This window comes from Chionomys nivalis, chromosome 6, assembly GCF_950005125.1.
Source record: "Chionomys nivalis chromosome 6, mChiNiv1.1, whole genome shotgun sequence".
Classification (NCBI taxonomy): Eukaryota; Metazoa; Chordata; class Mammalia; order Rodentia; family Cricetidae; genus Chionomys; species Chionomys nivalis.
The window spans coordinates 35,195,432-35,334,452 of NC_080091.1; the positions used below are offsets into that span (position 1 = coordinate 35,195,432).

The window sequence follows — 139,021 nt, forward strand, 5'->3', positions numbered from 1 at the left end:
CTCAGGCTCAGTCAGGGTAGATATTTCTCACCCAGTTTTTCCTCTCCCTTATTAAAACTATCTCTAGGGGCCGGAGAGAAGGCTCAGTGGTTAAGGAGCTCTTGTTGCTCTTACAGAGGACCTAGGTTCAGTTACCATCACCCACACAGTGGCTCACAACCATCTACAACCCAGTTCCAGGGGATCTGACACCTTCTTTTGACTTCACAGGCACCAGGCATACACGTGTTGCACATGAGTATGGGCAGACAGAACACTCATACACACAAAACAAACAAATAAACCCAAAAAAGATTTTAAAGAAATCTCCAGGGCCAGTGAGATGGCTCAGTGAGTCAAGGTGATTACCATGAAGCTTGATGATCTGAGTTTGATCCCTGGAACTCACATGATGGAAGGAGAGACCCCACCCTCTCAAGTGCTCCTCTGAATGGCAGGCAGTGGCACCCCCACCCCCACAGGATAAATAAAATATAACTCAAAATTTAAAAATCCCCATTCTAGGATGGGGCTGTAGATTAGCAGTAGCGGCAGCGTGCTAGTCCGGCGTACACGAGCCCAGTGCTCAGCACTGCAGAGTGAGTGGGAGGGAGGGAGCTCCGACCTTGTCCCTAGCAGCCACCACTTCCAGTAACGGCAAGTGCCTTTGTTTACCGGCACCCCTGTGGACATTAAAAGACAAATCTCCATTCCATGACAGCAAATAATTTTTTTGTTGTTGTTTTTCGAGACAGGGTTTCTCAGCAGCTATGGAACCAGTTCTGACAGCAGATGTTTTAACATTCACATCCTGAGAACAGGGAGTAACCCCACCTTGGGCTGTGACACTGTAGGAGAGCAGGAAAGGCAGAGGGCACCCATGATTCTTTCTGGCCTGAGGGGGAGGGTCTCACAGCACCCTGTAGTGGTTGACCTCATGTGGAATATGAGGTCAATATGCAGTTTGGTCTTTAGTTTCAGCAACTATTAAGCCTTTGTGTCTGTCTGAAGGCTGAGAACTTCAGGGGGTGGAAAGTTTTCCGGCCTGGAGCAACAGGCCCATTGGCTTCAAGCTGCCCAACCTGATCCTGGCACATTGGTTTTGGCAGAGACAGAGAATACACTTTGTTCTGGTCTGGAGAGATGGCTCAGTGGTTAAGAACACTGGCTGTTCTTCTAGAGGTCCTGAGTTCAATTCCCAGCAACCACATGTTGGCTCAAAACCATCTATAGTATGATCTGATGCCCTCTTCTGGCATAAAGCCATACATGCAATAGAGCACTCATGTACATAAAAAAATAAATCTTCTTCTTTGTGAAGCACAGACTGCTTAATAAATATTTGTTGGACAGAAATGGTGTTTTCATCACATGTCCTGCTCTGGCTGCCTCTGGGTTAGGGGTAACTTCTGCACACGACATAGCGATGTATGTATCGGGGAGTAGTTTATAGAAATATTATGTTTTGTTCTATTTTTCCTCTCTGTTTTCAAGAAAATAGCCTTGTAATATGTTCACTTGCCTTATGAGAGCCTGTGATGGGTGGGAGTACTGTGCTTCACTGTGAGGTGTAGGGTTATGACATGGGGCTTTCCCCAACCTTTCACATTTGGAGAACCTGCTGCAGAACCCTGGGGTGCATTCAAGATTGAGTGACGCAGTCAGTAAACTACCAGCTCTGAAAAGGTGCTCTGCCAGGGTGAGATTGTCCAGGAACATTCCAGATCACCTTGTGAGCCTTTTCACTCCGTTCAACTCTAAATGGGGCATCTATACCACCTCCCCTCCCTACAAGACTCAGAGATCATTGTGGAAGAAGGGCAGGAAGACTGAGAGAGCAGGGGGAGTGGGCCGCCATAGTATTTGCCATTGGATAGGGCCAACGCACCTGTGAACTCACAGGGGCTGGGATTGCACGCACAAGCACAAGACCAGCACAGGCTCAAGCCAACCAAAATCTTAGCAAGAATGAAGGAGGGGCTCACAAAGTGTCACCCATACCTGTGGCACTTCTGGCAACTGATGGCTACATAATAAATAGTCACTTTTCTCCAGGGATGCAGGCCCTGAGAACTTACCCATCTTCCAGTAGATGGTCCCACACCCATGCACATACAGGCAGCACTGAATGGATTCAGTGGTTGTAAAACTGAAGAGAAAGAAAGAGGGTGAGGGGAGAGAGGATATCTGCACATGAAATTGGGAGGGAAAAGTTATCTTCGGATGCTGAGTAGGTTCTGGAAGGGACGAGAATATGGGGTAGATTGGATCCAAACACATTATATCCATGTATAACCAGTAAACAAAATATTTTAAAACCCATATAACTGTAGAACCTCCAGAAAAGAACATAGGGGGGACCTGTATAATCTTGGGAGGGACACTATCCCCAAGCATAGACCCAGAAGCCATAAAGTAAAAGATTTGCCCACATTAAAACAGGAACCTTCAGTGATATAAACCAAAATTAAAAAAAAAAAAACTAAGTCCTAAAGAAAGCGGTGGGGGGATATGTGTGATAGTTGAGAGTGATTGAGAAAGACACATGGTGTGGACCTCTGGCTTCCACAAGTAGACACAAGGACACAACACCCTGCACATGTATGTACTCACCATACATACCTATACCATACTATACCACACACACACACGGTAGTAATAAAAAGATAAGCTTCTTTAGTCGTTGCTTGATAGCTATTACTTCTTATTGCTGAATGGTTTTCATTTCATGAACCATTTTCCCACTAACTGCCTCTTGGCTGCTTCTAATTTTTAGCAGTTATACACAAGGCAATGAACATTTCTTTTTTTTTTTTTAAATATTTATTTATTAACTATACAATATTCTGTCTGCATATATGCCTGCAGGCCAGAAGAGGGCACCAGATCTCATTACAGATGGTTGTGTGCCACCATGTGGTTGCTGGGAATTGAACTCAGGACCTTTGGAAGAGCAGGCATCTCGCCAGCCCCTGAACATTTCTTTAGATGTTGTATAGGATCATAGTTTTCAAATGAGTTGAACAAATAAATGGGAGCATGTTTGCTGCACTGTTAAATTATGTTTGGCTTCCTTTTCGATTTCTTTTTTTGACAAGGTCTTCACTGATGCTGGATTTGGTAGACTGGGTGACCAGCATGCCCTACAGATCCCCTTCTCTGCTTCTGAAGCACTGGGCTTGTAAGCACACATTGTCACCCCAGGCTCTTCTCACGGTTGCTCGTTAACAGAAGGCAGGCCTCATGTGTGTGCACAAAGCACTTTAGTAACTGAGTCACCTCCTCACCTCCTTTAGTCAGAAAGGCTGCTCCATGGCAGTTAGCCCCTTACTCCACTACTTGTGTATTCTCAATCCTTGGGTGCCGAACATAGGGCGAGCATTTTTTAGACCATCACGCATCTACTGGCTTTAGGACCTCGTTTTCTTGATTTTTAAATAATATTCCTTACTTTTTGAACAGGTAGTTCATGCAAATGCATTCATAAGTAACCTTCCCACCTATTTTGTCTATTTCTCGTGGCTTAGGTTCAGAACTCTCTATGCAGCTATGGTTGACATTCGGTTTCTAATCCTCCTGCCTCTACATACAAATGCTGCCGTGACAGATGTGATCCACTAAGCTGTTCTCTTCCTTGGGATACTGTAGACATTAAAGAATTTTTCACAGTGGCTGGGAAGATGGTGGTGTGGTCAAGGCTGGGCGGTGACCCCTGGGCGGGGCTGTGGGTGACAGATAGGGGAGGTGTGTTTGAGGTCATCTAGGTTCTCCTTTCTGGCCAGTTCCCTCCCTTAAAAGGTCTGGCGCGCCGTTTCCTTCTCACTGTTCTCCAGCCTTCGGAGCCTTCGCTGGGCCGGGAGTGGGTAGTGAGCGGTCAGCTTTGCGGGATCCTTGTGGGTTTTCTGGTTGTCTCCTTTCCTAGTTCTGGGTTTCCTAGGTGCGGGTCACAAACACAGTTTCTGCAGCGCAGGGCCTCCTGCACAATGGTCACACACTTTACCAATTTAGCTACACTGAATGAAAAAAAGAAATAAAAGGGACATGACTAGTCCTAGGCATGGTGGAGGAGAAGGTTTATTTTAGATATAAGAGAGGATAGCCAGAGGCAGAGGCATCTGGGAGAGTCCAGAGTGGATACAGTCAGATTTTCCTCTGGGCTGCCAGCTCACAAATAATGACAGACACTTATTAATTATGAAACTCGACCTTAGCTTAGGCTTGTCCCACTAGCTCTTATAACTTAAATTAACTTGCTTTTATTAATCTACACTTCACCATGTGGCTTTTTACTTTTCTTTCATTCTGCGTATCTGACCCCCTCCATGTCTGTTGACATCTCCCCTGCACCTCAATTACCTTCTTTTACTTCCTGTTTCTGCCTGGAAGTCCGGCCTATACTTCCTGTCTAGCTCTTGGCTGCTCAGCTCTTTATTAAACCAATCACAGCAATATATCCTCACACAGTGTACAAATATTCCACAAGTGGACATGACTGGCCGACTGAACAGGACCAAGTGAGGAGAGGGGAGAAGAAGAGAAGACTAACCTGGAGTCAAGAGGTCAAAGGGGGCAAAAGGACCTTGTAACTGAGATGGCAGAGTTACTAAGGATTCAGAGAAGCAGGGGGAAGGGAAAGCCCAGCCGGCTAGGGTAGGGCAGGGTATGGCAGACAGGTGGACCCTGAAACAGGTAGGGACTGAGCCAAACTGGTGGCTGGATGAGTCTGCTTTGATATGTCAATAGGCACTTGAGCCATTTGTCTGGGGTTTGAGACCTAACATATATCTCTAGTCTTTTATTTATTTGATTGATTGAGACAGGGTTTTAATTTGTAGTCAGGTTGCCCTGTAATTTGTAGGCATGAGCCAGCTTTATACTGGTTTATACTACTTTGACAAGCACTTATTGAGAATGACATGTGTATACATGCACATACACATACTATACATGCAGATACAGACATACGCTTTTTAAAAAATATTTATTTATTTATTATGTATACAATAGTCTATCTGTATGTATGCCTGCAGGCCAGAAGAGGGCACCAGACCTCATTACAGATGGTTGTGAGCCACCATGTGGTTGCCAGAAATAGAACTCAGGACCTTTGGAAGAGCAGGCAATGCTCTTAACCACTGAGCCATCTCTCCAGCCCCCAGACATACACTTTATAATGCTATATTTCTTTTTCCTTCTTTGAGCTTTTCACACTTCTCCTTTCAAGTCACCTTGAATTTCTTCTGGTGCAACTTTTTGAGTCTCACTCATCGCTCTGTTATTAATATGAATTTTATACAACCCTATAACGTTCATTTCCTTTTCTCTGGCTCACAAACAAAACGTGGTTGCCCTGCCTTTAAGAAGGTCCTCTAACTGGGCACGCCTTTAATCCCAGCACTCGGGAGGCAGAGGCAGGCGGATCTCTGAATTCGAGGCCAGTTTGGTCTACAAGAGCAGCGAGTTCCAGGATAGGCTCAAGAAGAAGAAGAAGAAGAAGAAAAAGAAACCCTCTAGCTACCTAAGGTAGGAATTCAAACTAGAAAGGCTCCCAGACCACGTGGCATCTCCCGTGAACACGTCATGTTGCCGTCAGCCAATACTTCCGCCCTCTTCAAATATGGCTGGAAAGCGCTCTCCGCACCGCAACTATGGCCGTTTTTACTTGTAGAAACCATAATAGATTACATACCAGTCTCCTTTAGGCAGATATCTCCTGCTGGAGGACATCCAGCAGGAGGGCAAGGAGGACAGTCACTTATCGCCAGTAGTAACAAGCGCGGACCGGAAGTTTCGCGTCTTCGTTGTCCGGGGGAGCCGTTAGGCACGCACGCCGGAAGTAGCCAATCGGCCAGTGTGAGGCGGTGCCCACTGAGTTCGCGTCCCTCGGGCAGCGGAGCCATGGAGCCCGGGGCTGCTGAGCTTTATGACCAGGCCCTCCTGGGCATCCTGCAGCACGTGGGCAATGTCCAGGACTTTCTGCGCGTGCTCTTCGGCTTTCTCTACCGCAAGACCGACTTCTACCGCCTGCTGCGCCACCCTTCAGACCGCATGGGCTTCCCTCCAGGGGCCGCGCAGGCCCTGGTGTTGCAGGTGAGGTGGGGAACTACGGGCCACTGGGGTCCTGCACGACTTTATTCCACTTCTACGTCCCGGCGCCAGACCTGCTCCAGGCTCGCGTCCTACGCCCCTGACCAGCGCCACTCTTCATCCCAACCCTTCAGATTTTGCGGTTCTCCCTGGGCTACCAAAGGTGATTTTGTGTAAATGGCCAGGCGTTATCTGAGGCGCGAAGCCGTTGTCAGGGATGCGTGCCGCTTTGGGAGCCGCCTGGGTCTGTGCGGGACATTCTTAGGTGTTGGAAGCTGCCAGCCTCCTTTTGAGGGCGTCCGAGCATCCTGTGGGCATCCTTAGAATGTCGCAGGGGGTTGTGCTAGGCTGTATTCAAACCGTGCAGGCGGGTGGGGAAAGACTTTCACAGTGGCAGAAACTTGAATATTTTAGAACTGCCGGGCTCGGGAGGTGACAGGAATGACCGGTACGTTTTGATTGGTGGGTGTGGCCGCTTGCCAGTGACCTAACTCGAGTACACTCAAAATAATCATGAAATTTACATTTGGATTTAAATCTGTACGTCCCAGTTTAAATTTATTGTTTTTGAAGCGTTACTATTACTGACTGAAGTTGTCTGGACACCTGTTTAAAGTCGTTTTGTTTTGAGACAGGGTTTTGCTGTGTAGCACTTGGTTGGCTTGGAACTTGCCTGGTAGACCAGGGTGTCTTTGAACTTAGGTTCCTCCTTCCTCTGATTCTCCAGCGCTGGAATTGTTGGTATTGTCGAGTGTAGTCATAAACAAACATTTAATGAGTCTGTTTAACACCCAGCTGTAATTTAGGCTCTGAAGATGTGGGTCTTTAAATAATGGTCTGTCTACTCATGACACGGTTCAGAAAACAAAGCACAGAAGGCAACAGAGAAAAGTCTGCTGGTTCTGTGTGTGTGTGTGTGTGTGTGTGTGTGTGGAGATGTTTGGAAGGAAATAATAGAGATGGTAGTTATGAGTTGAGAAAGTTTTGTAGGAAAGGTTAGACTTTTGGTTAGATTAAAAGTATTGCGGGTGTGTGGTTTGGCACACCTTTATTCTCAACACTCCAGAGGCAGAGGCCGGCAGATTCTGTGAGTCTGAGGTCAACTTGAGCTACAAAGTGAATTCCAGGACAGCCAGGGCTGTTACACTGAGAAACCCTGTCTCAAGAAACCAAAACAACAACAACAACAACAAAGTATTGAGGGGAGCATCAAGTTTGCCTGTTAGAATCTGATTCTCTGGCACCTGTAAAGTGCTTCGTGTTTCCTTCTAAGTGTCTGAGTCCAGCCTGTGGGATTATCAGTTCCTTCGTAAGGAAGAAACCAAAGCTTAGGATGTCCTTAGTAACTGTCAACATAGTGGTAGGCCATGGGTGGATGGGATGTTTTGCTACTGAGGCTCGGTTTCAGAATGGAACCACAGTAACAAGTCGTCATCAGTGGCCCAAGTGCTGTTTGAGTAACTGGAGAGTGAGAGGTAGCTGAAATGCAACCGTACGTTACTTTATAATGACGTCTTGCCACTTGATCTTCAGAGTCTGTCTGAATTCGGTCAGTTCAGCAAGCTTAAACGATGGGACAAGAACTTCGCTCAGCTGTTGTCTCATAGCTGCAGCTCATGACTTCAGTTTTCTGATTCCAAATCTTTCTGCTTTGTCAGTTAACCATTCTGTAGTAGGGTGGAAACTTCTGTTTCGGTTGTAGAAAGGTTTGGAGGAGAAAAGAGTATATCCCTGTAGCTGGTGTTTGGCTTTCTGGTGTAGTACATCTTATTTTAACTTTAACACAATTGAGGGGTTGGTTCTTGTTTATCCAATGAGCTGACAGAGGTTACCCTGTAACTTTATAAAACAGCTACCTCTTAAAGATAGATTACAGTGTGTTGGCCATTCTCTTGGAGGAAGGGGAAGAATGGATCAAAGATTGCAAGGTTCCAAATCTGGGTGACTCACAGTGACATTCCTTAACTGTACTGTCACTTGGATTTGGGGGTGGGAGTTAAGGTTTTTTTTTTTTTTTTTTTTTTTTTACAAATTGAATTTGAGATTGCAGACAAGTTCTGATCTATAAGCTGTTGGAATTGAGGAACTGGATCTTGGAGGGACTGGTGAGGTCTGAAGGAGAGGAGCCCAAAGTAGAGGATAGCTGGGGAACAGTCACAGTGAAGGACATTGGGTTTCACTGAAGCCAAGGGAACAGTGTTTTGTTTTGTTTGTTTGTTTTTGCTAGACAGGGTTTGTCTGTGTAGTCCTGTTGTCCTGAAACTCGCTCCGTAGACTAGGCTGGCCTTGAACTCAGGGAGGTCCACCTGCCTCTGCCTACCAAATGCTGGACTACAGGCACGTGCCACAGCCGTCTGGCTGGAACAGTCTTAGGCACAGGTTTAAGAGGTTTTTGTTTGTCCTCACCCCTTTTGTCCACCCTTAGGTCATTCTTGCCCATTATCCTTGAGAGGCTTTTTTCTTTTCAGTTTCTACTTTCAGACAAGTGTTACTTGTTCACTGGTTTGAGTCCTGGAAAACAGAGACTTTTAAACTGATTGCATTTTTGGAAAATTTAAATTTTGTTTTATTTTGTGTGTGTGTATAATTTTTTTTTTTTTTTTTTTTTTTTTTGAGAAAGGGTCTTACCATGTAGCCTTGACTGGCTTGGAATCCACTATATATCCACTATATAGACCAGGAGGCTAGCTTCAAATTCACAGAGATCATCCTGCCCTTGCCTCCTGTTTTTGGGATTAAAGGTGTGTGCTGCCATGCCCTGCCAACCAAGAAACTTTTAAAAAATATATATTCTTAACCAGGTGTGGCGGCACACATCTTTAATCCCAGCACTTCGGAGGCAGAAGCAGGCGGATCTCTGAGTTTGAGGCCAGCCTGGTCTACAGAGTGAGTTCCAGGACAGCCAGAGCTACACAGAGAAACCTTGTCAAACTGTTAAAAAAAAAAATAAAAGTAGTTCGAGACCAGCCTGGTCTACAGAGCTAATTCCAGGACAGGCTCCAAAACCACAGAGAAACCCTGTCTCGAAAAAACAAAATAAATAAATAAATAAATAAATAAATAAATAAATAAATAAATAAAAGTGTATGTTTTTGAATATTTTTATTGGGTAGGTCATAGTGAGTCTCAAGGATCTGCTTATTCATCTATCTATCTATCTATCTATCTATCTATCTATCTATCTATCTATCTATCTATCTTTAATTTACAGAAAGTCTTTGGCTTATAAGGTGGGTTCAGTATTGCTGAGGGAGTGATTTTTTTTTTTTTTTTTTTTTTTTGGTTTTTCGAGACAGGGTTTCTCTGTAGCTTTGGTGCCCGTCCCGGAACTAGCTCTTGTAGACCAGGCTGGCCTCGAACTCCCAGAGATCCGCCTGCCTCTGCCTCCCGAGTGCTGGGATTAAAGGCGTGTGCCACCACCGCCCGGCTTGAGGGAGTGATATTAAATATCAGTTGGATAGAGTGGCGTAGACACACACAGCATTAAGGCATTTCTACTCAACTGTTTGTTTTTGTGTTCCTGATTCAGATCTGAAGATTCCTTCCTGTGACTTCCTCTTTCCAAGTGTGATACCAGGGTCTCTGTGAATACAAGCAGAGAAAGTTTGGCTGTGTTTTTCTGGAACTTGAGAGCTTCCTGCTGATATTTTGAGGCGTGGACTGTTATTTATTTATTTATTTATTTATTTATTTTGTCAATTTAATACAAATCAAGCCCTCTAGAAGGAGGTAATTTCAGGCGAGGAAGTCTGCAGGGCATTTTCTTGATTAATGATTCATGTGGGCAGTGCCATCCCTGATCAGGTGGTTCTGGGATGTATAGGAAAGCAGGCTGAGCGAGCAAGTCAGTAGGTGTCATGTCGTTACTCCAGTCTCTGCTTTAGTTCCTGCTTTGATTTCACCTGGTGATGAGCTGTATCCTCTAAGCCAAATAAACCCTTTTTTTTCCCAAGTTGCTTTTTTTGTTCTTTTTGTTTTTTGCTTCTTGAGACAGGGTTTCTCAGTGTAGCTTTGGAACCTGTCCTGGATATCACTCTGTAGTCCTAGGCTGGCCTCGAACTCACAGAGATCTGCTTGCCTCTGCCTCCCAAGTGCTGGGATTAAAGGCGTGTGCTACTCCTGGATCATGATGTTTTTATCACAGCAATAGAAAAAAAAATAGCTGAGTAAGGTCACTTTTTTCCTTCTAAGGCCTTTTTGGTTTTAGATAGGGTTTCTCTATGTAACCTTAGTTGTCCTGAAACTCGCTCTTTAGACCAGGCTAAAACTCACAGAGATCCACCTTCCTCTGCCTCCTAAGTGCTGGGATTACAGGCGTGCGCCACCACCTGATTCCTTAGAAGGTCAGGAATGAAGTTTGTGATAATCTTGCTCTTTTCCATTATGTATTAGAAAATATTAAGAAAAAAAGTAGTTTAGTTTGACATGTTAGTCTGTACGGTTGATAACTCCTGGAGTCCAGTGTAAGAATCACTGCTTAGTTGTAGTCTTTGTTAGGACAATCAGGAAGCTACCTGTATCTTATTCCTCTTAGAACTTGTTGGAAAAGCTTAAGCAAGTCAGTTCACCTCTTGTCCTCTGAGCTCTTACTGAAAGTCACGGACACCTGTTCTAGGCTAGGACTCGGTGACGTTAGGGTGAGTGCTCTGGCGCTCTGGAGTGGCCTGAGGACTGGGTGGTGCAGATGGACAAGTGGAAGGGGTTCAGCAGGCAGAGTTTGCAAAGGCCTCAGGAAGGATGAGGACTAGCAGCCTGTGGTAGCAACCTGTGGTAGCAGTCTGAGGTTATGGGAGAGACTCCTAACTGCTCTGTGTTTTGTAGTTAAGGTGAAGACCTGAGGTGGTAGAGACAGAGTGGTTTTGAGCACAAAGGACTCAGGTACTTGTTGGCGTGAGCGCTGGAGAGGAAGCTAGTCGAACCTTTAGGTTGCCTGTGGAGTAGAAAGGACTCGGGGCTTGTCTGGCGGTGTCTTTTTATTTTGAGACAGACTTTGACTGTATACCTGTGGCTGTGCTGGCACTCACACTCACTATGTACCACTTACTATTGCACTGGCCTGGAACTCTCAGATTGACCCTCCTGGGTACTGGGATTAAGGGCATGTGCCACCATGCCTGGCCTTTGTCTCCAGTTTTAATCTTTTAGGGTTTGTTTTGTTTTGTTTTGTTTTGTTTTTAAGACAGGATTTCTCTGTGTAACAGCTCTGGCTGTCTTGGAACTCACCTTTTTGACCAGATTGGCCTTGAACTCACAGAGTCACCTGCCTCTCTCTCAAGTGCTGGAATTAAAGGCATGTGCCACCACTGCCTGGCCTCCTTTCACTTTTTAAGTCTGAATTGCTGGTACTTTGATGAATCTACAGTACCAGGACAGTGTGTTCTTCACATGCTGGGAAGGTTGGTAAAAGTAATACAGCTAGAACTGCTTAGCTTTGCATCCTCTGGGTTTGTAAGTACTGTTAACTTTGACTTGCTTTTTATTTTGTCAATTTTGGAATCTTCTTGAGGAAGAGCAGTTCCTACCAGCTTTATTTCTGTGTGATGTGTGTGCCAGTGGGAGCAGGTGAACTGATGTTGATGTTTCATATTTATGTGTGTGCCAAAGGGGGGCAGGTGAACTGATTGTTGATGTTTCTTACTTAGGTCTTTAAAACATTTGATCACATGGCTCGCCAGGATGATGAGAAAAGGAAGAAGGAACTTGAAGAGAAAATCAGAAAAAAGGAAGAAGAAGCCAAGGCTGTGGCAGCTGCCACAGTTGAGAAGGATGCCGTGCCAGTCCCAGTGCAGGAGGTGGAGATTGATGCTACTGCAGATTTGAGCGGACCTCGGGAAGTAGAGAAGTTGGAGTCCCCAGGTCCACAGGGCCCCGAGCACAAGGTGGCCAATGGCTTGGAGGAGGCAGAAGCTCCAGGAACTGTCAACAGTGCTGCTGAAGGCCCCAAGGATTCCCCTGTGCTTCCCAGGTAGGAGTGGCTCCTCCACGGTGTCCTCCTTTCTATGCATTGGTTACGTTTGCCTAGGATTGGTTTTTGTTTTGTGTGGTTTGTAAAATACCAGTTCTGTTTCAGTGGGGCAGTGGTTAAATAACAGAAATTTGCTTCTTAATAGTTCTGGAGGCTGGAAACCCATGATTAAAGTATTGCCTGGGTTGTTCTAAGGCCCCTGTCAGTGGCTTGCAGACAGCCATCTTGTGGTGTCTTCATATGATCTTCACGTTCCTCTGTGCTTGCCTGGGTTTAATCTCCTGTTCTCAAGCTGCACCTCAGACACGCTAGTGTGCACGTTGCGGTCCATTCACGTGCTTCAAGGACCTTCTTCAGGAACTCATCTGTGAATTCCCTTACCCCAGAGGACTAGTCAGCTAAAGTGTAGTCTTTATTTATTGTGTGTGGGTGGGCATGTGCCACAGGGCGTGTGTAGCAGTCAGAGGACAGCTCGGAAGAGTTTTAGTTCTCTTTTCCATCATGTGGGTTCCAGGGATCGACTAAGTTGTCAGACTAAGTGGCAGGCACCTTTACCCCCTAAAAGGTAATTTTAATAGCCTCTGAATCATTCCTAGAAAAAAAGTTGATTTGTTTGGAAAATTTCTGGGAAAAGAGCTTTTCTTCCTGTCAGGGAACTTTGTAAATTAGCACCTGACTTATGAGAGCTGCAGACACCACATGGGTTTTCCTTTAGAGCCGCTTCTCCGGTGCTGCCGACTCCTCTGTGCTACCCCGTCATTGTGCGCAGTGCCATTGCTTCCAGCTCCAGCCCCAGCACCACTTCTTTACTCAGCGTCTGTTTAGCACAGCAGCCCTTTAGGTGCATGCTGTCTTCAGTCTTCTTACTGTTCCACTGTTTGAGACAAATTAATGATCTGTTCACAGTCATGCAGCAGTTGAGGGCCAGAGCCTGAATTAGAGCAGTTGTTGTCTACCAAAGCCCCTACTGTCTCTGTGTGGGAGCTGATTCTTTGGTTAGGAGCAGTATTGAACATTCAGCCTAGGGCCCTCACACATGCTAGGCAGATACTGCACTACTGAGGGACATACTCAGCTCTTGATTCCTATTGTTCTTCTCCCTGAATGGAGGATTCCTTCTGACCCCCCAACCCCAATCAATACATATATAATGATGTATACTTGAAGAACAGTCAGTCTAATGTAGGGCTAGGTTTACAACCTGATCCTACTTCCTAAACATGGTATTTTGGGCAAGCAATATAACTTCTCATGATCTGTTGTTATTTTTAATTTCATGTGTATGTGTGCTTTGCCTTAATTTATGCCTGTGTGCCACATGGATATCAGTGCCTGTGGAAACTGGACAAGGGTGTTGGTTGCAATTGGGAATTGCGATATGATTTTGAACTTAGGTCCCCCGGAAGAGCAGCCAATGCTTCTCACTACTGAACCATCTCTAGCTCACTTCTTTATGAGATTCTTGAAATCTCTCTTGTGGCGCTTTTGTGAATTTTAGATGAGTAGAGAGTCAGGCTGAGCTTGAGTATAAAGCATGTGCCTGCATCAAGTCTCACAGTGTACTTCTGTCTGCCCAGGAGGTGAGTGCACCTAGCCCTTCCCAGTGAGGAGAGTGGGTACCTCCTGGCGTGTGTTGTGGCGGTGTCTGCTGGCTTTTCTTTTTTCTAGATAAATCTACTTTTTCCTTTTTTGACAAGTCTGCTTCTTTCATCTCCAACTTCTGTTCTTCCTACTCCTTGTACTGTCTAACTTGTTTTGGGGGAGTGAGTGTAGTTTTCATTTAGTGAAGCAAAGGAAACAACTTGGAATGCTCATTACTGAGTAGGCGGACTAAGATTTGTAAAGATAGTGTGGCAAGACAATAGTGTCTAGCTAAATAAGAAGTTAGGGAAACAATTGGATTCATGAAAGGGAAACTGGTCTTGAATATGGAGCTCTGAAAGAAGGGCTGTTATATGAAGGTTTAGAGTCTAAAAGTGGAGGAGGAAATCTGATACTTCGTTTTAATTTGAAGAACATTTTTTTTTCAGCTAAAAAATAATTGTTTTTTTCTTTTTCCTGTAGCCTAGGGTGACCTCAAGTTCTTCATGTAGTGTACAGACTGGCTTTGAATTCACAATCTTCCTGCCTCAAGTTTCTGAGTGCTGGGATAACCATCATATGCCACCATAAATGGCTCTTAAGAACTTTCTCCCACACTAGGTAGAGATGGCCCCACCCCTCACCACGGGTGTGAGAGAGCTGGCCCGGATGGCATGGGCCTAGAAGAGTTGGCTCCGCCCTTCCTCGCCTAAGGGGGTCAGTCCCAGCGGACAGACCAGACCAGCTACCACTCATACTCACACGTTATGGGGCTTTGAGTTGTTTACCCCAATGTCTAGCTGGAGCGTGTGGAAGGACTGGTCCTATGGAACCATAGTCTCAGGATATCTGAGAGTAGTTTCTATGATGGTCCCGTTCTGATAGTGGACTAGACGCCAGAGGCCTTGAACCAGACCAACAACTCATTACAACAACATTTGCAAGATGCTGGGTAGTGGACCAGACTGGCCTCGATCTCTGGAACTCACAGAGATCTGCCTACCTCTGCTGGGAATAAAGGTGTGTGCCACCACCTTCCAACTAGGTTCAGTTTATCTTAATACTTGCTCTTTTGGGGCTATTTCCTTCCTTCCTTTCCTTCCTTTCCTTCCTTTCCTTCCTTTCCTTCCTTTGTGTTCTGCCTGCATGTATCCCTGAGGGCCAGAAGAGGGCACCAAATCTCATTACAGATGGTTGTGAGCACACGTGGTGCTGGGAATTGAACTCAGGACCTCTGGAAGAGCAGGTAAAGCTCTTGACCACTGAGCCATCTCTCCAGCCCCCTGGGGCTATTTTCTCAATGCTGAAGAGTCCAGGTATTCAGAAAAGTCTTCTCAGCTGGGCACCTTTAATCCCAGCACTAGGAGGCAGAGACAGGTGGATCTTTGTGAGTTCGAGGCCAACCTGGTCTACAAGCTGGTCTACAAGAGCTAGTTCCAGGACAAGCACCAAAGCTACAGAGAAACCCTCTCTCAAAATATCAAAAAAAACAAAACAAAACAAAACAAAAAAACCCAAAAAACAAAAAAACAAGAAAGAAAGAAAAAAAGAAAGAAAGAAAAAAAGAAAGAAAAAAGTCTTCTCATGTGTCTATGCCTTATAATCCCAACTCAGAGGTAGAGGCAGGAATATCACTTAAATTTGAGGCCAGCTTGGGCTATAGAGTGAGAACTGTCTCAAAAACAAGACAAAAAATACTTTACATTGTTACTGAGTATAACAAAACATGATTTGCCTGTTTTTAAAGTGATCTTGAAGGTTGCCAATGTAGATATTGTGAGAGTTTTTTTTTTTTTTTTTTTTTTAAAAGCAAGCAAGGCTACAGTCTCTAGTTACTCAAATCTTGTGCCAGCATTGCTATGAGGAAATATGTAGGTATGGGTAGGGTTTTTAGTGGTTGACTTTAAGCAGGGGAGGCCCTCCAGTATGAGTGAGCCTGATCAATCAGCTGCAACTTCCCCAAAGTAAAAGAAATTCCTTCTAGGAACAGAATCTGCACTCAGTTTCTAGGGAGTTTACGGTGGCCTATGTAGATTTTGGACAGGCTTAGACATACTTCATGTCATGTAAATATATTTAAAAACATTTTATTTTTTTATCCATTCATCTGAGACATCTACATAGCCCTGGCTGTCCTGGACCTTTCTGTATAACCAGTAACCAGGCTGGCCTCTGCTTCCTCAGTGCTAGGACTATACGTGTACACAACCATGCCTGGGTCTACGTTTGTTTATTCTTTTTTTAGTGTGCGTATGTGGAGGCCAAAGGACAAGCTATGGAGCCGAGTTCTGACTTTCTAACCTCTGGGTTCCAGGGATTGAACTCAGGTGGACAGGCTTGGTGGCAGGCACCCTACTCACCAAGCCATCTTGGTAGTCTTCAGTATTTGCTGCTAGTTCTGTTTCTCTGGCTTAACTCTTGATAGATACAGGTGTTTCATGGTATAGTTGTTGCTAAGTGAGATTAAGGATATATACTTTACTTTTGAATGCCAAATTTGAAAGCATGCAGAATTTGAAAAGCCTAGAAAAGAAATGCATTTTTTTTTTTTTTTCAAGACAGGGTTTCTCTGTGGTTTTGGAGCCTGTCCTGGAACTAGCTCTGTAGACCAGGCTGGTCTCGAACTCACAGAGATCCACCTGCCTCTGCCTCCAGAGTGCTGGGATTAAAGGCTCAATCCCTCATTTTTATTTTTATCTTTTTTTAAAATACAAATGAGAAATTTCGTTTCACTATTTTTTTTATAATTTCTAAAAAATAAAGGACATTTGTATTTTTATTTGAGTAATGGACTAGATAGAATACTCACCTTATTGTAGGACTGTACTTTCAATTCTTGAACCAGTGGGCTGCATTTTACTTATAGCTCCAGTCAGAATTCTACCATAGCAGTGAGTTTAGAGTGAGGTTTGCGTGTGTTTCAGAGGCCAGTGTGTCCTGACATTCAGTGCTGGGGACCGCAATGGCTTATCCTTCGGTTGTGTAATACGCAGTGCATCAGTTACAACTGAGGCTTGATCTCTAGCTGCAGCTGAGATGATTGTTTCTGCACGGCTGGAAATGGAATGTCAAAGGCTGTCTGTCCTTCCCCTTGTCCCACCTGGAGCTGGATCTTGAGTTCCTCCACCAATTCATTAGCCATGGCTAATGTGAAGATTTGTCATTGTGTCAGTTAAGTCATTGAAGAAGAGTCTTCAGGTGACCACACTGAGGTACCTCCCCTTCTGAGAACTCTTTCCAAAGTTAGTTACCCCAGGACCCGAGATTTTGAGCACTGTTTTTTTTTCCCCCCTTTCCCTCCCTTTGGTTTTTAGACAGGTTTTACAGTCCAGGATGACCTTGAATCCTGACTTTTTCCCCCCACCTCCTAAGTTCTGGGTTACAAGTGTATACCCCCATGCCCGGCTTTGTCTGCTCGCTCTTCCCACACTGCATGTGTTATTGCTGATGACCTGTGTTAGACATGTACAGCATTGACAGACACTTCTGAGTCAGTAAAATTCCATGACATGCTTATTTAACAAAATTTGGCATAAGTGCTGGGGGAAGGAAAGACATGCTAATAAATCATGTATTTATAGTTTGCATATGCATTTTTATTATAAGTTTATTAGTGTATATAGTACACTGTGTTTTGTTGTTTCTGGTTTTGTTTGTTTTTTTGAGACAGGTTCTCATTTACTGTGGTAACCCTGGTTGTCTTGGAACTCGCTCTTTGGACATGGCTGGTCTCCGCTCACTAAGATCTCTGCCTCTGCTTCTCCTTGCTGGGGTTAAAGGAGGGTGGCACTATGCCTGGCTATTAAACTTGATGTTTTTGTGTGTGATTAACACTTCCTCACAGCCAAAAGGCTGGAAAGCAGTCATTTTGTATCTTTTGAAACATAATTTACCTAGCAGTGCAATGAACTTTCTTTTGGAATATTTTATGACTTCTATCAAATAGTCTTGTAGTCATCACAGCCATGATAGAGACATTTGCATTAGCCTAGACTATACTGTGCTTTTTTTGTACCAATCTTCAGGCCCTGCAATCTTGTACAGGGCTCTTCCTTAAACTTTATGTGTGTGTGTCGTGCGTGTTCGCACATATGTACTGACACATGTCAATGCCACGGCACATGGAATTAGTTCTCTACATCATGTGAATGCTGGGGATTTGAACTCAGGCATTAGGTTTAGTGGCAAGTGCTTTCCTTACCCAACTGAGCCATTTTGTGAGCGCTTACTAATTTCTTTCCTTTAGAATTATTTTAAAATTTTTGTTATTTTACTTTTTGCTTAGGATATCTTGCTGTGTAGTCCAGGTTGTCCTCAACCTTGTGTGACATTTCTGCCTCCACCTTCCAAATGCTAGAATTACAGGTATGTACCATCATGCCTGGCTACAGTATACATTCTTATTTGTGTATAATGATGTAGAGTTTTTACACGTAAAACTACAGGTACAGTATTTTTTGGGGTGATTAGGGGGATATTTGAAGGAAATGTTATTTGACCTAATTTTGGTATCACTCTGATGTTACTATCTCCCCACTAATAAGCTACAATTGCTTTAAATCTCATTGTTGTTTTCACCCTACTTTCACTGCTGGGATATATCAAGCAAAAGTCAGAAATTGTCCAGGCCTGAGCCTGGCTTGGTGGCACATGCCTTTAGTACCAACTACATGAGCGGTTGTGGTGGGGAAATTGCTTGAGCTTGCAAGACCAGTCAGCCTGGACAACACAATGAATCCCCATTTAAGGAGTGAGGAGAAGAAGGAGCAAAGGAAAAGAAGTGCTGGGGTGCTTGAAACACCCACTTGTTTGGGTCCAAAAGATTTCCTGGTTGTGCAAGACTGTAAAGTACATCATTGTTTTGGGAGTTGTTCCTAGTACTTCCTGTGTCTGTTTAAGTCTCAGCGTCTATTCTAATGGACCATTGACCAGTGCCAGTGAAGGTGACTAGTGCGGTGGAGAGAAGGGACGTACAACTTTCAACATCTCTCTTGCTAGTTATAATCACCCCACTTGAGTTGCCTGTTGTGGTTCCCCTCTTGGCTTCATCCTCGTTGAGAACTTAGGTTGGGTTTTCCTCACAGCCAAGCTGTCACAGCACCTGCAGTTCAGGCTCTCCACCTGCAGGTGTTGCTACAGGCAGTGGAAAAGCTGTGGTTGGGTCTGGGGATGCTCATGAAAGGATCTTGACAGCATGTGGCAGTTCTGCTTTTCCTTATATAAATCATGAACAGAATTCCTTATAAAGGATGGAAGAGGGGGGAAAGTAGCAGTAAGAATGTAAGTTATCTGACGCACGCCTTTAATCCCAGCGCTTGGGAGGTAGAGGTAGGCGAATCTCTCTGAGTTCGAGGCCAGGTCTGCAGAGCTAGTCCAGAGCAGCCAGGGCTACACAGAGAAACCCTGTCTTGGGGAATAAAAGAAAAAAGAGTATAAATTATCGCCCAGCATGGTGAGTCTGAGGGTGGTCTAGGCTACATAATGACATAGTGAAACTCTTATCTTAAAAAAACAAAAACAAAAACAAAAAAACCCCCAGATAAACAAAAGGAAGTCCCCGGCCACCCCAAACCCATAGCAACACAACAAGCAAACAGTATCAGTTAACAGGTTATCTCCTAGGAAAAGTTACCCTGAGTGCTAGAACCAAGTTCTTTTTTTATTTTTTTGTCTTGGATCCCATGTTGTCTTACTGAGTAGGCACTACTACTGTGTCCAAACCACCCGTTCTTGCCTATCCTGCCTGTGCAGGGAAGCAGAGTGGGCAGTGTGAGAAGGGGGTGGCCTAGAACTGCATGATGGATGAGCTGCTTCACGCAGTTGATATGCTACTAAATGAAGTCATTAGTATTTTTTTTCATAATTTTTGGCAGTGTGTCCTTTGTGCCTAGGTGTTACAGGGACCTAGACACTTCTTGGGAAGTGAATTACATCATTTGGAAGAGGTTTCCTGGTAGTATGATACCATCCTTGGCTTTTGCAGTGCTGGGATCAAACCATGGTATGCATTACATAAGCATTCCATTGGGCTCTATCACCAAGAGTTTTTATTTTATTATTTTCTTTTGTTCTGTTTTGTTTTACCCCTTTTTCTTTGAAAAAGGGTCAACTGGGAGGTGGTGCACGTCTTTAATCCCAGCACTTGGGAGGAAGAGGCAGGTGGAGCTCTGAGTTCAAGGCCAACCTGGTCTACAAAAGCTCAGTCCAGGACAAGCTTCAAAGCTACAGAGAAACCCTGTCTCAGAAAAACCATAAAAACCAAACCAAAACAAAACAAAAGAAGGGTCTTGTCACCAGCCTGGCCTCAAACTCACTATCTAGTCAAGTTTGGATTGAACCCTCCTGACCCTCTTGCTTCTGCCTCCTAGCTGTAGAACAGCCATGTGCCGAGTCATCGCGTCATAGACCAGTGCTCCTCGTCTTCCTGATTGCTTAAACCTTTCCTCATGTTGTACTGACTTTCAGCCATAAAATTATTTCATTGCTACTTTATAACTTTAATTTTGCTACTGTTATGAATCATAGTGTAAGTATCTGATATGCAGGATTTATGACATGCAGCCTCCAAGTGGATTGTGACCCATAGGTTGAAAACCTGTCATGGAGGGATGGCTGAGCTCCTTGGGACCTTGTTTCTAAGTCTCCTGCCTTAGTAATGAGTGTTAGTGCTCATGAGCTGATTATCTCCCGAGACCCCTGCTGCATTCAGTCTCACCTTGAGAAGCCTTCACCGTAGAAATTTAAGGAGAACGTTAGCACAGATTTTGTAGCACTGATGCCTGTGATGATGTTTCTTAGGGAGGCTGTCAGAGTGAGACCTGTGCATGAGGCTCTGGATGCAGTCACACTACTTGTGAAAGCTGGGTCCTTTGGTTTATCTCTTTTATACAGTTCTCCATTTGCTGATTAAGGCCTTCTTCAGGAGGCTGGTGTAGATGGTCCCTTGGTAAAGTCATGGTGGCATAGTCAGGAATCACCCGATGTCCATTCTGAAGGTTATTGAAAGGGTTGAATAAATACTGAAAACCTGCTTAGTGTGGTTCCTGATGGGGTGATCACTCAGTCAGGGGCTAGCTATTATTACTGAAGTCGTTTGTCCTAAAAAAGAGAAACTTGTTTTTCTTTTGGATAATACTCATTTGGGAAACAGATAAATATGTAAATGAAGAAAATCTCACTACTCCTTACTAAGGTTTTGGGATATTTTCTGTATTTTTTCCTATGTATGTAAACATAGGCATACATTTAAATATATATCTTTTAAAAATTATTTGTTTTTATTTCACATATATTTGTGTTTTGCCTGCATGTATGTTTGTGTGAAGCTCTTAGATCCCCTGAAACTGGAGTTACAGACAGGTGTGAGCTGCCAGGTGGGTTCTGGGAATTGAACCTAGGTCCTGGAAGAGCAGCCAGTGCTCTTAACCACTGAGCCAACTCTCCAGCCCCTAAAAACATCTATTTGTAAACTTTTATGCCATGTCTTTCTATTTTGCTGAATAGTATAGCTTGAGAATTTCCAGCATTGTCTTTATACTCTGAATTCCTACTGCACACTGATGGGTGTGAGATGCCGGAATGACTTGCATGCATCGCCTATGCTCAGAGGGAGTAGAGGGGTGGTTGCTTGTTGCTTTAGATTCAGCGCTCTATGGAGCTCACCTGGGGACAGAGCCCCAGCTTGTGTGCTGTTTCATCTTGCAGATAATTCACCTTGAAATGACTGCTTTTAAAGGAAGTTTAGACATCAGAAGCCTACAGAGGACCTGAGTTAAGTCACAGCTAGGAAGACTTTTGCTTTCTAGAAAGTACTTGCTCACTTACTGATTTACTTGCTCATTTATTCTTGAGCTAGGATCTAGTTATCTAACCCTGACTAGCCTGACTAACTCTGCTCAGCTTTCTTAGTGCTAGGATTGCAAGATTAACGTCCAGTGTATTTTAATTTTGTTATTTGGCAATTTATTTGATTTTTATTTCCTAGTGAGACTTAACAGGCTTTGTTTTTAGAAAGCAGTAGCTTATGTTTTTTGGACATTGAAGCTGTATCAGAAATGACTTGGTTTGTCAGAATTATAGAGGATCTGAGGGTGGAGGAAGAAGCATGTTACAGTAGCCTGGAAAAATGTGTTTTTCAAAATAGTGATGATCACTGATCTGCTTACTTTTTTCAGATGAAAAAATTAAGATCTACCATTACAAAGGACTTTGCTTAAAATCCTGCAGTTAGAGGGAAGGACTAGAGTTGCTGGAGACTGAAGTGGCACTGTTTCACTAGGGCTGAACATGAATTCATTTTCTTTCCTTTGTGAAGAAAAATTAATGAAGAGAAAGTAACTATAGCCAGACTATCCTAAAGATGCTTTTAAGCTGAGGTAGTGGGCTAGAGATGCAGCTCAGCTGGTAGTGTGCTTGCCTAGCATGCGCAAGGCTCTGGGTTCAGTTTCCAGCACACATAAATCAGGCACGGTGGCACATACACCGTATCCTAGCTCTTGGACGAGGCAGGAGGATCAGGAGGTCAGTGCCATCCTCAGCTACTTACAGAGCTCGAGGCTAGCCCTGGCTACCTGAGACTGTCTAGAAGAAGAGCCACGACCACCAACTTGTATTTGAATTGGGGCATGATAATTTATGTTAATTTTTGCATTTAAGACATAATATATATAATTCTTAAAACTTTTGTTAGGTAGAATTTGAAGTAGAAACCGCAGCGGGCATAAAAATGTAGGACTTCCTACATCCTACATGCTCGTTGTCAGAACCTCTGTCTTCTGTCACTCAAAACACATTCTGCCTCGTAACATCTCATCTCAGTTTATAATATTCTGTAATATGGTTTGTTTGATTCTGACTATAAATAACACTGCAAACATTGATGGCTCACAGTTGACAATTTCCACCCTCAATCTTGTTAAGAAATCGGTGAGCCAAGGCCCTGGGTTTATTCCCCAGAACCCTCTTTTTTTTTTTTTTTTTTTTTTTAAATATTTATTATGTATACAATATTCTGTCTGTGTGTATGCTGCAGGCCAGAAGAGGGCACCAGATCCCATTACAGATGGTTGTGAGCCACCATGTGGTTGCTGGGAATTGAACTCAGGACCTTTGGAAGAGGAGACAATGCTCTTAACCTCTGAGCCATCTCTCCAGCCCCCCCCCTTTTTTTAAGATTTATTTTTATTATTTTTAACCCCAAAACCATTTTTTTAATTTTTTAATTTTTTTATTATTAAAATTTTTTTAATTACAAATTTCCGCCTCCTCCCCGCCTCCCTTTTCCCTCCCCCTCCCCCCATTTTTTTTTTAAAAAGAAAAAAAATCAGGCTGTTTGTTGGGCTTGCTGTTGGATTTTCCAGATTGTTAACTGTGAGCTGGTTCAGCATGTCCTCTGTCCTAGTTCTTGTAAGTCAGAGTTGGATTAAGCGTAGCATTTTTTAAAGTTACAAGACTATGTAATGGAAATGAATTGTTCTTCCTGGAGTCAATTTGTCCATAGTGTCTTCTGTAAATTTATCCGTGTGCGCATATACTTTGCCTGTTCTACACAGCACATGTGTATACACAGCACATCTGTGGCTGTTGACTTTGCCACATCCCCTAAATGTGCTGTGGTCATTCAGGCTTGATAAGCGACTGGCACCGACTTAGTGCTTTCTGTTGCCAGGCACCTGCTCCTTAGTACACATGTGTTTTTACTGTCCTTAAAACTAAATGGGGTAGGACTGTCGATCTCCCATCTTATGGTTCAGAAAAGTGGCTTATGTTCAGTTCGCTGCTGAGGAATGGAGTCTGGGCTTTCCATTGAATGTTTGGCACCAAGGTTCTTCACCATAGCTGACCTTACCCTCATTGGGGATTTAAAATGAAAATTACTGGGCCCCTTCACTAGAGGTCTATTTGATAGCTCTGGGTGTGGTTTGTATATCTTGTGGATTTTCAGAAACTTCCCAGCGATGGATATATGGCCAGGGTTTTTCTTGACATAGAGTGCTATATCCTGTGGATTTTTAGGGTTATTGTCTAATGGGTCCCTGTGGGGGCAGTGTCTATTTAAACTGTTTACAGTATGCTGGCCACAGATGATGCTGCAGCTAATTATGTGTGCATTTCTTGGAACATGTGTATGTGTACCAGTTGGATGAATTCCTAGAACAGGATACTGGGTCAGAAGGTTTTTTTTTGTTTTGTTTTGTTTTTTAATTTTGATGGAGGTTGCTAAATTGGCCCCTGCGAGAGTCTACCCGTTTGCTCTCCCATTGCCAACTTGCATGAGGGAACCTGATCCCTTTCCAGCTTTAATAGTGGCTTAAACTCATTTCTGGGATGTTCTTACCTGCTCTTTGGAATGCTATTCACTTTGCCTTTCCTTAGGTTCTGATCTGTCTTTGTGTGTGCTTCTGGGTTTTCTTAGTTCCCATTCTGTCTATTTGCAAACACTCAAACTATATATTTCTTTTGTTTGCCTTTACCAACCTATTTCCCTTCTTATGGATTTCTATTACATTTTTAGCACTTGGTAAGACTCATGTTTAATCATTTTCCCCAGACCTTTCTTTATAGAAATTAATTTTTCTATATGGAAATTTGATTGAAATTTTAATAGGGATATATTCAATTCTTGTTTTGGATTAGGATAAGCTGATATCTTTATAATTTTCTTTCTGTCTAAGAATAGGGTGGAATTTTAATGTTTTTTTTCTAGTAGAGAAACTGGAAATGAGACTCAGGTCTTTTCCTGGCTCCTAATAGTCCTATTTAATTTTGTTGGGTTTTCTAGGTGTATACACTGTTCAGTATTTATTATGTTTAGTAATAAATTATATTTTATTACTATATAATGACTATCTTTAGTAGTAAATTATATGTATTTTTTTGTACTTAGAATTTTAAATGTAACTGTGTATTTTCCTCACTGTCAAGCTTTGTTGCCAGGCAACTGAAAGGATGGAGCTGACAATCACTGAAGGCAGGAAAGACGGCTTCTGTGGGAGATGGGGGCTGGCTGTGGCTTATTGATTTAAGGGTCTGAAACTGACCAGAGGTCTAGATGGCATTACAAAGTTATCTGTGGACATGGGTTTGGAGTTCTGTGAAGAGCAGGGACTATTACATTTAAAACATTCACATTTAGTGCAGTGGAGGCTGGCTATAGCTTGGATGCGTGTTACTGAGGCAGAGTGAAGATGAGAGAGGAGGTCTCAGGATTCTCCTAAGAGGCCCTTTGTCTACTCGTTTGCAGGAGATCCTAGCACTTGGCACGTAGATGGCATTTGGTGAGCCTGGATTTTGTGATCTGAAAAGATTTCTTTCAAGGGAGCAGGAAGGGAGCTCTGGTGAGGAGAGTGAACCTCTCTGAGCTGGTGTGTTCAAGTCAGGGATTAGACGAGGCTGGAAACACAGGTGACCCGTCATGCCAGTGTGGTCAAACTTGATGTCGGAGTTCTCTTCTGTTCCCCTAGACTCTCCGTGAACACCCATGGTCCTAGTCTCTGGTAGTTCTTGTTTCCCTTCTCACTGAGATGCTCCTAGAGGGGGTCCCCATGCTGTCTGCTCAGTGGTGGCCCCAGAATGTACCTAGGCAGGCTGTCCTCTGTTCTCTGTCCTGCAGCTTGTAGATGGACACACTCCCAACTCTTGACATGCCTGCCCCTGTGTGCTCTCTTTGAAGTCTTCTCCTTTGGATCCCTTGTGCTCAATCCTGTCTTGGTGGAGTTTAGAGGCAAGAAGTCAGCAGGTAGGTGTATAGGATTGGGGCTGGCCCCACCACTGTCTTGTGTCCATGTCTCCATGAGCCGTTATCTCTATCTTGGCCCCTACTTTCTCACGAAAGGAATACCTAGCCACTCTGGATCCTAGCATCTTGCACAAACTTGGCCTTTGGTAAACAACTGAGTGAATGGTGATGGGCATTCAAAGTGACCAACCTTGTAGTTTTAGCAGTCTCATGAATAACATCATTCGGTCATTGTTTTTCCACCATTTTTCCATTTGTACATCATACACTACCCTGTCATTTTTTTGGGGGGGAGTTCCTTTTCTTTTTTTTTAATTGATATTTATTGAGCTCTACATTTTTCTCTGCTCCCCTCCCTGCCTCTCCCCTCCTCCTTTCAGTCTTCCCCCAAGGTCCCCATGCTCCCAATTTGCTCAGGAGATCTTGTCTTTTTCTACTTTCTACTTCCCATGTAGATTAGATCTATGTAAGTCTCTCTTAGTGTCCTCATTGTTTTTTTTTTTTTTTTTTTGGTTTTTCGAGACAGGGTTTCTCTGTGGTTTTGGAGCCTGTCCTGGAACTAGCTCTTGTAGACCAGGCTGGTCTCGAACTCACAGAGATCCGCCTGCCTCTGCCTCCCGAGTGCTGGGATTAAAGGCGTGCGCCACCACCGCCCGGCTTAGTGTCCTCATTGTTGTCTAGGTTCTCTGGGATTGTGGTTGTGGTTTGTAGGCTGGCTTTCTTTGATTTATGTTTAAAAACCACCTATGAGTGAGTACATGTAATAATTGTCTTTCTGTGTCTGGGTTACCTCACTCAAAATAATGTTTTCTAGTTCCATCCATTTTCCTGCAAAATTCAAGCTGTCGTTATTTTTCCTGCTGTGTAAATGTACCACATTTTTCTTATCCATTTTTCGATCAAGGGGCATTTAGGTTGTTTCCAGGTTCTGGCTATGACAAACACTACCCTGTCTTCTTAAGGCAGTTCTGAATTATGTTTTAAACTCATAGAGTCCTGAGACCTCTTCTCCTTTGTCTTGAGTCTTGAGGTGTGAGCTCCTCTAGTTTTGCCTTGTTGTGTTCCTGCCCTGTCTTCCCTTCCCTTGTGGTTTACAACACTTGTACATTTGTGTGATATGTATGACAGCTTAGAGCTCTGCAGACCACATTCCTGTGGGTTGGGCACTCTGAGCGGTGCTGTGAGGGATTCAGTGACCTGAGGATCCCCCCACCCCATCCTGAGACAGGGACTTGATATGTAGTCTTGGCTGAGCTGCAACTCTGCTATGTAACGAGGCTGGCCTTGAACTCATAGACATCCTCTTTCCTCTGCCTCCCAAGTGCTGAGTGATATGGGTTTCAATTTCTCTTAGGATGAATAAACTGTTGTGGAAACAGTGCTTTAGTGCTTGTGTGCGTGGATAGCACCACTTTGCAGTGTTTCCTTTGATATCTCTGGCTTTAGGAGAGTCCTGCATCTCAGTGGACCTTACTAATTTGTTTGTATATGTTCATACACATGAAGGTGCCACAATCTGTAGAAGTCAGAGAGCCGCTTTCCGGAATCAGTTCTCTCCTTTCACCACATGGACTCTGGGGAGTGGCCAGCGCCTTCCCTGCCGAGTCAGCTGGAGGGCCTTGGGCTTTATTTTTTCAAGTAAACATCGAGTGACAACAAAGATTTTAAATGATATAATATGAGAAAAACTTGGAGTACAGTCAGTCACATATTATTTAATAAGTTCTGAGAAATGCCTAGTTAGGTGATTTAGCTGTTGTCCAAACACAGAGTGTGCTTACACAAAGATGATGTAGCAGCAAGCCTGCCCAACATGCTACTGTACTGAATACTGCAGACAGTCGTAACATAATGGTGAATATTTATGTGTCTAAATATAGAAGGACAGCGAAGAATAGGCTGTAAAAAATAAAAATGATACACCTCTTCCAGGCACTTGCCATGAAGAGATTGCAGGATTGGAAGTTATTCTCTGTAAGCCAGTGAGAGTGGGAATGACCACGGATGCCTGCTTAACTGGATCTACTCTGGAGTTAAGCACTGACTTAGCTATAGTTTTTTCTTTCTCCCATAGTAAAAGTTAGTATACCTTTTCTTATTTCATAAGTTGTTAATTTTTAAACCTTTACCTCTTGTCATAACACTTGGCTGAAAACATGAACACATTATCATTGTACTTTATATCTTTATATCTTCTGTTACCTTTCTTTGATGTATGTAGTTGTTTTTTGTTTTTTTTTTTTTTTTTGGTTTTTTGAGGCAGGGTTTCTCTGTGATTTTGGAGCCTGTCCTAGAACTAGCTCTTGTAGACCAGGTTGGTCTCGAACTCACAGAGATCCGCCTGCCTCTGCCTCCCAAGTGCTGGGATTAAAGGCGTGCGCCACCACCGCCCGGCTGATGTATGTAGTTTTTAATTTACAGTTTTTGTATGTGTAAGATTACCACCTACCCACATACACATCTGATTAGGGTATCAATATTATATCTTGTCCTCCTCTGGGAAGTCTTCAGGGTGTGGAACTGTCACTTCCTTTGGCGACAGTGCTTGAGCTGTTTCTCTTCTCAGAAATCTGTCCATGGGGGTTGCTGGCCCCCTTTCCCTTTTCTTTTTTTTTTTTTTTTTTTTTTTTTTGGTTTTTCGAGACAGGGTTTCTCTGTGGTTTTGGAGCCTGTCCTGGAACTAGCTCTTGTAGACCAGGCTGGTCTCGAACTCACAGAGATCCGCCTGCCTCTGCCTCCCCCCCTTTCCCTTTTCATAGTAGATACGAGCGAAGCAGATGGTGTGCCATAAGTATTCCTCTCAGTTAGGGGAAACTGGGTGCTGGGCCGTGTTTTCAGACGTCTTAAGGAGCTGGTTAGGCCTGCAGCAGCTTCTTCTATACCTTGTACTGAGGTTTCTTGGACCTTCTTATTTTTTCTTTCTTTTTTTTTTTTTTTTTTTTTTTTTTGGTTTTTCAAGACAGGGTTTCTCTGTGGTTTTGGAGCCTGTCCTGGAACTAGCTCTGTAGACCAGCCTGGTCTCGAACTCACAGAGATCCGCCTGCCTCTGCCTCCCGAGTGCTGGGATTAAAGGCGTGCGCCACCACCGCCCGGCTCCCTTCTTATTTTCTTATCATGGTTTATTTTCTCTTCTTTTTCAGCCCCGTGTCTTCCAAGTTCAGTTATAATCTAGATCAGTGACATATATGTGTTCTGTTGACAACAGAAATATAGTCATCTGCACAGCTGTGCTGGATTTGCTTCTTGGACTCAACAAATGTGGAAGGAGTAAACATTTGTTTTAGGGTCTTGAAACAGTGAGGCTTGAAAGTGTCAGCCTGCCCCAAGCTGCACCCCCTCCACCCTTTGGTTAGGGTGTTTAGGATTTCTGACTTGTTTGCTCTTTGTTCCCTTGAGTTCTTGTGCAGTTCAAGCCAGAAAGGGAAAAAGGAAGGATTCTTCCTGGCCACCCACTAGCAGGAGTTTTAGAGTGGGTGTTCTGCTGTCCCAGAGCTAAATGAGCAGTTCTGATTCTGTCTGGGCACATTCTGCTCTGAAAGCAAACCCCGTTGATCTGTGGGTGGAACTGCTGTGCTGTGCATTGGAAAGGACTCCGCCTCTTCCTTTCCTCCTTTTCTGCCATGATGTTTGTTTTTAATTGACCCATTCTTCCCTAGGGATGGGGTACTGTCTGCTCTTTGGGATCTAGAGAAGGCCTCAGGCCACTTTCTTCATTGCTGGGCTATTGAATGCGGGGAAGGAAATGTACTAGGGCCTCCTTCAGCCTTCAGTAGGTAGCCAAGCCCATCATGACTGTGACCTGCAGGGGTCTGGAACACAGGTGTGGGCCGGCCATGTGCCCTCCTCCTGAGGGCTTTGTAACCTGGTGGTCCTGTGCAGCAGCTGTTTGCTGTGTTCTCCCCACCCTTACCCCCTGCTTGGCTCATCCAGAGCTTCCTGTTCACTGCTGCCAGAGCTCCACAGAGCAAAGGGCTCTGTCCTGCAGCTCCTTTGTCCCCTGTATTTGAATTTTTCATTTTTCTGCTGATGTTAGCCAAGGCGGTGGCTGCTGCTCCTGCTCCTTCTCCTCCTCACTAGTCTTGATGGGTCCTATTTTTTTCTAGAATGACTGCATAGTATTCTGTTTCACCAGACTGGACTTGTGGGTGGGAATGGTTTTGCAGGATGAACTTGTTCTACCTTTCTTGATCTTGCAGCCTCTTTTCCAGTGGAGTTATGGGGGAAAATGGTGGCTAACTAGAGATGATTATGAGAATTTGAGCATTTCTTTAGAAGTAAGCTTAAAGCAAATAAGAACAAAAAGAATTAGAAATGTTCCCTGGAAATGAGGTGACTGATGTGACTGGCCTTTCTTCTGTCTGCCCTGCCTTAGCCTGAATGTACCCTGTAGCTGCTTTGCTCGCATGGCTCCTGGCACTTCTGTGCATATGAAGTCTCTCCCTGCCCCACCTTCCCCCCAACATGTTGTGGCGAGCTGCGGGCTGTGTTCCTGCCGCCCCAGCTCCTGGTAGCCTGGCTAGCTTATGCCCCAAAATAACGACACACAAACTGTATTCTTTTAAATACTGCTTGGCCCATTAGCTCTAGCCCTTACTGGCTAATTCTCATATCCCGATCAACCCATCTCTAATAATCTGTGTAGCACTAGTCTTATTGGGAAAGATTCAGCATGTCTGACCTGGTGGCTGGCTGCATTGCGTCTGCCCCAGAGAGGAGAGGAAAATGGCATCTGAGCTCACTTCCTCTTCCTCCCCGCATTCTGTTCTGTTTACTCCACCCACCTATGTTCTAACCTATGAGGGCCAAACAGTTTCTTTATTATTTAACCAATGACCTTCCTCCATCACCAACATAGATATTTGCAGTTATAATTGAGTTTCAGTTGAATTGAATAAGTGACGTGTTTAAAATGACCATTGTGGTATGGTGTTGTTAATGTGCTGTGAAAATTTCGAAAGTCCAGACCTCATGGGTGCTGGCAGGGGGACCGGCTGTGTTTTGGTGTGAGGTGTTGCACAGAGCAAGTACTATAGATTCTTCATAAATTTGACTCTTTCTGTGTTAATGACAGTTATAGTTTTTTGCATTTGAGACTGTGTTAACACCGCTTCTAAGGGAACCGTTTACTTTTGAAGCTAGGAGATGAGATACAGCTTCACAACATAAATGAAAGACGTCTCAGAGGAAGTTCACATTGTCCCTCTGTATTCTTTGCCTCTCGCCCTCTAGAGAACTTTTTTTTTAGTTATAGGAGTTTTTAGTGGATTTCTGTTTTTTTCCTTTCTTCAAAAGTAAATAATGCATCGTCCATATATGGCGTACTTTTTCTTATTTCTTCTTATAAAAAATTTTGGAGGACTGGAGAGATGGCTCGGTGTTTAAGAACACTGACCACTCTTCCAGAGGACCCAGGTTCAATTCCCAGCACCCACCTGGCAGCTCACAACTGTCTTTAACTTCAGTTCCAGGGGATCTGACACCCTCACACATGCTATTTTAAAACCTGTGTACTCTATGTTCTTACATTTAATTTTTCAGCTGACCATGGGCTCTGGAAATCCTACCCTCACCAGTTCTGCAGGTCTGTGCTATATCTCTGATTGCAGCATTGTCTTCCATGCAGTGTGTGCTGTGTATGCGTGGCTTACTGACCAGTCAGCTTTCCGTACAGGGCTGTCACTGTTCGGTGTTCTGCTGGGACATGTGGTATAACAGTGGTAACTTCATGCTAAATGTTGTTTTAATTTTGAGGGTCAGTATCTGTAAGATAGATTTTTAGAGTGGGGTGCCTATGGCAAGTGGGTTTGTAAATTTGTTAGTGCTGTGCAAAGCCTTTCTGACGCTGTACCAGTTTACATTCCCGCCATAGTGTATGAGAGGCCCAGCTCCCAGAATTGGATACCTAGCCAAGATTGGAATTAAATTCATCTGGAAGGTAGTGCTTACTGATGTTTTATATTTATTTTAATATCTAGCTATGGTAACTACATACCATCACTTGAGAGGGCTGAGGCAGGAGGATTAGAAATTCAAGGCCAGCCTTGGCTACCTAGTGGTTTCTAGGCCTACCTGGGCTATAAAACACACTGTCTCAATATTGAAACAAGCTGGGAGTTGTGGCGCACACCTTTAATTCCAGCACTTGGGAGGCAAAGGCAGGTTGATTTCTTGATCTCTGAGTTCAAGGCCAGCCTGGTCTACATAGTTTCAGGATAGTTTTTTTTAAAAAAGGAGCAGCAACAGAAAACCAAACCTTTAAATAAAATAAATAAATGAATGAATAAATAAAATTGTTTTATTTTGTGTGAAGGAACTTGTGTATCATGTCATGTATAGGAGTCATTTTTTTGTCTTTCGTTCATTTTTATGTTGGTGTTCCATTTGTCTACCTTAGTTTTTAAGAGCTTATAGTATGAGAAAAGATTAGAACTTCATGTGTAATGTTTATTTTAGTGCTTTCCTCAGTTTATCCTTTTACTTTGCTTTTGCTTTTTTTTTTTTTTTTTTTTTGCCTAACAAGCATTTTCTTTAATGAAGTGTTTATTTTAAAACTGAATCTTTTGGCATCTGAAAATTTGAATCAAAGTTAATTCATTTTTACTGTAATGTTTGTACTTTTTCTTATATGTCTATAAAATTCTGTAAAAACGACCTTTGTATCGTTTGAGTTTTTCTATTCATATAATTGACTTATTTGGAATTCTCTTATTGTATAATATAAGTTTAGTTTTATCCTTTTTCAAAAGACTGCTCAGTTATGCTAACAACATTTATTGTAAAACATGGGTACTGTGTTTAAGACAAGACTCATGCCTGGTGGTTTTGGCACACACCTTTAATCCCAACAGAGGCAGGCCGATCTCTGTGAGGCCAGCCAGGGCTACGCAGAGATACCCTGTCTTGAAAAACCGAACGACAACAGAAAGAGAGAAGACTTCTAGGCAGTGCCTAGGAGAGAGGCATTGGTCGAGACTTTCAACTGTCTGAATATGGGGACCTGGCTCAGGTGCTGTGAGGACGTGAAGTCCACTGTTTGCTGTGTTCCCAGGTGTCCTACGAGGGTTGGGACGTTGCATTTTACTGTTGCTGTTTAGCACTAGAGGCAGTTGGTTACTCTGTACCTGCTCCTAAAAAGTGTCTGAGCCTGTGTCAGGACATGAGGAAGGGAAGAGCCCTTTGTGTTTAGGGACAAGTCCCTAAGACTATCGTTTTTTAGTTTTCTTCTAGAAAGCGTTCTAGATAACTGCTAAAGTTTTTTGTTAATTCTGTGAAAATGATATTTGTATAGAACATTTGTGCTTCACGGAATGGTGGAATTCTGACCTTTGAACTTTATTTACAGTCTGGGTTTAGATAAATCTTCTATCTATTCCTTGGGGCTCACTATGTTATTGCCACACCCCTTGCCCTTACCAAGAATTCAAGACTGTGGCCTGGGCCATTGGAGGTATTGGCAGAACTTTGTGGGTAAGTGAGTTCTTGTGAATTTTCTGTTTTTATTTTTTCCCGGTGGCTACAGTGAGATTCCCAGAGAAAAGCTGTGGAGAAGCCATATTGCCTTGCTAGAGTATCCTTCCTGACTTTAATGTCCTGTTTTGAGTTTCAGACCTCTAATAGTATCTCCGGAGAGGAGAAGAGCTCAAAGCTTCCATTTATGTAAAAATGTAAAACTAGTTTGTATCCTAAACTCTACCGTCTTTCCCAGCTAAATCACTGCTTCATCCTTCTAACAAATAGTATTGCCTTAAAGTGAAAATAGATGATACTGTTTATCTACATACTCCTAGAGTATTGTACATGTGTGCACACATACATAAAGATTTAAGAGCTCCAAAACCTATTTCTCATGGTATAAATACCAAAGAGGTAGTTACTGGTGTCAGCTAGGAACTGCATGTGAAGCCTGGTGGAGCCTTCATGGACAAACTGGTGGTGGTGCATGCATGGGTGACTGGTTTTTGTAAAGACTAAAATCAGATATTTGCATAGTGGTTGTTATTCTTGTAAAATTCACAGCATAACACAGCCATGCAAAAAAGAATTGGGGTTTCATCTAAAATTGGGTTAGAGCCTAGTTCAGATGCATTGAGAGTAAGTTTGTCTGCCTCACTGTGAAGAGAGTGTGATGAGACTGTGAAGGTAGGGTGGCTTCTAGCATCCACCATCCCAAAGTCCCCTAGCACTAGTCCATACATCCCCATAGTCACAGGCATTTTCTGTTTTCATTTGTGTTTGAAAATTGATTTTTTTTTTTCCTTTTCGAGACAGGATGTCTCTGTGTAGCACTGGCCATCCTGGAACTCTCTCTATAGACCAGTCTGGCTTTGAACTCACTGCCTGAGTGCTTCAATGAAGGCATGCGCTACCACTACCCAGCCACTTTATGCTTTCTTAATTCAATGAAAAGTTAAACTAATATGTTGGTCACTGTTCTCTTCTCCCTTTTCTTGAGATGAGACAGGTCTCACCAGTCCAGGCTGGTCTGCAGTTTACTGTGCTATCCAGGCTAGCTTTGAACTCTTGGTGAGTCTTCTGTTTTAGCCCACTAAGATAGACGGCATTAGAACTGTGATTAAGATTAAGCAAATCTGGCTTAATGGTTTCTCATTTAGGAATTTTTCTGAAGACATTTATTAAAGGGCTTTTTAAGGATGCACTGTGTGTAAACGGCCGTTTGTTATGGTAGTTTTATAAACAAAGATGCTGATGACTACATATTGGTTGCCTTTGCCTAGTAACTCACTAGAATCCTGGAAATTAGGTGCTTTGTGGGAAGTCTCATAAAGTGTTGTTTGTAAGCAAAATGTGTCTAGCTCTTTAGCTGAGTTGTTTAAAATATACTCAGAGGTGGGAAGGTCATGGACATCTCCCTTTGTATGTGTTAAGAGAGACAAGTGTGTATAAATGTCCCTGATAATCCCTATTAGAATAGAAGTGCTCTCAGTTTTAATATAGGTATTTAGGTGTTATATTTGTAGAATACCAGAGATAACTCCTTGGGGAGACCACCTGTGTTCATAGACCATCTGCTTGCACAGCTGAGTCATCTGAGCTCTGATTTTGCTGTGGAGCGAGGCACTTGGATGCTGTTCCACTACCACCTGTCCATCCCAACTGTAGACAGCTTTCACATGACCCTCAGGCAGGGCCTGGCTCCCAGACTTCTCTCTTCCTTTGCTTTCTCCCCTTTATAGCTATGTCTGAGCTATGGATTCAGAACATATTACATGATTAGAGGTAGAGTCCTTTCTCCTTCTCTTTGGAACCCTTCCAAAGACTCGGCTCTGTGATCTCAGTGCCAAAGCTTGGGTTACTGTGCCTGTCTTTGGCCATCTTACTTAGAGCTGGGAGCTCTTAATACTTTGCCACAGCATTCCTTGATGGGTGGGAAATTGATATTGTTTATTAGTATAACTCCAGCATCGGGAAGCTTAGAATGATTTGAGCAGCTTTCCTCTTTTTTTTTTGGTTTTTCGAGACAAGGTTTCTCTGTAGCTTTGGAGCCTGTCCTGGAACTAACTCTTGCAGATCAGACTGGCCTCGAACTCACAGAGATCTGCCTGCCTCCCGAGTGCTGGGATTAAAGGCGTGTGCAAGCCTCCTTTTTTAAAGAGGAGATTTCTTAGCATTCAGGTTTCTCACACCATGTCCTCCTCACGAGTGTTGAGTATCTTTGATGTGCAAGTCCTACTCAAGAGCTACACATCACAGCAGGAGGTGCTTGCTGGGCTTATAGCTCAGGTACAGCTTTGACAGGCAGTTGTACTCCAGTGTGATGAATGTACCAATCCACGGGATGTCATTCTTCTTGGACCAGGGAATGCATATGCTGCCTTTTTATGCATTCAGGGTCTCAGGAAGCCTAAAGAAAGGAGCAAGAGACATGTGTAATGTTAGAAGTGTAGAATCTGGAGGGAGCATTGGAGATGAGGAGAATTGGGTCCATGCCAGTTCTTCAGTCTGTTTTGTAGGGCACTTGAAACACTGGAAGTAGAAAAGGATGGTTCAGGTCAACTAAGTCTTTAAGATGACTCAAAGATTTTCTAGTGGAGGAAAGCCAGACTTTCTTAATGCAGATTTTTTCAAAAATAGCATAATGGCAAAGGAAATGAGTAGAATTAATTTACTTGGAACCATATTTCATGGTATTTGTAGAATTCAGTTGGCCCAGGACTTAAACTTTTGCTGTGTTGACCCCCCTCAAGTTAAAGCAGTTGATCTTTATTACTTTGTGTTCCTTTTTGTCATTTTATTTCGTCTTCTAGGTAGCAGGTTCTGTTTTCTACTGGAAAAACAGAGTTGTAGATAGGCTTAAAGGCCTACCTAGGTGGTTTAAAACCCCAGATATGGCTGAAGAGATGGTTAAGAACACTGGTTGCTCTTCCACAGGACCCAGGTTTTATTACCAGCACCCATATGGTTGTTCACAGCTGTCTGTAACTCTAGTTCCAGGAGAGCTAACTCCTCTTTTGGCTTTAGGGCATCAAGTGTGCACATGGTACACAGAAACAAATGGAGGCAAAACACTGATGTACATAAAATAATAATGAAATTAAAAACCATTAAAACCCCAGATACAGTCTATGATGAAAAATGTCTTTTCTTGGCTAGGAGATAGCTTTGGTGTTGTTGGTAAGAGTTAATTATGCTGCTGATTTTGAGGAAGGGCCTATGGTGTAGTCTGGCATCTTTTTAGCAGTGTCCAGCAGTAACTGTCTGCTTCCTGGTAGCCCAGTGGAGCACATTGCTGACTGCCTTTTTCTGATCTTTTCCTGAGTTGGCCAAGTCTAGGTCATAATAGGTAATGAGTGCTTTTAAATTTTACATAATTACGATATTTGTGGCTTAATCTCTCTCTCTCTCTCTCTCTCTCTCTCTCTCTCCCTCTCTCTCCCTCTCTCTCCCTCTCTCTCCCTCTCTCTCACCCTCCCTCTCTCCCCTCCTGAGATGGAGTTTATCTGTGTAATAGCTCTGACTGTTCTGGAACTTAGTGAAGTTACTGAAGTCTGAAGACCAGGCTAGCCTCAGTTCCCAGAGATCCACCTGCCTCTGGCCTTCTGAGTGCTGGGATTAAAGGCATGCACCACCACCTGGCTTATATCTCTTACAGGAAGAGTTATATTTTATGCAATGGTTTAATTTTAGTTTTTCTACTTAATAAAATTGATGTGCACCTCAATATTGCCCTTGTATGGTTTTAGAAATAAAACTTTCCTTATTTTCTTATTTATTGCTTTTCTTCCAGTTGATTGACTATCCTCTCTTAAATAATTTACTTTATATTAGACTTTAGAAAATCTTCTTTCGGGCTGGAGAGATGGCTCAGGGGTTAAGAGGATTGCCTGCTCTTCCAAAGGTCCTGAGTTCAATTCCCAGCAACCACATGGTGGCTCACAACCACCTGTAATGAGATCTGGTGCCCTCTTCTGGCCTGCAGACATACATACAGATAGACTATTGTATATATAATAAATAAATATAAAAAAAAGAAAATTTTCTTTCCTTCAGTGTTGTAGACTAAATGTACTGTTCCATTGTCCACAGAAGGGTACCTGAGGAGTCCAGAAGAGGGTGCTGGATCCCTCAGAGGTAGATTGGTTGGGAGCTGACCAGTGTGGGTGCTGGGAATCAAACTTGGGTTCTCTAGAAGAAGAACAAGTACTTTTAAGTCTCTAGCCCCTAACAAGGCATCATCTTTTTCTTCTTCTTTGCCTCCTCAGATGCTGGGAATTGAACCTAGGACCTTTCAGACTGAAATTCTACCACTGATCCACACATGTCTTCTTGATTTCTCTGACCTAGTGAAGTTGTGTATTATGTTCTGTAGAATCTAATTGGTAATGTGTTAAAACAGTGTATAAACTTGAAAAATACACATTTGGGCTTACTCTTACTAAATAGTCCTATAAAAGCAGTTGTAGCAGCCGGGCGGTGGTGGTGCACACCTTTAATCCCAGCACTCGGGAGGCAGAGGCAGGCGGATCTCTGTGAGTTTGAGGCCAGCCTGGTCTACAAGAGCTAGTTCCAGGACAGGCTCCAAAGCTACAGAGAAACCCTGTCTCGAAAAACCAAAAAAAAAAAAAAAAAAAAAAAAAAAAAAAAAAAAAAAGCAGTTGTAGCATGTTGCTGGTGACTTCCCTCCACTGCCACACCAACTCCTATTCAATTCAGTTACAGAAAGTTACTATGGAGAATTATATACAGATTTCATGTGTGCTAAGTTCCACTAAAAGCCAGATAATGTTTGTGTTGTTTTTATGAATGTTGTCTTTCTCAGAAAGTGTTATACCTAGGTAACAGGAAAGAGGTTGTTTAATTAGTTATAAAAATAGTAAGGTTTTAGAAAATATGAAAAATAGAGGAAATTATTCAAGTTGCATTTGTATTACTATCTTGTTATTTTCCTCTAAAACTGTATGTATTTCTTTTTAAAAATATTTTTATATTTAAATTTTGTGTATGTTTGTGCACCATGGTGCATGTAGGTCAGGAGAGGTATCAGATCCCCTGGAACTGGAGTTAACAGTAGATTGTGAGCCACTGCGTGGATGTTAAACCTAGGAACTAAACCTGGGTCCTCTGCAAGAGCAGTAACTGCTCTTAACCACGGAGTCATCTCTTTCCAGCCCTCTTGTTGCATCTTTATATAGAATTCTAACATTAGAAAACACTTGGCTACTGTGACAAGTGAATTACAAAAATGTAAAAAATAAAGTCCTTGCTTGGCCCTACTAACCTACTAACCAATGGTGGCACACCATGGGTTATGTCTTCCTGTACTCCTTCAGGTTCACACACACACACACACACACTCTTCCTCACCACAAATGCATACGTATACACAGTATTATAAAATTTGAGATATATAACCTTTTCTCATATGCTGTTTAAGGCATGCTTACAAGGGTATATGAGCATCACTGTTACTAATTTCAGAACTCTTTTGTTATTCCAGAACTTCATTCACACAAATCCCTCAGCTCTAGATGCCAGTTCTCATGTTTCATATGGATGGAATATTGAAAACGTATTACCCTTTATTTGTGTGTTTCTGTGGCATGTAGCATGACACAGACGTGGAGGTCAGAGGACAGCCTATAGGAGTCAGCTGTCTTCCACCATGTGGGACCGAGCAATCAAAGATTGATGATTGGCTCTTGACTGAAACCCTGGCTTCATGAATGGAATCTTTAATTTTTTAATGCTGATTTTTGTGTATGTGTCTATGTGAGTGTATGCCACATATGCCTATGGAGGTCAGTGAGGGCATCAGATCCCTTGGAACTGAAGTTACAGGTGGTTGGTATGGATGAGCTGGTTGGTATGGGTGCTGGGAGTTGAACTCAGGTCCTGTATAAGAGCAGCAAGTGGTCTTGACTGCTGAGCCAACTCCTTAAATTTTTACAATTACATTTTTACTTAGTGAATGTGTGTGTGTGTGTGTGTGAGAGAGAGAGAGAGAGAGAGAGAGAGAGAGAGAGAGAGAGAGAGAGAGAGAATGGATGCATGTGATTTTCTGTATGTAATTGTGTGTTATGGCATGTTGTGGAGGTCAAGAGGGCAACTTATTGGAATTGGTTCCCACCTTTGACCTGGGACTGACAAGTCCAGTCCCACTATGGGGCCAGGCTGGCCTTGAATGCTTGCATCCTCTCACCTGGAATTACAGTTGCACCCACCACACTCAGCTTCTTAAATGCTTTTAAATGTAAAGAATAAAAGTCCCGCCGGGCGGTGGTGGCGCACGCCTTTAATCCCAGCACTTGGGAGGCAGAGGCAGGCGGATCTCTGTGAGTTCGAGACCAGCCTGGTCTACAAGAGCTAGTTCCAGGACAGGAACCAAAAACTACAGAGAAACCCTGTCTCGAAAAAGCAAAAAAAAAAAAAAAAAAAAAAAAAAAGAATAAAAGTCCCTTCCCAAAACCTTACAGAGAGCATAACAACGAACTGCTTTCCCCATATTCTAAGTCTTGTTCTTTCATTTGATTACCTTGTTGAAGGAGGATCTTAATTTTCCATCTGTTCTCCATCAGACGAGTAATCAGTCTTCTCTTGCTGAACTTTGTCGCCGCTCCATCTTCCTCCTGACTCTTAAATTTGGGTCAGTGACTGAGGCCTTCTCAAGCAAGACTCCTTCAGATCTGTGGTGTAGAGCCCTCCAAAGCTACAGTTTTAGGGACAATAATTAAAGCCTTAAAAATTCTCCTCTCCTCTCCTCTCCTCTCCTCTCCTCTCCTCTCCTCTCCTCTCCTCTCCTCTCCTCTCCCCTCCCCTCCCCTCCCCTCCCCTCCCCTCCCCTCCCCTCCCCTCCCCTCCTCGCCCCTCCCCTCCCCGCCCCTCCCCGCCCCTCCCCTCCCCGTGTGTGTGTGTGTGTGTGTGTGTGTGTGTGTGTGTGTGTGTGTGTACAGCCCAGGCTGGCCAGAGACTTGCTATGTATCCCAGACTGGCTTTGAACTTAGTCTTCTTGCTTCTGCCTCTTGAATGCTTGAAATAGAAGCATGGGGCACCATGCCTAGCCAAGAATTCTTTAGAACAACTTAGTGAGATCTTCAGGATTCTATAGACTGTTCTTTTTAAAAGTCATTTTTTGCAGCAGTTTGAGATATTACACAGAGCCATGTTGTGCATCCATAACAGTAAGTGGGCTTTTGGACCAAGAATGGAATGTCTTTGAAACTCTGTAGCTGATTCCCCAGAGATGTCCAGAGTAGCCAAGGTAGAGGAAGTAAGTGTGAGCACTTCTAAAGCATAGTTTTAGAGGAGTGATTCATTGAATCACCACCAGTCATGGCCCAAGTGATATCAGCCCTTGTGTATGCCTTCTTTCTCATTTTAGCCCTTAGGCAGCCAGATGGCTGGTTTTGTTGTTCTGCCAGACCCTTGCTCAGTGGCTCCTTCTGACTTGTGTTAAGTCAGTCCTTTCTCAGCAAATGAATGATACTGCAGCCTTGCTGTTCTCCTCCACTAACATTTAGGAGAAGGAAATACACAGAGTTACAGGCCCCTCCCTGGTGCAGGCTGCTCCTGTGCTTTGTTCCCTCTGGGATCATGCCGTTCCAGGAAGAACTTCTGTGGAGCTGGCCTGACCTGGAGCAGTCTGTTGTCCCCGTAAAATGCTGTGCATTCTCCCTCTGTATATTCTGATCTTGCGGTTTACTTGAGTCAGGGAGCTCTTCCTCTTTGCTCAAAGTGCTTCTTAACCCTGTCCTGTGAAGGCTGTCTTGACCCTGGTTCTTATTTACTTCTGGACCATAGCACAGGTTAGCATTGTTGCCCTTATTAGTGATAACTTTTCTTTGAACCTTTCTCTCTCTCAGTACACTTTGATGCTTTTGATATGATTATGCCAAAGGTACGTAGTGTTTGTTCTTTATTTCAGGCTAGCTCTTATCTACTAGCAAAGATAACACCATGGCTTCCTTTCCTCTTCCTGTCCACTCCTTTTGTCCACTTTCAGCTGAGCTCTTCTCCCTCATGTCAACTCTGTTCTCCTTCTCTCTCAGATGTGGTCTGAAATAGCCCAGTCTGACTCCTCAGTTTGTTAGTGTCTGAAGAGAGCCTTGAGTGCCTGCTCTTCTGCTCTCACTTCCCGAGGGCTAGAGTTACAGATGTGTCCCCACACCTGGCTGTTTTCTTATATACTAAGCTGCATGCCTTTAGCATGTGACTTGGTGAGTTGTGTTTCTGGAACATGCCCATGATGTTTTTTGATATTCCATTTGTGGCAAGCCTCAGGCCTGACCTTACCGTGGGGCTGCTGTTGATCTGTTCTCTCTCATGAAGCCTAGTTTATGTTTTCTAGAACTATATGGGTGGAATCATATAGGATTCATTTAAAAATAATAATTGGGGCTGAAGAGATGGCTCATTGATTGAGTATTGCCTGCTGCTCTTCCAAAGGTCCTGAGTTCAATTCCCAGCGACCACATGGTGGCTCTGGCCTTTAGGCGTACACACAGACAGAACATCGTATACATAATAAATAAATAAATAAATAAATAAATATTTTTTAAAAAAATAATTATTTATAGCAGTTGTGCTGGTACATGCTTGTAATCCTAGAACTTGAGAGGCTGAAGCAGGAGGACCATAAATTCAGTTTGAGAGGCTAAAACAGGATTCTCATTTGTATATTGAAACCTTCTCCTCCCCTAGTCCCATAAACATTTTTCAAAAATAGTAAGAGGTTGGAGAGATGGCCCAGTAGTTACGAGCACTTGCTCTTCTTGTAAAAGACCTGGATTTGTTTCCCACACCCACTTGGTGGCTCACAACCTTCTGTAACTCTAGTTCCTGGGGATTCAACATCCTTTTCTGAACTCCGAAGTTATCTATCAGGCATACCTGTGCTACACATAACTTACGTGCTGGCAAAAAATGCACATAAGATAAAAATAATTCATTTATTTTTTTCTATCTTCTTTCCCCCAATAATCTACCAATAGGTATTTAGGTTTGTGATGATTAATCTTTTCTCTATTATTATTATTGTTATTATTATTATTATTATTATTATTATTTTTAGAGACAGGGTTTCTCTATGTAAGAGCCTTAGCTACCTTGGAACTCACATTGTAGACCAGACTGGCCTCAAACTCAGAGATCTGCCTGCCTCTGTCTCCCAAGTGCTAGAATTAAAGGCCTGTACCACCACCACCTGGCTTTATCTTATTATTTTTAATTCAGTTATTTTTTTTCTTTTCCTTTCAAGACAGAGTTTCTCTATGTAACAGCTCTAACTGTCTTGGAATTAGCTCTGCAGACCAGGCTGGCCTCGAATTTGAGAGATCAACCTGCCTTTGCCTCCTGAGTGCTAGGATTAAAGGTGTGTGCCACTACCGCCCGGCTAATGGTCTTTTTCTTATGATGGGTAATTTTGATTGTAAACTTGGTTGGATTGAAAGCCACCTCGAGAATTAGTGAAGCACATTTGTGGGTATGTCTGTCAGTATGTTTCAATGAGGGTTTTGTCCAAAATCTGTTGATGGACTGGCAATGTGAATAGTTTGCGGTAGGTGGTGGAACTGGAAGATGGGGCCTCACTTGCTGGAGACTGCGAACCACCAGACTCTGAATTTTCTGTAAACAAGTTGTTTTCCTCTGCTCTGAGCAGCTTGCAGCTGCTCTGAGCATGAGGCCCTGATAGCAGGCTGGTGGGTCTGCAGCTAAAAGATGCCGAGAGTGGGGGCATGGCCAGAGCCCTATATAAGCTTCCCTTGAGCACAATAAAGTGGGCATTCTTGGCACTGTTGTATCAAGGATGACCCGTGTCCCCATGTCTCTGTCTGTCTGTGTGTGCATGTGTTTTTAAGTCTCCAGGCCAGTTCCCAGTTTGCTCATCATGCAGGCGCTACAGGTAGAGGCCCCAGTGAGATTGGGAATTGGGGAGACGTTGGGAGATCACCCTCAGTAGACTGGCCAGCAAGCAAGCGAGTAAGAGACTGATGGTGGGGGCATTCTTGGCATTCTTGTCTCAAGGATGTCCCCATGGCCCCGTCCGTCTGTATTTGTGTGTTTTTAAATTTTCAGCGTATTTCCCATATCAAGTAGAGTGTGGAACAGAACCGGTGTAGTTTTACAAGTGGAGGCCCTCAGAGAGATCACCCTCGGGAATGGTGAGGGTGAATTAAAGATGTCTGTGTGTGTGTTATATGTGTTTGAGTAAGTCTTTAAAGAGACAGAGTATAGGGGCTGGAGAGATGGCTCAGAGGTTAAGAGCATTGCCTGCTCTTTCAAAGGTCCCGAGTTCAATTCCCAGCAACCACATGGTGGCTCACAACCATCTGATGCCCTCTTCTGACCTGCAAGCTTACATACAGATAGAATATTGTATACATAATAAATAAATAAATATTAAAAAAAAAAAGAGACAGAGTATAGACAGTCAAATTATAAGCCATGAAAAGATGGAATATGCACAGAGAATTTGGATTATGTATATTATTGTGTTGTCTTTTGGTTGGTTGACTGGAGAAAGACATTGATTCTGGAAACTGCTAAGAAAGGTATCTTGACTTTAAAATATGGGTCTAAGGATATGTTGCTTTTGAAAAGGGGTTCTGCTTTTCTTTCCATAGAAGATGAGAGCCTGTGGAATCATTCAAGGCCAACATGGTTTGATTCACCAAGACCCCCTGAAATGTTGCTGTGAATACCCCCAAAGATACAGCTCCCCCAAGCAGCAGGAAGTAGTCTGGAGAGAGAGAGTGATGTCCAAATTCCCTAAATGATTGTTTAAGTGGGGCCTGGGAGCCTGCCTGCCATTGTGGGCCTGACAAGGGACTTGCAGGAGTGCATGCAGCAGTGCATGCAGTGAGCAAGGGTCCCTTCTGTGATTCCTGAGCACGGGCCTGCTTCCTGGAGTCCCTGAAAGCAGAGAGGTGGCAGCTGGAGCAGAGTTTTGTGAGGGATCCAGTCGAGTGCTGTGAGTGCATACGGAGAGGTCCAGAGGCGGCTGTGATTCCTGGCTCTGCAGTTTTCACCTAGGAGTTTGTGGCGCTAGTGGCAAGCACATCTCCCAGCAGCAGTGGAGGTGCTTTGCTCTGGCCTAGTCGGTGCCCAGCCTGGTGGAGCTGTCCTGGCTGAGAGAGACTTTGGGACAGTGACTATGTTTGCTAGGGCATTTTCCAACTTATTATCATATTTGTGCCACGCCCATAATTATATAGAAAAGGGGGATAGGTTGGGGACTGCGGACCACCAGACTCTGGCCACCAGACTCTGAATTTCCTTGTAAACAACTGTTTTCCTCTGCTCTGAGCAGCCTGCAGCTACTCTGAGCACATGACCCTGGTGGCAGGCTGGTGGGTTTGCAGCTGAAAGATCCCAAGGGTTGGGGCATGGCCAGAGCCCTATATAAGCTGCCTTTCAGCCCAGTAAAGGGTGCATTCTTGGCACTCTTGTTTCAGGGATGACCTGTGTCCCCGTGTCTTTGTCTGTCTGTGTAAGTGTGTGTTTTTAAGTCTCCAGGACAGTTCCCAGTTTGCATACCATCTATAGTGCAGAAGCTACACTCACTGGAGGAAGTGAGTCCTGGGAATGCTTGTGGGGATATCAGGGTCCTTTTCTGATACGCTCTTGCTTCTTGGCCGCCATGAGGTGAATAACTATGCCTTACCATTACCCCTTAACTATTTGTTTTCGCCGCATGCCAAAACCAATACAGACTGCCAACAGTGAACTGCATCCTCTGCAACCAGATGCCAACATAAATATCTCCTCCTTTTCAATTGTTTTTCTCAAGTCTTTGTCCAAAGTGGCAAAAGTTTGATCACACAGGGTTGTTTGCTTGGCCGTTAGAAATAAAACTGCCAGGAATCTTTGTCTGTTAGTTTCAATGGGACACACACTTTATTCCAGTCTAGGTGTAAAGGGTCTGTCCCTTGGCAGTTGCTGCGTTGTGCTGCCCTTGCCACTGTCCACTGCTGTGTCAGGTTTCAGTGGCTCCTCGTCCTAATCAGCGCTTGATGTTCATTTTTTTTTTTTTAATTTTAGACCTTCTCATAGGCATGTCATTGTGGTTTGAAGTTGCATTTCCTTAATAAGCAATGATGATGCCGTTCTTTATGCCTTCTTTGGTGAAGTGTTCAGATCTCTCGTCTATTTTTAAAAATTGAATTGTTCATTTTCTTACTAAGTTTTGAGAGTTCTCTGTATTCCTAGATTTGTATGCTTTATAAGATATGTAATTTGCAGATATTTTTTCAGTCTTTGAACTGTCTTTATCTCTTAAAGTTGCTTTTCTATTTAGGGATGGAGGAGCTGGGAATTAAACCTAAGACCTTGCACATGTGAGACCTGTACCATCTCCCTAGCCACAACATTGCCTTTAGAAAATAGAGGACTTTGTTCTTTATTTTATGTGCACAGGTCTTTAGCCTACATGTATGTCTGTTCACCAAGTGCATGCTTGGCATCTATGGAGGTCAGAAGAGGAAGTCAGATACCGTGGAACTGGACTCACAGATGGTTGTGAGTTGCCAGTGGGTGATGCAAATCAAACCTGGGTCCTCTGGGAGATCAGCTGGTGTTCTTAACCTCTGAGCCAAACTCTGGCCCCAAAAAGCCTTTTTTTTTTTTTTTTTTTTTTTTTTTTTTTTTTTTTTTTTTTTTTTGAGACAGGGTTTCTCTGTAGCTTTGGAGCCTGTCCTTGAACTAGCTTTGTAGATCAGGCTGGCCTCAAACTCAAAGAGATCCTCCTGCCTCTGCCTCCCGAGTGCTGGGATTAAAGTTGTGTGCCACCACTGCCCGGCCCTTTTTATTTTATTTTTATTTTGTTTGTTTGGTTTGATTTTCAAGATCGGGTTTCTCTGTGTAACAACAGCTCTGGCTATCCTGGAACTCACTGTGTTAGACAAAGCTGGCCACAAACTCACAGAGATCTTTCCACCTCTGCCTCCCAAGTGCTGGGATTAGAGGTGTGCACCATCCTGCCCAGCCCCAGATAGACTTTTGATGGTGTCTAGAAAGGCAGTTTCTTCTTCTATAAATTGCAGTTTTTGGTGTTGTGTCTAATCTTTACTTAGCACAAATACTTTTTAAAATATTTTCTATGAGAAATTTTATAGATCAATTTCTACTTAGGTCTGCGATACATTGAATTGATTTAGCATGTGGTTCAGGATGTGTCTTGGAGTCCATCTCTTTGATATGTGGATATCAGTTATGGCAGCAGTGTTCCCTAAAAGGGGCCATACTTGGGTAAGCATGGAAGACTTAGACCCAATGCACTCATTTATTTTCTCTGACTTTTTAAATATTCCCTTTCCTATCTCTTTGTCTTTGGTATCTTTGTATGATCAGTCTCCCTTCTCCTGTGCCTTCTCCTGTCCGTGTTCCCTTCATATTCATTAATCACCTTTCCTTTGCCTATACCTCCCTTTTACAACCTCAGTTCTGCACGGTCCTGTCTCTTATTCTTGTGTGAATGTCAGCTGTTTGTGTGTCTTTTTTTAAGTTAAAAGGATGATTCTCTCACAAGCTATGCCCCCCCCCTTTTTAAAAAAAAATAAACCTTCAAATTATTTTCCTTATCAGGCAAGTACAACATGTGCATATTGAGGCCTCTGATCACTGTCAGGTGCCCTCCACTTTATGTTTTGAGACAAGTTTGTCATTTAACATTACGATTACAAATTTGATCAGATTGGCTGGCCAATAAGTGTCAGGGATTTGAACTCAGGTTCTCATATTTGTATGGCAAGTCTTCATGAACTGAGCCACCTCCTCAGTCCCCAGTGGTCTTTCCTAGTTCTTCCATATTTGATGCTGTCAGCTGCCTGCCAGCGTGTGTGCTTGGCTTGTGTGCCCTCAGTTCTCTTCCTCCCAGTGGTGGCTTTCACCCTCTTCCTTAGCCTTGACTTCCTCCCGCCCTTGCACGTGGGTGTTGGGGAGTCATGTGTCTAATCAGCCTTGCTCTTTCTTTTTATCGTACTCCTCTCTTGGGGTACATCTACTTTAGAGTCTGCAGCCACACAGTTTTGCTACAGTCCGACTCCATTTCCAGCTTTAGTCCTCCATCTTAATCTTCCTCACCCCCTGAAGGTCTGCAGGAGATTGTCGGTTCTGACCTCTCTTCTCTGTGAAGCGCCCTACCATTCTACCCCCGCCCAAGCGCAGACCTGAGCCATGACATCATTGTGATTTCTTGATATTCTGAACAAAGTGAGCTTATTTTTGAAGAGAAAAACCTACCAATTACTTTTCTGTCCATTATTTGGCATGAGGATGGTAGAATAGAAGTGGCAAGTAGACCATGTAGACCATGCCTCTGGTTTATCTACGTAGGCATAAGCAGGGCCTCAGATGTATTGTGTGGGTTATGGAGAGTCTGTCTGTATGGCCGGGCTGAAATAGATGGGGACTCAGGGTATGGCCACATCTTAAAGTGAAGCTAGTTCTCAATGTCAGTGGGATGTACCTTCTCCCTGATGGTAATGTCTACTATGGTTTGACTGTTTCTAGCATCAAGGAAGCCTAGGGGCTTACTAGTGCCAGCAGCATTGGGAAAAGACCTTGTTACCTATGACATCACACTCACTCTTTTCTCTAGTACCTTTGAAAATATTCAGGGCCCTGTGGAGAGCCTTTGCTTATTCATTCCTTCTCTGGGGTAGGCAGTCACCAGTCCTCAAGAGTGACTTTATAGATTGATGGAAAGCAGCTCCAGACCCTGACAGGCCTTATTGCTGTTATAGTGTGCTGCAAACTAGGAATTAACACTAGCTTCTACCTTCTTCCTCTAACTAGGCTCCTGAAATTGGGACTGACAGGCAGGAGAACAGTGTAGAGAACAAGAAAAGCCTACTAAGCCAGTAGAAGAGACTGCAGGCCACCCAGCTTGTGGTGAGTGTTAGGAAGTCAAGTGCATCCTGAGGGAGGCCTGTCTATGTATCTGCTAGATTCAGACAAAGACTTTGTAGTCTCCTTGTGGCAGGAGAGCAGGGACAAGGCAGGAGAGCAGGATGAGCAGCATAAGTAGATGCCCTCTCTGTCTCCCTCTTTCCCCACTCCACTTTTAGATTCTCACTTTTAAATTTTGTGTATGTATCTGCATGTGGGTTTATGCACATGAATGCAGGCGCTCCTGGAGGCCAGAAGAGGGAGTTGGATCACCTAGTGTGAGTGCTTGGAACTAAACTTGGGTTCTCTTTGGGCTTTTCTTTAGGCTCTGGGATCCTTTTTGTTTGTTTGTTTGTTTTTGAAGATGAGATGGCTTAGGGTCCAGTGAGTCTCATGGGTCTTATTGCCAAGGCCAAGGTTTCCTTTATTGAAGGTTGGTTTGTACCTCTTCCTTAGTTCTTAACATTTATGTCAAATATCAGCAGTTTTCTCTGTGACCTTGGTATTATCTAAGATCAGTGGCTGCTGTGGTTACCAGAGAGTGGGTGATTTCTTACCATTTTGGAAGCTGGAAGATCAAGATCTCACTAAATTGGGCATTTAGTGAGGGCTAGTTCCTGCATCCAAGATGGCACCTCACTGATGCCTCTTTGGAGAGGAAAAACTGTTACCACAGAGGGCAGTTGGGCTTCACACTGGGAGAGACACATTTCATAAGAGCTTTGATGTCATTTATTAGTGAGGAGCCTTAATGGCCATCACACTGGTTATTCAGTGCCTCTGACTTTTGGAGAGGTATTAAAGTCGTAGCAGATGCATATGTATGGGAACTCTAGAGAAAGCACCAGCCCCACCATTTAAAGAAACCTGTTAATGTCTTTCTCTGGAGGTTTTGGCTTTGGCAGGTTAAGGTCATGGCTGTTGAACTTGCCTGGACTATCATCTCATGTGGAGAATTAACAGATGGACTTGCAGATCCACTGACAACAGCTCTGTACTCAGGGAGTGAAATAGCCCTTCAGCAAACTGTCTGCTTGTTAAAGGCTCTTTCTAAGCCAAGAACTAATTGCTTTTTCTTAGCAGCATAAGTAAATACTCTCTTGTCAAAGCTGACTTTCTGACATTTGCTTCATTGCTGGCTATTTATTGAAAGACTCCATGTAATTCACTACAAAGACTTCTCAAGTTAACATGATAAATATTGCCAGAATTTAGGCTGGGTTTCTAAAACATTGTTTATTTCCTTACTTGATTTTTAGTTGAATTGTATGATTTGTTTGTTTGTTTGTTTTGGTTTTTTGAAACAGGGTTTCTCTGTGTAGACCTGGCTGTCAAGGCACTTGCTTTGTAGATCAGGCTGACTTTGAACCCAAAAGCTCCAACCTGTCTCTGCCTCCTGAGTACTGAGATTAAAGGTATGCATAACCCTTGCCTGGCTGTATGATTATGTCTGATGGAGTAGTCCTGCTGGCTGAAAAGGTTGTGATAGTACAGGTACTACTAATTTGTATATCTATCAACAATCTGTTCATCAATGATCCTCCTCCTCTGAAGTGCTGTTTTTAGGGATGCAGTCACAATTGACTGTTAGGCTCACAATGTTTGACAATCTGTCCAGGTACCTTGACATTAGTTAAGTGTAAATCAACAAGACAAAGTGCAGCTACAGCCCAGGTAGGTGTTGGAAGGACCCTGTGGTCTGAGCTTTCCCACCAGCATTCCAGTTCTGTGGTATAGGTTGCTGGAGGATCTTATCTCATTTATATGCAAAAGACGACCAAATTGGCTAACTTGGGTCTTTATAAATAGTAGGACTGTTTCTCCAGCCTGTCTTCATTCTGCTCAGTGCTAAAATTTTCTGGCAGCCTGTAACTAATGAATGGAAAAGTACTGTTTGCCACACTTTAGAGTAGCGGACTTGAGTGCTCCTGTGATGCCTTGTCTCCAGGAGTTGTGCTGATTGCTCTTTGAGGTGACCAATTCTTCCCAAGTTGAGCTACCAACAGCAGCTCTCTGATCAAAACTCCACAATGTTTGCAGAAAATGCCCTTTTGTCCCCACGAAGCTGTGATATTATATTGCTAAGAACAATAGAGGTCCCAGGCTGTGTCAGAGCATCTGCTTAGATTGAGTAGTCTAGTCTCTTGTGTCATTTGGTAGTGATTGGGCTGGTATAGATCTCAGGAAAATGTGCAGGCCGTTAGGTGCACGTGAGCTCTGTGCTATTTCTGTAGAGCAAATGTTTGTTGTTTTCTCCGACTTTACTGATGAGCACACCTAGGCTTAGAGAGCAGGGGTAAATGTCACAAGGTCAGACTGCTGCAAGTGGCAGGACTGGGGTTTTGACTCAAGCTTGTGCCCGTAAGCACTAAATGCTACTGCCATTCCTTTCATCTGAAATTCTAAGATGTCACTTACCTTCACTCTGACTTGTAAAAACCACTTCTTTGGTTTTTCACTTTCTTATTAGGGAGCACATGACTTCACAAGGCTTCAGGTCAGAGCCGCTGTGCCTACTGTCCGTCCATGCTGTGAGTCTGTCCAGCTGTGCGTCTGTCCATGTGGTGTGGATCTGCTCAGTTGCCACAGTGCCACCTATGGGCATTCATGCAGGAGCCTCCCCTCCCCTCCAAGAAACAGTCTTGAGGTTTCTCCATAAAAAGCCGCAGGGACTTTATTTAACAAGAGATAATGCTGGAGGTTGAGAAGGGGCAGGAACTGAGTCTGAAAGCGTAGCCTGTGAAAATCAACAATGGTAAAGAATGTTAACCTTTCTTTACTGGTGGGGAAGGGAATGAGTAAAGTTGAGGCTTGAGGGTGGGTGCCTTTTATATGTCCTTTTACTCTTGAAGATCCTCGTACATGCTAATTTGGAGTTTTCTTCAGAAGGTGGGGCAACCAGTGCTGTGTTCTGGTTTGCTATAAAGGTTACAAGCAGCTGTCAGAGAGGATAGGGTAGGGAAGGTAGAAGGTATATATGGCGGGAGGCTGTTGTAGTGGTTTAGGTTGTTTGTGATATAATACCCTGTTCTTTAGAGCTTGGGAGACAGCAGGAGAGTCAGCCAAAGCAGACCAGGTAGTGGGTGTGATGGTGGTGGAGAATGAGGGCCTAGCATGTTGTAGAGGAATCGAATAGGCAGAAACTATAAGGCATGTTTGGAAGTCTGATAGTGAGCAGAAATGTGGGCTATGCTGGAGCAAAGGAAGAAGACGGTGCAGCCTGTGCAAAGACTGCTTACAGAGCTGATGATCCTTCCCTCAGCAACCATTGCCTGCCTGTAGTTCTTCATCTAAGAGTGGGCTCCTCTGAAATTTCTCCCCTCCATGTTAGGATAACATCTGGTGCTGTAATTATGCAGGTCTTGTTTAGGCAGTCATATTGTTGAGATTTCATGGGTGTAGCTTCCCTGTCAAGTCTAGAAGACTGTCTTGCAGCAGGTATCCTGCCTGGTTCTGGTCCTTAAAATCTCTTTGCCTCTCTTCCTTAATGTTGCCTGAGCCTTAGGTGTAGGAGTTATATTGTAGATGTATCACTTGAGGCTGGGCACCCCATGGCCACTTATTTTCTGCATTTTGAATAGTTATGGATCTCTGTAGTGGCCTCCATGTGCTGCAAAAAGAAATATTTCAGTAAGAGAGAGAGCACACTATGGATATGAGTGAGGATAAGTATTTAGAGTAGTTAAGCTGATTTTGGAAAATGACAGTAAGTTCTCTAGAGTCTATGATCTCTCTAGCCACAGGAAGTTGACTAGGTTTATAGCACTGGGCATGAATTCCCTTCTATGAGCAGGCCTTGGTTACACCCCTCCCATCCCCAAATAAATGCCATTGCACCATTGAGGCTGTCTGGCAGGAACAGTCATTGTGGTTTACAGGCTCTACAGCTGGGTAGAACTATTGATTGCTTCTCTTTCCTGGCAGCTTACATATTAGCATCTTCTGATACAATGAGACCTAGTCCGCGGGGAGGATGCTTTCAGGTTAGTTAGTACTGATTTGATTCCTCCAAGTTCTGTGTCTGAAGTATCTGTTATCTTTAACAATAGGGTCTTTCAAGTTCTAGAAGGCAATCAAGGGCAATGGTAATATTGTTTGGAGGGGGTCTCTTGGACCCCCCCCCAATAACTCAAAGAGATGTATCTTTTGCCTGGCACATTTTGGGGGGGGGTAGTGTATGACTCCTGGGGGAGCATTATCACCCTGTGTGGTGTAACTCCATTTAAAGTGCTAGTGTACACATATGTATTTTGAAGCTTATAAAATAATGTTTCTTTATGGTATTTTTAAACATCTTTATTGTTATTTATTTCTCCTCCCTTCCTCTCCCTCTGTATTACTCTCCCCATCCCCCCTTTTCCTCTTTCATCCTTCATAGCACCTATGTCCTACTATCCCCTGTCCCTCATACCCATGGTCCCCGTCTACTTTCCCGGCTTCTATGGTTATTCCAGGCTGTAAACTCAAATTTAAAGATTTGGAACTAGCATTCATGTTGATGTTTGTCTTTCAGGGTCTGGTTATCTCAGTTAGTGTAATACTTTCTACTTCCACCCATTTTCTTGCATATTTATGGTTTCATTTCCCTCCCCTCTCTTCTCCCTCCTCCCTCTTTCCTTCCCTCCCTTTCTCCTTCCCTCTTTCCCCTTCCTTCCCTTTTCCTTCCCTCCTTCCCTCCCTTTCTCTCCTTCCCCCTTCCCTCCCTCCTCCTTCCCTCCCTCCCTTTCATCCCTCCTCCTTCCCTCCCTCCTCCTTCCCTCCCTCCCTTTCATCCCTCCCTTCCTCCTTCCCTTCTTCCTTCCCCCCTCCCCTCCCTTCCTCTCCCCCATCCTCCATCCTCCTTCCTTCCTCTTTCCCTCCTTCCCTCACTTCCTCCTTCCCTCCTCCCATTTGCCTCTACCTTCTGAGTGCTGGGATTAAAGGTGTGTGCTACTACCGCTTGGCGGTTTCATTTTCTTTACTGATTAGAATTCATTGTGTACGTGTGCCACATTTTCATTATCCCTTCATCAGTTGAGGACATCTAATCTGATTCTATTACACATCTAATAGGAATAAAGCAACAATAACATGGTGGACAAAGCAAGATATCACTATAGATTCTATACCTTACTAAATCTTCTCATCCTTTAGGTTGAGAACCTGAAATTCTTAAAGCTGCGACCCTTTTAGACAGTTCTTTATGTTGTGGTGACCCACAGCCATAAAAGTATTTAGTTGCTACTTCATAATTGTAATTTTGCTATTGTTATGAGTCATATTGTAAATATTTGATACACAGGATATCTAATAAGCAACTTTTAAAAGGGGGTTGAAAGCCATTGCTATAGGACGACTTTGTGTTCTTGAGTTACGTGCCAGGGTCATACGATAGATCTGCTGGAGCTTTGGAGAGCTCTGCTTGCTGACTCCCACACTGTCTGTAATCCAGCACCAGCGAGTGAGGGGTCCCCCCCCCCCCGCATTCTTGCAGCATTTGTTGTTACCTGTTTGCTGATCCTAGCCATCCTGACAGCGGAGAGGTGACGCCTCAGAGTAGCACTAGCCTACACTTATCTAATTGCTAAGGACGGTGAACACTTGCAAAGATATTTCTTAGCCAATTTTTTGGTTGGAGTTTTTTGTTTTTTTTTTGATTCTTTATAGTTTTTTTATATATTGGATATTACTCCTCTATCAGATATAAAGCTGACAGAGGCTCTCTCCCACTCTTGGGCTTCCTCTATACTCAGTTGATTCTTTGCTATACAGAAGTTTTTTTGTTGTTGATGTTTAGCTTTTGTTTTTTTTGTTTTTTTTTACTTTATTAGGTTCCATTTGTCAATTGTTGGTGACTTAGTTTTTGAGTAAATGGAGTCCTATTCGAAAAGCCCTTTACTGTCTGTATCATGTAGAAGAAACAAACTCCCTTTTGAAATATTTTGTTTTTTGTTTTGTTTGGTGAGACAGGGTTTCTCTGTGTAGCCTTGGTTATCCTGGAACTCCTTTGTAGATCAGGCTGGCTTTGAACTCACAGAAATCTCACTGCCTCTGCCTCCCAAGGCGTGCACCACCACTGCTCAGCCTTTTTGTTTTGTTTTTGTTTTAAAGACTGGGTCTTATTCTGTAGCTCTGGTTTCTGGTTGGCCTGGAATTCACAGAGATCTCACTGCCACTCTGCCTCCCAAGTACTAGATTAATGGAGGGGACAATTTATGGGAATCCGCTCTCAGCTTTCACATTTATGTCCAGGGATTGAACTCAGGTTCTGTCTTAGGTTCAGCTTAGCTTAGTGGCAGGTGCCTTTACCTGCTGAGCCATCTCAGCCATCTTTTATATAAAGATATAAAGAAAGAGATGTCTTTGTATTACAGTTTTGTGTTTAACCAAATTATTATTACAGAAATATCAATATGTAAACATTGATAAAGAAAGGAAGGTACATTGAGCTTGTAGTTGAATAATTTTTTTTAAAATTTAGTATATCTTGTTTGTAACGAAGTGCAGTGCTCTCGACCTTCTTATTCGCTCACCGCTCCTTGACTTGTCCTCAGCAGCTGCTAGGCCTAGGAACGCTAATCAGGGCCAGTGCCTGTACAGATGTTCTGTTGTTTTGCTTTGGATTTTTTTTTTAACTTTTCCTTTTCCTTTTCTATGTTTAGGTACACACACACTTCCTATTGCAGTTGTCTCTGGTATAGATTGGTGTCCTGGGAGCAGTGAGCTCTATCATTAAGCACAGGTGTGTGGTTGTTACCATATTGATTTGTATAACTAAGTGGATATATAAATTATTTTTTCTGTTGCTGTGATAAAAACAATGACCAAAAAAGCACCTTAGAGAAAGTTTATTTGTCTTACAGTTCCAGAGGGTTAGAATTCATCATGAAGGGAAGACCTAGACACAGGAGCAGGAAGCTGAGAGATCACATCTCTTAGCACACAGGAAGCTGAGAGAGAGCAAATAGGATCTGGGCAAAGCCATAGGCCTTCTCAAAGCCCACCCTCAGTGACACACTTCCTCCTAAGTTTCCACATCTTCCCCAGTTAGCACCAACTGGGGTACATTTCTCCTTCATAGCACAGCACATGTTTGTATTAGTCAGCACTGCCACTTGACAGATACCTGAGAAAATTAAAAGAGAGGTAGATTTATTTTATGTTTCAGAGGTTTTATTTCGTGGTTGGCTGGCCGTTAGGTTTCTGGGCTGGTGATAAGGTTGAGTATCACAACAGATAGCATAGGGGGTAAGGAGGGTGGTGAGGGCATGGTAGGTGGAGGAACACTCTATCATGCTCTGTGATGTTCACACAAGAAATCACCCATAGCATAACTTTTCGGTGCAGTGGTTTTCAACCAGTGTGTTGTTGGGAGGGGCTTGACTGGCCCTTTCAGAGGGGTCGCCTAAGAGCCTTAGAAAACACAGATATTTACATTATGATTCATAACAGTAGCAAAATTAAGTTATAAAGTAGCAGTGAAATCATTTCATGGATGGGGGTCACCACAACATGAGAATCTGTATTAAAGGATCACAGATTTCGGAAGGCTGAGCACCTCTGGGCTAGAGTATTCAGTTTGAGTATCTTTGATGGTATGAATGCCATGTTTTAGGACTTGGGCAGTTCTGCCACTCAGAAGTCCTATTTCTTTGTGTGTGGGGTACAGGTTTGTATGTATCTGCATGTGAAGGTCAGAGGTCAACATCAGAGGCCTTCCTTTTTCGAGGCAGGGTCTTTCACTGAACCTCACTGATTCAGTAGACCAGCTGACCTTCTTTGAGACTGTCTAAATATGTAGTTTGGGCTGGATGTTAAGCTCACAGTTCTCCTTCCTTAGCCTCCAAGATGTGGACATGTGCCCCTGTGTCTGGCTTGACCTTTTAAAACAATCAAATGATGTCAGTCCGTATTCTAACTTTGCAATACCTTCTCCTCACTTTGTGATAAAGTTCTGAGTGCTGGTTCAGTTTTGTCTGGTGACAGATGCCTTCATAGTCTTGGGCATTTGAAAACTTGGTCCCTAGTTTGTGGCCCTGTTTGAATAGGATTAGGAGGTGTGGCCTTGCTGAGGAAAATATGTCACTGGGGATGGACTTTGAGGTTTCAGAAGCCTTGTGCCATTTCCAGTTCCTGTCTGTGTTTACTGCTTTTAGCTCAAGATGTAAGCTCTGAGCTATCCTGCTTCTATGCTTCCCCACTGTGATGGTGGTGATTTCTTATTCTATGGAACCGTAAACCCAAATAAAAACCCCCTTTTCAGGCTGGGAGGTGGTGGCATATTCCTTTAATCCCTACACTCAGGATATAGAGGCAGGTGGATCTATGTGAGTTTGAGGCCAACTACAGTTCTAGTTCCAGGACAGCCAGGGCTGTTACACAGAGAAACTACGTCTCAAAAAAAGCCACAAACAAGCAAACAAACAAGAAAACCTTACTTCTTCTTCTTCCTTTTTTTTTTTTTTTTTTTTTTTTTTTTTTGGTTTTTTCGAGACAGGGTTTCTCTGTGGTTTTGGAGCCTGTCCTGGAACTAGCTCTTGTAGACCAGGCTGGTCTCGAACTCACAGAGATTCGCCTGCCTCTGCCTCCCGAGTGCTGGGATTAAAGGCGTGCACCACCACCGCCCGGCGAAAACCTTACTTATATAAGTTGCCTTGGTCATGGTGCTTTGTCATAATAGAAAAGCCATTAATGCAGTAGTATTGACAGTCCACATTAAGTAAGAATATTAGTAATGGTGTCTTACATAACATGGTGCTGGTGAAAAGGGACTCCTCATGACAAAATCTTCAAAACATTACTACTTATGAATTTGGGGTCATTGTTGGCCTCATTTTAAAGATGAGAAAATTGAGACTTTGAGGAAACTGAGGCCTTTGCTCATATAGCAGCTTGAAGTTCAGGTTCTGAGCCTTGTGTGAACCACCCACACAACCTGAATGGTTCTGGCTATAGACTTGAACTTCCTTGTAGTGGGAGCTGTGGGCTGTGTTCCTGCCGCCCTAGCTCATGGTCGCCTGGCCAGCTTATGCCCCGAAATAACAACACATGTATTGTATTCTTTTAAACACTGCTTGGCCCATTTCTATTCATTTGTGTAGCACCCCAAGGTGTGCTTACCGGGAAGATTCTAGCCTACGTCCATCCTGGGTTGGAGCTTCATCGTGTCTGCCGGGGAGAGGGGAGCAGAGCTGTCGAGTCAGAGCTCACTTCCTCTTCCTCCCAGCATTCTGTTCTGTTTACTCCACCCACCTATGTTTTAACCTATGAGGGCCAAGCAGTTTCTTTATTACTTAACCAATGAAATCAACAGATTGATATATGACACTCCCACATCACTTCCTTCTCCTTCCTGAATGTTAGGATACATTTGTCAAAACCAGGTACCATCTACACAGTATTACTAAATACAGTACAGCCATATTTGGATCCTTCTGGTTTTCCTACTAGTTAGCCATCTTTTTTATTGCAGGATTGGGTGGGGCCAGGATCTACTTTACCTCACACTTAGGCGTTGTGCCTCATCTCCTTCAGTTTGTGGCAATATTGAGAAGGTCAGCTGTGTTGTAAGGTTTTCCTGACTCAGGTTTAGTGCTTTCCTGTGATTAGACAGGGCTGCGATTTAGAAAGAAAAGGGAAGAGGGCCTGACTTTTATTTTTTATTTTAACTGCATCGGGCAGTAAGTTTCTTTCTGTTCTGAGTTCATTAGAGCCACTCCACCTGTCCCTTTACAACACAGTCATGAATTACTCAGCCTCCTAAGAGGAAAGAGGTGTTACAAGGACTTTGGGACATGCTAAAACCAACCAGTGTCTAGTAAATATATTGGGACAGATATTTAAATATTACACATCTACTGTTTTCTTAAGGCTCTTTGTATCCCCACCAGCTCTTAGCATTGTTATTCTGATACGCTAATTGTTATTTTTCACTCCTCCCATTTCCTCCTGCCTTTGTGATTCAGTATAAGGTTCTTTCCCCTTTCATTTATTTTATTCAGCTATTTCTGTCTGCATGACTTGTGTTTATTCCCTTCTTTGCATTTTTATTCAGTACTATTATCTGCTTTCCTGTCCACCCTGTTCCAGCTATGGCTCTTGTAGGCTCTCAGTTGAGCTCCTGTTGCTCTTTTGACATGACATCCCTATACTCTCTCTATTTCTCTTGTTTAAAACTTATTTTAAAAATTGATTTATATATGCCGGGCGTTGGTGGCGCACGCCTTTAATCCCAGTACTCGGGAGGCAGAGGCAGGCGGATCTCTGTGAGTTCGAGGCCAGCCTGGTCTACAAAGGGAGTTCCAGGACAGGCTCCAAAACCACAGAGAAACCCTGTCTCGAAAACCCCCCCCCCAAAAAAAAATGATTTATATGCATTGGTGTTTTGCCAGTACATATTGTCTTTATATGAAGGTGTCAGATTCCACTGGAACTTGAGTTATGGACAGTTGTGAACTGCCATGTGGGTGTTGGGAATTGAATCCAGGTCTCCTGAAAGGTTGGCCAGTGCTTTTAAAAGGTTAAGCCATCTCTCCAGCCCCCTCCTGTTGACCAAGGTTTCTGTCCTGCCTGGTCATGCAGCCATTCAGTCCCACCCAAAGAAACACACAGAGGTCTATGTTAATCATGAACTGGTTGGCCTAGTAGCTCAGGCTTCTTACTAACTCTTATAATTTACATTAACCCATTATTGTTACCCATGTTAGCCATGTGGCTTGGCACCTTTTATCAGCGAGGCTTTCTTATCTTGCTTGCTCTGTGTCTGGCTGAAGACTGCAGACTGAGCCTTTCCTCTTCCCAGAATTCTCCTGTTCTTATTGCCTTGCCTCTACTTCCTGCCTGGTTGCCTCATTTATACTTTCTGCTTGGCTACTGGCCAATCAGCATTTTATTAAAATATAAGTGGCAGGGCACAGACCATTGTCCTACAGTCCCCACTCCCCTCCCAGTACTCTCTTATTTCTAGCATTTTTTTTAAGTCTCTGGCACAAAATGTAAATGTTCTGGACTCATCCATGGTTTCTGTGTTTTAATCCTAAAATTTCATTTTTATTAGGGAACAATATTGAGAAACCAAGGAATAGGCATTCACAAGGCCCATTGCTTCTGCTTTATCTTAGGCCCTGTATATGGGCCATCAAGGACATAGGCATGCTTACTGTCATATTGCACATAGTGCCTTTGCAGAGTAGGTTGCTGGCCAATGGGATCCTGTGTCTTCTCTTTCATATTTGCTGTAGATATGAGCCCCACTTTCTTGCCTCTTCTGCTTAGGCCTGTGGTCACTTGCTCATGTGTTCTTTCATGCTCTGGGACTTTGGTATACTGCGTGTAGTTACTGTTTATCTCTCTCCACTGACCATTACATGGCCTCTGGTGTTTCCTTTCCCTAACATGGCGTAGCAGGAACTGAAGTTCTGTGTGACATTTTCACACCATCTGACTGTGGCTGTTCCACTGGATAGGTGTTATATACAAAAGCATTCTGGAGTATACATTTATATCCTCGAGCAGTGTCTGAAGACTTTAGTCTTCTTGCCCTAATGTTTTTACACCGAGGCTGAGGTCTGGATTAAGACTGGGCAGGGATAATTTGAAAGTAGTGAAACCCAACAGTTATGTTTTGAGGGAAGAATTCACAACTGCGGGAGGTTGGTACCCACTGTAACATTGGTGCCTCTTTGGAAAAGTGTTGTTTATGGTGGAGACTTTGGGAATGGGCCATACATATTCTGGTGGGAGAAGTATGGTGGGATGGAGGTTGGGGGTGTTATTGAAGGTGCTTGGACCCCCATTGTAGGTCCTTTCTCCTGGCTAGAGGTGGACTGCAGATACCGAACCTTTTGTGTTTTCTCGTTTAAAATTTAAGTTATAAGTGTGACTGTTTTGCCTGTTTATATGTCTGTACATCACCCGTGTGCCTGATGCCCTTGGAGTCCAGAAGAGGGCACTGGATTCCTTGGACTGGAGTTACAAACAGTGTGAGCTACCATGTGAGTGGTGAGAATCAAACCCAGGTTATCTGTAAGGGCAGCAATGTGTTCTTAACTGCTGAGAACCGTCTCTCCAGCCACATTTGACAAGCTTAAAGAGTTCGTTTGTGGTGTGTGTGTGTGTGAGTGATATGTGGGGGAGGGGTCCGTAGGGATGTCAAAGACAATTTTGGAGACAGTTCCTTCTTTCCACCCTTATGTAGGTTCCCAGGATTGGACTCGGGTCATCAGGCTCATAAGCCAACACCTCTACTGGCTGAGTTACTGAGCTCACCCCTTCTGAGGCTATTTCTGAGAAATTGACATGGGGAGTTCATAGTCTTGAATAATGATGGTGGCTAGGCTTAGTCATTTCTCATTTGGGACTTTTTTTTCTTTTTTTGAGGGAACTGAAGTAGAAAATCTAGTCAGAATGTTTCTGATTTTGCTTGCTTAGGAAAAAAAGGTTGAACTAGAAACTGATGTGCTCATATAACTCAGAGTGAGTGTTTAGGGGAGTAGATCATCTAATGCTTAAAGAATATATGTATCTAAAAAAAATACCTTTCCCTTGTTAAATTAACATAATTTAAAAATGTTACAATACAAGCTTTTATTTTTTGTTAATTTAAATACTTTTGTAGTGAATATTAATTTTGTGTATTGATTGGCTGACTGATGTATGTTATGAAATATATTTTCTAAAATTTCATGTAAGACTGGATAGTGGTGGCACATACCTTTAATCCCAACACTCAGGAGGCAGAGGCAGGAGGATCTCTGTGACTTCAAGGCCAGCCTGATCTACAGAGCGAGTTCCAGGACAGGCACCAAAGCTACACAGAGGGAAAAAAAAAAAAAAAAAAACCAAAATTAAAAACCAAACGAAATGTAAATCTTATGAATTATTAATGAGCACGAGTGACCGCACACACGCTGCTTGATTGACCGATCGATCAGTCTGTCTATTTATTTATTTATTTATTTATTTATTTATTTATTTATTTATTTATTCATGTAGGCTCATGTAGTGGGGCATTCTTTGAAAACTAGCTTAAAATGGGCTCAGCCAGACTAAAGATGGTACACCACAGGTCAGTAAAGTCAGAAAAGGCAGAAGCTGATTTTTAAACAATGTGTATGTGTGGTTTTATTAGTGCATGCATGGTCATGAGTGTGTGTAAATACAGGGGCACATATGTAGAGGTCAGAGGACAACCTCAGTTGTCTCTTGTTGTTTACTACTAATTACATACGCTAGGCTAGGATCCCTTGAGTGTTTGAGAATTCTCCTGTTCCCTCTCCAACTATAACCACAGACGCACAGGAACTGCAGATGTGTGCAACTTAGACCCTCATGTCTGCATGGCCAGTGCTTCATCCGCTGTGCCATTTTGCCAGCCTAATGCTGATTCTTCAAAAACAAAATTAAAATTGAGACTCTTCTGGCAAAACAGGTTTCACATGCATGCACACCCATATACACATAAAAATACACACATACACACAAACACACATATAAAAATGGATTGATATTTCTTTAGTCCTTGAGGAGGAAAGGAGTTTTGAGGCTAGAAGAGTTGGTGTGAAAGGAAAGATTGATGTATTTGATTATTTAAATTGAAGAGTTGTGTTTACACATTTTATAATATGAATGCAACTTACAAACTAGGAAAAGATGTTTTATAAATGGTGAAGCCATCAGTGAATTCTTTTTTTTTTTTTTTTTTTTTTGGATTTTTGAGACAGGGTTTCTTTGTAGCTTTTGGTTCCTGTCCTGGAACTAGCTCTTGTAGACCAGGCTGGCCTCGAACTCACAGAGATCCGCCTGCCTCTGCCTCCCCAGTGCTGGGATTAAAGGCGTGTGCCACCACTGCCCGGCCATCAGTGAATTCTTATCAAAATTTATATAGATGTATAAAACAAGGAAGTGGCAAACAAAAGCAGCAAAGATGCAGCTGGAATTTCATAAAGGCTATGAGTGGCCAGTGAGCATATGAAGAGCTGTTGTGTGAGTAAATTTGAGTGAAAATTGTCCTGAGAAGCTGATTTTATTTATTGTAATTCCGAGTTTACTGTCTGATAGTGTGATACATGGATGCTGTGGGTTTGTTGCATTACCCACATTGCTAGTTAGGGTGTTGGCACACACTTTTAATCCCAGCACTTGGGAGGCAGAGGCAGCAGATCTCTGTGAGTTTGTGGACAGCCTGGTCTACAGGGCAAGTTCCAGGACAGCCAGCCAGAACTGTTACACAGAGAAACCCTGTCTCAAAAAAAAAGAAACCCAAACCCCCCAAAACAGGCAAAACAAACAAACAAACATAAACATCAAGCAGAAGCAGAGAGGTCCATGGTTTTGCGTGACAGGGCTTCAGACTGGAAAGACTACATAAGTCTTGTTCTTATTCTCTGAGATGTAGTTTGTTCCTGGTGACAATACTAGCCACGCTCACTTATTGTAGGTGGTTCTGGTTTTCCGGCTCGCCCCACTTTGTGGTGCCTGGGCCTGCTGGGAAGGCTTTAGCAATCAAAACTGCTGGATCTTCAAGGAGACTTAGAACTTGTGGCCCATAGTACTCAATGGAATGTGGGGCCTGTGCTGTGTTTTCTTTTACTTTGTCAAGAGCCTTCTTCCCTTGCTCATCAGGAACAGAGTGGGAGCTGCAGCGAGACCTGGCTGCTGACTCACTGTCTCACTCCTACCCTGATGCTGAAGCTCTGGTGCTCATCTCCCTTCCCCCGCCTCCTGCCTCCCCAAGCCTACAGCTGCAGGGGTGGCCTTAGATTTGCTGGGTGGGGCCCAGAGCCACCTGCACTTGACAGGGACACATATTTTTACATACTGTTGGCTGAAAATAATCAACTTTATTTAAAGAGAATGTGGATTCAGAGTGCTAAAAAAAGCAATCAGCTACTTGGTAGGGCCGTTGAGGGACACTTTTCCTGCCTACTGTAGATGGAGGCTGTGAGGCCCATGCAATGGGATCCAGAGTCTGTGTTGGAAGGTCATAGTGGGAAGATAGACCAGAGGTACCAGACAACAAAGAGAGAGCACCTAATGGGAATACAGAGCTTTTCGGGGCTTGATGTGGGGTCAGGCTGAGACTGGCAGCTTATCTCCCTGAAGAAGTGAGCCCACATGTCATACTGATGTTTGCATGAAGTTCTGATATGTTGGGCTCTTCTACCTTTTGAGAAGTCTTTGTGCTTATTTCCAGATCTCTGTCAAGTAATAGGGCCATTTTGGTTTTAATTTTATGTGGAATGGCTTTTTATTTATGTTTTCATACTCTTTTTTTTAAAAGACTTTTTTTTTTGGTATGTGTACTAGTGTTTTGCCTTTGTGTATGTAGGTCAGAACAACAAGTTGGATCCCCTGGAATTTGGAGTCACAGATGGTTATGAGCCACCATGTGGGTACCAGTTGCTCTGCAAGAGCAATAAGTGCTCTTCGTCACTGACCTATCTCTTTAGGCCTTGTTTTTCATAGTTTTGTCTATTTTTACATCATAACATGGATAGGACTCTCAGTGGAGAGGGATCTCTTTTCCTACTTAGCAGCTGTAGAGTTAGCTACTGTTACTCTGGTATTCTTGTTTTTATTTTTTCCCAGAGATACCACCTCATATTCATGTGCGCTCATGCCCGTGGAAACCCAATACTGTCTCTGGGGATGAGGCATGTGGAGGCCCTGTAGAAGCTTGGTGCCTGGGCAGTACCTCTTACTGTTCCTGTAGCCAGCTCATTTTGGGGCAGGGCTGAGGCATCTGCACTGGCCCTGGGATGGCCCTGGGTCCTGGCCACATGTTCATTCTGTCCATGATTATTAAAATACCTTTTCTGTTGGTTGTTAAAATGTTTGCATATTGTCAGGAATTTGAATATTACCAAAGGAAACGAAAAGGTCAGACTCCCTCCTACCATAAGAATCAAACCTGCTTATGCATGTATTTCATTTCCTCTTCCTGGACGTTGAGACCATACCATAGATAGACATTGTATATCTTTTTTTCCCCCCTTTAGTTTTTTTTCCCCCTTTGTTGTTGTGTTAAAAGCTTTTTCTATACCACTAGTCTTTGAAAATACTGGGCCTGTTATATACATTTTCTTTGTTTTGGTGCCTTCATCTTGCTCTGTTTTGTCAAGTCATCGAACCAGGTGTGACTTGTGTTTTCTCTGTGCTGCACAGTGCTTCCCCTTGGACAGTTTCAAGTGTGTGCCCATGCTGAATGGTCAGTGCCTGATCTTCACAGTATTAAGTGCTGGAGTTTTGAGTATCATCTCTGAAGCTGTTCCTCAGCCACTCTGGTTGTGTTGCCACATCAAAGTACTATGTCTTGATGACTTAAATATCAGGCATTGATTCTGACAATTCTGTGACTGAAATTTGAGATCAGGCGTGGTTTGGCTCTCACCCTTGAAGGCTGTAGGCAAGGGTCCTTCTGTCCCCTAGCTTTGGGTATAGGCCCACAATTCTTGTCCCACCATTCCAATCTCTGTTCCTAATGCTTCCTTTACATCTCTTTCCTGGATAAGTCTGTCTGGAGTCTTCCTTTTAAGAACAGTGATGCCCACCTTGATGACTTGATTATAACTGAACCACTTTTGAAGCCTCAGGCTTAAGACTCAAGGATATCATTTGAGAGGACATGCATCTTCCCACAGCAGCTTCCAGTTACCCGGCCTGAGAATTGAGGCTATGTTGGAGGCCGTGTCTCTTGAATACATGGAGACAAGGCACACATACAGTGGGTAAAAACGTTCTTATTTTAAAATGAGTGAGGAAAAATATGTAGTTTTTTTTTTTTTTTGGTTTTTCGAGACAGGGTTTCTCTGTGGTTTTGGAGTCTGTCCTGGAACTAGCTCTTGTAGACCAGGCTGGTCTCGAACTCACAGAGATCCGCCTGTCTCTGCCTCCCGAGTGCTGGGATTAAAGGCGTGCGCCACCACCGCCCGGCCGAAAAATATGTAGTTTTTAAAATCACTTCTCCCCCAACTCTGGCCTTGTTTCTCTATCAAGACAATGAAGGCACTTGCAGCTTTGTCTTTCTGAACGAGTGGAGCAGCAGGCATGCTCATAGTGTGCGGCACCCCTGCCGGCCCCAGTTTGTCAGCAAAGACTTGTCTGTGAATTAGATCCTCAACTCATTTAGTGGACTTGAGTCTAAATCCATCTTTAAAAGACATTGGCCGGGCGGTGGTGGCGCACCAAAAAAAAAAAAAAAAAAAAAAAAGACATTTATATGGTTAACAAGTAAATTTTGTGACAGATTTTATATTTTGTCTTCAACATCTGCTTCCTGGCTGGACCGGTTTGTGCCTGTGCCAGGTTTGTCGTGGAGGTATGTAATAGAATTTGGTTGACTAGGTTTTTTAGGCCATCTCATTAATTGGATTGCTTACCTCTTACTAATGGTGTGCACAGTTAAATGCAGTCCTTTTGGCTTTGATTTACTTACTAGGAGGAAAGAGAGGCTTAGTGTTGAGTTAGGATTGAAGTCAGGCAGCTGCAGGATGGAGTTGTTTTTTTTTTTTTTTTTTTTTGCCTTTTTGAAAAGTTTTTCCCCCACAGTTCATCATCACATCTAATGCTCATGAGCTAGGGATTTTCTTAACCAAGATGGCTGCCTGCTTAACAGGCCTGGTTCGGAACTGGCAGCAAGCAGAGCTGTGATTTCCTGGGAGACCACATAGGAGCGTCACAAAGGAAATGCCCCAAAGAGGGACCTTTACTGATTTTTTTTTTGTTTGTTTGTTTGTTTGTTTTTTTCGAGACAGGGTTTCTCTGTGGCTTTGGAGCCTGTCCTGGAACTAGCTCTGTAGACCAGGCTGGTCTCGAACTCACAGAGATCTGCCTGCCTCTGCCTCCCGAGTGCTGGGATTAAAGGCGTGCGCCACCATCGCCCGGCTGATTTTTTTTTTTTTTTTAAAGATTTGTGTTGCTCCCTCCCTGGGACATAGGAGTAACACATTTGAAGCGGAATTGGAACTTGTCTGCTTTGATTTGTTCAGCTGTATCTCACAGTTCTTGTTCTTTCTCAGGATTCAAGAACAGTTCCAGAAAAATCCGGACAGTTACAATGGTGCCATCCGTGAGAACTATACCTGGTCGCAAGACTACACTGACCTGGAGGTCAGGGTGCCAGTGCCCAAGCATGTGGTGAAGGGGAAGCAGGTAAGAGACCGGGGCAGGGGCTCCACTGCAGCCAGTCTGCACTGCAGGGAGGGAGCTGGCCTGACTGTAAGAGAGTTAGGATTGCTTTTGGGGTATGAGACCTTGTGTCCCAGGAGGTGGTTGCCTTTGCTATCCTTGCTTATGGGCCTTTTTTTTTTTAACTTGGTCTTCCAGTTTTCCTGGTAAGAGCGAGCCCTGTTCTTAGTCTGAGGAGCCATAATCTGGAGAAAAGCCTTCATGTTTGAAGTCTTAGCTCCTTAACAATGACATGGGCATTCTCAGGACTTCTTGGTGACAACTGGCCTCTTGGTTTTCAAGAGCAGATTCAAACATTACCTTGACAGCGTCTGCCTTCAGCCTCCCTAAGAAAACTTGAGTTAGCTGACCTCACAGTGTGGACTGAGGTGCTTTGCCACAGCGACTGTCTTGTCTGGTTACTGTCCTGCAGCCCAGTGCTCCACAGAATGGGGCAGCAAAGCTTCCTTGTGTACCTTGGAGGTAAATAAATACGTGAAGTTTATCTTTGGTCAGGGGAAGAGAGAAGAATGTGAATTTGTGTGGGCATTCTTGACACTGAAACTGCTTGAGACAGTGAGATGCCAACACAGGAAGAAAGGACAGGCATTTCTTCCTTCTGTGAACATTTTCTTGACTCCTAGCGGTGCTGGTTTCACATAGACATGCGTGAGACCAAGCTCTCCTGTCTACAAGCCTCTTTGCTGGCTAGAGATCACCAGAGGATATCCCGTTTCTGTGAGGTCCATTGATTTGGTGTTACCCGATGTACTTCTCAGTGTTCAAACTCATTGACCAGGCTTGCCTCAGGTGCCGATGGAAAGATAGTCCTACTTCCTCTTGCACAACTTCTATGATGTATACATTTTCTGCCCATGTTGACAAACAAAGCTAGTTCTTTTCTTCAGACACATAACTCCCGTAGCACCCCCCTCCAAAAAAAATTGTGTCAGGGCATACGTGATACTCATTGCAGTTCCAGCAGTCCTGAGGGAAAGCAAAGAAATCTAGGGGTGGGGAGATCACTCACTGGGTAAGATCTTGCACTTGCTATGCAAGCTTGGATACCTGAGTGCAAGTCTATAAAAAAGATTGGTGGGGCTACAGATTCCTAACACGGTGGAGGGTGGATACAGGAGGATTGCTGGAACTTGCTGGGCCACCAGTTTACCCCTTCGTTTAGTGAGAGGCCCTGTTTCTAGGAAATACGGCAAAGAGTGATAGAGTAGGACACCTGCCCTTTCCCATGGCCTCCATGGGAATGGATGGACATTGCCACACACACCACACGCACGTGTGCAACTCTCGGCTACGGTGACTAAATGAATGTCTTGGCTTGTGTCCTGTGGTTCTTCCATGGGGCAGGAGCTGTATCAGGTATGTATAACGGTTACATTACCAGTTTAGTGGATTTCTGAAACTTACGTTTGAGAGGGAGAGAGATGTTTATTTAGGAAATGATAACAGAAATAACATTATTATAGATTGTTATAAATAGTCAGGATTCACTTAAAATAATTTTAGGTAACAAATCCAAATAGGATATTACAGAATTTTAATTAACATTGTAATAAAGTTTGACATGTCAGAAACTTTCCTTATTTTAATCTTCAAAAGCAGCTTAAGTATGCAAAGCAGTTCTGTGCTTCATAGATGAGAAATTAAGGCTGAGAGGAATTACTAAATTACTATGTGTTGGCTCCCTGGTTACACCCAAATGGAGCTTCTAGATACATGTCTGAGTGGATGAATTGCTGAATAAATAAAAGGGCAAAATTATGTGTTGGTTCAGATATATCTATCTCTAACCTTAGCTTTGAGTCTTACCTTTTACTTTATAAATTTCTGACTTCATGGAAGGTGGGGTTGTGTAGAACATGTAATGTGGAAGTCAAGTTATATATGATTTTCCAGAGGACGGTGGGGACAGCCTGGCTAGAACCCAACCCTACATAGTAACAGACCATCAGGTTCAGTTTACCTTGTCTGTTTTGGGTGGTTCAGGGCAGGTGCTGTCTTTCCCAAGTTGCTTGCCAAACATCTCCTTGGGGTCAGGTGTTGACTCCCATCTTGCTTTGTGGTAGGAGTGCCAGTGCATTGCAAACAAACGTAAGGGCTGGCCAGGTACCTCACTTAAAGTGCTTGCCGAGTTCGGATCCCTTGTTGTGTGCCTGTCATTCCAGTGCTGGAGTGACAGACACAGAAGGATCTTGAGGACTTACCAGTTAGCTAGCATTACTGAATCAACAAGCTCCAGGTTCAATAAGAGACCTGTCATAAAACATAAGGTGGTGAATGAAGTAGAGGAAGATATCCAACACCAGCCACTGGGATGGACACACATACACACTTGCATGCCTATATACATGGGCATGTACATATATGCATATTCATGAATATATACCCCATATGCAAAATAAACTCAATAAATTCTTCTAAAGTTTTTAATTTAATTTTAAATTATGTATATCTTTGTGTATTTGTGTATGGGTATGTACATGTGAGTGCAGGTGCTCACAGAGGCTAGAAGGAAGGTACTGGATCCCTTAGAGCTGGAGTTACAGGCAGTTGTAACCTACCCAAAGGGTGCAGGGAATTGAACTCAGATCCTTTCTGCAAGAACCTCACCTCTGCAGGTTTCTCTGAAAAGGTTCATAGTAGGACCAGTTTAAAATTAGTTTCTCTTTCCTGTGATTCAAAAGACCTATGTTGGCAACCAAGACAGCTCCTAGGAACACAGGTTTCAAATACACTCACTTGTGAGAGTCGGAGCCGTGCCGTGTACCACAGACACCTTGGTATGGAACTGCTGCCATACCATGTAGTTCAGACGTTTGTCTCTCTCTAGTGTATTTCCTCTGATCTCCATGGTGGCACAGTCCTGCTTTTACTAACTAACTCTGGATCTGACTCATTCTTCTGTGTTTGAGCACATGACCCAAGTGGTGTTACCAAGATTGATCTCTGACATTGAACACTTTTTTATTGCATAGACAGTAACGGTTAGCAAAATGGTGGTTTGCGTATGTCCAGCATAGGTGAAGTGCACATCTCAATGACTTGGTCCTTTGGCTCACCGTGCACTCATGGGAGCCCAGCCTGTTTCTTTAAAGCACTGGGATGGGGTCGGGGAGCTTTCTAGATGTGCTGTCAACTTCTAATGTCGGCATTTGTGACACCTACTCATGCTGCTTCTATTGGTGCTCTACCTGTGAAGATCCTTATCTCCCACATGGTAGGACATTTTTTTTTCTCCCTAATAATATTTTTCCATGCTATGCTTATAATATTGCAACCTTTTTCCCCCCCAAGTCCCAGGTCTGCTTAATTTAAGACCTGAAACAATGAAACTGTCAGAGGATGAAGTAAGGAAAATGCTTCAAGAGATAGGTGCAGGCAAGAGCTTTCTGAATGGGGCGCCCTCCGCTTGGGAGGAAGACCAGCACTGACAAATAGGATCTCATGTAATGAAAAGCCTTCTCTATATAGCAAAGGAAGCAGCTGATTGGGTGAAGAGACAGTTGCCAAAATGGGAGGTAGTTGCTAGCTCTGCACCAGACAGAAGACTAAACAACAAGAAATAAAATAATTCAGTATGCAAGTGGAAGAATGAAATACACTGAGTCACTGAGATTGGCATTAAATATGTATCGCTAATAAAAGGAAAAAATTCTTCACCAGCCACCATACAAATGCATATCAAAGCTACACTGTGGTGGCCACGCCTTTAATCCCAGTACTGCAAGGGGCAGAGGCTGGTGAATCCCTGTGAACTCCAAGACAGTCATAATTCATAGTGAGGTCTTACCTAAAGAAAACAAAAAGCAGCCAGGACTGATGGTCATTAAGAAAATGAGCAACAAATGCCAGTGGGGATGTGGGAGTAAAATTTTGCACTGCTGGTGAAAATCTAAACTAGTCCAGCACTGTGGAAGTCAGTATGCTGGCTTCTCAGACAAACAAATAAGGAAACAAAAAACCAAGCCTGAGACATAGGTCTTACATGTGAGCCAGTTGTCACACACCTGGGTGCCTACCTGAGTCAGTTACCAGGGAGTACTGCCTAGAAGTGTTTCTTTTTTTTTTTTTTTTTTTTTTTTTTTTTTTGGTTTTTCGAGACAGGGTTTCTCTGTGGTTTTGGAGCCTGTCCTGGAACTAGCTCTGTAGACCAGGCTGGTCTCGAACTCACAGAGATCCACCTGCCTCTGCCTCCCAAGTGCTGGGATTAAAGGCGTGCACCACCACCGCCCGGCCCTAGAAGTGTTTCTGAAGCACTGTCACGGCAGGGTGTTCAGCTACAGAGAAGTGGAGGAAGGAATGTGATAGTTGCACGGAACTCTTCCGGCATAGAGAAGTTATGTTGGCAGCAGGGAAATTGCTACATTTGGACCTGCATCAGATCAGGTTAAGCCAGCCAGTCTCAGAGAGGCAAGTACATGTTTTCTCTTTGTAGTTCCTTTATTTTATATACATGCATAAAACATACATGTTTTAGTATTTTAAAATACTATATGCTATAGTATTTTTAAATAATGTCAGCATAAAGGACTTTAAATGTGCCCTGTAGAAACAAACACACAATAGGGATTTTTCTATGCCCCCCGCCCCGCTTCATTACTACATGTATGCACATACGTTAACATGAAAGTAGAAAGTAAAAGTGAAACCATCTAGTGGAACAAAGACTAATTGGGGTGGGGTGGATGGGACATAAAGGAACATATGCTTAATGTGTAATATATGTTTACTTGAAACTTTAAAAATGTCCATCAGTTTCTTAGTGATTACTAAGAGCTTTTGTCAATCCTCTCTTAAAACTTTGAAATAAGTTTCTGTTATGTCTCTTGGGTTCCTCTGGCCTTCGGGCTTTTCCTTAGAGTTGCACTCTTTCTTGACTGGTTCCCTTCCAGTCGTCCCCTAAATGTACCTGTCACAGCTGCCGGTCAGCAGTGTTTTATTTTTGGTTTGTCTCCGGCATCCATCAGATGTAATCATGTAGGTAGCCCTGACTACAGCAGCTTTGGTAGTTGGAGCCAGGTCATCGGTTCTGGTTGGTGATGAAGAGGCCTTGTGTAGGCAGCCATTTGTTTTGGTGCTCCAGGGGTGTGAGACTCAAGGTTAAATGAGGGACATGGCAGCAGGCGTTGACCTCCACTCCCCAGTGGGAGCTCAGGGCTGGCCCTTTGAGTTGCCCCCTCTTTCTGTGGAAATGAGTGTGAGGACAGTGTCCTGGCTTTCAAGGTGGCTGAGAATGAATGGGAGCGTGTATCCAGTGTGTTGTGTTCTTCAGAGGAAAAATAGAGAGTTCATTTTTTGAATTCAGGATTTTAAACAGTGGTTCTTCAGGATGATCCAAAAGATTCCTCATGTGAAGTCTTTCATCTGCCTCAGTAGAACATGATGTGGTCTTTTCTTCACCATTCTTTGCTTGATCTGTTCTCTGCTGCTTAGGAAGAGCAGCGGCCTTCTCCGCCGCCTTATGCAAACCCTCAGTGTAGTGACAAGGAGCGGTGACTCCATTACTCACTTCAGGTCAGTGTGCTGACGTTTCACTGGATCATAGACTTGCAGTGCCCTTGAGAATTAGACTGTGGAGTTCTTATTTCTCACATGAGAAAACTCTTTCTGCTGATGGCACTGGAGTGAGAACCAGGAGCCAGGCTTCTCCTCGTCTTGTTTAGTTGGAAAGTGCTAGGATTTTATTTACTAAGTAATTATTGAATTACTGGATAACTAGTGAACCTGTCTCATGGTTTTCTTTTCTCTCAGATGCTCAGGCCCTGTTGCATGCCTACAGAGGCTTTGTCCTTATACTAAGCCCCCTGGCGCTTGGTCCCCAGGTTTTGATTTGTGCTTCCATTCTCCTGAGCTTGATGCAGGTGCTGAACCCTTGCTGAAAGCTTTAACGTACAGCATTCCCTTCTTAGAATGGGTCTGGGGAAAATGGAGGAAGATCGTGGGGATGCAATGGCTGCCAGCACTGGGGTGGTGGTGGGGTTGGTGGCACAGGTGGATCTCTGTGAATTTGAGGATGGCCAGGGCTAAACAGAGAGACCCTGTCTCAAAAAAAAAAATTTAGGAAGATTTTATTACAGGAAATTTCCATAACAGAAAAGGCTGTTAGGAGACTTTTAAATTTATATAAAAAAGTTCCAGACTTGGCTTGGTGCCTCTTGTGCTGTGAGGTCTTATGAAAACCCCACTGGTTTCGGGCCTACTTTAGCAGATATACATACATAATCAAGTATAAATATTATAAGTATTTCTGCACTCCCATCTTTAGCACAGGTAAGTTCCCCATTGTCTATCTAGGTCCACTAGGGCAGCTCTGGCCATTTTTATTTATCTCCATGTCCTTGAGTTCCCCTTCACTTCCCTGTTCCTAGTCTTCAGGCTCAGGTGGCTACCCTTGGCACTCAAGGCTCCCACTTTCTGCTTTTGCCCACTTCAAGCAACAGGATGATTATTAAACTAAACTAAATTATTATTATTGCACTTTGTTTTGCATCTATGCATTTCCATATGAATAAATTCTGTAAAGTGCAGTTACAAGACCAAAGGTATATTCTTGTAAATACCACAAAACTGCTTTTGTAGTGCTGTATTAAACGTACATGCCAGTACTCACTAGCATGCCCAAGAGCTTCTACTCTTTAACAGACTTGTTGGACTCTAACACGAATTCTAATTGTTCTTAATAAAAAACGGGAGTCAGATATTAGGGGGTGAAAGCTGAAAGATCAGAGAAGCAGTACAGCCAGCCACTAGAGAGACCTTTTATATCTACTGAATCCTCAGACCAAAAGGACGACCCTGTCCTGGGATGCATTCTCTAACTGAATACTTCAGACTGCATCTCCAGACTACACCGAGCTCTTGTCTCCTCCCGCTTTATATTCTTTCCACCCAGCCCTATCCCTGTCTGTCTCCACCTCTTTAGTGCTGGGATTAAAGGTATGAACCACCACTGTCTGGCCTCTAGCAGCTTAACTCTGTACTCTGATCTTCAGTCAAGTTTTATTTGTTAAAACACAAAGTATCACTACATTTGACAACATTCTTACTCATACTTCTGGGCCTTATAAAGGTTAAGTGAAAAAATATCATCATAGTGTCTGGTGGGGTGTGAAGGTGCATGCCTGTAAGGCCAGTGCTCAGGAGGCGGTCAGATTATATGGGAAGACTCTCTACAAAATTTAAAATGTAACCTCTATGCCCAGTGTGAACTTATATTTCTCCCAATTCGTTCTCTCCTGCTTTGGCTTCCCCATTTTCTGTTACATTGTTGCTCTTTCTCCAGGAGCGCCTGGTGGCTAGAGAGGTCAGTGTTTGGTGGTGGTGTGTGTGTTTATGTTTGTGTGTCTGTCTGTCCCTTATCTTTGTGATATATTTTGAAACTCCTAAGGAATGCTTAAAAACAGAGATGGCTTTAAAACCTGTATATATGATATGTTTTCTTTCTTTTTTTTTTTTTTTTTTGGTTTTTTGAGACAGGGTTTCTCTGTGGCTTTGGAGCCTGTCCTGGAACTAGCTCTTGTAGACCAGGCTGGTCTCGAACTCACAGAGATCCGCCTGCCTCTGCCTCCCGAGTGCTGGGATTAAAGGCGTGCGCCACCATTGCCTGGCCGATATGTTTTCTTTATGCAGCATTCATATGATAAAGCTTAATATAAAAAGTAGACACAGTAAGAGATTAACAGAACATAATAAAATAGCATTTTTAAAGTATACTGTAATAGTTATATGAATTTTCTCTTAAAATACCATGATACACTATAATCACTGTTATGAGATGATGCAGTGTCTATGTGATGTGATGAACGGCATAGGCCTATGTGTATATAGGGGTAGCACTGGGTAGCTAATTCACCTTGTAATGTATCAAAAGCAGAACCATTTGCTTTGTTATTCTCCATCAAGCCACAATGATGTCAGTGCCTAGGAATCTTCCATAGTTGATTTTTTAAATTTTTTTTATTTTGTTGAAAACTTTTAGACAAACATTTTAATTATAATAATCATTTCTTTAAAAAGGATTAGTGTGTGTGTGTGTGTGTGTGTGTGTGTGTGTACATGTTTGGAGGTCAGTTGACAATCTTGGTAGTCACTTCTTTTCTGCTACCTTGTGGTAACCATTGATAGAACTCAGCTCCCAGGCTTATGCGCAAGCCTGTCTACCTGCTGAGCCGTTTCACCAGCCCAACTTTTTTTTTTATGATCATGTGACTTTATGACTTTAATGTATCGTCCACAACACATCTTCTTTAATGTCAGTGTAGTTTCCAACACTGCTTACCTTCCTCTTCCTCTGGAGATGACTCACGTATTCTCCCCTTTGAATGCACTTCAGCACGTTCTTCCTTCCTCCATCCAGTGCATCAGAAGGGTCGCTTGTCCTGCTGCACCTACGAATTTCCCAGCACCATCCGTCCGTGGGAAAACACTTGACACTATTCACAGGTCCTCCATCTGGAGGTTCTTCTAGTAAACATTTACTTTCTGCTTTAACTTTTCCCTGTGGCTTCCAGTGTTGCCTCAGCAGCAGCAGTGAGTGACTTGTGTCTGAACCAGTTGCTGATAGGTGTGCCACTAGTACGTAGCCTTGACAAATGCAGTAGTGTCCTAATCAAGGGGCTGATGTGTTGAGGTTGTGTCCACATTGACATTTTTAGAGCACATCAGAATGGCCAGATGGATTTGTCTATCATTTCTAGAACTTTAAATTCTAGCTTTTCTTCTTCCAAGTATTTCCCCCTCCTCCTGGTATGAAGCACTAATGGAACTGTTCCATAAACAATATGGCTGTCACCCACGCTTTCTGATTAGGTTACCAGAACACTCACTGGCAGATAATTTTTTTTTTTTTGAGATCTTATGCAATCTCCTCTCTGTACTCTATGCCTGCCTTTATTGTGTAACCTGTCAGATTTCATAGCCACACTGTACCCTAGCAAATCTGTCCTTCTGTGCCCTGGTGCTTCCTTTGCACTTTTATGAATGGAGTCCTCTGAAATATCTTTTTCAAAGCCCAGTTTCAGTGCAATGAAGACTTGCTTTTTCCTTAACCAATTTCCTTAACTTTGTTTAAAGTATGGCAGCAGCTTCGTCAGCAGACCATGTTTCTCTAGTAATTTTTAGTCTTCTATCTAACCATATTTCTGAACCTATGTATCCTTTCCTCTTTTTTGGAGGTTTCTGGCGGAGATCTACGTAGTTTCAGTGTTTTCTGGTATAACACAGAACATTCACACATGAAGCCTTTTCCTTGTGACCGTCACTTTTATAAGTTGAGGAATGATAACAAAACTGGCATCCATTTGTATATGGAACACTAGACAGATTGAGCAAGCTGTGTGTGTATACATACATGCACATATGCATACACATACATATACACACATACACACAGATATCTGGAGGTATGGGTTGATGGGAAGGGTGAAGTTATGTAATTAGATTGCAACTAAAATATCAAAATTTAGTGTTTAAATTATAAATACATATTTTTAAAACTAGCATAAATTTATTTTTCTTTAAAAAATTACGGTTAATCATATATTTTAGCAGCCTCATTGTATAGTTTTATTTTCTTTATTAAGAACCTTTTTTTTTGAGACAAGGTCTCTCTTTAGCCTTGCTGTCCTGACATTCCCTCTGTAGATGAAGCTTGCCTTGAACTCACAGAGATCTACCTGCTTCTACCTTCTTAATGCTAGGATTAAAGGTGTGTGTCATGCTCAGACCGTAGATTACATCTTTGTATTGCTTTTTTGTCAGTTACAGTTTTCTCATAATTCTTTTTGATACATTTTGAATTAAGTTTTTGAAAAGATTTTGTATTTGGGGCTGGGGAGATGGCTCATTGGTAAAGAACACATAGTGTTATTCCAGAAGATTCCAGTTCAATTCCCAATATCCAGATGGGGAACTCATAACCAGCTGTAATACAGCTCCAGGGCATCTGGAACCTCTGACTTCCATGAGCACGGGTACATGCACAGATACATAATTTTAACTTTTTACTATTATTTATTTAGTGTGTTTCTATGTGCATGTATATGCACATGTATGTGGTGGCCTTACTGGATTTCCTGGAGCTGGAGTTTCAGACCAAAGTATGATATTACCAAAGTCCAACTTGATGAGACCAAGGAATTTATTGGGCTTTCTTACAGAACACAGGCAAGGGGTTACTTACAGGATCATGGATGGCCCCCCATGGATGGCACAATAAAGTCACACCCCGTCATGAATGGAGACCTCATGGAAGCTGCATCCTGGAAGCCCTCTCTAATCAGCCTTCGCATCCCTCCATGGTCTAGCATATTCTGAGACTACTTGGAGCTGGGAGAGGGAGTAATTGCTGGGTCCTAGGAAGTCTGGCTACCACTCTGTTGCTCTGCTCTAGGTGACTGGCTAATGGACAAAGTCTACATATGTGCATGTAGGAGGTGAGGGGCTTCCATACAGCACCTCCTGATATGGGGGGCTGGGACTGAACTTTGGTCCTCCCAAAAAGCAGCTAATGCTCTTGACTTCTGAGTCTGGTCTTTATGTCAGTCAGTACCATATTGTTTGATTTCTATGACTTTATGGTAGGTTTTGAAATTTTTATTCAGTTTTTCTCCTCCTACAGTTTTTCATTACTGCTTTCCTTTCTATTAAATGAAGGGTTTCTAGAGTATTGTTAGATTTCTAAGACTGTGTGAAGAAACAGAGGCAGAAAGACAGAAATCTGACCTTAAACAGAAAAGACTGTTTATTAACCTCACACAGCAAGGGCAGCCCCTCTTTCTCAAGGAATTGGGGGATGTTGCCAGGCTGGCTGCATGCATTTTATGGGTACCATGAGGGGCTTACCCAAGATAAGACAGGCTGGCCCGACATGCATTTCTTTTTGTACTGTTCCAGAAGCTGAGCAAGCTCATCTGTGAGCATTAGGTGTCCTGCTTTAGGACGGATTCCTCTTAACAGTGTTTGTAGCTGTTTCTAAGAAACATTTTTTTTCTTAGTACTTGCCACAAGGCCTGTGATCACATTGGACTTCATGGCAGTCTTTTTAGGTTAGTGTCGCCTTGCTTAATTTTAATAGTGTACTAAAATATATTCATATGTAGCTAGCTCTTTTCTCTGCTACTTTGAGCTGTTACTTATGTTTTAGGTATTTGTAACTTTTTTGTTTTGTTTTTTGAGACAGAGTTTCTCTGTGTAGCCCTGGCTGCCCTGGAACTCACCGAGTTCCGCCTGCCTTTGCCTCTCAAGTGCTGGGATTAAAGGCGTGCGCCACCATCAACAGGAAGCAGTTGTAACTCTTTCGCTCCCATCCTGTTTAAAGAATAATGCTTGTACCCACATTGCCTTTATATTTCCCTGTTGAGCTCTTTTTCTATGGATTCAGTCCACTTGTGGATTCAGTCCTTTTGTTCCAGCCAGGACTCCCTTTAGTATGGTTGTAGGACTTTGCAGGTAAGATAGCATGTACTGATTCTCTTGGATCTAGGTGTGGCTCTCCTAGATTTCTACTTAGAATTCATTGGCTTCTGGGTGATAGTTTTGTCAGATTTGGAAAATCTTCAACCATTATTGTTTCAAGTAGTTTCTGGCATTTCTCTTTCCCTTTTATCTGTGCGTCCTATTTTGAAAATGTTGGTGTGTTTGATGGTGTCTTGTAGGCTCTGAAGCCGTCTTCATTTTCCTTCTGTTCCGCAGTCTAATCCAACTTTAAGCTTGCCCGATTCTGTTTCCAAATGCTGAGATCTACTCTTAAAAAAATGTTTGAGACAGAGTTTTTCTCTATAGCCCTGGCTATCCTGGAACTCACTCTGTAGACCAGGCTGACCTCGAACTCATAGGATCACCTGTTTCTGCCTCCTGAGCTCTGGGATTAAAGGCTTGTACCACCACTGCTCTGACTTAAAATTTTTCTTTAATTAGTGTGTCTGCATGTGGGTATGTGTATTTATTGCAAGTGTCTGAGGAGGCCAGGGGCACCAGTTCTAGAGCCAGAGTTATAGGCAGTTGAGACCTACCCGGTATGGGTGGCAGGAATTGAACTCCATTCGCGGAAGAACAGCACACCTCCCCTTTAAATGCAGCGCTGTCTGCTTCCTTTTCCAGGTACTTTAAAACTCCACAACGCATGCTTGGTCTCAGGATTACTGATTTCCATGTTTTTATTGATCTTCTTTGGAGACATTGTCCTGATGGTTTCCTTTAAGTGCTTTACATGTGGTTTTCTTTAGTTTTTGAGTGTATTTTAAAATGACTGATTTGTAGACTTTATTTACTTATTTATTTTTTACAAGCCCTTGTCTGTGCTTTCATAGATAGATTTTGCTCATTGCTTTCCCTTATGTAGGAGCCATACTCCTAATTTGTTTGTTTTGTTTTTTAATACATTTTATGGGAGCTGGAAAGATGGTTTGTGGTTGAGAGTACTTCTCATGGAGGACTTGGGTTCAATTCCCAGCACCCACACGATGGCTCACAACTATCTAACTCTAGTTCTAGAATATATGTGATACTTGGATGCTCATGCAAGCAAAACACTCATACACATGAAATAATATTTTAAAAAATTAAAAAATAAACTTTTTAAATCTTAGTATTGGCTGGGTGGTGGTATACACTTTTATTTAATTCCAGTGCTTGGGAGGCAGGGACAGGCAGATCTCTGTGAGTTTGAAGCCAGCATGGTCTCCAGAGCCAGTTCCAGGTCAGTCAGTAGAAACCCTGTCTTGGAAAAGAAAGAAAGGTCCTTATTGAAAGTAACATAACATGGCTGCACTGGAAATCAGGTTCCTCCCCCCTCTGTGATTTCTGTTGGTACTCGATATAGTTGTTGAATGACTTTTTGAACTAATTCTTTGAGTTCTATATTCTTTGTTATGCAGAGCTGGTGAACTCTGGCTACTTTGTGAACTTAGTGGACCTTAAACACCCAGAACAACTAACCCCCTGTACTTTGCACTGTCTGTTTACAAGTCAGGGTGGTACACACATGAACCAAAGCTCATCTTAGTGTTTCCTGAGCATGCATTGAACCTCATCTGTTTTGCCTTTTAGTTGTTCTGGAATATGCCAGAGCTTTTCAAAGCCTTCTGGACATTTTATTCCCTAGCCTTTTCTTTAGTTTGTTCAGTTAAAACAGTTGCCTAAAATTATTTTTAACAAACACTGCCCTGGGAAAGGCTTTCGGAAAACAACCTTACAGCCAGGTGTGAACACATATATACACACCCTTCCTTGTTGGCAGGGTCTTCTAAAGAACCTCCCATGGGTTAGATAATGGTGGTTCTCTGAGAATGGAGCTTTGAAGAGCCCCTGTATTGCTTCCTCTGATGGTGACTGCGAATTGGAGCTGCCCTGAGAAGAGAGTGGGATGAGGTTAGGACAGAGTTGAATTCCACATAGTTTCCTGGTTTTCTTGTGTAGATATCTCTGGCTAGTTTCCAGCATTCATAGAGTTGATGCTGACAGATTTTGCCAAAAAGCTTTTTAGAATTCCCTTCACTTCATATTTACTGACATCCCTTTGAATTAGGAGTTTCTCTTATCATTTCGGCTTTTTTCTTTTTAGTGGTTTCTTACTATATTTTTATATTGTCAAATACAATGTACTTTCTTCATGTCCTTCAAGTTACTGAGATTCAGCCGTACTGTGTGTTGTCCAGAAGTCAACTTTCTTTTTTATGATCTTTCTCACCGGTGACACTTGTGTGACCGGTTGTTTCCAGTTGCACCTCGCACTGTGGTTAAAGTGTTAGCATGTTTGGGATCCAAGTTGGAATATTTCTTCTTTTAGTTTTCTCATTTAGACTGCTTGTCCTGTGAGTGATATGTGATAGCGAGAGCTTGTTTGTTACATTTTTAATCTATTCATTTGTTTGTGTATATTTATCTGTGTGTGCACACGTACATGCCATGGCATGTGGAGGTCGAAGGACAACTTCAGGGACTGGTTCTCTCCTTTCAGCTCTTGGGTCTCTGGGATAGAACTCAGACCATCAGACTCAACAGCAGACCCGTTAGTCTGCCGAGCATCTCAGGGACCCTTTTCTTCTTTCTATCCAGGGTTACTGATTTGGAGTAGGCCATCTGCTTGGGTTCTCTGTGAGTAAATGTTATCATGTCCTCTTCAGAACAATGTTATCAAAATACTTGAGTTTAAATTGTCCTGTATTCATTCTGCTCAGCTCTTGGGGTTCTTTTAACATAAAGGGATAGTGTTTTACTCTTCTAGGAAATTAGCTAATAAGAATTCTAATAAGAATTTCTCGAATGTCATATTGCCTTTGCAAATGATCTCTTTGTGTAGAATATTATTTTAAGATGTGCTACTTTTGTTTGTTCTGTGGAACATTTGTTTAACAATGTAAAGCTGTGTTGCTTTTGTTTATGCTACATCTGTTTATCTCTGTGAAGCTGTGGTTCTTTGCCTGTCTAAAGCATCTGATGGTCTAATAAAGAGCTGAACGGCCGATAATGAGTCAGGAGCAAGGATAGGTTCGACTAGCAGGTGGGGAGAATAAATAGGAGAACTCTGAGGATCAAGGAGCAAGAGAAGGAGAGGGTACCAGGGGCCAGCCATCCAGGTAGCCAGAGTGAAAGTAAGATATACAGAAGTAAGAAAAAGAAAAGGCCCAGACACAAAAGGTAGACGGGGTAATTTAAGAAAAGCTGGCTAGAAACAAGCCAAACTAAGGCTGGGCATTCATAAATAAGAATAAGACTCCATGTGTGTGTAATTTATTTGGGAGCTGAGTGGCAGGTCCCCCAAAAAGAGTCAAGAGTAAAAACAAAACAAAACAAAAAATAGCCAACAACATTTTGCTGTTCAGCATGAGGCTAGAGTAAAAGAAATACAACATCTTTTTATCGGATTTCTTTGATTTGATTCTTCTAGTCTTTCTATTGAAGTTTTATTTATTTTTTTGCAATTATGTTTTTAGTTCTTTATTTTTGGTCCAATAATTTTTCATACTATATTAGATTCTGCAAAGTTATAAAATAGAAATATTCAAATATGCTTTTTCCTGATTTAAGTTTATCATCTTTGGTTTTGCTTTTTAACTTTTTTCTTCATGCTGCTGGCTTTTTTCATAAGAGAGAACTCTTCCCTACTAGATGTATTTTTCTCATTATTTACTATTTTTCTACATTGTCTTGAGTGTAGGGCTTTATTTACTTTGTTGCATTTCAAAGGTCTGTTTTCCCCACCATCTATCAGCTGAGAAAATTGAGAGTTAGATTTGCCTGATAAGGTTTAAAGCCATGACAAGGTTTAAAGTTTCTGTATTTGAGGAACTAGTATTTTACCTAGAGCATGGTCAGCACACCATCTCCTCGGAGTGCAGGCCAGCCTCTGAAGGAGGGCTGCTTCCGCAGATCCAGCACGACTCGAAGCTGTCCTCTCCTGTGCCTGTGCTTGTGTGCCTGGCTTCTCCTAGCCAGAGCCTCTAGCTGCTGCCAGATGTGTCCCCCGCCTCTGGCATGTGTGCTACATGTCACTTTTTATTCCTGTCTTCACGGAAGTGCTCGCGCCTCATCAGTTCTTTCCTTCCTTGTCTCCATCAGTTGTGCTTTTTCCTCTGGTATTGTCATTTTCGCAGGCCTCAAAAGATGAGTGAGATGTTCCCAAAGTACTTCTGGAAGTATACCTTGTCTGCTTACCACCTTCGACGACTTAGTTCATTAGTCTGGTTAGGTCTTGTGAGAATCATGCCCGAGTTTGGAAATCAGCATGTCATATAAAACTGCTGGGAGTATGTTAGGGTGAGCATGTTCTTGGGAGGGACCAAGACCTGTGTCTGGTGTTCTTTACAAGTAGAAATTTATGGTTAGATTAATTTGGCCAACATGGGTCATGATTACCAGGAGAGAGCTGAGCCAGGCCACGTTTGCTTACATTTCTTTGGCTGGTAGACAGTGGATAGTGGACCTAGACTGTAATCGGCAGAGCCATCCAGGTAAAGATGTAACAGTAAACAGAGGAGAGGTCAGTGCAGGTAGATTTGAAGTCCCATGGGAAGATGCTTCCCCAAGTCTGTACTTGAACCTGGCAGTGTGGCTATGGCAAGTAGAAGCAGCCTTTCTATTATCTTCTCCCCTAAGCACACACACAGCATCTTCACTGAGAAGTGTCGGAGGGGATCACTGTCATGTATGGTTACACACATCCCTTCTTTCTATTTAAAAGAAGAAATTCTTCCAAACTCTCCCCCCACTTCATTTTTATTATTTATTTTTTTATGTGTATGGGTGTTTTACTCGCTTGTATGCTTGTGTTAGAGTCCCTGGGTGGAACTGGAGTTGCAAACTGTTATAAGCTGCCATGTGCGTAGATACTAGGAATCAAATCTGGGTCCTTTAGATAAGTAGCTACTTAATCTCTGAGTCGTATTTCCAGTGGGTTCCTCGTTTTGTTGTCATTGTTGATAGATACTTAAAAAATGCATTTAGGGGCTGGGGAGACAGGTCAGTTGGTAAAATGCTTGCCACACAAGCATGAGAACCTGAGTTTGGTCCCCAGAACCTTCAGAAAACAGCAAAACCCCAGGAATGGTGGCAAGCACTTGCAATTGCAGAGTTAGAGAGGCAGAGATAGGCAGATTCCTGAGGCTTGCTGGCCAGCCAGCTGTGCCCAGTCACCGAGCTCCAGGCCAGTGAGAGACCCTGCCTCAAAAACATCCAAAATTGTCCTCTGGCTTTCACATGGATCAAACACGCACACACACTCATACACAGATGTTTGCACATGTGCCTCCTCAACACACACATATATATTACACAGGTTTTGCTCTTGTAATTCATGAACAAATAGTACCTGACTTGGAAAATTAAGAGTTTAACTATTTAATGAACATCTACCAGGTAGTCTCTGAATTTTAATTTCATACACCTATTAGAAAAATAAACTTAATATACTTGTTCCCAGTGTCTATATAGTATGCATTGTGCAAATACAGGTTGAACATCTCTAGTCCAAAATTTTCAGATTAAGGAGATACAACTAGTTAACATCTATGCAAATACTTCAACAAAAGAATAAATGCAGGGCTGGGGAGATTGCTCTATATTTTAAGAATGCTTACTACTTTTTTTTTTTTTAAATATTTATTTATTTATTATGTATACAATATTCTGTCTGTGTGCATGTCTGCAGGTCAGAAGAGGGCATCAGACCTCCTTATAGATGGTTGTGAGCCACCATGTGGTTGCTGGGAATTGAACTCAGGACCTTTGGAAGAGCAAGCAGTGCTCTTAACCGCTGAGCCATCTCTCCAGCCCCTGCTTACTACTTTTATAGAGGACCTGGGTTCGTTTACCTGGGCTCGGAACCACCTGTAACTCCACTTCTAGGGACTCAGTTCCTTTCGGCATTCACAGGCACCTGCATGCATATGGTGGACATGCATGTACCTACGCATACACATAAAATAGTAAGCCTTTTTAAAATAAATGAGTAAGTAAAACAAATGTAAGTTATTTTCTCTTCTAATTATTGGACTTACACCTTTTTTGGGGTCATGCAATCTGCTTTGTATATGCTGGATGGTGATGTGGTATGAAGTGGGGAACCTTTTCCTAGCAGTTCCCAGCTCATTGTGGAGACACACATTCAGGGCAGGAAGAGGTATACCCACGATAACAAAGTAGACACATAGACAGTTTCTGCCCAGTGCCCGGGGAGAAAGGTACTGAGGCTCAGCTTCATAAAGAACCAAGCTAAAAGGCCGAGTATAATGGCACACACCTTTAATACCAGCAGTCAGGCAACAGAGTCAGGTGGATCTCTGTGAGTTCAAGGCCAGCCCAATTTATGCAATGAGGTTTCAGGCCAGCTTAGGTTACAAAGTGAGACCCTGTTTCAAAGAAACAGAAACAAAATTGAAGAAACTAGTTTTATTGTCCTGGATGAAGACCAAACTATAATCACATTCTTTATAGATGCTCAGAGAAAGAAGAGACCACACATGTCTTTTGCCAGAAAGTTTTGGGCAAGCAACTCAGTTATCCTAGGCACAGTGGTCCAGGGCCTGAAGAGGTCAGAGAGATGGCTCTTGCCAGTGACTGTGTGGCCATCTGAGGGGAAAACAGAGAATGGTTCTCATGGAAAGGAAACACACCGTGAGAGCAACACCAGGATTCCCTCTGGAATCTTGAGTTGCGGCTTCTGCAGTCTCTAAGTAGTCATGGGGGAGGTGAAAGGAAGCCCCCAACTCCTACGTCTCTGCTTGCCTTCCAGCCCAAGAAGCAGTCTCTCTAAGTGCAGAAGGTAAAAGGATTTGAATAAAAGTTAGCAGCTTCCACCACAATACTTGATATCTCTGTTTAAAGTTGACTTTTTTTTCCTTGTACATTTGCCTAAAGGAGCTGATAGAATGCAGGTTGCTTGCAATGCGGACTAGGCTGGAATGGCTTTCTTCACAGAAATGTTTGGTAAACCCAAGTGTCACAGTGTGCGCAGCTGGAATGCAGTAGCTGCTAGCTTCATAAACAAGATGATTTTTTTTCCTGGTGTATTCTCAGGTCTCTGTGGCCCTTAGCAGTGGCTCCATCCGAGTGGCCATGCTGGAAGAAAATGGAGAGCGTGTCCTCATGGAAGGGAAGCTCACCCACAAGATTAACACGGAGAGTTCCCTCTGGAGCCTGGAGCCAGGAAAATGTGTTTTGGTAAGTGTGGTCACTGTATGCAGAGCTCTCAGGTGTCTTTCAAACCTGCTGTGATACCCCCTTTGGCCAAGTCTTTCCAATGAGCAGCGAGACCTTTAATTACAGTAATTGGAACAGACTTAATTAAGTCTTTGCGTATTTAGCACCAAACTCCTGTTCAGAGCCTGTCTCCATGAACCTTTGCATTTGTATCCTCTACCCTCAGCCCTAGTCATTCCTGAGAACCCACTTTACTACAGAGAAAGACAAAAGTAAGTACATTAAAGTGAAAATGGAGCTGACATTTTTTTCTAGATGCCAGTCTGGATTTAATAAGTTTACCAAGGAGATCTCACCAAGTATCTGGCAAGGCACAAGGTAAAGTTCAAGGGTATGACAGTGAGGTGTGAATCCGAATGAAGAGCCCAGTTGTTACTAGTCAGCAGACCCCTACAGTTTGGGCTGTATGCTTGGCCACATGTGCACAGCTCAGCCTTCTCTCCTGCAATACCTCTGACCCTTGTGCTGGCACCCAAGAGGGAAACTGCTGCACAGGGCACCTTGGACTAACTTGTTTCCTCTTTCTTCCTACAGAGGGAACAAGTTAGGTAAGAGAGATAAAGATGAAAAACAGTAAGTCTTTGGATGAGAAAAATCCTTCAGGTGTTCTTCATATATGTAACGTGTAAAATAAAAATGTCTGTTGTTACTGGTGGGTAAAGAAGAAAACTCTTGAGCCCACAGTGGGTCTCTTAGCTACACTTATGTTTCAGGGGGAGACATGGGCTAGGGACCAAGTTAACTGGACTCAGCCAGCACCTGTGGGGATTGGGCATATTTTCTGCTTCATCTTGCTATCACATCCGAAATAGAATTACTGTTGTTCATGTGGACCTTCCTCGCCCCCCGCCCCAGGCATGTGCTTAAGGGTTGCCAGGTCCCTGACGTACCTCAGTTCCTCTTGCGGTATCCTAAGGCCCATGAGATAGCTTTTTTCAGAGGTGGGACTGGATCTGGTCTGTCCTGTGTTCTGAATCTCCCAGCACCCAGGACCATCTTTGTCAATGGTTAGTACTGGTGATAGCCATAGGGACTTGGCCCAGGGCTCCACCAGCTGTGTATAAGCTACATTTGTCTGATTGTTGTTCTGTACCTCACTGATGCATATCCCTTGGCAGGGCAGCATTCCACAGCCAGAGAAAACAAAATACTCTTCTGCCTACAGTGTGCCCATTGCCTCTGAAGGTTGACTTTGGGTGCCAGCATGATTGGGTTGAATAAACTGGTAAGGCATGGGCGCGTGTGCAAAGATGTTTCAGAGACAACTTTCATGTGTGTCAGTAATCCAAGAGGGGAAGGCCTACCCTGAGTTTCGGCAATACAGAACCATCCAATAGGCTAGACTCAGACTGAACATGATGTGGAGGAAGAGAAACATTTCCTGAGAACCCACTTTACTATATATAAAGACAAAAGCCTTGGATATCAGACTCTAGGTTCTTTTTCCTTATATCTCTAGGATTTTGTATGAGTGACCCTTGAGCCTTCAGTAGCTAACTGAAGTTCTACACTATACATCTCTCTCATTCTGAGGGTCTGACTTCCCTGGCTTTGTACCTGTAATCATGTGAGCCAATTTGATATGTATTATATGTCCATGTGTGTCCTCTTACTTGTTCTGTTTCTTTGGAGAACCCTAATGTAACCTTCTTGGGTTTGGCAGCTCAGTCCTTTCTCCCTTTTCCTGACCTCTAAAGGCTGCATGCTAATGGTACTGTATTGGACTCCTAGCTCTGAGCACCCCAACTCCTTTCCTTGGCACGCTACTTGAGCTTCCAGGTGCTCTTGAAGTCTCCTGGTCAGGCGGTTCTGGAGCATGAGTAACATGGCAGCACCGCCTTGCTCTTGGCAGGCACTGCCCGTGGCTGCTGTGAGTACCATGCTAGAGTTATCTGATTCTAGGGCTGCTGCCTTCAAGGACTGTGAGTTCTGTGACAGCCCTGACTTTTGCCTTGGCAGAGTATGGAATGAGTTAGGTTCCTAACTCTGCCCAGCTCCATACTGTGATGCCTTTCCAAGTGCTGTGTGTTGCTCAGAAACTAGCAGCATTCCCCATAGGAATGGTCTTTGGGCTCACAGGCTCCATCTGTATTCAGAATCCACTGGGATCAGAAGCTGTGTACTTGGAATTTATTCCTTTTACTTTGTCTATAAAATATGATTGCTATTAAATTACCTCTAAGAGCTTTATATAAATAGTCCAGAGCCATGTTACTTTTGGAGGGCATGTCCATACTGGTGAAATAGGATGGAGTCATACATTGTGACTTAATACCTATGCTCCTTGCACTTGAGAGGCTGAGGCAGAAGGGTTTCCATTAGTTTTGAGCCCGTCTGGATTGCATAGCAAGAAAATATCTCAAGAGGAAACAAACAAAACACTGGGCCAGCAAGATTGCTCAGTAAGTAAGGATGCTTTCCACCAAGCCTAAAGACCTGATTTCAGTCTTTAGCATTCATATGATGAAGGGAGAAAACTGATTTCCACAAGTTATTCCCTGACCTCTCTCTGTATGTGTACCATGACACACGCATGTATGTATACACACACACACATACACACAGAAACAATTTTTAAAAAATCATATAAAATTCTAAAAATAGGATGCGGTGATAGCCCAAACGCTAACGTCTTCATTAATTGCTAACATATATGTAACACGTGTTGGCTCAGGTGCTTTATGAGATACATGATACACTGATTCTTCATAGAGTCTTAGAAGTCAGGATCTTGAGGTTGTTTTTGTCCAAGTGTGGGATTGAGCCTCAAAGCCATGCCTGGCTGGAATTTTCTCTCTTGAAGGGCTAGGAAAAGTGACCTTTCCAGGCAAGGAGAAAAACTAAGGTGAAGAGGGAAGGGAGCTGATCCTAGTGGTTCTGAGAAGCTCTCGTGTCGGATTGATGTGGGTGATACCTCCCCCAGGCGGGAGACACTGTGTGCTGTACCTGCACTCTCATTAGGTGACTGGAGACAGCTAGACAGCCATCCTGGAGAGGACAGTCAGACGGAAGATCCTCATTCCTGGTATCCATGCACACGTTTCCTGAGGACTCTTCATCCATGTTCTGCTATGGACTGGGCTTACTTGTGTACCAGTTGCTGTTTGGGTTTTGGTTTGATTTTTGCCAGATACCTATTGTCTGCAGAGTTTATGAAAAGAACCAACTAGCTGCATTTAGATGCCGCCATAAACATGACTTCTGTGGGTGCTGTGCCATCTCTAGTAGAGCCAAAGAAAAGCCCTTGAGATACCACACCCGTTAGTCCCTGTCCTTCAGAGTTGCTGGTACTATTATTGGATGGATTTTATTTTTAGGGGAGCATCACTTGTGGACAGTAAGGGATTTGAAAAAGAGGAGCCATGGGCATTATAATCACTTCTTTGGCCCTCTCATCAGCCTGGGTCATTGTCTGTACTTGGGGTCCCTTCCTGATGAGAGGTGCAGGACTGGTCTTCTACCTCCTTTTACCATGAAGCCTTCGCATGTAAGTGCTGTATGTTATAGAATGTGTCCAGTTACAGACACTAAAGGTTTGGTGTGTTTTTACTTTATTTATTGATGACCTATTGGGGCTAGTTTTTTTTCTCTTCTGATTACATACATGAGACAATCCTGTAAATTATTGAGCATATTATTTTTCTTCATGAAGGGCCTATTTTTGTTCCCCTCAACACATTGCATCTGCTGTGTGAACCCAGCATATGGATCAAGAAAAGGTTGCTTAACTATCGGGGGGCCTGCCTGTGAGTCGTCATTGTAGCCATGGTTGAGTTTTGTATGATTTTGGGATGAGCACCTGGCTTCTGATCTCCACATGCCTACTTACTGCTTCTTGTTGGGCTTAGGAAGATGACCTGTGGATATGGCCTCTTTTGGAGAAAAGGACTTTGCAGGTGTAATTAAGAATGAGGTCATTCTGGATTCCCTGGGTGACCCCTGAATTTGAAAGACACCTTTCAAAGAGGCGGAAGAAGAGATGGACAAAGAAGTTCTCATGAAGACCAGGCAAAGACTAGAATGATGTGGGCATAAACCAAGGGATTCCAGCAGCCACCAGAAGCTGAAAGAAGCCAACACCATGCCTACTCCTTGATTTTGGACATCTGGGCTCCAGAACTACAAGAATGAATGGGTGACATTTTAAGTACTCAGTCCTCACCCAGTCTGATTTTTGTCATAGCAGCCCTTGGGCGTTCTCACATTAGGAACCTTGCAGCCTCTGTGAAGAGGAGTGACATTGGAGCTGTTATTGATACCCCAGACTCTACAATAAGAGCTTCTGACCTTCTCACCTCACAGCAGGGGAATGCAGACATGCCACTTGCTTCTCAGCACCTTCCACGTGTCCTGTTTCTCCTCCCTTTTGCGGTGGATCCCACACCAGACAGTCAGGGCAGGCAGGGGTGGCAGCTAAAACCGTGTGACAGTTCTTGCCTCCCTCCCTCCTACACTTGAGAATGTTAAATGAGACTTCTTGACTCAGGCAAGCTCCTTGCCTGGTTACGGAGATGTAAAATCAGCCGTGGCAACGGCACCAGCTACTTTTCCTGATTCTTCATTTGGTTCCAGAAGCCAGGCACTGATCTTGTGCATTGTCCTCATTTCTTCCTCCCTGTGGAGAACTGGCAGGCTGGCTGCCCTCTGCATTGTGTGGGTAGCTGTAGGCAGGCGGCATGCTCTGCTTCAGGGCTCTCAGCCATGGCTGTGTTGGAAAGGTGGTTGGAGCTGCCTGAGAGGTGAATGCCATTCCCCACACACATCTTCATGTGCTGACATCGTGCACACAGACTATTTAGCACTGATTAGATAGCTCTAGACTATTTTCTGAATAAATAGATGTTGGAGTTCAGGCTTTAAAACTTACTGCACTGTGTTTATTTATGATTTTTTTTAGCACTGTGAGTATTTTTATACAAGCTGCACCTCCCTGCCTGTATTGAGATGATTTCCTGAAGTTATTATTTCTCAGAAAGTGGAATCCCAGGATGATTACTGCTGTGGCTCTCCCTGAACAGTACAGCATTTCTAGAGTGGTGCCGGTGATGTGTCATCCCCTGCCTTCTCAGCCAGGGACTCCTTCATTTTCCTTGCCAGTTTGTCTGGACAGCTCTCATTGTTCTTTCAAGGATGAAGTGGTCCCTTGTCCCTTACTGCCTCACAAGCCACCTTTCCTGGCCTGTGAGGCTATCCTTGCATATCATTTACCATACTTCTTTATAAATCCAGAATGGAAGCTACAGATTAAGTTATTTTTAGCATTTTGGCATTTTAGCACCCCAACCTGGGATGTATGTGAACTGGAATGTGAGCCCACCTTTAGTGTGATGCCATCTCCAGGCTGAGTCCTGTTTCCAGTTTTATCATGATTCTTAACATCATTCTGTCCTGGATGCCAGCAGGGAGGAGCTGAGGCTTGAACTCACATAGAAGGCTAAGAGTTTTTGTTCCAAATGAAAGCAGGACTGTGCTGAGCAGTGGATGGGCCCTCAGTCCCTCCTCCTGGGTGGTAGGAAGAAAGCAGTATATAGCTTCTATCATTTGTTGTCCCCACTCAACAGAGTATAGCTGTATTCTGCCCCCATGTCCTCTGACCTGTGCAGTGTCTCAGTTCTGCTTGAATCTCTTAAGCTACCAAGGCAGTTGATGACACTGAAGATCAGGAGTCTGTTTGTGTGGTGGTGGCTCGCAGCACACCCACAGGAGTCAGAGGCTGCCCCACCTTTCTTCCCCACAGTGGGTGTCGAGCTGAGCAGGTGCACCCGCCATGCTGTCATCTCACCCCATTATCTGCCCTTGTTCCAAGGTGCCTTCCTGGAAGGAACGTCCCACAACATTCCCGTTGGCCCAAACTCAATCACACGGGCAGCTGCGAGGAATAAAGCCATCCTCACTGGGCACAGTGCTTCCCTGAATAGAAATGAGGTTCCGTTACTAAGGAAGGAAAGGGATATAAATGCTGGTGAGTCATCGGCACAGATCGGGGGATGCTGAGGTAAGTTTATTCATACTGAGGGTGAAGTTTCTGTGAGGACATTTTGGGAGCACTGTTCGGTCAGTGACGGTCTGGGGTCCCTCTGGGAAATTATTGTGGGACCAGTTAGATAAAAGAGGATCTGGAAAATGAGAGTGTATCCAGGAAATGGTGAGGCCACAGTGTACCTTTTAGAGTACCATCTCATTTTGACCCAATGAAGGATGGTTCAGAGTGACTTTCTAAGCCACTGAGAAAGGAGGAAGGTGGCAGGCAGTTCCCTTGTAGAGAAGGCTCACTTTAGTAGTGCCCATGCCCTGTCATCAAGGAGAGGCTGAGTTTAAGGTCAGGTGTCCAGACCTGTGGGGGAAGATGACACTGGTGACAATGTGAAGAGGCCTGGGGCAAGAGGGAACAAACATCCTTGTGAGATTCCTGCTGGTAGGCCAGAGACACACCTCAGGAGAGAACACTGTGGGCATGGTCCTGAGCAGAGCAGAGCAGACCAGAGTCCTGTGCTGTGGGAAGCTAGGCCAGCCAGTCTGTTACTTCAAAAGACCTGTCTAGTCTTAGGAGGTAACTCGGGATAAAGTGGTTCAGAGAAACCATTATTTGTTGTTTATGCAAACATACATACAGAATGGGACAGTGCAGGCACAGAGCTGCTAAATGCCCATGTGGCTGCCTATACTTTGAACAATGTGTAAATTTGAAGTTATTTGCAAATAAGAAATGAGTGGGCTAGCAAGTACACAATGAAACTCAGCGTCATCAAAGAAATAAAGTAAAAATTACAGCGAGATGCCTTTTATGCCTACGAGAGTGGCTGCTAAGAAGCTCACAGTGCTCAACTTGGAGGAGCTGTGGTGCCCTGAACTCCTCACTGCAGCCATGAGAGTGAGGTGGTGAGCATAGCCGATGGGCTCACATTGCAGCCCTGCTGACCTTCACTGCGCTCCCAGGAAATGGAATCACGAAAATCCTTACAGCGGCTTCCTGCCTATCTGCCAAACCCTAGGAGCACCTCCATGGCTATGGACAGATAGTGATCACCTGCATCATGGAGTAGCCTGGCCACGCTCATAGCCCACAGGCTCCAGAAAGGAAATGTGTACACGCCCACAAGCTGTGGGTTTCAGTGGGGAAGACATCCTGGACGTGGACAAGCTGGACTGCAAGATGAGCAATGCAGACTGAAGTGGAAGGAGGGGCCTGGGTGTGGGTGGGTTGTAGTGGAGGCTGGAGGAGATGAAACTGCAACAGGGTGAGGTTTACTGTGTGCAAACTACACCTCCACAAGCCTGACTTGTTAAAAAGTAACAAAATGTTAAACCAAAACAGTTAATTTAAGCAAACCATGGGACTAGTTTTGTGAGGGTGTGGTCTCTAGCTAGGAACCCATGAAGTCTGTTCCAAGAGTGTTTCTCCTCTGTTCTCACCCAACTCTGGTTCTGTCTTTAGTGTTGAGAACACCCTACCCTACCTCCAGAGAGTTGTGTGTATTCAAGCCACATTGTTTGCTTGAAAGACTAGGTTCCCAGAGTGTCTTACCTGAGTTCCCTAGAAGTAGCACTCAAGGAAGTCAGTGATGTTCCAAGGAACTTGTCTGCTAAGACTTCTGGGACATACGCTATTTAAAGAGAGAGGGTGGACTCTGGGTGTGAGGGTAAGGAGCCAGAGCAGGGCATGAGATGCTCCGAGGAAGCTCTGGAAAAGGAGGCCAGGCCAGTGAAGGATGAGGATGATGGTCACACTAAAGTGCAGCCTTACTTAGTCTTTAGAAATAGAGTGGAAGAAGATAATCTCAGAGGATTCAAAAAAGTTTTGGAAACAACATTTTGGGTTTTCCAGGAACTTCAGTGCTGTCTGCTGCTCTAGCACCAAGAGCAGCCTAAACCTTAGCAGGAAAGAAGTCACTGGAGCTTGTATGCTTACATGTAGTCAGGCAAAGGAATAACAGGCGAGCTTCCACACCCTTGAAAATGCATCCCAAATGTCCATGAGGGAGTAGAGACCCGAACCCCTTCCTTGTGCAGTGCCAGGATGTGGAAGTGATACAGTTCTAGTGGGAAACAATCTGGGGATTTCTTGAAACATGAAGTAGATGTTCCAAGTGCCCCAGTAACTCCATTCCTAGGTAAACACCAAGGCAATTGAAATTAGGAACCCATACAAGTAGCAACATTATTCACTATCGTCAAAAGGTGGGGAAGTGTCCATCAACAGAAAATGGATCAGTAGACTGTGGAAGGCTCATTCAGGGGAATGTTAGGCATGGAGAGGAATGAAGTTCTGATACATGCTACAACACAGATGATCCTCTAAAACTTCATACTAAGTGATATAAGCCAGATACAAAACAACATCATTTGTGTGAAATCTAAAGAGACAAAAGCATTAATAGTTGTATGGGGGAACTAAAGGGCTTGAGAGATGACATAGTACACTTGCTATACAAGCATGAAGACCTGAATTTGAATCTCCAGTGTTCATGTTGTGGATTTTTTTTTTTTTTTAATAATAGAAAACAACAGCCACAACCTGGCATGGCTGCTTGTGTTTGTTACGGGAAGCGGGGCAGATCTCAGGAGCTCACTGGCCAGCTAGCCTAACTTCATAGAGTGGAGAACAATAGTGGAAAATACCCAGCATCATTTGTTCTCCACTTGTACACACACTTGTGTGCACGCAGCACACACACGTGCACACAGAGCCCGAAATGTAGCACAGTAGTAGATTGCTTGTCTGGTATGCACAGTGCCTGTAATTTGATCCTTATTGCTGTAAAAACCTTTGAGAATTTTTGGCATAACCTGAGCATGTTCCTATAGTTAAACATTCTGTGAAATTAAGTATTTCTAATGATAAAAGGGATAGGATTCATCATGAATTTTGTTAGATTTGCTAAGTGCACATGTGGATCTGGCATGGGATAAGCCCCATTCTATCCCCCCACTTTAGACTTGGAAGTGAACCTTTCCCTTATTCCTTACTCCAGGCAGATAACTATAATCCGTTCTCTCCTGGAGGACAGACCAGTGACTTGTCCTCTGTTCCGTTTATCACTATGTCTGTGGAGCTGTGATGTTGAGCATCTGTGTGAACCTGATGGTGGAGTTGAGACTGGTCTGTGCGATGTACAAAGATCTGCTAGCAATAACTGAACTATAGATATGCTTGGTCATCCCTCTGCAGCGATACTGGTGGGCTGGTAGCCGAAGGAGGCTCCAATTCACACAGCCCTGACTTATGAGACTTTTCTTCTTCTTAAGTAGGCACGACAACATGTATGTTACAGAGCCTGGGATGGCATATTATTGTAGATCTCATGTGCGTCATTCATAAAAACAAAAGGCTGTCTTTCCAGCAATTTACAGTTGGTGTTTGTTTGTTTGTTTGAGACAAGGTTTCTTTATACCTTTGGTGCCTGTCCTGGAACTAGCTTTTGTAGATCAGGCCGGCCTCGAACTCACAGAGATCTACCTGCCTCTGCCTCCCGAGTGCTGGGATTAAAGGCGTGTGCCTCCTCTACCTGGCCAGTTTACAGTTCTGTAACACCTCAGAATCTCTTCTGGAATAGAGAAAGCTTCCTACTTGAAGGTTCTTCATCCCTCAAGCTTGGTAAAGACAGGGCAGAATTCTCAGTATCAGAGTCTTTGGGGGCTGTTTTGGGGTTCCTACCTCATAAACTGCACATGAGTATTGGGCCAGGGACCAGAATATCTAGAATAGCTTTGTTTTAAGTTGGGAACCAAACAGCAGAAGTCATTTACTGGTGGAGCTGCCACCATAGGCAGTTGCTCTCCCCTGTTTAAAAAAAGGAGTTTTTTTCCTTCATGTATATGGGTATTTTGCCTCCATGTGTCTCTGTGTACCACATGTACGCAGTGCTCACAGAGGCCAGAAGAGGGTGTTAGAGGCCATGGAATTGGTGTTTACATTTGGAAACCACCATGTGGGTGCTAGGAATCAATCCCAGGTCTCTGGAAGAGCAGCCAGTGCTCTTAACCAGTGAGCCATCTCTCTAGTCCCTCATCCCTATTTTTATTCCCTTGTGCTTTGGGTATCAGGAGTAGAAGTTTTGAGGTATTGATGTTGTGTCATGATTACACAAGTTTTTGTGTTATTTTTCTCATTTCTGGAAACTTCCTATGAGTGTTCCTGTACTGTCAGCCTATTCTTTTAGATAACAGTATTGTGGGCTGACCCCAGGGTTCTACAGGTCAGTTTTAGCAGCCCTTAACTGTTGCAGAATATTTGTTTAACTATGTAAAGATGTGTTGCTGATTTGCCTTGCCTGCCTAAGGCAACTGATTGATCTAATAAAAAGCTGAATGGCCAATAGTGAGGGAGGTGTAGGTGTGTCTTCTGGGCAGGGAGAGTAAGTAGGAGGAGGATTTTAGGCTTGGAGGGTCGTGGGAAGAGACCCCAGGGGCCGGCCAGACAGACAGAGAGGAACCAGGAAAGCAGGACATACAGAATGAAAGAAAGGTAAAAGGCCCTAAGGCAAAATGTAGATGAATAGAAACAGGTTAAATGAAGTTAAAAGAGCTGGTGGGACAAGCTTAAACTAAGACTGAGCTTTCATAATTAGCAATAAGTCTCCATGTCTTTATTTGGGAGCTGATTGGTGACTCAAAATTCCAACTACCCTTAGCCCCCTCTGTGAGCATTGACCTGTTTTATCTCGTCAGAGTCATCATATAGAGTGAGCAAACATTACACCTTGCTCCACTCTGAACAGTTTCCTGATGAGTCCAGCCAGTGACCATGAGGGATACTGCCAATGCCTCCAGTTTCTTGTGTGTGTCTCTTTGACCGGTAGCCTTGGGGAATGGTGTACCTTGCATCTTATTGTACTGTGTCCTTGTGACAGAAGCAGCTCTGTCCTTGAATACCAGTTTTGCAAGATGCCTCTGATGTTCTCTGTTCCACTCTTGCTGAAATCCTACTTGGCTTCTGAGTTTCTGTGGTCATGTGATAAGTTTTACAGATCCAGGACTAAGGGCTACTGCATGATATTGGATGGGTGCTGTTTTTGCTTGATCACAGTATGTCTAGACATTCCTGCAGCCTGAGTTCAGCTCTTCTTTGGCTCCTCTCTGAACCATTAGAAGTCAAAAACTCGGGCTAGAGGACTCCTGAAGGTACCAAGGATGAAGAAGAACAGGCACCTGGGTCCTTAGCCATAGTCATCTGAAAGATTCTGTCATTTATCAGGTTATATCCTTCATCTCAGAGGTCCCACCTCTCCACTGAGTGTTGCTCTTGGAAGAAAGAACAGTCATTGCCAAGGGAGGAACTTGATTGAATTGGGCAGAAACAAAGTCTTACCAAATAGGGTTCTCCTTGGAGGGGATGCAGCAGCATGGGAAAGCTCAGGGCCAGGTCCTGCTGGATCAGAGGACTTTAGAAAATAGTGATGCCTAGTAAGTGTGGGCACATGTGGTAGACAGTATGCTGACTCCGAGGACTCAGATCTATAGGATGCAGGACTCTTAGTGCCCTCAGCGGGATCTCTGGCTCAGAGATTCCTGTTGTGACCTCATACTTGACCCGTGCAGCCACCTTGCCTTGTTGCAGGTCTAAAGCTCAGCCTGGTATATCTGCCTCTCGCGTACTTTGCTCTGTCCCCAGCACAGTATGCCTGACCCTTAGTCGACCCTGTCCACATTGCTAATATTCTTTCTCTAGTGACTTGGGCTGTTTCTTGTCATACTTGATACAGTTTTTTCCCCCTCCTTGTCCCAGGTGAATCTGAGCAAGGTTGGCGAGTACTGGTGGAATGCGATCCTGGAGGGAGAAGAGCCCATTGACATCGACAAGATCAACAAGGAGCGCTCCATGGCCACTGTGGATGAGGAGGAACAGGCAGTCCTGGACAGACTCACTTTTGACTACCACCAGAAGCTGCAGGGCAAGCCCCAGAGCCACGAGCTGGTATGAGCACCGTGCCTCTCCTGTACCTTCAGCAGGCGGGTGGGTCATGCTGGTGGGGAAGAAGACATGAAGATGTTAGGCCTGGCTTAGGCCCTGCTGCAGTTCTGTGGTGTCCTGCCTAGGGAAGCCCAACTGCTCATGCCATCTGTTCCTCACCTAGAACAGGTACACACTGCTGCTCAGCCACATCTCATAGCCTAGAATTGTTTAGTGCTAATGGCTCCCCTGGAGCCTGAGAGCCCCTATGGTGGAAGGAGGGAGGCCAGGCTGCAGGACCCACTTAGGGTCTGACTACAACAGCCAGTGCAGAGCGAATAGGTGGGTGGGTGAAGGAAGTGCTGGAGCTGTAATGAGAGTGTGAGGTCAGCAGCTTCTGGGAGAGCCAAAGGCTGGGTCTGTCTGACCCGTGCAGATGCCAAAGAATGATTGTTTGGGTAAACACATTGTTCTTCTGCATAAGAATAACTACTTAAGGAAGAAAAGGCTTTTGCCTCAGGTTCTTTTCACTGTCAAATGGCCAGCCACGTAGCACCTAGACTTTGTGTGTGCGTGTGTGCGCAAGCGCGCGCGCGCGTGTGCGGGTGTGTGCACCAAGCATGGCTTAGAGACTTGGTGTAGGCTGTCTACAGGAAGCCAGCCCCCAGGACTCTAGAGAAATTAATGTGTGTTCCCTATTGTCTCTGAAGGAGCCTTACTTCATGGATTGTATGAATTGTCCCATGCTTCCCTTCAGAGTAGCAGTGATCTTTGATATACTCTGTTACTGCATTGGCCACTATAGTCTGTTTTCATGGACATGTTCCCTGTGACTAAGGTCAAGAAACCTTTGGAGGCAGTACTGGCATCTTTACCTCTTCCTCTAGGCCATACCAGGCCATGTCATGAGCATGTTCTATGATGGGCAGAGTAGGTTGACTGGCTATAGGCTCTGCACAATAGCCCTGGTTAGATGGTCTGGTTTTCATAGCGAGGAAGTGTTGAGTTTTTGATATCTGAGTATGAATTATGCCTCATAGCAGTTCAAGCAGTGGGGATGGGGTTTACTTCTCTCCTGGCCCCGAGTGGGTGAGGGGGAGGACATCTTTGCCGGTCCATGTACACAGAGGTCCTTAGGCAGCAACTGGAAAGCTTAGAGCCCTCACTTTAGCAGAGATCGCCAGACCTGCTTGGTCACAATGTAATCCGGTCAGGTTGGCCTGTGTCCACTGGGCAGAAGGTCTATCTGTGACCCTTAGCCTTATGGTTGAGACCTTATGGATCTAGATGCTCATTCCTGTGTCCAGGGTCAGAACTTTGTCTACAAAAGGAGTCAGATGTATCCATAAGGTCTGTTTGGAGTGGAGAAGTGAGTGCAGACACCATCATCCTGGGTGAGGTAGGGGGAAGAGCTACCAAGTACCACTGAGAAGTGCCACAGAATGGAGAGACCAGAGATGAGTGACTCCTCGTGCCTTCCCCAGATGCTGTGACTGAGTGTTTGTTGTAGAGAAACACGAGAATAGATATTGATTGTGGCTTGAACTGCCTTTGTGTATTAGCCAAACCTCGGTGATGTCTTCTGTAGACTCTTAGCTATGAGATAGTAGAGAAGCTAGAAGGTTCAGCAACTGTTGGCACCTCTTAGTCTTAAGGTCCCTGGGATTGCATCCCTTGCCTGACACACAAGTCAAAACAACCTCAGTGTCACTTGTCTGGGAATTAGCAGCAGTGAAGGACCTGCGTGACATGTCAGGTTCTGGGCTCCCTATCTCCCTCTCCCCACGCTGTCTTCCTTCCTCTTGATCCTTTCACTCACTGTTTCCATGCATACGTAGCCCTCCTTTCTTCCTTTGGTGCTGATGCCCTTTGGCCTGGCCTAGTGTCACCTTCCTCAAGGACAGATGGAAAACACTCAGTCTGCATCAGTGAGGACAAGCACACAACTGTCGTCAAGGAGGCAAGAGGTCAGCCTCTTTAATCTGATCTTATCCAGAGAGCAGCTCAACCTCGTTTTTCAGTCTCAACAATGGTCCTCTGCAGGAACTGGCCACTTTTTTCTATCCCTGTAGGTCTTAGGTCTCCTTGTTCTGGTGGCTACCTCCCAGCCTACTCTTGAGGACTGGGAATAGGGCAGTGTACTTTATCTCCAGTAAACCAAGGCAGCTCTCTGAAGTTCTGGTCTCCAGGATCCTTGGTGACAGTTTGAAACAGGCTAGTAAAAGGATCAAAAGATAGCAGTGCTAAACATCATGTGTGTGCACTGTGCACACACACACTTAATGTATCATCCCATGCCTGACCTGCTGCAGGGAAACTGACTCACTGCAAAGGCAAGGCTTTGGGGGTGCCCTGTTTTGGCTTCTATGAAGACTGCCATCTTTGCCCACAAGACATTGCTGAAACCTGCGTGTGGAACACAAGGTCCTTACAACTGTGCGTAGAAGACTTGTCCGTGGCTGATGAGCAGCTTCCGCACAACTGTTTATGACCCAACACTGAGAAACTGAGGAGACTGAACATCTGCCCAGCTAAGACGGACCCTAAGAAAAACCTTGAAGATGCTTTGGTCTAGTGGAAAGAACTTTGTCTTGAATTTAAATTGATTCTTCTGTGGACTTGCTATGGACCTGGCAAAGACCATAGAGGAAATGAGTGTGTTGCCCAGATGAGCTGTCCTAACAACGCCTTCAAGGAGCCTACGCCCAGTAATGCATGGTAGGATCCAGTGTGATTCCCTTACCAGAGCTGAACTAATCAGGATGGCCAAGGAAGCCTCTAGCCATGGATAGTCAACTATGGATAGTCAACTCGAGCATGTCCCACTACCTGTCAGTGCTCAAGTTTCAGCACTCTGGGGCTCCATGTAGAGTATCTTTAGCACCTTCCTTTACTGAACGAAGAAACAGAACTAGAAAGGGAGGTCCAGGGCCTTGTGTTTCCTGATGTAACAGGTTAGTCACATACATAATCAGTACTCACATGCTGGGGTTTTGTGGGTGGTTGAGGTCACTTCTCTAAGATTGCCAGTCCTAACTACGAGAGAGAGAGAGAGAGAGAGAGAGAGAGAGAGAGAGAGAGAGAGAGAGAGAGAGAGAGAGAGAGAGAGAGAGAGAGGAAACGGGGCCAGGTTCTTCTATCAGCCTCCATCTGCTATGCGCATTGGCAATCACAGTTACCAACGTGCTCTGTATTGATGCCCATTTATGGTGTAAACTTGAAGTTTTCTAAATTTGCCAGAATTTTAAATTGTGCTTCTAATGCCACCAGTGCTTTGTGTTTTGAAGCATTTTAATTTTGAAGTGGTAATATACCTCTTCTGTCATTTTGAATTCTTTAAGTTGCCATTATACGTCACTTCTTTCCAAAGTCAGCAAATTGAATGCTCTTCATTTTCCCTAGTGAGATTTCTTTGAGCAGGTGTTCATTGAGAGGGGTATGTAGAAGTACACAGGTGCCGTTGCTCTGACTATACTTAGATGTGTCTGTCTAGGATCCCTCCAGCCTGGTGGCCCTTACCACCTAACAAACAGTGGCTGACGTTGCAGAGGCAGGTGCCAGCATTTCCTGTGAGTGAACTTAGTGGTGCACAGGATGGTCTGATCTCTGCCTGTGCTCTGCAGAAAGGGCCAAGCATTTATCTTGGGCATCATGGGCTTCCTCAATTGTGAAAACAAACCTAGGCACCTGCCCTTTGCCCTCTGGGCTTGCTACAGTGGGTCCTCACCCAGCCGCCAGGTTCTTATAGCTGCTGTTCACCTTGCAGCTGGCTGAGGCTCTCCTGATGGCCTCATCAACCTCCCTCCTGCCTAGGTGTACTTAGCTGGCGGGTCTCATCTTGTGTTTGTTTAAAACTATACAGCGTCACATTTCTCATGGGCAAAGATGGGAGCCTGCTATGTACTAAGTATCTTTGATGTGCGTATTGCTGCTTAACTTAAGTTTATAAACAAGGAAAACCTCTCTTAGCAGGAAGGTTGGATTTTGTTTAACAGCCCATAGTTCTGAGAATCCAGTAACTTTGCTGACAGTGCAAATTTTCCACTTTACTTTCAATCTGTCATCTTTGTGATAAGGGAAGCAGCACCTGTTCTCTGCACCTGTTCTGCAGGGCTGTCTGCAACAGGTACTCCATTGGGGGGTAATCTCTAGCCATGTATTTTGTTAGGCTTTTTGTGGTTGGAAGCAAGAGGAGAGCACCCTATCCTTGGGTACATTTGTGGTAGTAGCTGAGGAAAGCAGATGCTCAGAGTAAGGCCAGCCCATCAGTATAGGCACAGGTGCTGCCCTCAGGAGCACTGTCTCCTTGCTTGTCCCAGCTGTAACTACACAGCTCCAGTCTGCCTCTGATCTTCAAAGGTTAGATAGTTCAACAGTGGCCATGGGCTGCAGAGAGCTGGGTCCATCCGCTCTTACTGTGTCCCCAAAAGGCAGTGGGACATTTCTGACTGCCAGTTCCATGGCTGGGCATTTTGAGTTCTCTCCTCCTCTACATCATTACATCTTGGATCAATCCTATGTTGTCTGATGATGCATTTCTCAGTGATAAGAATGTCCCTCCTTGGGCAAGGGGTGCTAGAACACCTCTGTACACATTAGCTGTGTTCCTATGGGGCGGAGGCCCTACATCTTCATATCTTGATCATCGCCTTGGAGAATGCTGCAGGTTTTGTGGGTTGTGTGGAGTTTGGACAGACTAATGGGAAAGGGACATGAGCAGCAGTTAGTGCTTTAATGAGACCGAAGCTGGAAAGTTAGGAATTCAGTCTTAGAGAATAGTCTTGCAGAGGGTCATGGGATGCCTCTCCTGAGCACAAACTACTGCAGGGCCTGCAATCCTCTGGCCGGTTGGCCCTGCAGGCAAGTCCTCAGGTCCCGAGGAAACAGGATGGCTCTGGGCCTTCAGGAAGTCTGTTGTAGGAGAAAGCATGCGGTGCCCTGTGATCTCCTTTAATCTCTCTATTTTCTATTTGTAGAAAGTCCATGAGATGCTGAAGAAGGGGTGGGATGCTGAAGGCTCTCCCTTCCGAGGCCAGCGATTCGACCCGGCCATGTTCAACATCTCCCCTGGGGCTGTGCAGTTTTAATGACCAGAAGGAAAGGAAACCCTCATCATCGGGGAGGTGGAGACCTTGTCCCCTTCACTCCCTGCATGTCAGGGACTCACTCCTCCTGATCAACTCACCATAATTTTTTCCTGATGAACCAGGCCTTCCGTGCTTACCTTGCACCTTCAGACTATTCTAGGGAGGGTGCAGGCCCAGCAGCTGCCTGGCAGTCTCTATGGCCAACACTAAATGAAGGTGTTTCAAATTAGGGAGGGACATGTCCCAGCAAACTGGGAGCACATGTTCTGTCTCCACAGCAACCAGCCACTGCAGGCAGCATTTCCTTCTTCCCCTGTTCTCTCTGCTTGCTGTTGTTTTAACACTAGTCCGCTTGCTTTTCTGACTAGGGATAAGGAATGAGTAGGCTCTCAGACAAAGCTAAATTGAAGTGTGTGGACCAGGCACATGCATGAAGGCAGATGGGGCATGGCTGTGGAGCTGCTTCTAGGACCGCTATGGGACCTCTCATTTGATGAGACCTGTGTGTTCACTCTTGCTCATCTCTTTGTGAATACACTTGGCCAGCCTCAGCTTCGTGTGCAGAATGGCAGAAACTGGGGTCCGTTTTGCCTGTTGGAGATGTTGGGAGAAAGTCTCTGACCCAGGTGTGGAAGGATGCTGCCTGCCTCTGACTGTAGCTGCCTTGCTTTGGTTCTTGTTGAAGTGGACCGGGCCTTGACACCACTACTTGCTCTATTCAAGACCTCTTCTTGGGTGTGCTGTGTTAAAGCCTGGGTATCTTCAGGAAGAGATCACAGCATGTTAGTTGTTCATTGGCAGATTGTGTCAACCACATTTCCTAAGCAGCCTTGACCGTGGAGGATGCCTCAGGAAGGAAAACTTAGCCACTGACTTGAAGGCAACTATAATTGAGTCCAAGAAAATGAAGATTCCCCTGTGCCAATCACCAGACTGCTCCCTAAAACTCAGATCCTCTGTGGCTGCAGATCACCTTCAGCCATGGTGTGAGGAACTGACCAAGGGGCCAGGGACCTGGGTGTCCCAGCCTTTTACAGGGTCGTCTGTGCCTGTTGCTGCCTGGCATCTCTGTTTGCCTGGCTCTCAGTCTTGGTGTGTGTGTACAGGTCTCTGTACTCTGGTAACCATACTACCAGTGAGAATTAAGACCCACCAAAGCCAAGACAGTCTGCCCTCTGGAAATAGCCCTGCACTGAGTGCAGTTGATACACACTCTGAAGGAGCCACTGAGAGTGGGTTGAAGACTTATTTCAAGAAGCCTTCCGTCAACTGTATAGTCAGGAACTAGTTCATTGCAGTCATTTGAGGATTTCTGGTTTACAGCTGGTAACTGATGGCTCTTGTAAGAAGTCCATACTGGGCCTTAATCTGTGGGTGCAGATAGACCATGATGGTGGTCAAGGGAGAGCAGTGGGCCCCAAATACCCACTCTGGAGTCTGGACTTGTCATGAAGTCTCTCTGAAGAAGTCATCCTCGGGGAGAAGAATTTGTCACACTCACAAGATCCCCAGGACACTTCTGCTACTTGTTCCTGACGTTTCCATCAAGGTCCTAGGATTTGCACATCCCTGTCCCATACAAGTTGTCCCACCTAATGAAGGAAGTTTCATGGTGTGTATGTATCTCCAGTCTTCTGCAGTCCTGCTCTCTCCCTCACGACCCTCATCCTGTGGGTAGTCTTCCAGAAGGACTAAGCGAGTGGGAGAGCTTTGCATCTTTTTATTTGGGACAATGTTTCACTTCTGTAGCAATTTACCTTCCTTTGGCATGGTTTTATTTTCTGTGTTGCTTTTCTCCTTTGTCCCTGCCTTGTTTCAGCAAACAAACCAGTGTAGAAAAAGTAGCCTGGGGAACAGTGTTAGGTATAGGCCATATGGCAGGAACCTGTGCTCTGCGAGTGATCCCTGTGGCATGTTATAGTGCATGGTGTGGTGGTGGCTACCGTATCCACATGTCTTCATCACAGTGGGGCTCAACCCTAGCCAGCCAAGTAGATAGCTCTTTGCCCTAAGGCACTGTCCTGCCTCACCCTGCCACTGAAGCTGGCACATTGCCTGTTTTCTCTTTTTAGACACGACAGCCACAATTTGGTCCCTAAATCCCACCCGCTGAGGTCTGAGGAAAGCAGGGTGATTCCATCCCCTTTGTCCAAAGACCCAGGAGAGTTGGGTTTCCGGCCTACAAAGCTGCTCTGACTCCTCGGTGTTGGTTTGCAATAAAATCTGTATTTAAGCAAGTTTGGGTCTGTCTGTGACATTCACTGAAAGACACTTATGGTGGCCATTGCTTTTGACTTTTAGCTGTGAGTCCTGAGTTCCTGTACATATTGTCAACGCCAAAATTGAATTCTCTGAGTTGTTTCTCATCTGGGCTGTCACTACTTTTAGAAATTCTGTAAGTGATTAATCCGTTGTATTATTTCAGGCAGTTTCTAGGCTTCTATTGTACCCTAAGGGCCCATTTAGAGTCCTCCTGGAGAGCCCTTGTCTCAGGGTTATCATTGCTATGATGAAACATCATAACCAAAAGTAACTTGGGGAAAGAAAAGGATAATTTTGCTTATACTTCTGCTTATCGTCCATCGCTGAAGGAAGTCAGGGCAAGGACTCAAGCTGGGCAGGAGCTGATGCAGAGGCCGTGGAGGGTCGCTGCTTATTGGCTTATTTCTCATGACTTATTCAGCCTGCTTCCTTATAGAACTCAGGACCATCAACCAGGAATGGCACCACTCACAGAGGGCTGGGTCTTCCCTTCTCAATCACTAGTTGAGAAAATGCCCTACAGGCTTGTCAACGACCTGATCTTGGAGACACTTTTCCAACCAAGATTCTCTCCTCTCAGATGACTACAGCTGTATCAAGTTGACATAAAACTAGCTGGCATATCCCCACTCTTTGTTTACCAGGCTCCCAAGCCCTTAGAACACAAGCTCTCACCAGTACATAATCCTGCATCTGACTCAATCCACTCAGACCTTAGACTATTCCTTTCTGTTCTCCACCCTATTCCAGAAGACCCATCACGGACCCTACTCACTCTCAGTAGGCAGGACCTGTGGGCTTGTAAATTAGTTTTTAAGAGTGAAGAACACTGGAATTGCCCATTTAATTCTGGGAACCAGAAATAACCTTACAATAAATAAAGTGAAAAAGGCATCTTTGTTGATAGGCCCTGAGAGTGCAGGAGTGAGCACAGTCAAGCATTCTGTGTGGAAATGTGTCCAGGAGGCGTCAGCTGCTGTGCAGAGAACTCACTGGCCAGAACACTGTGCTTGGGGAACAGACCCTCACCCCACCTCAAATCTGCTGCTCTTACGGGCCAGCTGGCAGCAGCTCAGCCAGGAACTGATGGCCTGCTTCTGTGAGTAGAAAGCATGGAGTTAGCACAGAGCCCCGCCAGGCCCCCCCCGGGAGCTCTCCTGTTCGGCCAGTGGCCTAGTGGCCCTGCTCACCGGTGCCCCAATATAAAGCTGGGTTCCCACAGAATGAGGGCTGGCTGTGGTCAGCTGAGGTTGATCTCGCCTGCCTGCCTGCCTGCCTGCCTGCCTGCAGGTCTGGAGAGTAGATGTCTGAAACAGTTTACTGTCCAGACGTCTTTCCTGGCACCAGAAGATCCTGCCCGGATGTGACCTGGAAGCCCGGGGTCTCCTCCCAGTTTTGGAGCTTATGTGGTCACTATCTCAGGTGAGAAGAAACATTCATAGTTTTCCTTTTCAGGTTCAGCTATTAACTCCAGGTGTTAAAATGCTTTTGTGTTTGTTTTGTTTTTCGAGACAGGGTTTCACTGTGTAGCCCTGGCTGTTCTGGAACGCACTCTGTAGACCAAGCTAGACTTGAATTCACAGAGACCCACCTGCCTCTGCCTCCTGAGTGCTGGGATTAAAGGTGTGCCCCACCTGGCTTTTAGTTTTATTTCTTAAGCCAAGTTTGTCTTCAAATTGAGGACAGAACCCCAACATACCTGGTCTCAATGTTAGATCTACTATATATCCCTCCACAGACAAGAGCCCAAGAAGGCTTTGTGTAAGCAAGGGAAAACAGGCTGCTGCCTGAAGCCTGGTGACTCCCTGCCATCCCTTTGGTGGGGAGGAGGGGTGGGGAAGCAGAGCCCATCACTGGGCAGCGCTCCCTTGTGGCTGCAGGGATGATGTGCAGAGTCATACCCCAGCCCAGACTGTGGGCATCACTGCGAGGGCAGCCTCTGGACTACTGGATGGACTTCTGACTGAGAGGTAGTCTTGCCTAGCTAGCTTCCTGCTGCTTTTCCATACTAGGTGTTGCAAAGAGCTGGGCAAGGACTTGTACAACTCTTCATACTAGTTATAGGAGCAAGTAACTTCGAAAGTTGTGTGGCCTGTGACTCCCTTGTCGGTCTCCAGTCACGCTCATCACCCAACCTGAGACTGGCACAAGGCAGCTCCTCACCTTTAGCCCCAGTTGTCATTCATCTGAACTCAGTAACCCAGACATGGGTGCCCAGTGGCTCCCCAGCACTTTGCTGAGGAGAAGGGCCAGGATAGGAAAGAGCTACTACAAGTCAGGGCTTAGAGATGTAGGCTAGGACTTAGAGGTGACCTTTCTTGCAGGCAGACAGCTGCTCAATTGTAGGTACATGGTGGAAGCTTAACCAACTGAACTGGGCTCGGCCATCTTTGACCCAGTGGTGCCAGCCTGGGAGCTCCTTGGTAGTTATCCATGGTAACTAATGGTCTTACATATGGAACTCCAGCTCACAGGACACCAGTCATACATAGTGGCCCTTAGAGAAAGACTACAGACCAGACCTTGGCCATCAGAAGGTTCCAACAGCACTGAGTGGCCACAGCTCTTTACAGATCAGAGAAGGGATTTCTAAGCCTGGCTCTGTGCAGAACATGATTGAATTCAAGGTGAGTTAGCTGACTGCCAGCTCTACTCAGTCTATTAGGCAGAAGAGTCCAATCAAGCAGCACTCGGGGTAAGGCTGGGAGGGTGATGGCAGGCTTCATTTGGACAGTGCCATCTCACTGTCCTCCCACTGTGGGCACCTGACATCAGCCATGCCAGCAGACACTGTTACCTGTGTGGCTGCTCTTGGAGCAGAGGTGGCCACCGCTGGCATCTCATCCGCTCCTGATTGGACCAGCAGGATGTTGTTTGAAAAACATGCATTGAACCTTTGAAAAGATAATTTAGCTGGACCCTTGGTAGCTTCCATTCAGGTTCAGGTGTGTCTTCCAACAGTTCTGCATAGCACTGGTTCTAGAAGCACACTGGCAAAGAGGAGAGTTTGGATTCTGTAAAGACCATGTGACACTGTTTTCTCAAGTAGCTTTGGAGCTGGTTTTATGATGTTTCTCCTGGCCTGAGATAGCTGAACACTGTGCCAGTGTGAGGCCAAGGTCAGATTCCCAGACTCATGAAAAAGCTAAGTGATCCCTGGGGAGGCAGAGACAGAAGGGTCCTGAGAGCTTGCCAGCCAGTCTCACCAAATAGGCAGGCTCCGGGTCCAGTGAGGAAATTTTGCCCCAAAAAAATAAGTTGGCCGGGCGGTGGTGGCGCACGCCTTTAATCCCGGCACTTGGGAGGCAGAGGCAGGTGGATCTCTGTGAGTTTGAGGTCAGCTTAGTGTACAGAGTGAGTTCCAGGATAGGCTCTAAAGCTACAGAGAAACCTTATCAGAGAGAGAGAGAGAGAGAGAGAGAGAGAGAGAGAGAGAGAGAGAGAGAGAGAGAGAGACCTGATAATTGCAGTTAGAAAGCTGGCACAAGAAACCTGTCAAATAAAACACATCACACATCTTACAAAATTAAAAAGTCATTTGAAGTCTGGACAGTGGTGACACATGCCTTTATAATTTCAGCACTTAGGAGGCAGAGGCAGGCTGATCTCCAAGTTTGAGGCCCACCTGGCTTACAGTGAATTCCAGGACAGCCAGAGCTCTTACACAGAGAGACACTGTCAAAAAAAAAAAAGTCATTTAGATTTAGATTAACTGGACTCCCACCCTGTAGCTTTCTGTTACTCATATTTCTAAGTAGGTCCCTTAGTTTCACATACACTATTGGTAGCCCCTCACTCTTTACCTGTTGCAAGGAGGCTGCTTGTTGGTTCCCAGTCGCCCGGCTAGCTTAGACCCAAAATAATCACACACAAACTGTATTAATTAAATCACTGCTTGGCCCATTAGCTCTAGCTTCTTATTGGCTAACTCTTTTTTAAAAATATATATTTATTTATTTATTATGTATACAATATTCTGTCTGTGTGTATGCCTGCAGGCCAGAAGAGGGCAGCAGACCTCATTAGAGATGGTTGTGAGCCATCATGTGGTTGCTGGGAATTGAACTCAGGACCTTTGTAAGAGCAGGCAAGGCTCTTAACCACTGAGCCATCTCTACAGCCCTATTGGCTAACTCTTACATATGAATTTAACCCATTTCTATTAATCTGTGTATTGCCATGTGGCTGTGGCTTACTGGCTAAAGTTTGGGCGTCTGATCTTCACCAGGGAGGTCTTTTGTGATTGCACTGTGCTGGGTGTAGAGTGCTCTGCGTTCCGCTTTGTCCAGCCCTCCAGTCCCGTGTCCCACCTAGACCCTGATGTTTCACCCAAGAGACACCTAATACTTTAAGGCACATAGTGAAGTAGGCTAAGTACCCCACATCAGAGAGTGGGGAAGAATTCCCATCTGTACAGTGAGCCAACACTCTTAGAAGAATCAGAGATTCACAGCCATGTGGCAAGCCACGGTGTCAAGCCTATTCAGCCAGACAGATGACTACCAGAGATCTCAATGCACTGAGGCCAGCTGAAAGGAACATGGGGAACAAACCAGCTTCATGGAGTCCTTCACTGAAGTCCCAACAAGCAGCAAGAAGTATCAGCAGGCAACACATGTCAGGAATGGGCCAGACCCAGCTTCTCTATGAACTGACACCCCTCAGAGTCTCCCTTACATATAGCCCTGGTCTTGGATGTGGGAACAGAGTTCAAACCTTCCACTTGGGGCTGAACAGCCACCTGGACTGCTGCAAGGGGACAGAGTGAACTGCAGAATACAAGAGAGCATGGCCAGAGGGCAGGAGGCCAGTGGGCATAGAGTGACATACTTGGAGATGGACACAAGAACCCTAATGACTGGAGGGATATAGAGCAGGAGACTTAGGTGACAGCAGAACCCAGAAGAGGGACGCATGGACAGGACAGGACATGTCAGGTGTTTTTATAAGTTCCTGCAGAATGTGTGTTTTTAAGGTTTTGTTGAAAGTTGAGCCATTTGTGTTTTGAGAAACAGTCACTCTGAGCTCCTGTGTTAGGGTATAAGCTCATCTTCCAATGGGAAGTCACCCAAGCCACTGTATGCCAGTGTTGTAGGCAGAAGTTGCTTGTTTGTTCCTGTCCACTCGGACCCGAAATAGTCACACAGAAACTATATTATTTGCAATACTGTTGGCCCAATAGTTTAAGTGTATTTCTAACTAGCTCTTATATCCTGAACTAACCCATCTCCATTAATCTGTGTGTCACCACGAGGCTCTTCTCTGACTCTGCCTTCTCTCTCTCTCTCTCTCTCTCTCTCTCTCTCTCTCTCTCTCTCTCTCTCTCTCTCTCTCTCTCCCCCCCCCCCCCCATCTCTGTTTGGATTTCCTGCCTGGCTTTATTCTGCTAAGCCACTGGCCGAAACTGATTTATTCACTAACCAATAAAAGCAACAGGTATACAGAAGGAGTTCCACACCTCATTGCTAGTTTTCAGTGGAATCCTGACTACAGCCTGCATTACCTGCTCTGAGGGTAGGTGCCAGTTCCCATCTTCATCACATATGAAGCAGATGTTCCCCACTCAGAGGCTTTGAAATCCTGAGTAGGCTCTACCCCTCTCCCATGCAGCAACTGAAGAAGCACAGGTACCAGAGCCCCAAGAGTTACCTCTCCTGCAGACCAGGTGATTTGTCAGGATGGTAATAGAGGAGGCACCTTCATCTTGTGAGGAGAGGATAGTGGGGATGGGTCTGACATAGGAAAGTGTCTTTATACAAAGTCCTTCCTCTTGGGGAAACAAGAGCTTGTTATAGCAGGGTCCAAAACTAGGTGAGAGGAAAGTAGGAGGCACAGCAGAAGCATTGACTTGAGCCATTCTACCCCCCTGCTGGGGGTCACAAACTTAGATACTCTCCTCCCTTCTGGGAGGCCCTTTGGCCCCACTTCACCTTGATCCACATGCTGTGATACACTTTAGGCTCTAACCCAGTTCTCAACCTGTAGGTCACATCTCTTTGGGGGTCAAGTGACCCTTTCTCAGTGGTCGCATATCATAGTTGCAATTCATAACAATAGTAAAATCACAATTATGAAGTAGTAACAAAAATAATCCTATGGTTGGGGTCACCACAACATGAAACTGTGTTAAAGGGTCCCAGCATGAGGACCTAACCCATTAGAGCTCAGAACTAGTACTTCAAAGGACTCCCAATCCAGCACACACTCCAGAACTAACTAGTGTCTTCACAGTAACCCTGCTTCCTCAGAACAGACCGTTGCCCAGTGGTCCAGCAGGGGCTCAGCCCCAGGCTTTGCTCTCAGCCTACCCAAGGAGTTACAGACCCGTGGTAAGAGATAACATAACTCTCAGTCTCTATGCTAATCCTTGACGCTCCAGTGAGCAAACACTCACATCCAGTGGTCAGTGGACATGCAGGTACTCGACCCACTGAACAGCACAGGAAGGTGCTCACTGAAGCCCCCAAACTACCTAGTGGTAAACTGCCCAGCATTTATGACTCCAAGTGCCCCTCTGAGGAATGGAGCTGTATTGTAAAGACACTCATTCTGTATCAAGTTGATCTAGATTTGCGAGGGCTCCAGGAGGGCTGGAGCTAGACTGGGGGGGGGGGGTTTGACACAGATAGGGCATTCCAACCCAGCTAGGCTCCCAGAGTCTGGGGCCCTCACTACAGATCTGTGCATCCCAAGCCCCCCTTGCCTCCTCCCTCCTTTCCCTGCTCCAGGTTTCCTCTTGTTATTTTCTTCTCCCTAGAACTTCCAGGCTGGACACTTGGACCAGGACCTTGGAAGTTGAAGGCCTGGGCCATGTGTCCACAGGTCTGGGAATATTACAGCAATTGTACCTGCTCTCCAGGCACAAGGCACCTTCTCCAGGTCCACATTCAACAACCATCTATGGCATAGCACGCCCATCTCCCTTACCTCCATACCAGCTAGGCGGTATCCACTTTCTGGAGGATACATACTTTGTGGGTGGTCTGACTTCCAGTCAAGAGGCAGCCCAAGAGGCAGCCGTACCTACAGGAGGGCTGGGGGTTAGTCCTGTGCTTCCCTCAACTGCAGAAGAATGAGCACTTGATGGTCCCAGTGGCTCCCTATTTAAGCCAGAGGAAGTCAGCAATTAGGAGACCCTTTGGTCCCCTAGTCTCTCCCATGTGGGGCTCACCTAGGATGCATTAGACCTGCCCAAGTTTCTCCTCCTTTAGCCCGTATTTTTCCAACTGCTACCCATGTGCCCATTTTTGCTTTCTCTGTTTGCTAGATCACAAAGCTTGGAACATCGCTTCAGTCCCCACCCCCACACCATGCCTGGAAAAAACACCCTATCTCCTTTCCTCTGCCATTCACCTTTGGCATACTCGCCCACCTCCATCAGGAGGCTTTTGTGTCTACATTTTTATTGTGGCAAAATACATATTGTACAAAATGATTTCATAATTTTTATTACACTTGTGTGTGTACGTGTGTACGTGTATAAATCAGAAGACAGGCTGAAGGAGTTTCCTTTTACCATGTGGGTCCGAAGGATGGAACTCACGTGGTCAGGCTAGTGCCTTCTCTCCTGAGCCACCTTGAAGACCTCATTTGTAAGTATGTGATTACTGACGTTACGTACACTCACAGAGTGACACAGCTTCATCACCATCTATCACCAGAACTTTTTTTAAAACATTAAACTTTAATTTGTTGCTAGCATTAAGTAGATAAAATTTTGCAAAAGGACATTTTCTAAGCTCTTGGAAAAGTTAAAGGCTCAAGTTATGTCAGTGGATCCCCACTGTATTGCAGTTGGCTGTAGCAAGTGGCAGGGTTGACCACCACAGTACCCACTTCTACACGGCCCACCACAGCTCGCTGTGGGGTCAAGGCACGGACCCGTGGGTCTTCCACCAGCCTATCCAGTCTGGTTATTACAGAGAAATTGGAGGAACTAGACCCCAGTGTGAGAGCATTTGGGTTAGAGGGACAATATCCAGCCCCTCTGAGGGTATAGCCAGGGAGAATACTGACAAGCTTGTTGGGTGAGGGCTGCAAGATAAGGCTTGGGACAGGTCTATGGTTGGTCCCTGTGTAGGGAGGAGTATCCGCAATTTGGAATGTAGCTGAGAGATTGGTCTAGCAGAAGGCCTGTCATGGGTCCGAAGATGGCCAGGATGACATGGTCCTATTGGCCTTGCTGTCATAACCGATCATGATTACTTTTCACACATGGTTACCTTTCCTGTGTAGCCCAAAATATCCTCAATTGGTTTTGCAACTGCACAGTTGTGAAGATGCTGCAGCTTCTCCAGTACCAACGGCTGAAGATCAAAACCACAGAGTTCGTTCAGATCCCACCAGGTCCAAGTGTGTGCATCTGTGTCTGGAGCTGCATACAGTTCCACAGTGATGGAGGTGGGTCATCTTTCTATCTGTTGTTTCATTGGTTAAGTAATAAAGAAACTGCCTTGGGCCCTTTGATAGGACAGAAAATTAGGTAGGCGGAGTAAACAGAACAGAATGCTGGGAGAAAGAAGCTGAGTCAGGAGTCGCCATGATTCTCCCACTCCAGACAGACGCAGGTTAAGATTCTCCCTGGTAAGCCAGCTCGTGGTACTACACAGAATATTAGAAATGGGTTAGATCAATATGTAAGAGCTAGCCAATAAGAGGGTGGAACTAATGGGCCAGGCAGTGATCAAAAGAATACAGTTTCCATGTAATTATTTCGGGGCATAAGCTAGCCATGAGGGCGGCCGGGTGCCGGGGACGCAGCCCTGCCGCTCCTCTTATTACAACAGAGTGGCACCCAACATGCTAATGAACTCCACGTAAAACCCAAGAGGGCTTAAAAAGGACACAGAGAGAATTTAAGACAGCTTTTTGCTGTTTGTGGGTTGCATGCAGCAAAGAAATTGTCCTGACTCAGCAGCAGGAAAAAACTGGCTGTTTTAAAATGCCGGCTTTCTGGGCTGTGCCGCCATCGCGATCTCTGTCTGGCTCCTGCAGGATACAGAATCTTTGAATGGATCATTTGGAGTAAAGTGCTACTAAGGCTTGCTTGATGGCAATGTGGACTGCTGTGTGCCTGGAACTATGTGTGGCTCAGGGGCACCAAATGGCTCTGAGGCAGGAGCGGCTCAACTCCCCCATGCTAAACTCTGCTGGTCTCAGGCAGGAACTACCGTAATTACCATAATAACAGCGCAGTTAAGGTTTAAACTGAGCCTGACACGGGTGGTACCGTATTACCCCTACATGGTGCAACTTAAGTTTTTAAGAACTGCTTAACATTTTAAGAAATGCTCCTGGAAAAGAGAAATTACAGATTCACAATAAAACAGATTCAGACATAAAAGACCTCTATGGGTCACAGTGTTGGATGAATGTACGTAGGCTTGAGAGAGAGAAAAAAATATATATATAGAGAGAATAAAGTTAATGCCCTTAAAAAGGGGGGATAAAGTCTTTAAAGAGACAGAGTACAGATAGTTATAGATTAAAAGAAATAAAGAAAAATAAGCCACGTAAAAATGGAAAATTCACAGAGAGTCTGGATTCTTTGTATTATTGTGTTTTCTTTAAAATTTTTGACTGTGAAGGAGCTAAGTACAGAGAGACATTTCACTATATGGGCTGCCAAGCTAAACCAGAATGGATATAAGGGTATTATGATTTCAGAATATGGGTCTAAGGATATGATGCTTTGGAGAGGGTCTTCTTTTGTTTTCACAGAGGACGAGACCCTGTTAATTGCGTCTATCCCAATATGGTATGATAGACCACGCCCTCCTGAAAGGTTGCTGTGAACACCTTCAGAAAATTACTTCATTCAACTGCCGACTGAGATGACCCTGACACACAGGTTACACCATAAAAGATCTGAATAACAGCGCCCCCATTCAGCAGGAAGCAGTTTGGAGAGAAAAACTGCGCCCATGTTCCCAAATATGGTTTATAAATGTTCTTTTACATTTAAAGGGGGATATGATATAGATATGAATAATTTGCATTGGTATGGATTTTAAGGTCAATTTTGTTATATGTATATGTATTTCTGATCTTGATTACTGTATTGTGATTGTATAGTTCATTTAATATGTAATGTATAATTAGGAAATATAGGTTGTTAATGGACAATCATCAATAATAGTCAAGCTTGTAGTCATGTTAGTTAGATTTTCTAGATATATAGAGATATATTTCAGTTAGATAGGCATTCTTCATATCTTTCAAAGACTACAGAATATGGCATTTTAAATGTTTTAATAACTTAGGGCTTTTCATGACAATGAGACACATCTGCTCCTGGCAGCACCAATCTACTTCAAGAGGAAGATGGGCATCGAAGAGGCTCCTTATGGAGTTTGATAGCCATTTGGGCAAGAAACTGCTCTTGCCTGGACTGTTGCATAAACTGGACACAGAGAACCTGCAGAAAGAGGACTGCTGAACTTGCCTAAAGGTGAGATGGTTTTTCGGGGTTCCTGACTCATAAAAGAGTCTGCAAGACATTCTGCAGGACACAGCAAAAAGTAACTGAACTGTCTTTGGAATTTCCTGCTTGATGAAAATGTCTGCTGGATACTATGGGCCTGAAGGCTGAAGATGGATGCCCCAACGGTACAAAAGAACTTTGGGTGACTGTACAGGCAGCAAGATGTCTCTGTCATTTCTAGAGTTTTGGATCTCTTGTTTGCTTAGGTAATATTATATCCTTCTGGAGTCTTTGATGGAGTTGAAGAATGGTTAGTTATAGTTATAGTTTTCCTTAGTTATGATAAAGGATAAAATAGATATAAATATTGTAACTGTAATTCTTGCTTGATAACTGTTTTGTTATATGTAATTTTACTATGTCAAAGTGAACGCCTTTCTTTTTTGTTTAAACAGAAAAAGGGGAAATGATGGAGGTGGGTCATCTTTCTATCTGTTGTTTCATTGGTTAAGTAATAAAGAAACTGCCTTGGGCCCTTTGATAGGACAGAAAATTAGGTAGGCGGAGTAAACAGAACAGAATGCTGGGAGAAAGAAGCTGAGTCAGGAGTCGCCATGATTCTCCCACTCCAGACAGACGCAGGTTAAGATTCTCCCTGGTAAGCCAGCTCGTGGTACTACACAGAATATTAGAAATGGGTTAGATCAATATGTAAGAGCTAGCCAATAAGAGGGTGGAACTAATGGGCCAGGCAGTGATCAAAAGAATACAGTTTCCATGTAATTATTTCGGGGCATAAGCTAGCCATGAGGGCGGCCGGGTGCCGGGGACGCAGCCCTGCCGCTCCTCTTATTACAACACCACAGAAACACTACCAGGATCAATATGGAAGTGTTTGGTCGCTACAAGTCTCCTTCATATGTCTTTATAGGTACTCTGTCCCTAACCTCTGGAGACCACTGGTCTGTTCTCCTTCACTGTAGTTGCTCTGTTTCATGTGTGGTTTATGTGGAACTATGTAGTATTTTATTATGTTTTTGAGGCTGGCATTTTCACTCCCCAGAAATTCCCTGAGGCCCATTCAGGTTACCCTGTGTATTATGGTTTATTATTTTTTTTTGCAGAATAGCTTGGCAGAGTATGTGGGTGTTCCACAGCTCAACCATCCATACATCAAAGGACATTTAGTATGAATAGTTTGAGACAGAATAGAAAGATAGAAAAAATTATGAGAACAAAGGAAAGGGGAAAAAGACTTCCCCATCCCCAAATCTGGCATCTGCTCAAGCCTCTCACTGAAAATCAAGAATTTTAGCATATTTTACACTTGCTTAAGGCTTGCTTCTTTTCCATCTACTTTTTTTTTTTTTTTTTTTTTTTTTTGAGATGGTTTCTCTCTGTGACCCTGGCTGTCCTGGTCACTTTGTAGGCCAGGCTGACCTTGAACTCACAGAGATCATCTTGTCTCTGCCTTCCAAGTGCTGGAATTAAGGTGTGTACCACCACCACCTGGCCTTCTTTCACATCTGTAAACCTGTAATTTTCTAGGGAGCTCCCCCAGAAGCTCCCGTTTACAGTAAGAGATCCTAACCTTTTATGCAACTCATGTGGCTCATAGTTTTACTTTGCCAGATTTTAATCCAACCCAGGGCACCTTCAGAGACAAGTTGTAATCTCATTTATCAAAAGAGAAGGGGCCAGGCATGATGGTGCACACCTTTAATCTCAGCACTGAGGAGAGAGGGGCAGGTGGATCCCTGTGAGTTCAAAGCTAGCCTGCTCTACATAGCCAGTTCCAGGTCAGTTGGGGCTACATAGACCCAGGGAGCAGAAAAGAGAGAAATTTCTTGGCAACAACCCTTTTAGTAAAACTTGAGTGCCACCAAGATAACACATACAGCTAATGCAGAAATATAATTCTGGCTATCCCTTGAGAAGCCCATGCCCACATTACGGTTTGTTTTATTCGTTGCCTGGGTGTCTCTTTCTCTTAACCCCTCTGATGAAAATATATGTTTGAATGAATATGTAGCTCATGCTTTTAATCCCACCACTCAGGAGGCAGAGGCAGTCACTTGTCTGAGGCCAGCCTGGTCTATATAGGTAGTTCAGGCAAGTGCATGCGGCATAGTGAGACCTCATTGTTGTCTTCTTTTTTAATTGTCTGTCTTTTAAACTACGGCTATTCTAGTCAGCAACTGCAGCTCCACCACCACCAGTAGCAGCCTGAAGAAATTCTGTTCCCTCAGGCACCGACTCTTTCCAGACTACTAAGAGAACTCATCTAAATCTCTGTCCTGCTAAAGAACTCAAGATTCAAAGGTTGAGGTGGAATCCTGCTCCCCAGAAAGGCTGAATAGCAAGCGTCTCACCTAGCTCACCTCCTCGCATCTCCCAGGAAGTCCTCATGTTTTTTCTCGCCCCTCCTTATTAACCCTTCTCCACCTGACTCCTCCCTACTACTTCCTCTCAACTAGTTTTTGATGCAGGCTTCAGACCACAGATGAATTTTATTTAATCAAACACATCTTTGTATCATTAAACATGTACCAGAGCATAAACAAAAGTAACACACCTTAAAATATCCTACAACACCCCATCTTTAAAAAAATAAGTCTTAATATTTAGCAGCTCTTAGGGTTGGGATATGACTTATTCAGTAATGCTGTGTATGCACAAAGACCTATTTGGATTCCCAGCACCCACTTTAAAAAGGGCAGTTGAGGTAACTCACACCTATAATCCCAGCACTGGGAAGGCAGGCACAAGATCCTTGGAGCTTGCTGACCAACCAGCATAACCAGTTGGAGAGTTTCAGATGCTGTCTGGAAATAAATAAGGTAAAGCAGGATGGAGAGACAGCTCAGCCCTTAAGAACATTGTCTGCTTTCCCCCAAAAGACCCAAGTTCAATTCCCAGCTCCACAAGGTGGCTCATAACCATCCGCAACTCCAGTTCCATGGGATCTGATGCTCCCTTCAGGCCTTCACAGGTACCAGGCATGTACGTGCTATACAGACATACATGTAGGCAAGACATCAGACATCACCATCTGCTTCACACATGCACATGTAGTTTTAATTGCAACCCTTCTTTTAAAGGTACGCATGTCCTTGGGTGCCCTTCTGTTTCTAATGAGCTCCAATGCTGCTTGTGGTGGTTTGTCATGATACTTTTCAGTGTTGACGTCCCTACAGACTAAAGGAACTCCTAAGACTACTGAGGGAGACACTGGGAGGCTGACCTCGGTTCCTGCTGCCAATGACAATTTCCAGGATTCTTTTCCTGTCACAAATAAAGCTGTTATTAACATTCATATACAGACTTTTGAGTGAGCAGACATTTTTATTTCTTTGGAATAAATACCCAGGGATGTGATTGCTGGGTCATATATTTGAGTGTATGTGTGACTTTATTGATTCCGGAGCAGGTGCACCATTTTACATTTCCACCGCAACACCGAGAGTTCCTGTTTCTCTGCACAGTGCCCAGATGGACTGATGCTGGGATAAGCAGAGTGGTGGCTCCACACAAGACCTTTCCCAGTCCCCAGAACCCATGTGAGCAGGTAGACTTTAGGTTTCAGTACAATTGTCCGGAGCGACAGATTATTCTAGATTCCTGAGTGGACCCAAAATAGTCACCTGGCTCTGTAAACATGGAAGAGGGAGAGAGATGACTCAGAAAGACGCGCCATGGATTCTTAACCTGCTGCTGTGTGTGGACGGTGGTCAGGAACTTCAGAAGACCCATTTTGGACTTCTAACCTCCTAGACTGGAATCGCTTGCACTGTCATGAGACTCTAACTTTGTTACAGTTTACTACAGAGGTAATGGGAAATGATACAGGTTTAAACAGGCTCGTTTTGTTTTTTGAAGCAAGGTCTGCTAGGTATGACCAGGCTGGGGTGGAACTCACCATGATCTGCCTACAAATTTGGGGATTAAAGGTGTGACACTGCATGTGGCTTCTGTACTTTTCTTTTTGGTCCCTTCTAATAGATAGGTGAAGGCATCTCCTCATTTGATTGCCTCCTCCAGTGGCTAATGATTCCGAGCATTGAGCATCTTCTCATGTGCTTTCTGTCACACATGGTGAGAAATCTGTTGATTCTTGGCTGAGTTATAACTGAATCCACTGTTTTTATAAATGTCAAGTTATGTACATTCTTTATATACTCTAGATAAAAGTCATTTTCTGGCTATGTAATGTTTTCCCATGGCAAATACATACACATATACATACACGTGTGTGTGTCTACTTTTATCCTACAACAGCCAGTAAACTGTTATCTTCCCAACTGACTCAGTTCTCATCCTGTCTACGCAGCCATAGTGTTGGATCACACAGATTGAGGCCTTGGTCTCCATGCTTATCCCCTCTGCAGAGATCAATTAAAAGCCCCAGGTGTTTTACCTGTCCTTCTGAGTGATTGGCTATAAATTGGGTTCCCGTAAGCCTCTGCTCAGGTTCTTTGCTTGGGCAACTTAGTGAATCGAGGGAAACTCCTGTGTACTTTAAAGGCATGAGGAGAATATACAGATGAAGGATGAGCAGTGTGTGGGGGAAGGGTCCTTCCTGGAACCACAGCCCAGGAACCTTCACAGATTCTAACTGTCCAGAACCTCCCAAAACGGGGAACCATGCCTTAGTAGGGCTTGATGAAGGCTCATTGGTGGTCAGTCTGACTTTCAGCCCTTCCCCGTCTTAGGTGGTCGGTGGGACCAGGCAAAAAGTTCAGTCCCTAAATCCTGCCTTGAACTTTATAGTGGCCATCCCCCATCCTTAAGCTACCCAGGATACACCAGCCACAAAGTCATGTCATTAGCATACAAAAAGAACCTGTTACTCCAACAGGTTCTGAGGATTTCTGGAGTTTGCATGCCGAGAATCTAAGCGGTCCAAATATATACTTGACAACATCATAGTAGTTAGAAATTCATCCTTTTCCAAAGTCTTGCTATCTTCCTTACATAGTTTTGCTCAGAGCAGAAGTTTTTAATGTTGATGAGATCCAGTGTTTGAAAATTTCCATTTATGAATTAAGCTTCTGGTGACAGTTCTAAAAAAATCTTTTCTCTATCCTGGATCTCAAACACTTTCTCCTACGGTTTTCTTGAAGTTTTATTGTTGTACTTTACATTTAAGTCCTCAGTCTACTTTGAGTCAATTTGTAAATAAAACAACTTTTTTTAGGCCTTTCTTTGTTTTCTTAGTGTCTCTTTTATTTGGCACTAATTTTTGAAAGGACTATCGTCCCTCCATTGAATTGCTTTTTTCCGTTTCAAAGTGAATTGAGGGGACTGGCAAGATTGCTTAGCAGGTAAAGGTTCTTTCCATCAAGCCAGACAACCTTAGTTTGAGTCAGAACCCACATCATAGGAGAGAATAGACTCTGACAGTTGCCCCCTGCCTCTACGTGTACGTAAGTGTGTGCATATACATATGCACAATTAACAAAAGGTTGGAAGGTGAGGGTTTGAAGTAGGAATGGATCAGAGTCGAGAGGGACACCCTCTGATATTTCCAGAAGCTGAATAAATGGGATCGGGGCATATGGATAAAATGAGACAGTTTAAGGAAAGGGCTGGGTGTGGTAGTGCAAGTCTTTAGTTCCAGCACCCAGTAGTAGGCAGAGACAAGTTTGGGTGGATTTCTTACAGATTTGAGGCCAGCATGGTCTACATACTGAGGTCCGGGACAGCTAAGGCTACATAGCAAAACCTTCAAAAATAAAAATACGAAAATAGGAGAAGGAAAGGTACTTCTCAAAAATGGAAGTGAGTTGGGGAAGATCCCGAGTCCCACCCCAGCGCCATGACTTACATAAATTGTGTCATTTACATACCGTCCATCCTCTCCTACCTATAATTCTGTATATCATGATTTTCTAGAGCCTGCTTTGTTCCTTACTTGTAGCCCTTGTGAGGGATGGTTTCCAGTCTTTCTCATAACTGGCTTTTATATCAATCTTGATGTCTTTCTTCACGACCAACCTACCTTCTTGCTATAGCATGTTGGTGAGTGTGCCTGGCTTTAACTACTGGGGAAGCGGAAGCAGGATCACTTGACCACTTGAGTCCTAGAGACTGTTTGGGGCACTGAAATACACAACCCAAAGGAGGAGGAGCATTGGGCATATTTATTTTCTGTTTCTGAGGTTTCTCTTCAGTTTCATTCATCTGTGTATCTACCCTTCCACCAGTACCACCATTTTAACTCTATAACTACTTTGTAAACCCTGGCATGAACCTTTTCTTCATGTCTCTTTTGCTTATCGTAAGCTCTTTCTATATAAATTTTAGAATTTAGAACAAATATATACATATAGATATATAGATATCTACAAAAAAGTCATGTAGAAGGTTGTGTTTTAGGCATGGAGACTTCACAGGTTGCTTTTAGGCATGGTCATGGTTCACCACAGAATACTTAAACATTAAAACTTGAACATTTTGAATGTCATATGCAGCAGATCTTAAAGAGGTTAAAAGATTACTATTTTTTATGTACATCCATAAGTACAAAAACGTAATTCCAATTTACATGAAGAAATTCTGTTCCCTCAAACCTAAAATCATGTGCAGGAAGTTAGATGAAGCCTTATTCTATAGTACTCTGTATGACTATTAATATCATAAAAAAGATTCAATATATATATATGTATATATTAGTCCTATAAGTTTTGAGATATTTACACCTTAAGAAAAGCTTCAAAGATTCAAAATAAAACCAAAGAATTATTAGATTAGTGACAAATAATCCCTTAATTTTGGTTTTTCTTCTGTTCCACATCAGGTGACTCTTCTAACAAGAGACAGAGATTTTGGATTTTACTTTAACAAGCATGTTTGAGTTTAGAGGAGGAGAGAACCATACTCCAACTCCAAAGCCAGTTTTAATTTTTAACTGTACTGGGACTACAAAAAGAACATTTGTATTATGTCTATAGAGAAAAGCAGAAACAAATATTTGGGTAGATTTATGAAATATTATCCTGTTGGAGATATGATATACTAATAGGCCAATTTATTCTTTTTCTTGGGATTTTTTTTTCTGGATGATTTGCCTTTTTCTTCAGATGTCTTATTTGTCCAATGGTCTTCGGATTCCTTAGCTGGATGCCTTTATTCTCCTGAAAAGACAAAAAGAAAACCCGGCTCCAACCCTAACTTTGAGGAGGTCCCCTTTTGGCTAGTTATATCTGATCAAATGAAAAGCATTTGTTAGTTTTATAGGTTAGTTCAGATTGAATGGCCATGTTGTTTGATGAACTACATCTCTTCTAATTAAGAGGTCTCCCTTGTTCAAATCTAACCTTTATCAATTTTGATGGTATTCATAGTTTTTGTTCTAGGAAATGTGCAATTACCAAATCAGCCTTTTCCCAACTCAAAGTAGTTGCCCATTGCCGGGCGGTGGTGGCGCACGCCTTTAATCCCAGCACTCGGGAGGCAGAGGCAGGTGGATCTCTGTGAGTTCGAGGCCAGCCTGGTCTACAAAGGGAGTTCCAGGACAGGCTCCAAAGCTACAGAGAAACCCTGTCTCGAAAAAACCAAAAAAAAAAAAAAAAAAAAAGTAGTTGCCCATTGAAACCTGAATAGGTATCCACTTACGTTCTTTATTGTTTACTGTTTATGTGGTAAAAAGATTGCTTCTATGATAATATCTTCTCTCTGCATCGATATTCCTGTAGGAGAATACATAGAGGGTAAAATAACCAAGATGCAATCAAGCTCTGGATCCAAATAATTCACATGTGCATCTTGATACTTCTTCTCCACCAAAGTCAATTCTCTCTCAGCTTCAGCTGATAGTTCTCTTGGACTATTTAAGTCATTGACACCATCTAAGGTTTTGAACCAAATACTCAGTTCACCATTTTTTACCCCAATAATGGACCATAGATAGGAAATGTCTCCTAGCAATCTTTGGAAGTCATTAAGAGTCTGCAATCAGTCTCTCCTAATTTGCACCTTTTGGGGTCTAATTTTTTGTAGACCTATTTTATATCTTAAACAATTAATAGAATCTCCTCTTTGTATTTTTCAGGAGCAATTTGTAATCCCCAACAAGGCAAAATTTTCTTTACTTCAAACATTGTTCCTAATGTATCTACATTTGAGTTAGCTAGTAAAATATCATTCATATAATGGTAAACTATAGATTGAAGATATGGCTTGTGTATTATTTCCAATGGCTGCTGTTCATAATAATGGCACAGGGTGTGCTATTTAGCATTCCTTCCATTGTACCCTGTTCTTGTACAACCTGAATAGTCAGTGACTGTTCTTTGAAATACCTTCTATTATTTTCCTCAGAAACATGCGTTAATTTGTGGTCTGTTTCTAATATTGGGGGAATGTTAATTTGAATATTCCATTGCTGTAACAAATCACATTCCCTAGAAATTCATTGCTGTGTTAGCCACATATGGCTTTAAATTTCCTCTCTCTCCTTCTGGCCCTCTATACATTTGACCCATCTTGTGCTCTATTTTACCTGAGATAAAGTTCAGATCTGTAAAAAGTAGACATTTACATCATGAAGAGGAAATTTGGATTCCAAGATTCTGGTGCAATTATTGTTACATCTGCACCTATATCTACAAGACCTTCAGTGACATCCCTTATTTGTATTTTTAATTTTGGTCTTTTTTCATTTATAGAAGTTTGCCAAAATATTTGCTTCACAGTTTCTCTTGAATTTTTTCTTCTCTCTTCTATATTTTTTGTTCTCTTTTCTATCTCCCAGAGAAGTATGATTTCTTACAGTAGGCATTAGGTTCTTTGATTGTTCTGGGAAGGTGTTTCCTCCCTGATGACTGAACCAAATTTGAGAGGCTCCTCAAGGAGTTTCCCAATGGCAAAGGGTTACACTGACTGTCTCATTGATCTACATTTAATAGTCCAATGCCTGTCTTTGCCACACCTTCTGCATAATCCAGAAGGGAGGGATATTTTGTTTGGATTATGTTTAGAGAAAACATGGTTTCTAGGAATGCCCCATTTACAATCCCTTTTTAGGTGACCTTGTTTACTGCAATTGAAACACTTGACATTTCTATTTTTTTTTCAAACCTCTGGAAATCACCTCTCTTATCCAAGCATCATTGTGGTCATAAGATTTAATATTGATTGTATTTCGGATCCATTCCTCCAAGGGTGCTGATCTTGCCTTTAATGGCCTAATTACCACTTTACATTGTGTGTTATCATTTTCAAAAGCCAGCATTTCAATTATTATTTGTCTAGCTTCTGAATTTGGTGTCATTCTATTACTGCTAACATCAATCTTTCTAAGAGATCTATGAAGGTTTCCTTTGGCCCTGTGTAATTTTAGTAAATGACTCAATTTTCTTTCCTGCTTCTCCAATTCTGTCAAGCATTCAAAGCTGCTGCATGGCATAAAACCAAGTTGTTGTCATCATATAGAGATTGCCTTTGTACATTAGTGTAACCTCCCTCTCCAAGAAGTTGGTCTTGGGAGAGTTCCAGACTTCTAGCCCTACTTCGTTGTTCAGTGATCTTAGCCTCCATCTTTCCACCAGGTCCTCCATTGTAATTGAGGATCAGGCTCCAAGACTGCTGTAACCAAGTCTCTCCAGTCTTGAGGGATACTTCTATTACATATTGACTGTGAATTTAACATCTGCTTTACAAAGGGTGAATGCATGCCTTAAGAGACTATCACTTCCTTGAATCTCCTTAAATGTAATATCTCCACAGGAGTCCATTCAGCTCTTGCACAGCCTTGGGGATATCTGTCATTTGGCAGTTGTTCCTGTAAGGCTGCTGGATAAATTAAAGTTAGCTGTTTGAAAAACCTTAGGCTGTTTCCTCTAACCTTAAAGTGCAAAGTGCAATGCTGAGATTGGTTCCCCTTTAAATCCCTCTGTCTGGGTCTGACTATATTTATGATCTGTTTTAATTCGTTTTTCTAAGGCCTGTATCTTGGCATTGATATTAACCATCTTTTAAAAGGATAAACCAAGAATTATCAAACCAACAGTAAAGATTATCAAAATGATAATTAATAGTATGTCAATACCAGTTAAATTGATTACCCCTTCATTTAATTGTTCAGTTTTAAACCATGCATTGTGTAATCAAACGGAGCCCTAACTCTCTCCATTATAAGTGTTTCATGTTTTTTAATGTGGAAAAAACTCTCTCTTTCAACTAATTCCTGCCTTTTAAGACTTCCCAGTTAGCTGGGCGGTGGTGGCGCAAGCCTTTAATCCCAGCACTTGGGAGGCAGAGGCAGGCGGATCTCTGTGAGTTCGAGACCAGCCTGGTCTACAAGAGCTAGTTCCAGGACAGGCTCCAAAACCACAGAGAAACCCTGTCTCGAAAAACCAAAAAAAAAAAAAGACTTCCCAGTTACCTCACCAAATCTGCTGACAATGATGGTGAACTGTGAGGCGTAGCACGTCTGAGCGGAGAACACAGGTGGTGAACAGCCTGGCTGAGTTCAGCTGCAGCTGCTAGCCTGTAGCCATGAGCTGAGAGTGGAGCCTGAGGAGGGGGGTCTAGGTGGAGCCAACAACCCATGCATGAGAGGGAGCCGGCTGTCTGAAAAATGCACCCGGGATTGTGCAGAAGAAGCGCATGTGGCCAGAGCTACCAGAAGGCAGAGCCAGTCAGACTAGGGTGGGTAAGCTCTTTGGTAGCTGGAGACTGTGTAGAGCTGCTGCAACAGGAAAATCCCAAACTTGCTCAGAGGCTCAGGAGAAAAAAAGAAAAGAAAACCTAGCGGGTGGGGTGACTCCGGCGGGAGCCACCATGTGCAGCTCCGGCATGTGCCAGTGGCTACAAAGCCACAGGCTAGCAACTTTTTCATGAGTTTGTGCCTTAAAGTTAGGTTCCAATTGTTGCACGAATTCTAATTGGTCTTAACAATAAAAACCTGGAGCCAGATAGTAGGGTAAATGCTGAAAAATCAGAGAGACAAAGGAGCAAGCCACAGCCTACTTCTTAACCTTGTTAACTGCTCAGTGGAAAAGGGCCAAGCTCTTGTCTCCTCCCACCTTATATTCCTCTCTCCACCCAGCCATATTATTTCTTGTCTGTCTGTACAGACCTCCAGATCTCTATGGTTAACTAGTGGCTACCTCAGCTCTCTGATCTTCAGGCAAGATTTATTTGTTAGAGCACAAACAAAATACCACCACATGGCCCCTTTGGTCATTATTCCTGCTTTCTTTTTTTCTGACTTTCCTGCAGATGTTTTGAACTGCTGTCATGATTCCATTCAGTTTTTGTACTGTTTCAGTGTGTTGCTTTTATAGTTGTTTTAGGGGTTGCTTTGGCCTACCATGTGCAGCTGTGACTCTTCGTTGCTACTGAGTGTCTAAACCTTAATTCCGTTAACGCTCCTTTTACCTCTCAGATTTAAGAATGTAATTGTTAAAGGATTCCTTTAACACCGAGGAACCACATCAGGTGGTATTGCAATTTTGTTTTAGCCATTGAAAGTGATTCGAGAAACCCACGAGTGGACAGTTTCTTTTTCTTACCTTCTTTACATTAAAAAATACGTCTTATTTATGTGTGTGTGAGAGAGCACAAGTATGCAGCACTAACAGAGCCGGGTGATGCCATCAGATCCCCTGGACTTGGAGTTCTGGACACTTGGGAGCTGGGAATCCCACTTGGATCCTTGGAGAAAGCAGCAGGTACTCTCAACTGCGAAGCCATCCCTCAGTCCTGGTGGTCTTCCACTGCCTGCCTTTCCTGACCCTGCTTGTCTGGGGTGTTTATCCCCAGGTTAGGCTGCTACCAACCAGTTCTCCTTTTTCTTCATCTGGGGAGTGTTTTCTCCATACTCCTCAAGTGTGGTTTTGCTGGATATGGAGTCTTTCTTTCCAACACTAGAGACACACTCTGCTTACTTCTGATGGCCCTGGGTTCCGGGGAGATTTGCTGCCGTGTAGACCATGTGTTCTGTGGCTAACATGCCGACTTCTCTTGTGTGTAGACCATGTGCTCTGTGCTAACATGCCGACTTCTGTTGCTGCGTGTAGACCAGTGTGCTCTGTGCTAACATGCCGACTTCTGTTGCTGCGTGTAGACCAGTGTGCTCTGTGCTAACATGCCGGCTTCTCTTGCTGTGTGTAGCCCAGTGTGCTCTGTGGCTAACATGCCGGCTTCTCTTGAGCTGCTGAACTTTCCCCTTTCCTTGGGTCTTTAGAAGTTTTGTGATGTGCAGTGAATTGATTTGGGTTTGTATTGTTTGGCATTTGATTCACTTCTTAAAATTGTGGGTTTGAGTCATTTGTGAAAATTGAAGTGTTTTCAAACATTACGTTTTGGATCATTTTGTTTTGTTTTTCGAGACAGGATTTCTCTGTATAGCCTTGGCTGTCCTGGAACTCAGGCTGTAGACCCGATGGGCCTTGAACTCACAGAGATCCACCTGCCTCTGCCTCCCAAGTGCTGGGATTAAAGGCGTGCACCACCGTGCCCAGCTTGGATTTTTTTTCTATACTCTTTCCCCTTAATGAACATATGATAAGAAGTAGGATTATCTGCTTTCCCCCATACACTCCTGAGGCCTTGTGCATCTCTTTTCCTGGCCTGTGCACTCTGCTGTTGAGTAAGCCGCACTGACCTGTCTGAGGGCTCTCAACTCTCTTGTCACAGTGTACTTGTGAGTCCACACAGCAAGGCTTGGCACCCAAGGACCATATTTTTCAGTTTTACAATTTCCCCTTGGTTCTTTTCATAAAGCATAAGCAAAGGGACTGCAGAGCTGGCTCAGCAGTTCAGAGCAGGTTCTCTTCTTCCCGAGGACCCAAGTTCTGCTCTCAGCACGGCTGGCTAACAGCTGCTGGTAACTTCAGCTCCTGGGGATCTAGCTTCCTAGATCACACCTTCACATGCATGCAAATACCACACACACAGATATACATATCAAATTATTAAAATGACAAATCTTTCAAAAACTTACAAAAGCTTAGTGTGGTATTTTAACACCTTTAATCCCAACATTTGGGAGGCAGAGGCAGGAGGATCTCTGTGAGCTTGAGACCATCTTGGTCTACATAGTGAGTTCCAGGACAGACAAGGCTACATAGAAAGACCCTGTCTCCAAACAACAACAAGCAAACAAATCAATCAATACACGTATCAAATGTTTTGTTGAGATTTTCTGTTTATACACTTAATTCAAAATAATCCGTAAGCTGGGCTGGAGAGATGGCTCAGAGGTTAAGAGCAGTGCCTTCTTTTCCAAAGGTCCTGAGTTCAATTCCCAGCAGCCACATGGTGGTTCACAACCATCTGTAATGGGGTCTGGTGCCCTCTGCTGGCCTGCAGGCATACACACAGAATATTGTATACATAATAAATAAATATTTTAAAAAAACCAAAGTAATCCGTAATTATTTGCCAGAACATTTTAATGATAGCTGATTTCAACTCTGTAAGAGAGTTCTAGTGTCGGATTCTCCAAGCATGGACATCAGTTGATTGCTTCTCTTAAGTTGTGGCTTTCCTGGTTGCTGATATTGTGAGTGATCTTTAGATTACATCATGAGCTGTGAGGATTTTGTTGGGGACGCTCTCATTCCTGTCTATTATTTTAGCAGGTAGCTGTTCTTTTTAGGTATAACCTAAGGGAGCATGTGGATTTTGGGAGGTCCTTGTCATGGAAGTTTCAGAGACCTTGTGTTGCTGCTGGGGTGTGATGCTTGCCAGCATAGATGGTCCTGAGCTCTTGTAGCACTTGGTGGAGAAATGGTTGTATGTCTCTAGCTCTGGTGGGTCCTCTTTCCCAGTCCTGTGACAAGATGCAGGTTTCTCTGTGGCTTGCTTATTCTCTGTCTATCCCTGCAGAAATTTTGTACACAGGGTCCTCTGTGTCTGGCCTGAGCATATGGGAACTAAGACAGCCACCAGGATCTGCGCCACAGTGGAGCTCTTAAGACAGTTTGCTGCCCTCTCTGCAGCTCTCGGGGTTCTTTGTGTGTGGTGGATGACATCAAGGGAGAGAGGACCTAGGGAACTAAGTCTCCACTATCTTGTTCTCACACTGGAAGTCCTGTTCTGCCATATTTCACCATCACATCATGGTATTTTTTTTTCTCTCCAAAGAGGGTAACGGTGGGTGGCTGTTCATACAGAAAGCTCCTGGACTTCAGGCTGCCAAAGGATCCTGTCATTGTGAAGGCTGTTGAGAGAGCAGGCAGGGTGTACAAGCAGAGGTCACAGATCAGACACTGGGAGCTCACTGTGTGCCACATGGGAAGAGGGAGCCCCGTTCCCACAGAGAAACCTGTCTGGTAGGCAGCAGAGTGCCAGGGGCTTTGGGGACAGCATGGGGACGGGGGAGAGGAGGAGAGGAAAAAGGAAGGCCAGGCAGTGGGGAGAGGAGGAAAGGCCAACTCGGGCCTCTGAGCCCTGGACCCAGGGTAGATACTTCCCTCTGGAAGCTCTGAGGCCCCACCCAAGCCTCCATGGGTCAGAAACTGCCACAGCAAGAAGGGAAGACAGAGCTGGGCATGGGGCCAGGAGGGATTTGTAGGGAGCAAGGTCCCTGGGTGGAACAGGAGAGAGCAGCGCTCAGAGGAGCAGGAGGTAGCCACTCTCAGCCGTTCCCATCCTAGGATAAAAATACCAGCTTGCAAAATCAGCTGCTAATCTTGTTGCTAGGTAGAGTTCAGCTCCTGAATTGCTATTCTGTGCTAAGTTTGGCTGAACAGCTTTTCCCAGGAATCAGACTCTCCGCCTGCTAGCTCTGGGCCCCTGGAGGAGGCGCAAGAAGGCAGGCATTTGGCTGTTGCTTTTATGGGGTATAGCCTGGTTATTGTCAGCTCTTCCACCCCTAATGCCAGACAGACAGACTAAAAAACAAAGATGCAGATCCCACTGAAGTACAGAGAGGGAGATGTGGCTTGTGGGAAAGGGACTGGTCTTGGTCCAGCAGAGCTGCCTTTGACTGGGAAGCTGTGGAGGCTGTGCCTCAGAGGGTTTATAAAGACACACAGCACACAAGGAACTGATCAGGGTGGGGTGTGGGCAGGGCGACACCATGATGACCACCCTAAGAGCTGCATAGAGGGAGAAGCATCAGGCAGCTCTAGACAGCAGGGACGAGGACTTTGAGGGAAAATGCCCTTGTCCCTCCACTTCCTTCCGCAGTGTCTAACCCTTGAGGTGACCTTGGTCGAGGTGTGAAAGGAGGATGCGTGGCCTCTCTAACTGAAGATCTGGACAAGGGGACAGGAAGAATGGGTAGGGAGCTGTGTGAGGGACCCAGGAAGGGCTAGGTGCTCACAGGCATCTTAAAACTGTAAATTAAAACATTAAATCAAGACTTTAGCTAGACCCAGCGAAGGGCTGCAGATGGCCGCATGAAGGCCAAAGGGCCAGCCAGGCCACTTGGGGTCTCGGGGCTCACCAGGAGTGGCACTGCCAGCCAGAGAAGCCAGCCATATTTTAGAGGCCCTTCATGACCTCTCAGACCTTGGGGAGTGCCCTCACTTCTGTGGTGGGGGTCAAGAATCCAGAGAGCTTGGGGCCTTGGAAGGGCTCTGAACTTCCAGGCTGTGTCCATATAGGATCTATTCAGCAGTGCCATCCCCAGATTTATTCAACCCTTGGGGACCCAAGTGCAGATCCCAGTCCTCCATGGTCGTCTCTCTAGGAAGGCTATCGGGATGCCGTTGGGACACTGAACCCCTTGCTTACCCTCTATCCTCTAAGGACCAAACTCTGGTAGTTCCTGTGGATTCAGGTGTCAGAAAGCAAGGCTGTGCTCTACAGAGAGATAATTTTGGATCCCAACATACTTCCAACTCCTACCATCTACAGCAAAGCTTCAACCAGCCAGTCAACTGAACCAGCCAGTCTACCTGTTAAAATCCCAGTTGTGACCTACGGTGGACTAGTCAGCAAATGAACACCAGCTGACTATGGAAGCCCAAACAGGAGTCACCCCACTCCTTACCAGCTCTTCTGTCCCCGAGGAATGAGACTGTCTCCTTTGGGAGATGTAAGGGAAGACCTGTGTCTCACCTTGACCTGTTGCCAGGATTCCCTGGGCCGCCAGTGTTCCCGCCCTTTCCTCAGACCATCTACTCCCAAGAGGAGAGACAACTGCTTGTGATTTTGCTATGATTTTCCTCATGTGAATTAATTCGCCAGGATTACAGAGCTGGGAGCAGCATTGAAGCCTGAGGCAGGAGTGAGACCATATGGGAAAGAGCTATTGTTCCACACTGTAGAAGAGGAAGAACCTGTTGAGTCTAGAACATGTTCCTTGCGTTTTGGGGGTCTGGCCACAGCTACAGAAGGGTTCTTCTGTACAGCATGTTTTCTCTCCTAGAAGCAAGAGGCAGAAGCGTCAGTCTGTCCTCCCTCATCTGGGCCACCAGCTGTTCTTTTTGTTTGTTCCTTTAATAACAGCTTTATTGAGGTATAATTCACATAGCATAAAATTCAGTGTTTAAAGTGTGCAATGCAGTGTTTTAGGATATTCACAGCATTCTGCAGCCGTTGCCACTAAATTTAGACTATGTTCTTTACCCCAAGAAGAATCCATGTCCACTGGCAGTCACTCCCCATCCCCACAAAGCCGAATTAGTCAGGCCACTCACTCATGCTGCCTCTTCAGATTTACCTATTTCATAGGATAAAGTTGAACCTTTACCTCACACCCCAAAGAGAAATTAACCCCAAATAAACCAAGCCCTAAATACAAGAGCTGACCCCGCATAACTCTGAAGAAAGCATAAGCTTGGATTTGGCTGTGGCTTCTTTGATATGGCATAGATTTAATGATCTTTATTAAAATTGAGAGTTTTAGCACATCAAAATGCACTACCAAGAAGATAAAACATAATCTACACTTCCACCTGCAGAATGGAATAAAATGCTTTGATCCTATGTCTAACACATGTCCAAGGTCAAGAATGTAGAAAGAAGGTGGGTAGTGGTGGTGCACAGCTTTAATACCAGTGCCCAGGAGGCAGAGGCAGGTGATCTCTGAGTTTGAAGTCAGTCTGGTTCACATAGTGAGTTTCAGGACAGCCAAAGTTACATAATAGACTCTGTCTCAAAAAAATTGTATGTAGTTAGTTGTTTGACTCTAGGGGACCTGCCACCCCACTCCCAAATAAATCACACATGGAGTCTTATTATTAAGAATACCGGAACTTAGCTTGGCTTATTTCTAGCCAGCTTTTTTTAAATTATCCCGTCTACCTTTTATCTCTGGGATTTTATCTTTATTTCTGTATACCTTTCTTTACTCCTTACTCTGTGGCTAGCTGTGTGGCTGGCTGCCTGGCCCCTTGAGCCCTCCTCTTTTTCTTATGCCTTGATAATTCTCTCCTTCCATTTGGTTTCTGCACGCGAACCCTCCTGCCTTTCCCCTGCCTTGCTATTGGCTGTTCATCTCTTTATTAGACCAATCAGGTGATTTAGACAGGCACAGTAACACAGCTTCACAGAGTTAAACAAATGCGACATAAAAGAGTGCAATGCGTCTTTGCATCATTAAACAAATGTTCCACAGCATAAATAAATGTAACACATTTAAAAATAATATTCCACAACAATTGTAGAAAGAACCTCTCCTACTCAACACAAAAGAAGCAAACTAATGAAAACTGGGCAAAAGTCTATACTTCACACACACTCAAATGTCTAAACTCTCAAGAGGAAATCGGAGGTGAGGCCGAGACTGTAGAGACGTGAAGGCCTTCACTCACTGCTGGGAGAGGTGGAAACGGTGCAGCTGCTGTGGGAACTTCTGACACTTCGTCACGTTAAACAGCAGTGTCATTTGCCCAGTGACCCCAAAGAACTGGAACCTCTCAGGTGGAGACGTGTGGTCAGTGTAGCAGTATTCACGGTCACCCAAAGAAGAGAGAACCCCCAGTGTCCAGCAGCCGCTGAAGGGATGCACACATTGTGGTACATGTTTGCAGGCTGAGGGTACGCTCCTTTGCTACAGCGCTTGCCTAGCGTGCACAAAGTCTTGAGTCTGATCGTCAGCACCAGATAAAACCAGGCAATAGTGGTGTATGCCTGTGACCTGAGTGAGCCCTTGAGAGCTGGAAGCAAGGGGGATCAGACATTTAAGGTCGTTCTTGGCTGCAGGGAATTTGAAGCCAGTCTCATGTAGAGATGTAGGGAGGAGGAGGAGGAGGTTTAGGTCATGGTCTGGCATGAGTTCTGCCATGGGTAACCTTGCAGACATGCTCAGAGAAGCCCATCAGATAGGAAGGGAGAGTAAGGTAGGGTTCGTTTACTTGAGTATTTCAATATTGAGGAATAAGGCAGATTAAAATGACCCTTGGCTAATGAGTTCTCTGTGGGATAATGAATAGCTTTGGAAATACATGAGTGATGGTTGCATAACCTGGCAGAAGTACTTAATGCCACTTGAATTGTATACTTGGATTAAAATTGAAGTTTTATGTTAGATACGTACTTTATCACCAGTATTAAAATATTAGGAGTGTTGGGCATGGTGGCACACACCTGTAACTAACTCCAGAACTCAGGAGTCTGAGGAAGAAGGATGACAGAGAGTTCTCAGCCAGCATAGGCTACACAGGGAGGCACTGTCTCAAAGGAAATAAATGCAAACAAACAAACAATGTGTGCATACTGATTCCAGGAGAGAGAAAGACTGCCTAGACAAGTGAATTGTTTCTCTGAGTCTGCTGTTTGACCTCTGTGCAGTGGGAACAGGTGAGGCTGTTGTCAAGATCCAATGGCATAATTTCACATCAGCACTTAGCACAAGTCTGGTCAATGAGTGTTCAATAAGGGCAGCCATTTTCATGTGATCATTTTCGTTCTGTCTAGAAATATAATGTTTGGCTCCACCTGGAGAGATGACTCAGTGCTTAAGAACCCTCACTACTCTTGCAGAGGGTCCTGGTTTGGTTCCCAGCACTCACGAGGTCTCTCACAACCGTGTTCCAGGGATCCATGCTGTCTTCTGGCCTCTACCACTACTAGGCATGTGCACGGTGCACATACGTACAGGCAGAACACCCAGACACATAAAAATAATAATTCTTTTTTTAAAAGTATATTTCCTGCCATACACCTTTAATCCCAAAACTCAGGAAGCAAAGGCAGGTAAATCTTTATGAGTTCGGGGATAACCTGGTCTATACGGAGGATCCAAATTCCATTCTTAGCACCCACATCTGGTGGCTCACAACTGCCCATATCTCCATCGTCAGATCTGACACATTTTTCTGGACTCCACAGGCACTTCACACATGTAGTGTATACACACACATACACACACACACACACACACACACGTAAATAAAGCTTGGTTAAAGTAACATTCCCAGAGGAGAACATTGAGAATAGCCAGAAAATCCAGGCTAAAAAGTTATTTGAATGAACTGGGCAGCTGCAGACAACCAGAGCTTAAAGAGCCACACTTCCAAAGAAGAGATAAGCACACTGTTTAGCCCCTGGGTGTTTTTATTAATGAGACAGAAATGAATGTGAACCATAATAAAGTTCAGGAGTACGTGATCCTACACAAAGGCTACAGACAAGTCAGGAATGTGGGGAGCAGAGAAAGTGGTTGTCATATACACCGACAGTATATGGGTTGAGCAGTTTTTAATTTGCATATTTAGGAACACACACACACAGACACAGAGAAGCCATGAATGGAGAGAGCACAAGGGAGGGGGTTCATGGGAGGGCTTGGAGGAGGAATAAGAAGGAGGGAACAGTGTTATTATACTATCAAAAAAGAGAATTATAATAAAGCCAAAAAAGAAAAGAGACATTCTAGGAATTCAAGCATGGGGCCAGTACTGTTAGGTTAAGAAGCTGGGAGAACTTCCAGGGATTTCGTGAGGCAGGAGAGAAGTTTAACTCTAAGGCTGACAAGCCAGCCAGGACCCAAGGGGTTTGCCTGTGTATAAAATTCACATGGTGAGAGGCTAAAACTATAAGAAAGTTGGTGAAAAGCAGAGTGGAGTTTTCAGTGATTCCCTGGTTCTGATGAGAGAAAAATGGAGCTCAGGATCTTCGTTGGTTCTGTGGAGAGCGACACCTTAGGAGCAGGTCTGACCAATGACATTGCACAATGAAGCTCACAAGGGCCACAGTTTTCTCACTGTGTAGATGCCCCTTAGAGCAACCTCTGTCAGTAATATATGCACGTGTGTGTATACATGTGCATAGCACATAATACATACATATATACATAATATAGTGTGTGTATGTACATACACACACACATATAGTGTGTGTGAAAATACAGTTGATACTTAGAATAGATGGATTTAGGTGCCGTGAAACAGGAGAGAGGATTAATGGAAATGAACTAGCAGGACTTGGAGAAGCAGAGAATAGGAGCGTAGATGACATCAAGACTGGGTACAAAGTTTTAGATAAGACATGTATAGGACCTACTGGAAACCTCTAAAAGAGACAGAGTCATCTCAGAAAGGTACAAGAAAAATGATAGCCAAGAAGCAATGTTAGATTATGATCATTTTAGAGGCAACAGAATACCATAGTCCACAACCGGAGGGAGCCGATGAAGCCATGCAGGACACACAGCCTTTCAAAGAGCCTGAGCAGGCTTTTCAACACATCTCAGAGGACAATAACATTTTCAGAATGTTGGGAAAATAACTGCCAACCTAGAAGTTCTTAGAATTCTGTAGTGGGAATATTTTTCAAAAATGAAGATAAGTTTCTTGGGGAAAAGTTAGAACTGTGCACATGGAGCTTTTCCAGGCCTTTTGTTTCTGGAGCGGTCACTACATAAGCAGCACAAGCGTGGAAATAGTAAACAATAAAACAGGAAAGAAACATGTAACGAAAGGCCAATTTGGAGGAGAATAAAAGACAAAAATTATTTAATTGAATATAAGCAATAAAGAGGAAAATAATATAAAATATAGCTGATATAAATAGAAAAAATTACATAGTGGGTAGAAAATAAAGCATACCAGGGATTACATTAAATATAAGTAGACTAAATTATCCATGTAAAAGACCACAGTAGTTTAAAGGAAAAGCAAAAAACTACATAGTTAGAAGTCTTAATAAAGATACAGAGGTTGAAGGTAAAAGGAAGGAAAATATATCCCACAAGCTGCCAAGGGGTTAGATACGTGACCTCTTGGTACAGAGGTCATCCCTGTAGATCACATTCCGCATCCATAGTCTGATCATATTTGTGTGCCAGGTCTTCCGTCAAGACCAAGCATGTTAAAAAACAGAGGAGGGCTTTCTCTTGGTCCTGGTGTCTGGAAGTCTCAGACATGTGGGAAGGGCTGGTTTCTCTGGGGCCTCTCCTTGGCATGGAGAAGTGCCTTCCCATGCCTTCCCCAGAGGGTCTCCCTGGCCACTGTCCAAATTTCCCTTTCTTCTAAATATGCCTGCTGAATTGTTGTCCACCATACTGACCTCATCTTTACCTTATTCACCTCCTCGGTGTCACATTCCAGGGCACTAGGTTAGGATTTCAGTGCGTTTTTTGAGGAGAACATTTAGAAGCTATAGTGTGGCCAAAAGCCTTAGCCATGCAACACATGGGGGGGGGGGTTACAGGATGCCATGGGCTCAACATTTGTTTCCTGGGAGTCTATTCAGAGCAGGTTCCTTCGTGGAACGCACAGCATTTGAGCCAACTAAGCCTTTCCTGCACACTGTGGACCCTAACAGAACTGCCCTTCAATAAAACAGGCACTAAGAAAATAAGGGTAGCTAAAGATGCATACCATAGTGATGGAAGGGTGTGCTCACCAGAAATGCAATCTAAAATTTCACTTGAACTTAGTAACTTCATAGCAGAAAGCTGACAATCTTCAAATGAGGAACAGAAACTTCGGCAGCTTCAGCAAGCAATTTTAACTCACCTCCCAGGCTAAATGGGGGAACAGGCAAACAACAACACTCAGCAAAGAGTCTGAGTAACGCAGTTAGCAACTTGGTGTGCTTGGCACGTTCAGAACATCATGCCCAGTAATGACAGAATACACATTAGTTTCCAGTGCATATGGAGCATTACGAGAATCGATCATATGGCTGAGCCATAAGTTTCAACACATTTTAAAGGATTAGAATTATTCAGATCATGTCCCAGGAATAGAAGGGAACTTTTCTTGTTCTGTTAAAGAGTAGCTATAAAAAAAACCCCGACTTTAATGATGAAATATTTAAAGCGTTCCTCCTGAGGTTTGGACTGGGGTGGGAAATGCAGTCACCACTACGACTCTGTGGTGTTCAGAAGACCCCACCCATCCCCAGGGGACCCCAGCAGATGCCCAAGACCATACATATACATATACTGCGTGTTTTCCTGTGTGCTCCAAAGCATGTAAGAAACCGGGAGCGGGGTTGTGGGGAATGTCTGCAGCATGCCTACACTAAACAAAGGGTGGTTTACAGCACAGTCAAGCTGAGGCTCAGTGATGTGGGATTTCACAGTGATTCTCACGATGACGACTCAAACTGTCCTTGAGAATGGAACGGCGGTGGGGGTGAGTTTGTCAGGGTCACATCTTTTCAGTGCTGGTGTCCCCTGCCTGAAAACAATTGCTTGCTGGATTTGCCCAGGTTTATGGCTGTTTATGAGGAGTGAGGCCACACTGAAATAAGCCAGTCTGTAATATACAAAAATTAAAAGCTACTCCTGCTAGAGATGGTGATGCCTTACTCGCTGGCACCGCTCCCTCCCTGACCAGAGCCCTACCTGGCTGGGCCCACGCCCTGCTGGCGCGACTGCCTCGCAACTTCTTGACAGACTTTCTCGACATGCCCTTCCCTCTGGTTTTCTTAGGCTCTGTTTGTTTCTCTTTGTGTTTCTCTCACATCTCCCTCAGGCCTCCTCCTCAATGCTCCATCATCTGAGACCCACATGGCCCATGCTCTCCTCCTGGGACACCCCGCTCCTGTCGCTGTGATCCTGTGATACTCTGGAAGGCCTTATTTCCACCTGACCCTGGAGGAATGGGTTTCTGAGTCCCTTAGCCTCTTCACTCACTGCCCCCCCCCCCCAGAATTTAGTATCTATCCCAAGATTATTTTACTCTTTTTTCTCATCCATCCTTCCTGTTTCCCTCTACTCCTTACAGCTCTGGGCTACCACATCCTGACCCCAAAATACCTCCCAAAAGGACCACTTCTTGTCCCCTGCCAACAAATGACATTCATAGCCATTATGAATATGGTTAGTGATCCCAAAGGTGAGGTCATGTAAACATAGTTTCTAAACTATTGCCTGGCCCCAGCAATTCACCTTGGGGTACAGAGTCATGACTAAGAAGGAAGAAAGTAAGGGGCACTGAGCAGATCCCGGGGTGCACTGGGATTCACCCAATCGCTCCAGAGGCTGATTGTGCTGGCACAAACCTGGGTCACCTGGGAAGAGGGAACTCAACTGAAGAATTGCCTCCGTCAGAATGCTCTATGGGTAAGTCTGTACGGCATTGTCTTGATTGGTGGTTGATGTGTAAGGATCCAGCTCACTGTGGGCAGTGGCATTCCTGGCCATGTGGTCCTGGGTTAAGGGAGCAAGCAGTGCTTCCCCGTGGTCTCTGCTTCAGTTGCTGCCCTGAGTTCCTCCATGATGTACAGAGATGTAGAAGTGTAAGCAGATAAGCCCTTTCCTCCCCAAGATTCTTTCGTTGACGGTTTTGTTTTTCTCACACAACAGAACATAACCAACAATATACTGGTGATCCAGGCAGAAAAACAGGGGCCACTGTGGTAGGAATTAAATGGGGGTGCAGCTGCCACTGGGATAGGAACTAAATGGGGGTGCAGCTGCTACCGCCATACCCCAGGCCATAAGAATTTCTGGGGACATGGGGAGCACCTTGATCTGATGGCTTACCTCGCTGTGGCTGTCTCAGGGTCTGTCCCACACTGGCCGCTGTGAGATCTGGGCCCGTTGACGGGAGGCTCCAGCAGAAGTCTTGCAGTCCATGTGTGTGGCCAGAAACAGGCACTCGGAGAGCAGCACGGAAAGCACGGACTAAGACCTCAGTCCAGCTCGGTGCAGACAGATCCCAGATGCCATGTGCAGCTGCATTCTAGCATACTGCATGGCCTTTGTCTTTGGCTCCCTTGGGCCCTCGAGTCCTGGTGTCCACTGGGCTGGGGTCCGGTGGAAGTGGGGCAGGACTGGGGTGTTCAAGCTCTGACCCTTGTACCAAACTCCTGAGATGCAGGGAAGGCCACATGCAGGATGCAGCCTGACAGAGACCACTGTATTCTTAGACTGGGGGTCAGGCAGGAGCACTCTACTCTGGGATTCACAGGGCCTATCCATTGTCCCCTTCTTTATCCCCCCCCCCCCCCCCCCGACCCTGCCAGGACTGAGATATAGGGCCAGGGCAGGAGAGCCAGAGGCCCTTCCAAAAGTGCTTGCCTCGGTTAGCCAGAAGACTCCCTGGAGAACACAGGGAGGGACCTGAGGCTCTTTAAAGGAGGAAGAGAGTTTAAAACATCCCCGTCCAAGCCTGGCACTGCTGCCCGCACCCTCACCTGGGAGCCCAAGGCAGGAAGATCGGAAATTCATTCAGTTCCAGTCAGCTTGAAAACCTTAGTGAAATCCTATCTCAAAGAAATTTTTAAAAGGCCGGGGGAGAAGTCTGGGACTGGGACTCAGTGGTAGGATAAGGGGACACATGAGGTCCTGGCACAGTTCCCAGTTCTACAGAAAACAAAAAAACGCAGTGCCTCCCACTTCCCACTCCAGAGGACACCAAGATCTTGGGGAGGAGATGGTGGAACCCCCAGGAGTTCTGTCTGGGAAAAGGCCTCAGGACCCCAGGGATATCCCTACGCAGACTAGACT

The 139,021-nt window shown here is 44.2% G+C and overlaps 1 protein-coding gene across 2 annotated transcripts; it reads left to right on the forward strand.

The window, feature by feature from the left end:
• The first annotated feature begins 5,681 nt into the window (after positions 1-5,681).
• On the forward strand, positions 5,682-103,779 carry Nudcd3 (NudC domain containing 3). 2 transcript variants are annotated; one of them, XM_057771932.1, is made up of 6 exons: positions 5,700-6,069; positions 11,709-12,031; positions 65,687-65,819; positions 84,366-84,509; positions 96,274-96,462; positions 101,415-103,779. In XM_057771932.1, the coding sequence occupies exons 1-6, from the start codon at positions 5,878-5,880 to the stop codon at positions 101,523-101,525; spliced, it is 1,092 nt and encodes a 363-aa protein (XP_057627915.1). In that variant the 5' UTR covers positions 5,700-5,877; the 3' UTR covers positions 101,526-103,779. The 2 variants fall into 2 exon arrangements, with proteins under 2 accessions (XP_057627916.1, XP_057627915.1); XM_057771933.1 differs by lacking the exons at positions 96,274-96,462; positions 101,415-103,779 and adding an exon at positions 90,355-90,516 and having other exon boundaries at positions 5,682-6,069.
• The last annotated feature ends 35,242 nt before the right edge of the window (positions 103,780-139,021 follow it).

Bases quoted from the DNA above. Each gene is read 5' to 3' on its own strand.
- Nudcd3 (XM_057771932.1), top strand. From the start codon at position 5,878: ATGGAGCCCGGGGCTGCTGAGCTTTATGACCAGGCCCTCCTGGGCATC. The intron at 6,070-11,708 runs GTGAGGTGGGGA...TTTCTTACTTAG, and splicing joins CGCAGGCCCTGGTGTTGCAG to GTCTTTAAAACATTTGATCA. The intron at 65,820-84,365 runs GTAAGAGACCGG...GTGTATTCTCAG, and splicing joins ATGTGGTGAAGGGGAAGCAG to GTCTCTGTGGCCCTTAGCAG.